General features: G+C 42.2%; 15 protein-coding genes and 1 long non-coding RNA gene across 29 annotated transcripts; 12 read left to right on the top strand and 4 right to left on the bottom strand.

The window, feature by feature from the left end:
• The first annotated feature begins 7,077 nt into the window (after positions 1–7,077).
• On the top strand, positions 7,078–10,893 carry LOC4337444 (pre-mRNA cleavage factor Im 25 kDa subunit 2). The gene is made up of 7 exons (XM_015778035.3): positions 7,078–7,456; positions 8,164–8,209; positions 8,363–8,456; positions 8,553–8,626; positions 9,319–9,405; positions 9,688–9,798; positions 10,396–10,893. The coding sequence occupies exons 1-7, from the start codon at positions 7,332–7,334 to the stop codon at positions 10,465–10,467; spliced, it is 609 nt and encodes a 202-aa protein (XP_015633521.1). The 5' UTR covers positions 7,078–7,331; the 3' UTR covers positions 10,468–10,893.
• A 739-nt stretch (positions 10,894–11,632) lies between these two features.
• On the top strand, positions 11,633–18,683 carry LOC4337442 (DNA mismatch repair protein MSH3). Of its 3 annotated transcripts, none has more exons than XM_015777981.3 (14): positions 11,633–12,586; positions 13,004–13,198; positions 13,304–13,468; positions 13,765–13,863; positions 14,000–14,251; positions 14,857–15,108; positions 15,295–15,426; positions 15,587–15,847; positions 15,942–16,013; positions 16,708–16,857; positions 17,034–17,294; positions 17,437–17,531; positions 17,913–18,255; positions 18,344–18,683. In XM_015777981.3, the coding sequence occupies exons 1-13, from the start codon at positions 11,684–11,686 to the stop codon at positions 17,971–17,973; spliced, it is 2,898 nt and encodes a 965-aa protein (XP_015633467.2). In that variant the 5' UTR covers positions 11,633–11,683; the 3' UTR covers positions 17,974–18,255; positions 18,344–18,683. The 3 variants fall into 3 exon arrangements, with proteins under 3 accessions (XP_015633467.2, XP_066165601.1, XP_015633466.2); XM_066309504.1 differs by having other exon boundaries at positions 17,383–17,531; XM_015777980.3 differs by having other exon boundaries at positions 17,034–17,531.
• Positions 18,684–19,222: 539 nt separating this feature from the next.
• On the top strand, positions 19,223–28,229 carry LOC4337441 (K(+) efflux antiporter 2, chloroplastic). The gene is made up of 21 exons (XM_015780727.3): positions 19,223–19,457; positions 19,681–21,153; positions 21,390–21,555; positions 21,693–21,783; positions 22,036–22,172; positions 22,250–22,309; positions 22,386–22,505; positions 22,738–22,806; positions 23,158–23,223; positions 23,829–23,918; positions 24,133–24,237; positions 24,326–24,454; positions 24,935–25,144; positions 25,249–25,398; positions 25,612–25,665; positions 25,752–25,810; positions 26,361–26,427; positions 26,501–26,677; positions 27,297–27,353; positions 27,450–27,524; positions 27,710–28,229. Exons 2-21 carry the CDS (start codon positions 19,694–19,696, stop codon positions 27,830–27,832), a joined length of 3,465 nt encoding a protein of 1,154 aa, XP_015636213.1. The 5' UTR covers positions 19,223–19,457; positions 19,681–19,693; the 3' UTR covers positions 27,833–28,229.
• A 1,559-nt stretch (positions 28,230–29,788) lies between these two features.
• On the top strand, positions 29,789–35,765 carry LOC136356383 (uncharacterized). 2 transcript variants are annotated; one of them, XM_066310164.1, is made up of 3 exons: positions 29,789–29,911; positions 30,046–35,116; positions 35,251–35,765. In XM_066310164.1, the coding sequence occupies exon 2, from the start codon at positions 30,126–30,128 to the stop codon at positions 34,041–34,043; it is 3,918 nt and encodes a 1,305-aa protein (XP_066166261.1). In that variant the 5' UTR covers positions 29,789–29,911; positions 30,046–30,125; the 3' UTR covers positions 34,044–35,116; positions 35,251–35,765. The 2 variants fall into 2 exon arrangements, with proteins under 2 accessions (XP_066166261.1, XP_066166262.1); XM_066310165.1 differs by having other exon boundaries at positions 29,909–35,116.
• A 9,770-nt stretch (positions 35,766–45,535) lies between these two features.
• Positions 45,536–49,328, bottom strand: LOC4337439 (putative threonine aspartase). The gene is made up of 11 exons (XM_015778630.3): positions 49,047–49,328; positions 48,730–48,780; positions 48,310–48,430; positions 48,139–48,223; positions 47,659–47,740; positions 47,440–47,569; positions 46,794–46,957; positions 46,500–46,663; positions 46,036–46,156; positions 45,861–45,962; positions 45,536–45,756 (listed from the first exon to the last, which is right to left on the bottom strand). Exons 1-11 carry the CDS (start codon positions 49,272–49,274, stop codon positions 45,667–45,669), a joined length of 1,338 nt encoding a protein of 445 aa, XP_015634116.1. The 5' UTR covers positions 49,275–49,328; the 3' UTR covers positions 45,536–45,666.
• A 2,100-nt stretch (positions 49,329–51,428) lies between these two features.
• Positions 51,429–56,790, top strand: LOC4337438 (uncharacterized). 2 transcript variants are annotated; one of them, XM_026024550.2, is made up of 3 exons: positions 51,429–51,757; positions 53,592–53,803; positions 53,876–56,790. In XM_026024550.2, exons 1-3 carry the CDS (start codon positions 51,482–51,484, stop codon positions 56,403–56,405), a joined length of 3,018 nt encoding a protein of 1,005 aa, XP_025880335.1. In that variant the 5' UTR covers positions 51,429–51,481; the 3' UTR covers positions 56,406–56,790. The 2 variants fall into 2 exon arrangements, with proteins under 2 accessions (XP_025880335.1, XP_015635038.2); XM_015779552.3 differs by having other exon boundaries at positions 53,571–53,803.
• Positions 56,791–57,542: 752 nt separating this feature from the next.
• On the bottom strand, positions 57,543–60,572 carry LOC4337437 (phosphomannomutase-like). The gene is made up of 11 exons (NM_001402459.1): positions 60,197–60,572; positions 60,020–60,064; positions 59,846–59,912; positions 59,649–59,725; positions 59,357–59,392; positions 59,220–59,275; positions 59,047–59,146; positions 58,872–58,967; positions 58,706–58,795; positions 58,445–58,496; positions 57,543–57,861 (listed from the first exon to the last, which is right to left on the bottom strand). The coding sequence occupies exons 1-11, from the start codon at positions 60,266–60,268 to the stop codon at positions 57,806–57,808; spliced, it is 747 nt and encodes a 248-aa protein (NP_001389388.1). The 5' UTR covers positions 60,269–60,572; the 3' UTR covers positions 57,543–57,805.
• A 1,958-nt stretch (positions 60,573–62,530) lies between these two features.
• LOC4337436 (elicitor-responsive protein 3-like) lies at positions 62,531–64,396 on the bottom strand. The gene is made up of 5 exons (XM_015778750.3): positions 64,225–64,396; positions 63,554–63,619; positions 63,265–63,391; positions 62,909–63,026; positions 62,531–62,796 (listed from the first exon to the last, which is right to left on the bottom strand). The coding sequence occupies exons 1-5, from the start codon at positions 64,289–64,291 to the stop codon at positions 62,737–62,739; spliced, it is 438 nt and encodes a 145-aa protein (XP_015634236.1). The 5' UTR covers positions 64,292–64,396; the 3' UTR covers positions 62,531–62,736.
• Positions 64,397–65,616: 1,220 nt separating this feature from the next.
• Positions 65,617–68,276, top strand: LOC9266719 (anamorsin homolog 2-like). Of its 2 annotated transcripts, XM_015778013.3 has the most exons (8): positions 65,634–65,808; positions 65,903–66,058; positions 66,711–66,865; positions 66,946–67,041; positions 67,120–67,279; positions 67,365–67,501; positions 67,643–67,717; positions 67,818–68,153. In XM_015778013.3, exons 2-8 carry the CDS (start codon positions 65,926–65,928, stop codon positions 67,854–67,856), a joined length of 795 nt encoding a protein of 264 aa, XP_015633499.2. In that variant the 5' UTR covers positions 65,634–65,808; positions 65,903–65,925; the 3' UTR covers positions 67,857–68,153.
• Positions 68,277–68,722: 446 nt separating this feature from the next.
• Positions 68,723–72,165, top strand: LOC4337435 (cysteine protease ATG4B-like). Of its 8 annotated transcripts, XM_066309208.1 has the most exons (11): positions 68,723–69,001; positions 69,235–69,404; positions 69,491–69,846; positions 69,937–70,022; positions 70,107–70,157; positions 70,263–70,648; positions 70,773–70,911; positions 71,340–71,395; positions 71,502–71,572; positions 71,664–71,898; positions 71,986–72,165. In XM_066309208.1, the coding sequence occupies exons 2-10, from the start codon at positions 69,385–69,387 to the stop codon at positions 71,870–71,872; spliced, it is 1,374 nt and encodes a 457-aa protein (XP_066165305.1). In that variant the 5' UTR covers positions 68,723–69,001; positions 69,235–69,384; the 3' UTR covers positions 71,873–71,898; positions 71,986–72,165. The 8 variants fall into 8 exon arrangements, 5 of the variants coding, with proteins under 5 accessions (XP_066165305.1, XP_066165304.1, NP_001406920.1 ...); XR_010740500.1 differs by having other exon boundaries at positions 71,312–71,395; positions 71,664–72,165; XM_066309207.1 differs by having other exon boundaries at positions 69,250–69,404; positions 71,664–72,165.
• A 495-nt stretch (positions 72,166–72,660) lies between these two features.
• On the top strand, positions 72,661–74,846 carry LOC9267851 (glucan endo-1,3-beta-glucosidase-like). Its single transcript, XM_066309307.1, has 3 exons — positions 72,661–72,811; positions 72,906–74,216; positions 74,554–74,846. Exons 1-3 carry the CDS (start codon positions 72,760–72,762, stop codon positions 74,577–74,579), a joined length of 1,389 nt encoding a protein of 462 aa, XP_066165404.1. The 5' UTR covers positions 72,661–72,759; the 3' UTR covers positions 74,580–74,846.
• Positions 74,847–75,299: 453 nt separating this feature from the next.
• Positions 75,300–78,246, top strand: LOC4337434 (acyl-CoA-binding domain-containing protein 4-like). The gene is made up of 6 exons (NM_001419989.1): positions 75,300–75,856; positions 76,474–76,579; positions 76,762–76,868; positions 77,135–77,226; positions 77,320–77,417; positions 77,741–78,246. Exons 1-6 carry the CDS (start codon positions 75,417–75,419, stop codon positions 77,906–77,908), a joined length of 1,011 nt encoding a protein of 336 aa, NP_001406918.1. The 5' UTR covers positions 75,300–75,416; the 3' UTR covers positions 77,909–78,246.
• A 9,793-nt stretch (positions 78,247–88,039) lies between these two features.
• On the top strand, positions 88,040–96,974 carry LOC4337433 (choline transporter protein 1). 2 transcript variants are annotated; one of them, XM_015778297.3, is made up of 11 exons: positions 88,252–88,389; positions 91,986–92,058; positions 93,649–94,007; positions 94,128–94,273; positions 94,599–94,782; positions 94,895–94,968; positions 95,042–95,155; positions 95,344–95,700; positions 95,794–96,054; positions 96,224–96,451; positions 96,559–96,974. In XM_015778297.3, exons 3-11 carry the CDS (start codon positions 93,737–93,739, stop codon positions 96,748–96,750), a joined length of 1,827 nt encoding a protein of 608 aa, XP_015633783.1. In that variant the 5' UTR covers positions 88,252–88,389; positions 91,986–92,058; positions 93,649–93,736; the 3' UTR covers positions 96,751–96,974. The 2 variants fall into 2 exon arrangements, with proteins under 2 accessions (XP_015633782.1, XP_015633783.1); XM_015778296.3 differs by lacking the exon at positions 91,986–92,058 and having other exon boundaries at positions 88,040–88,389.
• Positions 96,975–97,372: 398 nt separating this feature from the next.
• On the top strand, positions 97,373–98,493 carry LOC136355985 (uncharacterized). Its single transcript, XR_010740599.1, has 3 exons — positions 97,373–97,506; positions 97,758–97,849; positions 98,144–98,493. It is a non-coding gene; the product is annotated as an uncharacterized lncRNA (long non-coding RNA).
• A 58-nt stretch (positions 98,494–98,551) lies between these two features.
• Positions 98,552–101,469, bottom strand: LOC4337432 (uncharacterized). The gene is made up of 7 exons (XM_015778298.3): positions 101,043–101,469; positions 100,709–100,950; positions 99,615–99,717; positions 99,441–99,506; positions 99,162–99,323; positions 98,978–99,071; positions 98,552–98,872 (listed from the first exon to the last, which is right to left on the bottom strand). Exons 1-7 carry the CDS (start codon positions 101,330–101,332, stop codon positions 98,735–98,737), a joined length of 1,095 nt encoding a protein of 364 aa, XP_015633784.1. The 5' UTR covers positions 101,333–101,469; the 3' UTR covers positions 98,552–98,734.
• A 2,228-nt stretch (positions 101,470–103,697) lies between these two features.
• Positions 103,698–108,314, top strand: LOC4337431 (choline transporter protein 1). The gene is made up of 10 exons (XM_026025070.2): positions 103,698–104,046; positions 104,972–105,330; positions 105,464–105,609; positions 105,936–106,119; positions 106,232–106,305; positions 106,379–106,492; positions 106,659–107,015; positions 107,107–107,367; positions 107,546–107,773; positions 107,878–108,314. The coding sequence occupies exons 1-10, from the start codon at positions 103,826–103,828 to the stop codon at positions 108,067–108,069; spliced, it is 2,136 nt and encodes a 711-aa protein (XP_025880855.1). The 5' UTR covers positions 103,698–103,825; the 3' UTR covers positions 108,070–108,314.
• Positions 108,315–113,973: the final 5,659 nt, after the last annotated feature.

Raw genomic sequence — 113,973 nt, 5'->3', positions numbered from 1 at the left:
ACCCACACCCACGATGTCAAAATATTCCCACTTAAATACCCACACCCGTCGCGGGTACAAAATCGTCCCCATACCCACATCCATACAGGTAACGGGTACCCATACCCATATAATTGATTTGTAGCATTTATAGTTTTGTATTCTAATTAGCCATATTAGAGTTGTAAACCATTAATATTTTCCCTAGCAACAATGCTATTAATATTAGTGTTCAAAGGCGAGTAAAAAAAATTATACAACCACATTACATAATCAAGAAATCAAATAATAATTTCATATAACTAGTCTATAACAATACTTAAGATGTGAAAGGAGTTTTATGCTATGATTTAGTAGTCGTTGAGACTTATATTGCTAATAGTTTTAGGCTTAATCAACGAATTTTTTTACCCATGGGTTGGTGGGTACGGGTGGGTAAAGAACATACCCATACCCACGTACTCAATAGGTAAGAGTTTTCGCCCGTTAGTAGACCCATGGGTATAAGAGTTAAAATACGATTAGCTTCTAGTAGAATAAAAACCTGTCGGGTCTTGGGTTATGGGTCCCCATTGCCATCTCTACCCTCAAGTCTGCCCGCTTCTCTCCATGTCACGGCGCCACCATGTGGACCGACCAGCCGAGGCTGTTGGGGAGGTCGCCTGCACGCTGCCCAACCTTACCTACCGAATTGCACCCACCTCTTACTAGGACACTCCTCTCATTTCATCTAGCTCTCTACCGTTGCAATGTACGAATATTTTTTCTAGTTTATACTAAGTTATAAAAATGAGGGATAGATTGTTACCGAGGGACGCAATCTAAAACTCGAGCCTTATAGAAGGGACCAAAAGTAAACCTTTTTCGTGTTCAAAAGTCCAGGCGCCCAAGCGGCCTGCCTCGTAGAGGGTTTTGGGCCGAGAAGCTAATGTTCGGGCTGAGCAGAATATTTGATAAGGAGCCGGGGATTTGTCCCCTCGGGGAGGGGTATGCGGGTCTAGCCTAATCCACGCTCTCCATCCTCCTAACCGACGGCCACGATGGCCTCCGCCACTGGAACATTCCGGACTCCGGAGTAGATTTCATAAGCCTCAAGAAGCTCACGTACAGTGTAATGTAGCATACTGTACTTCGTATACAGGGCAGCGTATACGTACGTACGTGCCTTTATAAGGGGGCTCTTCCCCAAGGTAGATCTCTCGTCTCTCCTCTTGCATCTTCTTCCACACCGTCTCTGTCTCCTGCGCCGCGCCGCTCACCACCGCTCCACCGCCATGGCCTCCCATAGCAAGCGTGACAGGAACTGAGAATGCAGAGTTTTGAAAAGAAATTGTTCAGTTGAAGTTAAGTTCTGAGAAGAAGAGGAGATAAGGAGATGGACGGCCCATATTACACGATACCGGTTCACAGGAGAAGTTAATGAAGATCCAAGGGATCACACTGATCGAAGTAGTAGCTGTAGCTGTCCGTTGCCGTACTGTGCTACGTCATTTTTTGTGTGTGCTTGTAATGGCGTAAGAATATAAGCCGCTTCTGAATCTGAAGGATGTATCGAACAATTCAAACCCTAATTTTATCTACTCATTCTTGCGGCGCACAGTTCTTTCCTTTCCCTTTTATCTTTTCCAGATATGATCCCAATAGGTAGCTACATGGCTAAATTTCTCTGAATTTCTGTTGAATCAGGGCTCAAATCGGCCGGGTCTTGACAATCTGGTATCAGAGCAAGGCGATTCTTGGCCAGCTTCTGGATCTGGGTGGTGCTAAGCCGGTGAGGGTTGGAGGGACAAGTACCCTCTGTAAAATTCCGCAGCCAGGCTAAGGAGCTCAATCCAGAAGCAGAGTTGTGAGAAGAGCAATGAAGGTTGGGGAGGGCTTCGGTTTCTCTCTGTAAAATCCCCCACTTGTTGCTGCTCAAAGATGGCGAGGGGAAGAAATTTGGAACCTGTGTTGGAGGAGGCGGATCCGGCATGGGCTGGAGATGTAGGGGAGTTGAGGCAAGCTGTGGCAGAACTCCAGGAGAAGTTTGAGGAGGAGAACAAGGCGATCCATGAGCAGATTCAAAATCAAGCTATGCAGGCTCAAGTTCATCGAGATGAGATAATGCAATCCATGAAGATGATTCAGGAGATGTTGAGTTCTACGGCCAGTTGCTCTCGGAAGGAAGCTAAGGTGAAGCAGAGGTGGTAAAGATGCCGGGGGCTACTCAGTCCTCAACACAAAATCCTCAAAGAAGTGAAGGTATGATGATGTTTCCATCCACTCCAGGGAGGGTGGACTTAAGGGGAGTCACTTGTCCCATGACTCAACCCGATCTATTTACTACTGCTCACACTACTAGTATTGGTAGCCACATACCCCAAGTTCCCACTTTTACTGCCCCTGAGATCAATACATCAGTGTTCTTCCCAACTCATACCACTCCACCTCATACTAGTTTTGGAACTCAGTACTACCATCCAAATGCTCACATGATGAATTATCACAATTCCCCATACTTTTTCCCACAGTATGCTCCTTTCCAACCACCTTGGGTCTACACACAACCAGGGCCTTACACTTAGGTAGATAATCCACCACATGGGCAACATGATAATGTGACACATGAGCAACAAAGGCACAGAGGTAGGAATCAATATGCAGAGGAGGTGAAGAAAGGACCCAAGAAGTTTAATTTTCCTGAGTTCAATGGGGAACATCCTGAAGCTTGGATTAGAAAGGCAAACAAATATTTTGCACTTACTAAGACCCCTGAAGAAGAGAAGGTGCTAGTAGCTGAGGTATACATCACTAGTAAGGCTGATCAGTGGAGTGATAGCTATGACATTCCTACTGAAACCCTATCTTGGCCAGAATTCTGCACTATAGTTTGTAAGAGGTTTGCTGCTAAGTCTAAGGTGGAGATAATTGACATCTTCAGAAACCTAAAGCAATATGGATCTGTGGAGTCCTATATTGACAAGTTTGAAGAGATTGTGCCATTGGTCAAGAGAAATAATTCCAGCTTGAATGAGGAGTATTTCCTGGATTATTTCATCTCTGGGTTAAAAGATCATATTAAGAGGCCACTCAAATCCATGGGAATTCATTTGTTAGTGCAAGCTTATGAGCATGCTAGGAATTATGACAGTGGACCTTAGTTCAGTAAAGGCAGCAGTGGACTGCAAAAACCTGAGAAGAAGGGTGAATGGGTTGGAAATAAAAAGGGAAAGGATGATAAAAATGAGACTGGTGGAAAAATTAAGTGGAATGGCAAATGCTTTAGATGCCAAGAACCTTGGGTTCCTGGGCATGGGAAAGTGTGTAAGGCCAACAAGCAGGTGTATCTGGTGACTATGGAGGAGGAAGAAACTGAAAATGAAGGAGGATATGGTGAAATTGTTGACACTGAAGCTAAATTCGATACACCACCTGACAGCCCAAGAAACAAAATCAAAAAAGGAGAAGAAAAGGAGTAAGCTATGCATCCTATCGGTGAAGGAGATATGGGAGCCACAACCTTGACCTTAAAGGTCAGAATTGGCAAGGTGACAGCCACAGCCTTGGTGGATAGTGGCAACACTACTACATTCATTACACCATCCTTGGTGAGAAGGGCTAATCTGGAGATAGAAAACTATGAACCAATTCCAGTGAAGGTAGCTAATGGGGAAATTTTGTATACAAGGGCACATTGTCCTCAACATGCATACCATATCCAAGAGGAAGAATTTGCATCTACATTCAGGGTGTTGGAAATCAGAGGATATGACATCATCTTTGGATGTGATTGGATTCACCAGTTCAGCCCTGTATCTCTTAATCTTAAAACTAAAGAGTTGACTATGAGTAAGGATGGACACACCTTGGTGCTCTCAGATGTGTCAGTTCCTGTAAGGAATTTCTTGATTAGCATGCACAAGCTGGAGAAATGGGTAGATCAAGGAATGGCTGGAACAGTATTGCACTTAAAACCAGTTCAGGAGGATGAAGGGAGAAAAGGGGAAACTCCTGAAGAGGTTAATGAGGTGCTTAAGGAGTATGGTGATGTATTTAAGGAGCCAAAACAATTACCTCCTGCTAGGGACTGTGATCACACAATACCATTGATCCCTGGAGCTAAACCAGTGAATGTGAGACCTTACCGTCTACCTCATCATCAGAAAAATGCAATGGAGGAATTCATGAAGCAGTTGATTACTTCCAATACTATCCAACCCAGTATGAGTCCTTACTCCTCACCAGCCATTTTAGTGAAGAAGAACGATGGGTCTTGGAGGATGTGCATTGATTACAGACAATTGAACTCTAACACTATAAAAAATAAGTACCCAATTCCAGTAATTGAGGACTTACTTGATGAGCTCCAGGGGGCCAAGTATTTCTCTAAGATTGATTTGAGGTCGGGGTATCACCAAATCAGGATGAAGGTAAATGACATACCCAAAACTGCATTCAGGGCCTGTTCACTTTGATGACATTTTCAACCTTACCAAGTTTTGGTAAAGTTGCTAAAAAAATGGCTACATTAGTTTGCTGCCAAATTTTGGTAACTATATAAGAAATCCTGCCAAAATTTTGGCAAGTTACCAAGCATTGCTAAAATTTGGTAAGTTTTTTTTTGCATCAAAGTGAACAGGCCCTCAGTACACATGTGGGGCACTTTGAATTTGTGGTCATGCCATTCAGGCTTACTAATGCACCAGCTATATTCCAGGCCCTAATGAACAAAATAATGTGAAGTACCAGGTAAAAAAAATAATGTTAAGTAGCTCAAAAGAATAGGAGGCTAACCCTATGATGTAGTATTATATATTCCCATGGAAGTGAAGTTAAAACACGCCTAACAAAGATGTGTGTTGATTACTTGATTGCTTCCATGAAACACGACCTAGCATAATAAATTTCTAATTGAGGCTGGTAATTCAACTTAAACAAAGTTGCCCTTGACATAGAAAGATATAAATAAACATGCAGTATTCCATACCAAGAAAAAAAATTACAGGACCATTATCATATAAGCTAAAATCATTGAAAACATGATAGACAGTAGCAACTTGATCATAGGGGAAGCAAAAGAAACAATGGTGCGTGCTGAGTTTGACGTCCCAGAGCTGTTATATTTAACTAGAATTTCTTCTCTCTTTTTTAACTCTTCTCGTGTTTTTGCTAAAGCTTCTTGGAGTGGCATGTTGTACATATGGCTGTGGACTGTAATGTCACAAGTTTTCTTATTCGGCACCAGGTAGAAGAATCCACCCTTTAAACGACGATCCTTGTAACGGCTGAGCTTCTCGTTAATGATATCTATCAAGTGATTCATACTGCGTCTATGTTTCTTATAGACCGTCCATGTAAGCATGGCTAATCCCTTAAGCATATTATGGTAAACCACCGCTATTCTTTTTTGCACTAACAAGGATACTTCACGGTCTAATGACGTCGTTTTAGCCATAGTATAACCTTCACTGCAAATCCAGGTACCACGCTCATCTCGGAGACATAACCGAAAATTCTTTTTCCCAACCTTGAAACCAGTCTTCCTTCGTCCTTTCCTAAAAGATTAAAAAAAATCTCTAAGAAAAGGAAAGAGACTCTAGTTGCATCCATCACTCCATTTAAAAAGACATTTGCATCTTCATATACAAGAAAATGACAACCACTCCAGATTTAATTTTTCAAAACTTTAACCACCAAATAGCTCTCAAAAGATTATGTTTATAAAAGTAAAAATTACATGGGTATAATTTTCGTTACAAGTACTTTTACAATACAACAATGTGCTGTAAGTTATCGATATATTCTAATAAAAAATAGTAATCCAAGGTACATGTAACTATTTTGTACATATTATGCAATCTCAATTATTTTGTACATATTATGCAACTTAATTTTCCGCAGCAACGTAGCGGGGTATTCATTTTGTTTGCTTTCAAGTACATCAAAATTTGTTTTGTGGAGTGACAATTGCAATCATATTCTGCATATATAGTAATCTATCCGTTTTATATTATAAGGCGGTTGACTTTTTTTTCCCTAATCAAACTTTGTTAAGTTTGACCAAGTTTATAAAAAAACAGTAACATCTAAAATATCAAATTAGTTCCATTTAATCTAACATTGAATATATTTTAACAATATGTTTGTTTTGGGTTGAAAATACTATAATATTTTTTCTATAATCTTGATCAAACTTAGAGATATTTGACTGGTTAAAAAAAATCAAATGGCTTATGATATAAAACAGAAGGAATATTTTTCAAGTCCAAAAGAAAAATTCTACTATACTATTGTTATTTATTATTAGTATCTTTCAAACCTAAAAAAAGTGTGCAACACGAGGAACTGGCCATTACGTACCTTGAACATATATATGCCTTGAATTAATACACGTTATATGATTTGTGCCGGCCCCCATCGGTGCACTTATTCAACGAACAAGAGAAACGACATATTTGTAAAAAAAAATTGTGAACAAAATTTTTATATACATGTTCTTAGCGATCTAAAATTATTAAAGGATAAAAAATAAACTTCGATAAAAAAACCTCTAAATTTAACTTCAAATTTAAAGTTGTTAATTCAATTTTTGACTGATAAGTATAAGCGAAAAGATGATACCATACATGTTTTTTTGAAAAAAAAGATGAGATGAGCATATAATTATAGTACATACATACCTGAAGCTGCGGCAGGTACAATCATTGTCCATTGGCTAGCAGAGTCGCGGGTGCTGCAAAATTGTCGTCTCTGTTAATCGCGCGGATGCCAATGATTTTCATGGATCAACCGAGCACATAAGCCACATATGTTATATATACACGTAGTATTATACCTTGATAACGTCGAAGTGGGTATGGTTGGAGTAGGCAGTGTTGTATTTGGATACAGTATAGGTGTATCCGTGTATGTGTGGAAAAAAAACGAAAAAAAAAACGAAGTACTTGAGAGCGTGCCGGTGAGGCAATGGACTTTGTATTTATACCTCAGCGACACCTTTACCTTCGAGATGGACCCGATCGGACGGCTACGATCAGCCGCACCCCGCGTCTCACCACCCAAATACCCAACACACAGGCTACGCTATAAACGCAGGCAAAAGCGACCGAACCAAAACCCAAACGCGAGCCGAGCCTGGTCGAGACGCTTCTCAACGCCACGCCCCCTCACCTAACCGGGCCGACGACCCAAGGGCCCAAGCACCAGCCACCCTCTCTCTCTCTCTCTCTCTCTCTCTCTCTCTCTCCTCTCCGCCGCCGCCACCCCGCCGCCTCCCTCCTCCGGCGACCGCCGCGGGCAGAGCGCGACAAGAGGGAGGGAGGAGAGCTCGCCCGAGGTGGGGGCAGGGAGCGCGAGGAGAGGGTGAGGGGAAGATGGTGAGCTCTTCGTCGCCGGTGGTGAACGTGTACCCGCTCGCCAACTACACGTTCGGCACCAAGGAGCCCAAGATGGAGAAGGACACCTCCGTCGCCGACCGCCTCGCCCGCATGAAGGTCAAGTAAGTGTCCCCGCCCCCAAACCCCTCCCTGATCTGACGCTAGGTTTCTTCTTCTCCCCGGAACCCTAAACCCTAGAGCTCAGATCATGCCCGCTTTTTTCCCCCCTTCGGTTTGAACAGGTCCAAGGTCTGCTTAAATTAGATAGTACTGAAACAGGAGTGTATTAGGCATTTTTTTTGTGAACTATGCTTGCTTAAGCCGTTACATTTTAACTGGGATTTAAGACTAAACACTTGTGTTCTGACTGTTTATGCCACCCTAGTGTTCAGATGGTCATCGTGGGCACTTATTTTGATCCGTATGTTGATATGGGAAATTGTTTTAGTTACATGGCTTATAATGGTGGGTGATTCGTTGGGTGTTGACTTGAATTATAGCTAAAATGCCACGACCATCTATTTATTTGCTCATGTATTTTTCCTCTCACGCTGTTGATCTAGCTGCCAAGCACTATGTCATGAATAGTTTTACAAGATAATTTACGTTTGTCAGAAGAATACCCGGAATGTCAAGCCAAAATAGTATGACACTGGAATTTTTTTTCTGTTTCTTCAGTTGATTGCGATGCATTGTTGTGTTAATTACATATATCTACTTTGTTTCCGATGTAACTTATGAACAGCTAGGCTCCTTCCTCAGTATATTCCTTTCTAAGATTATCTGTCCAATAATGCAAGTTAATTACAAGTTGCTTCTGTAATGACAGCTACATGAAAGAAGGAATGCGGACCAGTGTTGAAGCAATCCTATTGGTGTGTTTATACTTTCTTCACATTATTTATGTACACAATTTTGTGTTTGAAATATCCAACAGTTGTCAAATTTTGTGTAGTTATTACTACTAGTCCATATAAACTGCAGTGTGTCAAACAAACTGAAATCTTTGCTTGCATTGTCCTAAATAGGTGCAAGAACACAACCATCCCCACATACTGCTGTTGCAAATTGGTAATACATTTTGCAAGCTTCCTGGTGGACGTTTGAAGCCTGGAGAAAATGGTGTGTTATGTATAGCTCTTTTTTAAACCCTGTCAGTTTCTTCATAAATTGTAATATAATGTATTTAGCTGTTGGTTCTGCTACTGGAATTTGCAGAAATTGAGGGTCTGAAAAGAAAGTTATGCAGTAAGCTTGCAGTGAACTCGCCTTCCTTTCCACCTAACTGGCAGGTAATGAGCTCAAGAGAAATTTAGATGCAACTCCTTTGAATTTAAGTTATATCTGGTGACATTTTGCATGTGATTCATAGTTAATCCGGTATTAATGAAGGTTATCCACATGGCGTCCTAAATTTCATAGCTATTTCTGATTTGTATCGGTTGCCTTAATATTGATCTAGAAGAAAGAGAAAACTCAACTGTTGTTTCGGCAATCCTTTACCTATTGATTTGCAATATCTGTATTATTTGTTACTCATTTCTTATTTCAGGCACACATATTAGAATGTTACTGAGTTTATGTGTGTCATATTGTGGCATAGGTGATTATGTGCACAAAGTTGTAATCTGAAGCTTCAATGGTCAGCTCATTGTCTTGTATACCTCTTAGTCACAGGGCTAGTTTTCTTTATGTATGCCCTTTGTTTTTATGTGCCATTCAAGTACATGTGTAGGTTATGGTATGGTTTGCTGGACCTGGAATTTTTTGGAGAATTGTTGCTGATGATTTTTCACTAGATATAAAACGTGCAGATTCAGAATGAACTTTTAACTTATTCATGCTTGCCACTCTTTATAGTTATTTCCTTATCGTGTTTTGTATTCAATCATGTTGATAATGGTTTTATTGAATGCCTTTAAAGATGGATCTTGTGTAGTTTAAATTATATCCAATCTGATAAAGGTGTAAACATTGTTTCCAGGTTGGAGAGTGTGTTGCTGTATGGTGGAGGCCAAACTTTGAGACTGTGATGTATCCTTACTGCCCTCCACATATAACCAAGCCCAAGGTACATTCTTGCTTCAAAAGGCTTTTTTTCTTAGGGCCTGTTTGGCAGGGCTCCAACTCCTAAAATAACTCCAGGAGTGGAGCTGTGGAGTGGCCCGAACCTAGCTCCACCCATCTAGTATATTTTTTCAGATTACTCCAGCCCGCTCCACTCCCTTTTTAGGTGGAGCTGAAACCGTTTGGTTGGGCCCCAGCTCCATGAGAGGTGGAGCTGGAGCGCTGCCAATCAGGCCCTTATAACTTAGTGAAATCAGAAAATCTAAATGTGCATTGTGGTGAACAGGAGTGCAAGAAGCTTTTCATTGTTCACCTATCTGAAAGAGAGTATTTTGCTGTTCCGAGGAACCTGAAGCTGCTTGCTGTTCCACTGTTTGAACTCTATGACAACGTTCAGGTAATCTAACTCATCCTATAGTACAATTAGAATTCTTGAAGTTTGAGAATATTTTTCCCATCTGTGAGGCGTTATGAACTATGTACCAGTGGTTATAGTTTCTTTCTGTTTCATTAGGAAGCATTTCCATATTATCAATTTGATTTTGCTTCATTCTTTCTTTTTTCTATTTCCACTTAAAATCATACTTACACAGAAGGGAAGGATCCCTATATTAAGTTGGTTTCTAAAAGAAAGGATCCATCTCTTGTATTTAGATTACTTCCCTGATCTTCGTCTTGTTTGGTGTCATTGACAGGGCCTTAGTTGTCACATAATCACTTATCTTTAACGAGGCAACATGATTAGGACATCTTACAAACAGAATTTCCAAGTTTGATAAAAATAGATTGGTGTTACACAAAATCTAGGTTCAATCATAATGTGCCACATTAGCTTTTGTAAGAACAATTTTGTATGTATAGCCTTTCCTTTGTAGGCCATCACTTCTGCACAGAGTTTGCTTATTCTTCTGATGCAGTTTTTTTTGTGTCTTATGTTGTGCTTATTCTTCAATTACTTTGCTACTGTTGCTGAAATTTCTTTGTGTGGATGCAGCGATATGGGCCAGTCATTTCCACCATTCCGCAGCAGCTGTCTAGGTTCCAGTTCAACATGGTTAGCTCGTGAAGGTGATGAGAGATGGAGATTAGTGTGCACTAGGCTCTATTTGATGGGATCTTCAACGGGCTGAACTACCTAATCGACTTGGCATGACTAATTTGTTCTATCACAGAGAATTTCCATGAATTAGCTTGGGAAAAATATTCTGGATCCATCGTTGGACTGTTAGCTGGACATGCATTTCGACTGTATTTTGTTGGATTGTTTTGTATCACATCGCAAAGCTGGTGCCTGGTGTATTTTTAGATGATCTTTTGTTGGCTCTGCACGCTAATTGTTGGTGTACATGGCTCTGTATGCTTACTGCCTTGATGTTGTATGCTGTAGCTGTAACTCTTCAGGCTGCCTAGCTTTTTTTTCTAGCCAGGAACTCCCCCTCTTAACTGTAAAAATGCTTTGGATTTAAGACAACATAGAGAGGATTAAGCTTTTTACAGTGTTCCATCACATGCAAATTATCGTGCGTCTGTATGTGGCATGCTTGTCAGTTGTCACTAAAAACTTTGCGGCTGAATGCAAATGCTTCACCTAGCAGCATCACTAAACGCGGACTAATAGCGCTACTATTGTGTAGTTCATCTTGCGGAAACAACACAGTACGTGGTGCTCATAATAGGCGGCAATTCAGGGGTTTCCAATCTTGGGGTAACAACAACACATTGCGTAGTGCTAATAATAAGCGGCAATTTTGGGTTGAAAGATCGACTCGGTATTCTTAAAAAAAAAGAGAGGAAGCAGAACTAAGTCAAGATGATATGGGTCGCCCCTTCTTTTTGCGCCAAAGAGTCTCAGTGAGATGGAGCATTGTGTAGTGCTCATAAAAAGCGGCAATTTTGGGTTGAAAGATAAGAGTCTCAGCAAGATGGTGGATTTCGTGAAATTCGATCACTCTTTGAACAAAATCCGATACAAGCCAAGTGGTTCGGACTTAGCTTCGGTACAATTCCGAAATTTGGATGACGAAATTCGAACAAATTTTGTTGCGATCAAAGCCAAGTGGTTTGGTAGAGCTCCGAAATTTGGATGACGAAATTTGAATAAACTTCCTTTTTGAATCGGAAAACTCGAACAATCTTGTGAACAGTGGGCCAGTGGCTCACCGCCCACTTCACCGGTTTCCGGCGTCCGGCGCGGCGCCTGCAGAAGAGCCCCTCGAAAACCCCTACCCCCCATAGCTGCCCACGTCCCCCCGTTTCCCGCGCCCACCTCCACCGCCATCGCCATGGGCAAGCCGAAGCAGCAAGTGCTCTCCCGCTTCTTCTCCCCCAAGCCGCGGCCCTCCGCCCCCGCCACCGCCGACGATCCGCCGCCTCCGCCTAGACCTCCCGCCGAGCCGCCCGTCGCCGCCGTCGTCTCCTTCTCGCCCGCCAAGCGCGCGCGCGCCCTCTCCGTCTCCCCCAAAACCACCGCCAAAAGGGCCAAGCCCTCCCCTCCCCCTTCCGACTACGTTCGCCGCAGGCTGCTCGAACCGCCCCGGCCGCCCCCGCCCGCCGCTTTGAACCCTAGCGGCAAAGGCTACACCCCGCTGGAGCAGCAGGTGGTCGACCTCAAGGCGCGCCACCCCGACGTCCTCCTCATGGTCGAGGTCGGTTACCGCTTCCGCTTCTTCGGCGAGGACGCCGCCGTCGCCGCCTCCGTGCTCGGCATCATCGCCCACCCCGACCACAGCTTCCTCACCGCCAGCATCCCTACCTTCCGCTTGGGCTTCCACGTCCGCCGCCTCGTCGCCGCGGGGCACAAGGTTGGCGTCGTCCGCCAGACCGAGACGGCGGCGATCAAGGCGGCGCACGGCGGGGGCGCGGCCGGCACGCCCTTCGCGCGCGGGCTCTCGGCGGTGTACACGCGCGCCACTATCGAGGCCGCGGCCGGGGAGCTGGAGGGCGGCGGCGCGCCCGACGAGGGGAGCAGGTACCTCGTGTGCGTGGTGGACAAGGAGGTGGACGCCATGGGGACGGAGGGGTTCGAGGTGAAGATCGGGGTGGTGGCCATCGAGGTTTCGACCGGTGAGGTTGTGCACGGCGAGTTCATGGACGGAGTCTCGAGGAATGGCCTTGAGGCCGTGCTGCTTGGCTTGGCGCCCGTTGAGGTCATCCTCGGGACTCCAATATCCTCTGCCACGGAAAAGGTATACCTGTGCGGTTTGTGATGTGCGAATTGTAGGCTACCTGATTTGTTATAATCTGCAAGTAATTCCAGGTTGTAACTTACCTGGTCTGTTTTCTCAGCTATTGTAGTTGTTCTAAATGGAAACTTATTTAGGATTGTTGGTGGAAAGACTCACAGTCATCTGGGTAGTTTGGCAGCAATAGTTCGGCATTTTAAAATTTCTCAGCAAAAAAAGAATGATTGCTTGTTGACTCTGCCAAATTAAGTTCTAGCAAATTATTCCTATAGTGAACTTTGGAAGGGTTATTTGCCTTACAGTTTAATGAGTTCCCCCCAGAATTGTTTAAAGTTCTTACAATCTGTGTGAAAGTTCCTTCCTGTTTTGATGTGCTTGAGACCCCTCTGTTTGATTTGTTCTGTTCTACATGTTGTCCAGCTGATGGTGGCATATGCCGGGCCTACCTCTAATGTCCGGGTTGAGCGCACCTCGCGTCTTTGTTTTAGTGAGGGTGGTGCTTTAGCTGAACTGCTCTCTTTGTTTGAGAAGTCTGGGGTTGATGCTCCAACTGTTGAGAATGGCAGACATTTGATGGAGATGAACGAGGAGAACAATAATCCTCGTGGGATTGAGGTACCGTTAAGTTCTTCTGAACTCACTGTCATCGCACCTTATGATTGGGTCTCCATATGTAGTTTAGTAAGTTCCAATTTCTTTTTTTCTTTTTGGTTCAAGCAGGGTATCATGGCTATGCCAGAACTAGTTATCCATGCACTGGCCTTGAGTGTTCGCTATCTCAAGGGTTTTGGTATGGACAGGATAATCTGCTTTGGTTCTTCATTTCAGCCATTTACAGCTAACACTGAAATGTCTCTGTCAGCAAATACTCTTCAACAACTTGAGGTAGACTTTTATACAACACCGCCAAAGTAAATTTTTTGTTTGCATATATATGACCTTCTGTTTATTTACTCTGCACTGTCTGTAAGTCTCATCTTGAATCCTAACTATATGGAAGAAAGTGCATCCTATCATTAAATAATATATATATATATATATTATTTAATATGAGACTTACAGTTGGCTTTTCTTAGAAACACATGGATCACGTCAACTTTTTGTTTTTATGACCTATGTTCTTAATACACTTTTCCACTCCATTCTTCCATATATGAAAGTAACACCTGGAGTGCTTTCAGGTATTGAAGAACCACTCAGATGGTTCATTGGATGGATCATTGTTCCAAACTATGAACAACACATGTACAGCTTTTGGATCCAGATTGTTTAGACACTGGGTAAGACTCTGTAACCTGGTCATGGAATGAATATTAATCCATGATGCATCATATCACTATGAAAAGTGATAACTAGACAGCTATTGTTTATCTTGACTATTGTCTTAAAGGTCTTTGGTTGTGACATTTCTTGCAGCTGACTCACCCTTTATGTGATAGAAATCAAATATGTACTCGTCATGACGCGGTCTCTGAGATCTCTGAATCAATTGGATCACAACAATATTCAACTAACAATCTCCAGGATGAAGTGGACATGTCTTGCTCATCTTCTGTGAGAAGTGATCTGAGCACCATTCTTTCATCCGTTTTGAGAATGCTGGCAGGAACTCTTGATATACAAAGAGGAATAACAAGGATTTTCCACTGCAAAGCCACAGCGAAAGAGGTCAAATATTTATTATTCCTTTTCGGTTCTAGACTTCTAGTTAATTTGATAATGACACCTAATTATGCTAGTTTATTTCATTAAACTGACATTATACAGCATGAATATCCTGCTTAGACTAATCCCTTTTTTTTATTATACTCTCTGTTCAGACTGTACATTTTTATTATTTACTGTCCAAATATTCCCATGATTTCAATTCAATATTCATGTAATCAGGGTACTTCAAATGATACTCCCTTCGGGCTGATAATACTTGTCGTTTTAGACAAGGATGAGGTCAAATTTTAGAATCTTTGATTATGAATCATTTTTAAAATATTTGTCTTTCAAATATGGTGACTACATGTATAGATTAGTCTTAAAAAGTACTTTAATAAAATCATATATTTGTTAACATTTTTATACATATTATAATGGAAAATAATGGTCAAAGTTGTTTTTTGGAGACCGTGCCCTTGTCCAAAAGACCAAAACAACAAGTATTATCAACCCGGAGGGAGTAAATGTTATGCTGCTGAAAAATTATGGCTTGGTTCTTATGCCAATAGTTGACTGGTGCATTCTGTTCTTGACGCCTGATTGCCTATAGTTTTGTATTGTAGTTTGTTGGGGTCGTCCAAGCTATCCTGACGGCTGGAAAGCAACTGCAGAAGCTTGTTCTTGAGGATACAGACACCATGTCTTCTCAGCATAGAACTGTGCACTCTCCTTTGTTGAGAAGGCTAATAAATACGGCTTCATCATGTACTGTCCTGGCTAATGCTGCGACACTTGTGTCTTGTCTTAACAAAGATGCTGCTGATCAAGGAGATATGCTAAACTTATTCATTGCATCTGTTGATCAGTTCCCAGAGGTATAACCTTCTCTTTTAGGGCTTGTTTGGTTAATCCCCATGAGGGAGGGAATTGGAGGGGATTAATTCCACACCCCTTCAATTCCCTTGTGGGAGGGATTAACTGAACAAAGCCTTAATGGAATGATCTTGTTATTCCCTAGTTTTTATGATGCATCGTCTTCATATTTGAAAAAAAAATTATAGGTTGCAGAGGGTCATGCAACTGTTGAAATGGCCAAGCAGAAATTGGAGCTGTTAATTACTGAGTATCGAAAGCAGCTTGGTGTGCGCAACTTGGAGTTTAAAACAGTAGCTGGGACAACTCATTTGATTGAAGTTAAGTCGCTTAATTGAATTCAGTTAACTTCTAACTATTGTTAATTGCAGTTCCAAGTAGCAAATGATGTCCATGAGAAAAGTAGCACAGAGCAAAATATTTTACAGTTTTGTTATACGATTAATATTACCATCATCATGTCATATCTTGTGCCTGCAGCTACCGGTGGATAGAAAGGTACCTTCAAGTTGGATGAAAGTAAACAGCACCAAGAAAACAATTAGATACCACACTCCGGAAGTCTCGAAAAACTTGGAGAATTTATTGCTGGCTAAGGAAAAGCTAGCAGTTATCTGCAGGACAACATGGAATAACTTCCTCATGGATTTCGGCAGATACTATGCGCAGTTTCAAGCAACTGTTAAATCTCTTGCCACTCTGGACTGCTTATACTCGCTTGCCACTCTCGCAAAACAAAATGTAATAGACTGTTCTTAACCCTTTTGTGCTCATCTTTTTACATTCACTTTGTTCCAACAGTACATTGCTAAACAACCAATATTCCATCTGCCAGAAATATGTACGACCAAATTTTGTTCGTGAGAATGAAGCAAGTCAGATTCACATAAAAGATGGCCGCCATCCGGTTAGTTTTGGATCACTTCCCACTCCATTCCTAATATGAATGCAACTTCAGTTTTTAACAGGCAAATCACAAACAGTATCATTGCATTCCTTTTATTAGTTGTAATACAGTACTGCCTCACAAGTTTTGCATCCCTAAGAAAACAAATAGAAGAACCTGAAAATTTGAGATACTCATACTGCAGTTGAGGGGATTAGTTCTATTGGTCAATTTTAATTACTCCTTCCTTTTGGCTGTACATCTACCGTGCTTTGGGCATTTTGGTCTTTTCAAATATTTAGGTACCTAGGTTTTGTAAGGGAAGTCGTGTGTACAGATTTGTCACGAAAAGTACTTTCGTAATATTTCAATTTGATCGGGTTTTTGGCCACTGGTGGTCAAAGTTGTTTTTCCAAGGCCATACCATTGTTCAACACGTTATTATATCTGGCCTGAGTAGAGTAGTTGCATGAAATTGCATGCATGTTTCAACTTTAAGAGCTATAAAGAATAGTGTCATGATAACTGCATGCTTTCTTGAAAGCTTAGATTTTACCTACAATTATTTCAGGTGGTCAATATGAAAATAATATTCTACTGTGCCACGGACACTATTTCCAATACTACTGGCAGATCACACACGGTCATGCATACTTCATGTGAAGCATTTAGTTTATGTTGACAATGTTTGTATTTCTATGCTGTTGGTTTTTAGGTTCTGGAGTCCCTACTTGGAGTCAATTTTGTTCCAAATGATACCGAGCTTCATGCAAATAGTGAGTACTGCCAGATTGTTACAGGACCAAACATGGGAGGAAAGAGTTGCTATATTCGTCAAGTTGCTCTAATTACATTGATGGCCCAGGTATAAATATTGTCTCACACTTGTAGTTCACTCATGTTAACATGTTCTGGATGTATAACATAGTTACTGCAAACTTAGTTGTTGGGCTTAGGACCTGAGGAAGTAAGGGTTTACTTTGTTGTTATCTTACCCTGACTCTGAGATTATCCTAACACTTGGTACACTGATTTCCTTAGGTTGGTTCCTTCGTACCAGCTTCATCAGCAACATTGCATGCTGTTGATGGAATTTATACTCGAATGGGCGCGTCCGATAGTATTCAGCATGGAACAAGTACCTTTTATGAGGAGTTGAGTGAAGCTTCCAACATATTGCATAACTGCTCATCTCGGTCACTAGTTATCATCGATGAGCTTGGTCGTGGTACAAGCACACATGATGGTGTTGCTATAGCTTATGCTACATTACACTATCTTCTGAAAGAGAAGAAATGCATGGTAATTTTTGTCACTCATTATCCAAAGATTCTTAATATTCTGAGAGAATTTGAAGGTTCTGTCGGTGCATACCATGTCTCATATCTAGCAACACGGAAACTGTTGGAAGTAGCTGATAGACAGATGGTGATTAACAACACAGAGACAAAGGATCTTGGTGAAATCACTTTCTTATATAAACTTGTTGCTGGAGCTTCAGACAGAAGCTTCGGTCTTAATGTTGCGCTGCTTGCACAGGTTAGTTTTAAGTTGTCATGTCTTTTTGTTTCTATATTTCTAGTTTGGTCCAAATTTGATTAGTTATTAAGACATGTGCTTAATACCATGACTTGCAAGTGACCACCTTTCTTCCCTTGTACTCTAGACTGATTGTAGAATAACGACATACATTCTTCAGTTTGCTTGTTGCTGTCTATATAGGGAATAGGTTCTAGTTTTGGGTTCATTGTTTTAGTACAGGAAATAAGTCCTCTGTTTTCTTCAATGACGATGCATGTTGTGGTTAATTTTTGAAGTACCCTTCCTCCTTTGCAAGCTGAGTTACAGTTTGAAGTGAAACAGTGCTTATGATCTCCTTGTTTTTGTTACTTGTTTGCTGATATGTGTTCCTATTTGCAGCTTCCATCTAGCTGTATTGAGCGCGCTTCAGTCATGGCAGCCAAACTTCAACAGGAGTTAAGTGAGCGTGAGAAAAATAAGTTTTGTAGGCTAATGGACGTTCCACGGGAAAGCTCTCCGAAAGAGCTTTGTGCACAGCCTTATCAAGGGCTGGCTGAAGCATGCCACAGGATACTATTTAACGTTACATCTGCTCAAAGTAATGACGAGTTAACGGATACACTATCTTCTTTAAGGGAAGCCAGGGAAATTGCCTTGAAGGCAATAAAAGGCTGGTGATCATGTTCTTCGAAGCAGTGGATACTTCACCACTGGTTTCCTTTTGTTTTTTTGAAGGGATCAGGTATTGATGCTGTTCCATTCTGTTCAGGTATTGCTTCGTTCTAGCTACTAGTTTCTAATGTAGTGCCTTGACTGATCTTTGCATGAAGGTGGCATCTTCTGATAATCTACTAAAAATTTATCGAAGATGATTTTGGGACTAATGTTATTTATCGAAGACGATTTTGGGACTAATGTTAGCCATTGTGCTAATGGCAGCAGTGTAGACTGTAAAATATAGTGGATCTGGAAGGTGGAGGACCTTGAAGTTAAAGCCAACTCTATGGAAGAGCAAGTAACTTATTGTAAATCTGTAGTTACAGCATCAGTTGATGTATCCAGACTTGTCCAAACCATATTAAAGCTTTGCCTCCATTTTGAAGTGTAGATGCAGAAATGAGATGCATCTCTTATATCCTATTCCTCAGTGAAATATCCCTGTGTTTCTAATTTGTGTCTATTTGTGATAATCCTGGAACTTCAAAATGCTGTCCTCCGTCTTGATATTTTCGATTTGAATTTGGACTGATCTATCTTTTTTTTAAAAAAAAGTTACACTAATCTATCTACTGGAGTACTTCAGCAACATTTTCTAAAAGGAAAGAAAGGAGGATGCTGAACGCAGCACAGCAACATTTTCTAAAAGGAAAGAAAGGAGGATGCTGAACGCAGCACATCCTGAAGGCGTACTTAAGAAAGGCCAGCCCAGCCCAGCAGGGGCGCCGGCCCATTCATCCACTTGGGGGCGTACCATCGGTCCATCGCACGTGAGAGGAGAGGAATATCCCGTAAAATCCGAAGAGAAGGAATCCTCCTACTACACAAATTTCATATTTTTTTAGATTTTCTTTGTTTGAGAAAGTTTCAGGTGGCAGAGTCACGAATGCATCATCGCTCTCCTGCCCTGCCTCGTCTCCTCCGCTCAGCTCAGCTCCGGTCCAAACCAAAACACACACACAACATAAGAGGCGGCGGCCCTAACAAATCCCAAGAGACTTCCACTGCACAACCAACCTAGAGCAGCTTTGAGACTTGAGAGTGAGAGCTCGCGAGTCGCGCACAGACTCAAACAGAGGCAGAGAGAGATGGGAAGGGAATGAGGCGGCGGCTCCTCTCCCCTTCTCCGGTGACGTGACGACGCCCCTCTCCTCCTCCTCCGCTGCCGCATCCGAGTTCATAAACCTTCGTCCCTTCCGCCCCGCCATCCGTCTTCCCGGAATCCCGGTATGTAAGCCCCGCCCCCGCTTCATCAGTTCGGTCGGATTGGATGAACGCCCATTTTTTGTGGGGACGTTCAGCGTGATGTATCAACGATTCAATCGAACAGCCATTGGTTTTTTTTCTCCCGTGTTTCTAATCTAATGCCGCTTACTTTTTTTAGCCAAACATTTTGTTGGATTCCTCCGGGGTTCTGATTTGGGTTTCTGTTGATATTGTGTTCGTACAGGGGGCGCGTGGGGATGGATTTGTCTAGGTTTACTGCCCCGCGGCCGGGCTTGCAGATCGGCGCCGCCGGGAATGGCTTCCGGGCATGCTCCCTGCGGCGTCTCAGGTATCGTGTCTGCGGCGGGAACCCCATGGGCGCCTCCGCCCTCGGAGGCTGCGGTTCCCGTAGCCTCTTCTACTTGGCTCCAAACCATGGGAGCCCTCTTGCCCTCCGGACCAGAGGGAGGGCGCTGAGGTGCCAGGGAAATGACTCACTGGCCTATGTTGATGGCCCTTTGGAAGGTACCAATGGCTCAGTAGTCGATAATACCGAGGACGAAGCAAACAGCTCTGGGTTGGATGAGGAGAAGGGTGATGATGATGCAGAAAATCTCAGGGACTTGCTTCAGAAGGCGAGGAAAGAGCTGGAGGTGGCCAGGTTGAACAGCACCATGTTCGAGGAGAAGGCGCAGCGGATATCCGAGTCGGCCATCGCACTGAAGGATAGGGCAGATAAAGCTCAGAGCGACGTCTCTTCTGCCGTGACGACCATACAGGAGATCATCAGCAAGGAGGCTGATGCCAAGGAGGCTGTCCGGACAGCTACAATGGCGCTCTCCATGGCTGAGGCCCGCTTGCAGTTGGCGTCAGAAGCTCTGGATGCCAAAAGGGGATCAGTCGGGCCGATGGAAGTTAGCATTGATGATGTGGAGGAGGAGGCCCTTGCGTCCGCGCAAGAGGAGATTAAGGAGTGCCAAGAAAGTCTGTCAAAATGTGAGGAGGAGCTGAGACGTATCCAAGAGAAGAAAATGGAGTTGCAGAAGGAGGTTGATAGATTGACGGAGCTTGCTGAGAGGGCTCTTTTGGATGCTTCAAAAGCTGAGGAGGATGTTGCAAATATAATGGTTTTGGCTGAACAGGCAGTAGCTCTTGAGATGGAAGCTGCACAGCGAGCAAATGATGCGGAACTAGCATTGCAGAAAGCGGAGAAGGCCATCTCCTCGGTTGATGCCGTCGTAGAGTTACCAGCACCTGCTGAGGAGCAAGTAAGTGATGAAGAAGACAATGTTTCTGAAGTGTATGATTACAGCAGTGATGCTATAGATGATATTCCTGAAAGAGACGAGGTGTCAAATGTTGAGCGCCTAACTGTTGGGGACTTAGCTGTAGAAGGCATTGAGCAACTTGAATCATCCCGTGAAATGTCTGATGACGAAAGCACTGACAAGTTGCTTGTTGAGCCTCAGAAAGAAGCCGAACCTGATATAGATAAGTCAAAGCAAGGGAAAAAACAGGAAATAGAACGAAAGGAGTCTCAGCCATCGAATGCTCCTAAAGCATCACTGAAGAGATCATCTCGGTTCTTCCCCGCATCTTTCTTCTCCTCCAAAGCGGATGGAGAATTTACACCTACATCTGTTTTCAAGGGGTTGATGAAATCGACTAGAAAGCATGCGCCAAAGCTTGTTGTTGGGATAGTGCTTCTTGGAGCAGGGTGAGTTGCATAGTGAATAATATCTTTTCTCTTTGGTTTCTGTTTGCTAGAAAGTAAGAAAATTCTGATTTCCCATATGTTTGTATATTTATGCTGGATACTGTTATAGTTTGTCATATTTTCTATCTGTATAATCAAATAACTGAAAGTACTTGTTCTTACAACAGTTGAAGTGATTTCATTAATGTTGATAAGCCAATTCTTTATGAAACGGTGTTTCTATTCTCTGTCTACAGAGCATTCTTCTTAAATCGGGCTGAGAAGAGTAGTCAATTATTTCAGCAGCAAGAAATAACCACAAGTATTGAGGAAGTTACCTCCACTGCAAAGCCCATAGTTCGTGAGATGCGAAAGATCCCACAACGAGTAAAAAAGCTTATTGAGCTCTTACCTCATCAAGAGGTATGTTCCCTTTCAACTGAACCTGTACATTGGCGAATTTATTTCCCTTTTTTGTGAGTACATTCTCTTGCTGCTCACACAAGTTAGACAAGAAATTTGGCTTGTGTCTAACTCCCTTCTGCTCTTTGTTACCCTAGGTAAATGAGGAAGAAGCTTCACTCTTCGACATATTATATTTGCTTCTGGCTAGTGTTGTGTTTGTACCATTATTTCAGAAAATACCTGGAGGTGATACATTTATTTCTGACATCTATATGTGCATAGCATGGTATCATGGCAATCAAACTTTCCTTATCCATCTGCCTTTTTTTTACAAATCATATCAAACAAATTCGTCTCTGTTCTACTCTAGTTTTAGTTTCAAGTTTCAACCGAACACTACAAAGTACAAACATTCACTTTGATTTTCTAATTTGAAATATCTGAACGTTTGTTCACTGTCCGATATTTCTTTTTCTAATATGCACCTTGATATCATAGGTAGTCCTGTTCTTGGATATCTGGCTGCTGGTGTCCTAATCGGTCCCTATGGGCTTTCCATCATCCGTCATGTCCATGGAACAAAAGCAATTGCTGAATTTGGAGTTGTTTTCTTGTTGTTCAACATTGGCCTTGAGGTAGAAACTGAGTTTCTTTTAGATTCTTTCCTTAATCCTCATGCAGGATATATCAGCTTACCATTTTTTACCTGCAGCTTTCTGTGGAAAGGCTAAGCTCAATGAAGAAGTATGTCTTTGGGTTAGGCTCTGCTCAGGTTATACTCATGCTATGCAACCAGTAAAGCAATAGTTCCATGTGGATACTCCCTAACAAATTGGAGCAATTGACAGGTGCTGGCTACTACAGCAGCTGTTGGTATGATAGCTCACCGTTTTGCAGTGCTACCGGGACCAGCAGCAATTGTTATTGGGAGTGGGTTGGCTCTGTCCTCAACAGCTGTTGTTTTGCAGGTACTTATAACTGGCATTTATCTTGTGTCATAGATTCTGACATTTTGATATTTCTCATAGTCACCGTGATCATATCACAATTGGAATAAATTGATCACCTGGAAACCTTTTTTTTCTCTGCTTCAAACTTTGATACCAGAGTATTGTGGAAACTTCCTTTCTACATATATATTTGTGGTCTTCATTTTTTTAGTTACACTGGGTGTTGAGCACTTATGGTTTGCTTCTCTAGGTACTACAAGAACGTGGGGAGAGCACATCACGACATGGACGTGCTACATTTTCTGTGTTATTATTCCAGGTATGACCACCATGATCATGAATATTGGTGATTATGTTCCAAGTTTCTCTTCCTCCCTTTTTTTTTCTTCTGATGCACTTCCTTATGTTTTATCTTGAGTTCTTGATGACACCCCACCCTGTGGTTGCATTTATTTGAATGTCCTTTACTGTTCCTTGCCATGCATGTATGCAAGCATGGACTTAGACATACACTCATCTGCAAGCACATGCTTATGCTTAGGGTTTATTGTTTCCTCTTCCCATATCTATTGCCATTTACAGGAAAAAAAATGCATTGACCTGACTAGTGTTAATGTAATCTAAGTCTTTCTTCTGATAGATATTTGTTGTGACATACTGTTGTATGCAGGATTTGGCTGTGGTGGTCCTGTTGATATTAATACCTCTTATATCACCTAATTCTTCAAAAGGAGGGGTAACCTTTTTTGATGCCATGTTCTTTTTCCCTGTCTGAGTTAGGACATTTTTGCTTGTTGGTGCAAAATGATCAACGTGTTTACTACAAATGATTCTTCGTGCATGAACAATCAAGTACTCTACATCACTCTTGTAACAGTCAGTATAATCATGACATGAACTGATGAGATAATCTAGATGTTTTATCCTATAGCATGATCAATTGACCAATTAAAATTGTTAAATTTCTTGATTGGTGATAAATTTTATGAATCACTTTAAAAGCCATGTTCCATTGCATTGCCCTTTGTAGGCTATTTAAGCCAGATGATCTATTTATTGTTCTAAGTGCTCATTCTATATTTCTGATGACATAGGTTAAATTGACAGAAATATAACATAAGTAACTGTTGTGTAAGATCAGCTAGTGTTATATATGTTTATTGAAATGTATGCTTGACACTTGGACACAGCCAAAGACATTAATTTAGCAAGAGTTTTAATTGCAATATGACCATGGTTGCTTCTCGCAGAGTCTTTCCATAACCATGTGGTGTCGCAATGTTCTCTTTTTATCTTTTTCTTTCTGTTTAAACTTTCTTACACAATTTCTGCTTCTTATAGGTTGGTTTCCAAGCAATAGCAGAAGCTATGGGAATGGCTGCTGTAAAAGCAATAGCTGCTATAACAGCCATAATCGCTGGAGGTCGTCTGGTGAGTCGGCTGTTGTTTCATTTAGTTGGCATTCTTATCCGTTGATGATTTTTGCATTGACTCTAAGTTTGACTGCCAGCTAAACACGCACACCTACATGCATGCATGTGTGCCACTGCACATTTATAGCCCTTGTTGCCTGTGTGCTCATTCTGCTCTCTAGAATTTGATTATAACTGTTCGATTTGTAAGTTATCCTTTTTATGTTGAACAGTTGCTTCGTCCAATTTACAAGCAAATTGCTGAAAATAGGAACGCTGAGATATTTTCAGCAAATACTCTCCTTGTTATTTTTGGAACAAGTCTTCTCACAGCTCGGGTATGTATATTTTTCTTATTATATCCCAGCCTTGCATAGTTGCATTCCTTGAATCTACTTTGCATGTTGTTTTACTCTCTCATTTCAGGCTGGATTGTCGATGGCACTGGGAGCATTTTTGGCTGGTCTATTGCTAGCAGAAACAGAATTCTCCTTACAGGTTGAGTCGGATATTGCTCCTTACCGTGGTCTTCTGTTAGGTCTTTTCTTTATGACGGTAAGGACTCTGAATATAATCATCATTTTTTTTGTCTATGTCAATGAGCTGATAGGAGTTTGCTTCAATGTTTATATGGATAATATAACAATGTACATATCGAATGCAACATTACAGACATCGAATTATGTTGATATTATCTTGCTAGTTCATTAGTTATGATGCCACCGACATATGCAATGAATAACTTTACACGCTTGTTCACTATCCAACTGTTTGACTTCACATATTTGTCAAGTTGTTATGTTTTATTTATTTAAATTTTTAATGGTCATGTATTGTGTAGAACAGTATTAATGGTTCCAGTGTCATATCACTTATGTTTCTGTCTTTGATTCTTATTTTAGATTTTTTTTTAGGTCCAACATCGTGGTTTCTATTATTTACTCTGGAATGACGATAAATCGCTAATTCTTCCTGTAAGCTACTATCTTATTTGAAGCCCTTGCTTAATGCTTGCACTGCATTTGCCCTTTCCAGGTTGGAATGTCTATTGACCCCAAGTTGCTTCTGTCAAACTTCCCAGCAATCTCTGTGATATTAGGTCTTTTGATTATTGGAAAGACAATGTTGGTTACATTTATTGGTAGAGTATTTGGAATTTCCACCATAGCTGCTGTTCGGGTTGGTCTGTTGCTTGCACCTGGTGGGGAGTTTGCTTTTGTTGCCTTCGGAGAAGCTGTCAATCAGGTTTGGCCCTGGTTCTTTCTGTTTTTTTGTATTGTTTTAGGTGATAAGATGTATATGTCACACACATCTGAGTTAAGACAAACTCATGGACAATATTTTTGCAGGGTCTTCTATCTCCTCAATTATCGTCATTATTATTTCTAGTGGTTGGCATTTCAATGGCTCTTACACCATGGTTAGCTGCTGGTGGCCAGTTTTTGGCATCAAAATTTGAGCAGCATGATGTGAGAAGTTTATTACCTGTGGAAAGTGAGGTATCTTCTTTTCACTCTCATAGACCAACCCATGTTTTACCTTCTGTTTCGATGACCTTTTTTTTTTTGCTGCAATAGAGGACATTTGCAAAAACTTAGTATTTTTCCCAGTTTAGTTTGTAATGAACTGTCAAGTTCACAGATTTTAACAAGAATGCATAATTCCATGCTATGTTCAATTCAGCTAGTATAATACAAATTTTGTCCATGTAGACGGATGACTTGCAAGACCATATTATAATATTGGGATTTGGGCGTGTTGGGCAGGTTTGTAATCCTCATAAGATTTTATCTATCTATCTATCTACTTTGCTCGATAAATTTCTACTAATACGCCTTTCATATATTTTTAGATAATCGCACAACTCCTGTCAGAAAGATTAATTCCATTTGTTGCACTTGATGTTCGAAGGTATGGTACTGCATCTTGCAATAACCTTGTTAAAGGCAGCTACAAGATAATATTGAAGCATATCTCAGCATTACTATTGGCTATTTATATGTATAATAATCCTCGTTCTCAAGCATGCATATAAGCTGCTATGTGTTCAAACACTTTGTTATGATTTATGTCTGGCTGGTGATGCCTACTTGTGGTTAGTGGCATGCTTGTTAGACAGTGAACATGTAGCTGGAGATAAATTCTAGTAGATCCACAAAATATTAGAAAATTCAGTTAAGTGCATGGAAACTAAGGAAGTGGTGGCAAAACCTGCAGGAAACAGATGTTACACTTTCCATTTATCGTTGGTTAGTTACATTTTGGTAGATTGATAAGGCTGGTAGCTTCCCTCTGAAACAAAAGTGATGTCGTGTGTGATGCTATTGCCGTAACATTTGGTTGTCATCTCCATCTGTCTTGGGCTGCCAAGCCTGCCACATGTACTTGTTCAATTAGTCAATACCTCTGGTTAAACCTATTATCTTCAACTATTTAATTCTTGGGCACCTTTTTCACTCAGTGATCGGGTGGCAGTTGGACGCGCGCTTGACCTACCAGTATATTTCGGGGATGCAGGAAGTAGAGAGGTAGAACAAGTTCAACTAAAAATTCTACCATACAACTTGTCAAAAGGTGCTGATCTCAATCGATTTTTGCCAGGTACTGCACAAAGTTGGGGCTGAGAGGGCCTGCGCAGCTGCTATTACTTTAGATACCCCTGGTGCAAATTATAGAGCTGTCTGGGCTTTGAGCAAATATTTTCCAAATGTGAAGACATTCGTCCGAGCGCATGATGTGGATCATGGTGTTAACTTGGAGAAAGCTGGTGCAACAGCGGTAAGTATGTGTAACAAAGTTGTGTGCAATGATTTCAGCAGTGTCTAGGAGTCTAGGTGATGACATACTCCTGGTGCAACTTGAATGGACATTACTCCATGTGGTTCAGTGCAAGTTTTTTTTTACACATTTTATTTTATTGGAAGGAACTTTTAAAATCCAGTAACCTGCCTATTAACATTTGCGGCAAGTAGTTTTTCACAAATATATGAATTGAAATGTTTATTAAAACCTTAAACCTTGTGGCAGTTAGTTTTGGAACCTGGTAGTACACACCCTTAGTTGTACAGTCATTTGCATAGACCATTAGAAAAAAAATCTTTTGGTCACTAATGAATTAAATGTTGAACATGGAAGGGTTTTAGGTGCTCATTTGCCACTCATGGGATTACCCAAGTATCTGGTCGGTGCAATTGTAATATTTGGTGTCATCATTTGGTACCGATGGTTCTTCTATACTTGTGGGCTAGCCATTTCGATATGATATATAACCTGCCATTGTGCTGCACTGCTGCATAAGGGCCCATTCTTTGTCTTATGCATATCCTTTTGTTATATACTGTATTCTATCACCGATTTAATAATACTATCTCCTAATGGAACTACATCTACTTTTAAGGTTGTCCCTGAGACCTTGGAACCAAGTCTCCAGTTGGCTGCTGCTGTTCTTGCACAGGTAAGCAATGCTGTTACAGTATTATACTGTTATGCTCTTTCATCAAGTGTGGAATTTAATGCACAAACATCAATTTTTCCTATTACTGTATTTCAGGCAAAACTCCCAATGTCAGAGATTGCAGCAACTGTCAATGAGTTCAGGAACCGTCATCTGTCAGAGCTCACAGAGGTTTGTGACTGCATTGCAACTTAGTGATCTTAGTCATAAACTCATAATGATTTCAATAAAATCCATAGAGCTGTAAAATTTTCCTATGTTTATTGAAGACCTTAATGAAGTCCTACGTTGGTCTATTGGTGGATGATTTTTTATTCAGGTTCAAATGCTAACTGCTAAGTTCTTTTTTCTGACAGTTATGTGCTACAAGTGGAAGTTCTCTGGGCTACGGATACTCGAGAGTCATGTCCATTTCCAAATCAAAGACCGTCACCTCTGATGATGAGAGTGAAACTGTTGATGGAGCATTGGCGATTTGAGCTGATGCGTTAGTCACCTCCCTTAGACTGTACAGTAGATAATCTGTCATCAAAGATAATTTGCGTATAGAAAAGTAGTAGCAAAATAATTCACGCAATGACGATTCCCATTTTTGAAAACTTAGCATTACCCCTTTTTTTAATGTATGGTAGGACATAGGATATTACTTATCTTCTACCATCAGTTCATTTATTTGTAGCCCTTTTACTCCGTTAGCAAGTAATTTCTTGATGGAGAACTAGGACGATGCTTGCACCTTACATGGAGAACACTGAGAATTTCACAAGTGGCCTCCAAATGGCGCATGATGGATAAGTCGTAGTCGTCTCTTATGAGGAATCCATACAACCAAGATTTTGGGTTCAGAACTAAATATTATGATTTTGTTAGTACTCAGAGCTGATGTTGGAAACAAGTGGTGTCGGGTTTCTTTTGATATTGCATTATATTTTTAACAGAGCTTGTTTATTATTGTTCTTGTATAGTATCTTTTGTTAGAGCTGCAAATAACAAATTAAATATCAAACTAGTAAACATTTGCTTAATTAAAAACGAGTAATGCTATACGTACTTAAAAATATTTACGAAACTCTTATTAACAAAGATCTTAACCGTCGGATTTAAGTGGGTATTTGTGAAAAAGCAAAATTCGATAACAATGTTTGTCACGTCAGTTTTTGTACGTGTACCCTTCTCCATTAAAAAATGCAGCAGTAATGCGAACTGCACATCTATAAAGCGTCTTCCATCTCTGATGGGCCCAGTTTTGGAAGTACTCCTGCAGTCAAAAAAAAAAAAATCCATTTCTACCATCCCGTAGAATTAGTGGAGAGTGAGAATGACTAAAGTAACTTTAATTATTAAAAAAATAATAAGAGTATTGAATGGATAAAATTTTTCGTTTCACGTGTTAATGGTAGGTAAAATGATAGAAGTTAATTTTTCGTGTGATAAAATTCAAACTTTGAGTATTTTTTGGACCGAGGGAATCTTACGTGGCCGCAGCGTATACTCTCAAAAAAGAATTAAAAAAAAGTGGCCGCAAAGTACGCTCTCATACGACGGCGCGTCCGGTCAGGTGCCGCTCCATGCGGCCTCCGTCTCCTACGTGGCGTGTGCCAAGCGGTTCTCTCTGGCAGTCTGGCACGCGGTCCCCCCCTGCCCCACCTTGTTGCGTCCGCCCTCTCACGCAAACACACACACCAACGCAGAACACACAGAAGAACTCCAAAAAAAAAACAGTCAGAGAGAGAGAGAGGGAGAGAGAGGCAGAAACCATATCGTTTCTCTGAACAAATCACTACTACTACCTCAAATAGAAAAAAGACGAAGTGAAAAAAAAAGAAAAAAAACACGCATGAAACGTAGAACAATCAGCACGAGCACGCCGAGGAAGTAGTAGACATGCAAACTTTGCAACTCCTCGATCGGAAAAGTACTTCAGTTTCTAGTACCATTCGCAGGTCTCATCACACAAAACACCATCACTAGCTACTTAACAGATAACTGAATCCATCTAGGACTATAGTACCTATCAAACGACGACGAATCTGTCATGAGACGATACCAAAAAAAAAGATAGGATATCATCTCGGTAAACACACATACGGAGTATGCCCTTCACGATATGATCTGCCGCGACCGCGAGCACGAACATCCTGCTGCTACTCCTACGGCGCCGCGCCCGCGTCGTCCGCGGCCGCCCCCGCCGCCGGCGCCGCGCCCTCGTCGTCCGCGGCCGCCCCCGCGTCGTCCGCTGGTGCCGCCGCCACCACCTCGTCCGCTGCAGCCACCTCATCTTCAGCGAACTCCTCAAGGTCGTCGTACTTGTTGAGGCGGACTAGTTGGTCCTTGCGCAGCGGCTTCTTCACCGGGACGGCCACCTTGCTACCGTCCGGCTGCACCTCCAGACGAAGCTGTTACGGCATCAATACAGAGCACTACCCATAACTCTAGTATCATTGGGCCTAGAAGATCCAAACGAGAAGTCCACACCAACCCAAAGTATATGAGCTGTGATTGGTCTAATAGTTGAGGAAGTCTATAAATACTAGAAGAATCTTCTAGAGGCGGGTGTGGTAATTGAATCTAACTTCTATCTGAAGAAACCATTCCTCCTCCTAACTCTGTTTCCTTCTTCCTCTGCTCTGAAATGCTATGTTCTGTTCTGTTCTTCCTCCTCATCCCCAATTTCATCTGTGATTCGATCTAGGGTTCGTAACATCTTGGTATCAGAGCCCGATCCTGGAGCGGCCAACATTCAAGACGCGTTTGCAAGGTCAAGTGGACGCCATGGAGAAGCAGCACGAAGGCTTCGGGAAGATGCTGTCCAGTATTCAAGAGGCGATCGGCGCCTTGTCGGTGAAGCAAGGCGAGGTGCAGGAGACGATGAACAAAATGGAGAAATCCATTTCAAGTTGGCGACCTCAAGTTGATGCTGCGGTGCAGAGCTTGCAGCGTGACATGGAGTTGCTGAGAAATCAAGTCGGTGCGGTGGAGCGACATCAAGCGGAAGCTGACAAATCGTCGAACACCTCGCAGGCGTTGGAGGAGCGGGAGGAAATTGCTCGTCGCACATCTCTGCTGCCGACGCCGCCAACCACGTCTCTGCCAGTATCGCAGGCGTTGGAGGAGCGGGAGGAAATTGCTCGTCACGCACCTCTGTTGCCGACGCCGCCAACCGCGTCTATGCCAGCCTCGACTGGCGAAATTGGTCTGGATGGCCACCGCATTTCAACTCAGTTCCGGGGGAGGGCACCGGGGGTAGTCACTACTCTCGTCCCACCTCCGGGCAAGGGTACGCACTCTCTACCGTTTCCTCCTCGTGTTCATTCAAATTTTTCGGAGTTTGTTGGTCGCGAGGAGAGTGGGGGATCAGAGGGGCGTGGGTACAATCACAGATTGCCGAAATTGGATTTTCCCCAATTTGATGACAGTGATCCTCAGAATTGGCGTTTAAGATGTGAACATTATTTTGGGGTTTATGGCACTCATCCAGATTTGTGGGTTAGAGTAGCTACCATTTATTTCATTGGTCGAGCTGCATCTTGGTTACGTTCTTCGCGAGCTCATTTGCTTTGTGGGAGTTGGGGAGTTTTTTGTGATACGGTGGATAGGAAGTTTGATAGGAATAGACACCTTCAGCTTGTTCGTCAGATTGATCAGCTCAAGCAGTCAGGGTCGGTGAATGAGTACTATGAGCGTTTTGATGATTTGTGGAGTCAGTTGTTGGTTTATGATCCAACCTTGAGCACTGTGAGTTGTGTCCATAGATTCACGGAGGGATTACGCAGTGATATTAAAAATGCAGTGTTAATGCATTTTCCCCAAGATTTGGAGACTGCTTTGGCTCTTGCTATCTTACAGGAGGAATTGGGAGAGGCTGGTGGATCTTTGGTGTCCAAGGATGGGAAGAAATTGGGTGATCACGCTGCTCGAATTAAAGGCGCTTACCCTTTACCTTTACCACCACCCAAATTTGTGCATGCTGGCAAGGGAGATGATAAAAGAGCAGCTGAAGTTCCTAAAGTGGCCAGTTCTTCTGACAAATTGGTTGCTCTCAAGGCCTATCGACGAGCTCAAGGTCTTTGTTATGTTTGTGCTGAAAAGTGGTCTCCTACTCACAAGTGTTCAGGACCAGTACAGTTACATGCTGTTCAAGAACTTTTCAGTGTTTTGGCAGCTGATGTTTCTGATGGTGAACAGGATGCTGATTCTACCTCTAGTCTGATGGCTATTTCTTTACAGGCCATTCAAGGCACGGTTTCTGCACATACTTTGCGATTACAAGGGTCCATTCAAGGCTTTGATGTGTTAATTTTGGTGGATTCAGGCAGCTCTTGCAGTTTTCTTAGTTCAGTGGTTTTACCTCATCTCACTGGTGTGAAATCTTTACTTACTCCAATTCAAGTAAAGGTAGCCAATGGTACTGTTCTTTATTGTACCTCTGAGTTGCCGGCTGCAAAATGGGAGGTTCAAGGGCATCAGTTCTCTACTAATTTCAAACTGCTTCCTTTGGACAATTATGATATGATCTTGGGTATGGACTGGCTAGAGAAATATAGTCCAATGGATATCAATTGGCAGGCCAAAACAATTCAGTTTTGTCTTCATGATAAGTCAGTGGAACTTAAAGGAGTGGTACCTGAATTGGATAAATGTGATCTGGTCTCTATTCACCAGTTACAGTTGTTGCACAATCAAGGAGCTGTGGAGTCATTGGTTCAGCTCACTGCCAGTGACGGCTCTAGTTCTTCTCAAAATGTTCCAAGTTCAATTCAGTCCATTTTGGATGAATTTGCTGACATTTTTACTGAACCAGAAGGGTTGCCACCTTCTCGATCTTATGATCACACTATCCCTTTGATTGCTGGAGCACAACTAGTCAACATTCGCCCATATCGTTATACACCTGATCAGAAGAATGAAATTGAAAAACAAGTTCAGGAAATGTTGAAAAAAGGTATCATTCGTCCTAGTTCCAGTCCTTTTTCTTCTCCTGTGTTGTTGGTCAAGAAAAAAGATGGCACATGGCGTTTTTGTGTGGATTACCGACATCTCAATGCCATAACCATCAAGAATAAATACCCTTTACCTGTTATTGATGAATTATTGGACGAATTGGCGGGTGCTTGTTGGTTTTCTAAGTTAGATTTGCGCTCGGGATATCATCAAATCCGCATGGCTCCTCAGGATGAACATAAGACTGCATTTAAGACCCACAATGGCCATTTCGAGTTCAGAGTTCTTCCTTTTGGTCTTACCAGTGCTCCAGCCACTTTTCAGGGTGTTATGAATTCTGTTTTGGCAGCTCAATTGCGTCAGTCTGTCTTGGTCTTTGTTGATGATATCTTAGTTTACAGTCGTTCTTTGGAAGAGCATAAGAATCATCTGAGACAAGTATTAAGCACTTTGACACATCACCAATTGAAGGTTAAACTCTCAAAATGTTCTTTTGCTCAACAAAGCTTGGCTTATTTGGGTCACATCATTAGTGCTCAGGGGGTAGCTACTGATGAGGAGAAAATTATTGCTGTCAAGGATTGGCCCACTCCTCTTTCTGTCAAAGACTTGCGTAGTTTTTTGGGATTAACTGGTTACTATCGCAAGTTTGTCAGAAATTATGGTGTTATTTGTAAACCATTAACCAATTTGCTACGAAAAGGGGTACTGTTTCAATGGACTTCTGTCACTCAGGAGGCTTTTGTAGCTCTCAAGACTGCTTTGATTGAAGCTCCAGTATTGGCTTTACCTAATTTTCAGCAACCCTTTGTTGTTGAAACGGATGCATCGGACAAAGGGATTGGAGCTGTTCTTATGCAAAATAGTCATCCCATTGCCTTTCTCAGTAAAGCACTTGGACCTCGCACTCAAGGTTTGTCTACCTATGAAAAGGAGAGTCTTGCAATCATGTTAGCAATTGACCATTGGCGTTCTTATTTGCAACATGACGAGTTTGTGATTAGAACGGATCATCGCAGTCTGTCTTTTCTAATAAATCAGAGATTGTCGACCCCTTGGCAACAAAAAGCTTTGACTAAACTTTTAGGTCTGAGGTATAAAATCTGTTATAAGAAGGGATTGGAGAATGGGGCTGCTGATGCATTATCTCGCCGACAATCTGATGGTTTGGAGGAATTGTCTGCCATTTCTATATGTTTGCCGGACTGGCTACAGGAGCTAATTGCTGGTTATCAGTCTGACTCGGAGGCTCAGAAATTACTTCAAGCTTTATCTGTGTCAGGTGCAGGTCCATCTAACTTTGAAGTGCTGAATGGCATTTTGTATTTTAAACATAGAATCTGGATTGGTCATAACAAACTTTTGCAACAAAAGATTTTGGCCAATTTACATACTGCAGCAGTGGGGGGTCATTCAGGAATTTTGGTTACTTATCAAAGAGTTAAGCAGTTGTTCTCTTGGCCAGGCCTGCGCAAAGATGTTCAGGAGTTTGTCCAACATTGTGATATTTTTCAAAGAGCTAAATCTGGACATGTTAAATACCCAGGGTTATTGCAGCCATTGGAGGTACCTTCTCAATCATGGCAAGTAATTACTATGGATTTTATCGAAGGTTTACCCAGATCGGCTTCATTTGACTGTATACTGGTTATTGTGGATAAATTCTCTAAGTTTGCTCATTTTTTTACCCCTGAAACACCCCTTTACTGCCTTTGGAGTGGCTCAGCTTTTCATGGAACATATTCATAGTATACATGGTTTACCTCAAGCTATTGTATCTGACCGTGATCGAGTGTTCACTAGTTCTCTTTGGAAGGAATTGTTTCGCCGAGCTGGTACTCAACTCCGAATGAGTTCTTCGTATCACCCACAATCGGATGGACAAACAGAGCGTGTGAATCAATGTGTGGAAATGTTTTTGCGCTGCTTTGTTCATTCTTGTCCTTCTCGGTGGAAGCATTGGCTGGCATTGGCTCAATATTGGTACAATACGTCATTTCATTCAGCCTTGGGTATGACTCCTTTTGAAGTATTATTTGGGCACAAACCTCGTTACTTTGGATTATCCACTTCATCTGTTGATGCTCCTGGAGATCTTGCAAGTTGGTTAAGTGAGCGAAATGACATGAATACTTTGATTCATCATCATTTGTTGCGAGCTCAGCAACGGATGAAGAGCCAAGCTGATTCGAAGCGATCTGAGCGTTGTTTTGCGGTTGGTGATTGGGTGTTCATGAAATTACAACCATATATTCAACAATCAGTTATGACTCGATCTAACAGGAAGTTATCCTTCAAATATTATGGTCCATTTCAAGTCTTACAACGAATTGGATTGGTGGCTTACAGATTACAGTTGCCTGCTCACAGCTTAATACACCCTGTCGTCCATGTGTCTCAGCTCAAGAAGGCTCTCGCACCATCTGAAGCAGTTCAGCCTTCTTTGCCTGTGTTGAATCCTGATGCTGGTCATTTAGCGATTCCAATCAAAATTCTGGATCATCGTTCGATTCGTCGAGGTTCCAAGATGATCAAGCAAGTTCTAATTCGTTGGTCCGGTGTGTCTTCTTCTGCTGACACCTGGGAGAGTTTAGATGAAATGCAAGCTAAGTTTCCAGCTGCACCAGCCTGGGGACAGGCTGAAACTCAAGGAGGGAGGAATGTTACGGCATCAATACAGAGCACTACCCATAACTCTAGTATCATTGGGCCTAGAAGATCCAAACGAGAAGTCCACACCAACCCAAAGTATATGGGCTGTGATTGGTCTAATAGTTGAGGAAGTCTATAAATACTAGAAGGATCTTCTAGAGGCGGGTGTGGTAATTGAATCTAACTTCTATCTGAAGAAATCATTCCTCCTCCTAACTTTGTTTCCTTCTTCCTCTGCTCTGAAATGCTCTGTTCTGTTCTGTTCTTCCTCCTCATCCCCAATTTCATCTGTGATTCGATCTAGGGTTCGTAACAGAAGCTTGCGGGGAGTCGGGACAGCGTTGAAGGTAGAGCGGAGGAGAGCGGCCTGCGGCCCGCGTGGGAAGCGGCACGGCGGACGGTGATCAGCCTTGGCGAGAGGAGGAGGGGGACGTGGGCTTCGATTGGAGGAGCAGGTGGTGGTATCTCGCTAGCATTGGCCGAATGGAATGGACATGGACACGCCTGCTCTCTTTTTAAAGGCTGCCATCCTATACTTTTATACGTACATATACGCCGCAATCTTCTTGAATGGCAAGAAACCTCTCTCAACCGACAGATCATGAATCAACGGTGGAGATCCCTTCAGTTGATCAGTAATATACCTGTGCTTCTATCTGCTATGTTTTTGGAAAACTAGGAAGGTGGCCCGCGCGCATGCGTGGGCACTTATATTATTGAAAGATAAGATTATTGTTGTTCAAAAATTTTGTCTCATAGATTAAGGGCAAACTAAAGCTCGGATAATGTCATTTTATGATTATTTAAGGGTTCTATTTTTCTTAATGTATCTTAAAAAACCATTCACAAACTTTGAGTAGGAGATGAATTAAGTACTTACGACTTTTGAATCATTTTTTTCTCGAGTAAATAATAAACTATTGCTAGTTAAATATCATACAGGCCATTCATATACATATCGTGTTGTATGGCCACAAATGAAAAATACGAGAGCAAGATACTCAAAATTCTTGTGATAAATTGTCTCATGAAGGCGCATGATATAGTAGGAAAGGGGGGAGGGGAGTGTATGCATAGAAAGAAAAAGAAAGGGAAAAATGAAAAAAGGGATGGAAAGCGTACGTACCCATGTACGTAGGTGCGTACCTATGCCAGGGGATGAGAGGTGGGACCTTGCAGTATTTAGTTTGCTCTAAGATCAATTTAATATAACGGTTTATAATATTGGGCGTACCGATTTAACCGAAAATCAAGTAATGGATACTTTGCTTTTCTTTCCATAGAATTTCTAATATTTCCTCTAATTTATTAGAGCACCACGTGACAGCTTGAGAGCACTTTAAGAAATTTTAAAGGACTTAACACATGTAATTAGAATATTAACCGCTTAATATATATGTATGGGGCATATGGTAATATTTGTTCTAGCTTCGTGCATGTTTATATACATGTCGAGAGAAATTAATTATGTGGCTAGCAAGCCATTAGATGTCTAATTAGTAGCAATTAATTTTGACACCAATTTACAGATGTTGATAGTAGTTTGTACATATTCATCTTACGACTTTGATTATCCGTTGATCCCTAATTTAATGATCACCATGACTCGCATGAAAAAAATATATACTACTTAGGGTTTAGGACAGCTGAAATTGATGAATTATCTTATTTATGTGATAGCTATTTGAGGGTATACATGAATGAATTGACTTCTAAAAAGTTAAAATGTTGTTTAAAAATGACACCGTTTAGAAACTTGGAAAGCGTGCAAACGAAAATCCAACTATAGAATCAAGGAAAAAAAGAGGGTCTTAAACTTCCTTATAGCACTCTTGTCTTTGTAAGAGTTCTATTGATATTCGTTAATATTGTGCTCATATTATAACATAATGATTTCTTTTACGTATACCAACAAATAGTACAAAATCCAAATATGACATAACACAATACATTATAATTATTATGTAATTAACTTTCGATTCCAACTTAAATAGAGCTACAAATAGTACAAAATCCAAACACGACATAACACAATACATTATAATTATTCTGTAATTAACTCTCGATTTCAACTTAAATAGAGCTAAGTGTTAGAAAAAACGCAACCCATATTGCTTAATTCTGCTCTTGCTGCATCACACCTCTAATTTTCTTTTCATGTTATTAATAAATTAATCTTCTCCATGTATGAATTTATATGTGGCAAAACGTTAGTGCTGCGGCAGTCATAATCACCTTAGATGCCTCAGACACGATGCTTTGTCACGCGTGCAAAAGGTAAAGGTACAGACGTGCATTGTGTAGCGGGCCAAAAAGAGAACTTCGGACGCTTTATTTATTAGCAAATAATATATCAGATGATTTAAATGATGAGTCCACCGGTTCTTTATAAGTGTACATTAGTTATTATAGATTTTAAATTTTTAATTTAATGGGTACACAATATAATGATGTAGACTTTAGTGCATTATTTGAGAATAATAGTCCAATGTAATAAAAAATAGTTCCGATGATTTAAATAATGGGTCCATCGGTTTAAGTGCACATATAAATCAGTTAATATAGATTAAAATTGTTTATTTGATAGGTACACAATATAATTGTGTAAACTTTATTTTAAAATAGTGTATTATGTGAAAATAATAGTACAAAATAATGAGTACACATGTTTATGTAGAAAATATATAACATTATTAATTTAATGGTAACATATAATGGTGTAAATTTTATTTTCAAAAATTGTAGAGCTAATTTAGTTACCTGTGAGCATTCTTTGTTGGTGAAATTATGATTATTTAAATATATATATATATATATATATATATATATATATATATATATATATATATATATATATATATATATATATATATATATTATATAAATGGGGAAAATAAGAAAAAAGGAAAAAAAGGAAGGGAAGGAAGCATACATACCATGGTACATACGTATACCCACACATGTGCGGGAGAAGGAGGAGAGGTGGGACCCTATAGTACTTGGTTTGTTTTAAGATCAATTTCATCTAACGGTGTGTAATATAGGACCCACCAATTTAAGTGTAAAATCAAGGGGTAGATGTTTTTATTTTTTCTTAGAATTTTTATGATTTTCTCTAATATATCAGAGCGCCACGTGATGGTTTGAGAGTGTTTATAGAAAGTTTAATGGACTTTTAGTATATAATAGATAGATAGATTATATAATGTATATTATTCATTTATTTAGATATTTTATGAATATTTCGATGACGTGCGTATAGTACAATACGAACTCAAAATAACTTATATTTGTACAACTATGGGTTGAAATTATTAACGTGGTTTTTATCTCATGTGAGTGAAAAAAAGGAAAAAGACAAGAAAAGTGGGGACGTGAGGCCCTACATGCAAGTACATACTCCGAACCATATGGGCTGGAATATGAATTTTGTTTTTTCTCATGTGTTAGTGAAAAAGAAAAAAGAAAAGGGGGAGTGGGGCCCACGTACAAAATATGTAACGTACATGCACGTACACGTACAGGGCATGTGTGGATTTTTAAAGATAATAATAAATCTAATTGATATTTTTTTATGCTATATCTAACGTTTAAAAATAGTGGGTCCACCAGATTAAATGAAAACCAACGGCTAGATGCTTTGCTTAATTCTTCTAATTTATTAGAGTGCCACGTGGCGGCGTAGGAGCGTTTGTAGGGGGGCACGTGGCGGTTTAGGAGCGTTTGTAGGAAGTTTAATGGACTTTTAGTATATAATAGAAGATTTGGAATTACATAAGTGAAATCGTCTTCTCAAATAAACCACCCTCTTGCTCAAGACTACTCAAGAGCTGCTAACGACGATGCAATACTATGGGGATATCGACTGAAAGAACTCGATAGAAGTAGAACAGCCTCTGAACATTGGAAATGTATCTTTCTAAATGCTGTAAACTCCCTCAGCTCCCTGTAATTAATATGTTGTATTCCCTCTGCCCACTCTACTTCTAAACTTGTACTCCCCCGCGGGTGATCTTTAAAAAAATATGTCCGTGCTAAATATTACGGAGCAATTTTATTTGTCAAACAAATATATATTTCAAACCAGAGATGATGTGGTATGAATGATATATAAAAGAAAGGCTATAAGCAAAGCTCAAATAGATTTTTTATGTGCAGAATTCTGAATTATAATTCATGTCACGCATGGATATTGGATTTGCCTACAAATCGGCGCTATTTCACCAAGTAGATCGAAAATGTTTCATCTTTTAAAAAGCTGAAACACAACCAAATCACTTCATAAAACATTTTGCTACAACGTATGAAACAACTGTTTCAAAAAATCAGACGTTGTTTCACCCTATATAAAAACAATATTTCAGCAAATAGCGAAAGAATGTTTCAACTCTTAAAAAAAGTGAAACACTGTCAGATCGCTGGATGAAACAATTTGGTTCAACGTATGCAACAAACGATTTAAAACCATTGCAACACTTAAACCCCATGTACATCAACAAACCATGTGTACATCAAAAATGAAATTATTAAACAGTATCAAAAATGCACTGCAACATTTGATCCATACATGGTAAAACATAACGAGTACAAACATGGTATGCTGCAGTATTGTGTATGGTTGCCAAATTCACTCCCTCCCAACACTCAGTCGCTTCCGCTTCTTCAGCTGAGCTACAATGGCTGATAACTCTCCCGAACTTTGTACGAAAGACCCATCCACGTACATTAGCTTTTGCCCAGCCCATTGGTGATGGAGTCCATCTTGCATTAGTCACATGAGCTTCTCTGTGATCCACCTTCAGAGCGCTATGTGACAGCATCAAGAGACAGGGATTCCCAATAACTCTACTGGATATATAATCGAGCTTCCCGAGACGGAAGCCTTGCCCGTGCCATGCATGCACACAAACATTCCGAAGATACCAGGATCTCCATAAGAGTATGTTAGCAACACAGTTGGGCTGCATATGGGCTAGGTTAGCCATGTTTCAGTCCAAGCCCAGGCAAGCACAACTAGCAACATATATAAGCAGCAACAGCAAGCACTTGGGTGATTTGGGAACAGAAGAAAGGCAACGGCGACGGCTGGCCTCGGTGGCTAGGCGAGCGGCGGCGGCGGCGACCTGGAGGCCGGTTGGCTCCTTGTCAATTTCCTTCCCTACCTCTACCCCTTCCTCCAGTCCCCCACCTTAGCTTCTAGAACCTTCTAAAGCCTGTATCTCCTTCCTCTTCTTCTTGAGTTTCAGCTCAAGCAACTAGTTGTGTATTTGTGAGTTGTACTAGAGATTGTTGTTGCTTTGTTAAGAGAAGAGGTCTCTAACAGAGTAGGAGGAATTTTGCCCTGTACCTCTGGTTTGATTGACTCCAGGATGATGCATGAGGAGCCAATCCGGCCCAGACCTAACCAATTGTCTATCATCTGGTAGCTCCCAAACATCACGTACGCAATGGTATGACGTTTGGGAGCTACCAGATCGTAGTGCAGCAGCTCGGGTACAGGAGACGACAGCATGAAACATGTCTTCGTAACCTAGCTAGCTTGTCAACAAATACGGCAATAAGTTGCATCTGCTTCCAATCTGCGCATCTTCCAATATAATTACCCATCGTGGCAAGACCTTCTCTAGCTAATTAACTGCCAAGCAAAGATTTTAATGTTTTGTGACACTCGGGTTGCCCATAAACTCGCCCATATATTATATATATTACGTTCTTCATTTGTCGATGAACTAGCTTAGATGATCGATCCCAGTTCGGTTGCATTCATGCATATGATTGATCGATTGATTGGTCAGGGCCAGACAATAAGCGTTGCGGACGCCTATCTTTTAAAAATGCCAAGCTAGGAAATCTTCTCTTCTGCCATGTGGCAATTTAATCTTCAGAATTTCATTAGCATCTCATATGGAGAAAAAACATGATTGACTAGATTCACATCCCAAGGATTGGTCTCTTGATTGATCAGTTGTTAAACCCACCACCTAATGGCTCTCTTGATTGATCAGTTGTTAAACCCACCACCTAAGGGCCGGTTTAGTTCGCAAAAATGAAAATTTTAGAGTGTCACATCGGATGTTTGATTGGATGTCAGAAGGAGTTTTCGGACACGAATAAAAAAACTAATTTCATAACTCGCTTGGCAACCGCGAGACGAATCTTTTGAGCCTAATTAATCCGTCATTGCCACATGTGGGTTACTGTAGCACTTATGGCTAATAATGGACTAATTAGACTCAAAAGATTCGTCTCGCAATTTCCATCATAACTGTGCAATTAGTTTTTTTTTCATCTATATTTAATTCTCCATGCATGTGTCTAAAGATTCGATGTGATATTTTTGAAAAAAAATAGTAACTAAACAAGACCTAAGTCACGCGCAACTCCCACTTTGTCGTGACAACCTACGTACGATCGGTGTGGATTGTCGGGGGTATCCACTGATCCTTCCATATTTGGACCTCTCTACCATCTCCAATTCTCAAATTAAACCTTTCTTTAGTAACTCAAGCCCATATCATACTTGGTCCCACATATCATACATACATTATCTCTTGTAGTTTATGTTGTAGCTGGTTACAAATCTGTAGGCCGCTTCTCTTATCTCTCTTCATTTATCTTTGATATGTGTTTTATAGCTGGCTTATAATCTGTTATTGTATCTGCTCTTAACCATTTGTATTTTATGGTGCCATCATTTCTAAAGATTTCGAAGCTTATCGTGTACATGAAGCAGGGAACAATGATCGATGTAGATCAAGAATTAGATGACTCTGAGTCTGAGTGTATAATTAATGAGTGAAAAATTAAGTGAAACCAGTGCATGTAGGGGTGCGGCTAATGGGCGGCTAGGCTGGGCGCGCGGCGGCTAATACTACTAGGACTACTGCGTACTATTTTTACTATACTACCACTATAAAAATATATACGAAGTTTTATACGTATATATTTTTTTATGTATAAAAAAATATACACATATACAAACTTTATATATGATGTATACAAATTTTTTATACGTGTATATAAACTTTATATATATATATATATATATATATATATATATATATATATATATATATATATATATATATATATATATATATATATGTATGTATACAAAGTTTGTATATATATATATATATATATATTAAAAAACCCAAAAAAACAGAAGAACCAGAGAAAAACCGAAAGAAAAAACCTAAAAACCAGACACGTGTAATCGAAAAAACAAAAAAAAACATGTATACAAAGTTTGTATACGTACGAATATAAAGTTGGTATACGTACGTATATAAAGTTATATATATTTATAAAGTTATTTGAATCTCTTTATAACGCATTGAACCCGTTAATTTTCACTGATACCCGGTTTTGCCTAGCACAAATTGTAAAGCAGATGAACGGTGGATGATTTTGGAGCCTGGGCACCATGGTGTCCCAATTATTATTATTGTTGTTAATATATATATATATATATATATATATATTAAAAACCAGAAAGAAAAAAAAAGACACGTGAGCTCTCAGCGCTGCCCCCCCCCCCTCCCCCCTCCCCCTCTCCCCCTCCTCTCCTCTCGTCCCGCGCGCTCGCTTTTTAGAGTTTCCGGTGCATGTAGTGTATTACTGGCCTGTGTTCTTTGACTTCTTTCCAGATTTGAAATTTCTACTATAGGTAACAATAATTTTGGTATTTTGAAGTGAAACCGGCTCACTCTCGGGGCGCTGTAGATCGTAGCCGTCCGTCCGATCGGATCCATCTCGATCGAAGCCTTTGCCAATTGCCACAACACTTGCTCCAGCGTTGTACAAGTCACAATGTTACGAATACGAAGTGGGTTTGCCAACCGTACGTGGTATGCAGCAGGCCAGGTAGCCGCGCGCTGCACGCCAGTTAATACTAGGAAATTAATTAGGGAACTGCTGCCATTGAGGTATCCGGATACAAGACTAATAATTAAAACCAGGATCTTACATATATATATACACACACATCAGGTGTGGCTCGTGTGCCACCAGATTCAATTTGATTGAGAACTTGAGATCCGCGCGGTTAACAAAGACAACAACTAGCTTACACACTTGTGAGCGATGGACAAGAATCTCACCTGCCGCGGGCGCTTCAGGTATGTAAACTCATCCGATATTTCATGCAAAGAACATAGGTCATGTAAATAATATTTTCTCCATCTCAAAATATAAAGGATTTTAGGTAGAATACATGAATCTGGACATAGGATATGTCACATCCATCCAAAATCTCTTATATTTTAGGACAGAGAGAATACTATGTATTAAAGATAATTTTAGTGATCCTTTTGCTATAATAATGCCATCTAATTAGTAGGTTATGTGAATAATACTCTCTGTGCTGAAATTTAACAATTTTTAGCTCTCTATTTGAACAAAACTAAAATATATTATAATTTGAAACGGATGTGGTACTACTGTGTATAAAAAGATACTGTACTATGATAAGTTGCATGAAAATCTAACACTAGTATGAGGCTTCGTAGTTTGCGCATGCAAGTCGCGGAGGGAAGTCACGCGCAGGTTAATTGACACGAGTCAGACTCCCTGTTGTGGTGCAGCATAACGGTGTTTCTTTTCCAGAAGTCAAACCAGCTAGTTTTTCGATTTAATTTCCATTAGCACTGCTTTCTGAACTGCAAAATAATTCCAATATATTTTTTTAGAAAATCATATAATTTACTTTTGAAAATTATAATAGCTAATATTCCCTTCGTCCTAAAGTATAGCAAGTTTTGCCCAAATTTATAGCTAAAACTTGCTAAACCTTAGGACGGAGGTTGTAATTAATTATCACTAATAGGTTTTTTTTCGTTTCGTGTACGGCTGAAAATTAAATCTCATCCTAGCTGCCCATACGAATGCATGCATCGGCCCTATGCATACCCACGTTGACGAAAGCTTTTAAAAACTTCATTTGAAAGTTTGAAATTTTTAGTTAAAAGTTCAAATTTTTGGTAAAGTTTTCAAAAAAAAATCATTTTTTTCCAAATTTGAGTTGGATGTTTCGAAAATTGAATTGCAAGTTCTAAAACTTAAGTTGAAAGGATCAATTTTGTTGGTAGAAAGTTTACTTTGAATTTTTCTAATTCGAAATAAAAACTTTTAGTTGAAAAGTCTTTATTGAAAGTTTTATTCAAATTTTGAGAGAGCTTAGAAATAACTACAAAACTATATAGAATTCAAAAGCTATTCAAACTTTCAAAATAGAAATTTTAAATAATTTCCCATCTATTCTAGCCACTTAATATTCGTCCCATAAGGCCCAAAACGCGGCAGTAGCCATGTCTCGCGTGCAAAAAACACGTTGAGAGAATCCTGTTCGACATTTTTGTTGCGAGTCGCGACGCGCGCGCGCAAATTAGTTCTTCTGAACAAAATGCATGTTGAAAAGCATATCCAACATTTTTTTGTCTCAAAAAACACGGTATGATTAGATTTGTCTTTTTTGATATTCCCTCCTTCTCTAAATGTTTGACGCCATTGACTTTTTTAAACATGTTTGACCGTTCATCTTATTTAAAAACTTTTATGAAATATGTAAAATTATATGTATATATAAAAGTATATTTAACAATGAATCAAATGATAGGAAAATAATCAATAATTACTTAAATTTTTTGAATAAGACGAACGGTCAAATATATTTAAAAAAGTCAACTGCGTCAAACATTTAGGGATTGAGGGAGTATATGATATGCTTTAAGTTTATAATAAATGAAACCACATCCTCTCTATTTTCTTATTTCCTCTCTCAATTTTCTTGTTTTTTTTTTCAGACAAGGGAAGACTGGTTTTAAGATTAAGAAAAAGAAGTTTAGGCTATGTGTTCGCGATGAGCATGGCACCTGGGTCTGCAGTGAACATGACACCATGGCTAAAACAACGTCACTGGGGCGCGAAGTATCGCTGCAACTGGAAAAAATGATACTGGGGGATTACTCCTCAAAACTTAAGATGTTAGGTATGCTTAAGTGGACAACTTTTAAAGACCAGCGATGCGGTATAAATCACTTGATAAAAAATATTAAAAATAAACTCAAACGGTACAAGTATCGTCGATTGGAACGAGGAATCTTCTACTTGACACCATCTGCTACAGTGAACAGCCATTTATACCACATGCCACTCAAAGAAGCATTGGTGAGAACAAAACTAGATTTACGAAGGCGAAAGGAAGTATTAGATAGATACAATAGCTCGGAGGGATCAAAATTCCGTAGTGGTGCAATGGTTTCACCTATGACCAAGTTGTCGATATGCATCCTGTCTTCGGTGATTTTAGCTTATATGATAGTATTCTTTTAAAGTTAATTGATGTACTGTAGAGTGTTTGTAACTTGTTTATATCATTGTGAAGGCAAGTTCTTTCTTCTATTTAAGTTGAATTGCAGCCTATAAATCGAACACCTAATCTCCCCTATTTATGGATTTGTCACGTTGGGCATGTTTTTATCTCACACTTAGCATAGAATGTGTGCCTGGGGTGTTTCAGACGAAACATCAGTAGCCCCCATCCTGGCAAATCACACTAAAATAGCATTTCATCGGTAAAAAAAAAAGTATTAGGAACGACAGAAATTTTGGGTTAGGCCAAAAACAATATCTTCGGTACAAGACCAGACTACATGCACCACCAACATGCTCTTTTCACAAGAGGTACTGCAGTGGCACACGCCATTAAAACAACAGCACATCATTGGTCAGATTGTGCGTCAAAGTTGACACGAGTAGCAAAATGGTTTATCGTATTGGGTGCAGCTTTTGAAGATCTAAGCATTGCAACCTGCAAAATAGATCAAAATATGCTATATCAAATGATTGGCCCAAAACTCCAGACAGTTTAGTAAACTCAACTTTTCACATAGAATGGGAAGCCCCTAATACTACCTTAGGACTGTTCATATTGCTTCCGAGATAACCAACACCAAATGAAGGGGAGGAATAGGCAGCAACAAGTTCAGCGGCTCCCAATGCAGATACCTCCCCTCTCTGCAGAATGTTATATTGTTAAATCAAAGATTATCCATGCAAAACCCAAGGAGACGTATCAGCAAAGTACCACCTTTAGAACATCAGCCTGAATTAGCAACAACCCAGCGCCTGTATCATGAGACATCTCGCTGCTGCTTTGAACCGCTTGGCGCAGAACTTTGGTACAAGCAGAAGCAGGGCCAGATTGTATCCTGAGAAAATACAAATTGAGTTCCAACCAAAAGAGAATATGATGTTGAATGTAACGAAATTATGGTAATAGATTATGTAGAAAGGTTAGGAGTCCATAAGCATGGACTGCCCTAGATCATGTTATGGCCAACAGGAATGACAGAACTGGCTAGATCAAGACATCAAGTGACGGCAAACAACAGTGCTCAAACTGTAGATTAAGATAGCAAAGCTGAAGCCAGTGTAAATATGATGCAAGCAGTCCTACATGTTTGCAAATTCATTGAGGCTGAATGACATGGTGAGAATTGTATAGTGCAGAACTGTATATCAATAAGAGCAAATTTGTAGAGATGAGCATACAATGATGATGAGATACAACATTCACGTGCAGCAAATCCTCTAATCAAGTGTTCACCGGCTCCAGTTGCACAACACCCAACTATAAACGGTGTGCCAAAGGGCCCTTTGGATGAGGCCCAGCACCCAGACCCATACATAGCAGCCAAACCAACCCGTCCATCTACCTGCAAGAAACCAATGCTTATTGAAGGCCTGGGGAATCTCTATGCAAAGGCATCATACAAGAAATATAAATAAAAGAGTCCTCCTCAAACAAATTTAAGTATCATACAATGAAAAAAATGACCACTGGACCTTTAGTGCAATGCCACCACTGGATGCTCCTGATGCTATATTTCCATAAGCATCAACACAAACAGCACCAACAGTATCCATCACGCAGTCTTGATCATCCTCCATGATTGATCGTGTGATCATCTTCATCTTCTTTACACCAGTAATATCCTCAGCTTCAGCTCCTAAAATGAAATGGCAACATGTGATGTGGACTGGCCAAGTACGTTATTACATATACTGATGCACACAGAAAGCACAAGCAAATAATGAGCAGTACCACAAGCCTGGGACCTAGTGCTGCATATTTGAGTGTTGAATTATATATATTTGAAAGGAATCTCGTACAGACATTAGCATCTAGATGACCGTTTATGGAGGCCAAAAATCATGCAGATGAACACAAGAGAATGCCGGCATACAGAAGAACACGCAATAGCATATGTAGCATAGACAACTATTGGAAGACCTTGTGAAAAGGAGTGGTGTGCATTTGCATGAATTTAACACATATACGAGAATAAATTAAACTGCAATTAAGTTTTAGAAGATACTTCAACCAAAGAAGCGTTGTGGATATGATAAATAACCACTTAATCAATATAGAAGTGATTAGAGATACTAACACACAGATGAAATAAGAGCAACAGTAAGGGAGAAAAAAGACCTGGTGCTTCCAACTGTACTGAACTAGATTCTGAACCAGAACCAGTGCTATGATTAACTGATTCCTTGGCACTTGCAAGCAATGATCTGTATTTTCCCCACTGTGCTTTTGCACTCTCAGTCACCAACCACTATTTGAGAATATACCAAGAACGGATTTCAAAACAAGTACAAATGCAGACTTGGATGGCACAATTCACATAAAGAAGAGGGGACCCACACTATTTCCCTCTGATGTGGCTTCAGGTAGGTTCAACCCCTTCGATTTTGCCCACTGGCATGCTCCTTCACCAACCAAAAACCTAAAGCCAAAGAATAATTCAGCTATAAAGAGCTTTAGCTAAGACATATGAAAGGTTTAGACATAGTGGATGACTGCATGATATATTATCTATCATACATGGATTATGAAAAGATAGCCATTATGCCTTGTTCCATTCATAATTTTGCAGTATAACATGAAACGAAGTGACAAAGGGGGCTTTCTATCTGATAGTTCAGTTGTAAGAGCCATTGTTTTCATTACATGATTAAAGATGAGATAAAAGTTTTTTTGGAAAAGAAAACATGAAATAGCCCAAACTCCCCAAATACTTGCACAAAACTGGTGAAAAATTGTACGTACAAGGACAATAAATTACTGGAAAAGAAAAAGGTCATGATGAAACAAAAGGTGAAGAGCCTTGAGTTCTGTGATTACATAGGGGGTATCCGACCAAGCAGTGAAGGTCCTACCATCTGTTCCCTTGCCAAGTGCAAAGCAATTTGGATGGGATTCTTTACACCTGATCTACAAGAAATAAGACGTGTGGTAACACAAATAGTAACTTTTACACAGGAGGATTGATTTATCGCAAATTACTACAAGTACCTTGCACAGCTCCAACAGCTCCAAAGGTAGTAGTAGAACCATCCATGATACTTGCATCGCATTCCACATGACCACTCTCAGTCAAATTTGAACCGCGTCCAGCATTTGTGATGGGATCATCCTAATCAGCCATAGATGAGAATGGATAAACTAAGACAACTTTTGCTTGGAACAAACACCATTAGCCCTTTATCTACATACAAGTACACTGTATCACCCTCGATTCGCTTATATCTAGGAGGTCTGCAAACCCTGCTTATATGATCTATAGAACCACTCTTCCTTTTTCCCCCCTTTTGACATATCAAAATGTGGCCATATATCATACACCATCCTATTTGTCACCCATTGTAAAATTTGAACTAAACTGCATAGTACGTGTAGACATTGTAACAATACGTAGAAAGAGATGATCCAAACCTCCAATACTTGAATGGCAGCTGCAACCGCATCAAGGCTTGTGCCATTTCCCTGCAAAAGTATTAAGAGATTTAGGAATTCACCACTGCAAAGCTACATGGACGCCGCTCGAGCATTACATTTTCACACTACTTCAATCAATACCCCATCTAGAACATAAATCCGCTCGCCAGTCAAAATCCATTGCTCAGATGGAACACTTGGTGGGGATCGCGCGTCAATCCGAGCTCCATGCCATACAAAACCAACCAAGCACGAGAGCAGGAGGAGAAGGAGGCGAGTGGGGGGTAAGTAGGGGATAGGGTAAAGTACAAAACCTCGCGGAGCACTGCGGCGGCGGCGAGGCAAGCGCGCTTCATGGCTCGGCGGTACGCCTTCTCGTTCGCCGGCGCGTGGAAGCCGGCGCCGACGTGCACGGCCACGAAGAACCTACGGTTGGGGGGGCTCTGGTTCCCTTCTCCTTCTCCTCCTCCTCCTCCGCCGCCGCCTACCCCCACAAACTCGCTCTCGTCTCCCCCGCCGCCGCCGCCATCGCCGCCGGCCATGTTCGTTTCGAGCTCGTCGCGATTAGGACGAGAAAGTTTTGGAATTATGCGTTTGAGCCCCTGAAGAGTTGGGGTTTTTCCCAAAAAGGCCCAAAATGGGAGGTATTTTTGCAGTTGGACCCTTGTAGAAAGATATATTAGTAAATAGGTTGCGAATCCTTTTCACTAGCGTGGATCTTCGTGTATCCCGTTTGTGCAGACAAGATGCTTTCCTTTTTGGTGTATTTGGACCCCTTTTTTTCTTCACGGATGATTTTAATTTTATCTGCACACTCCAGTGAACAGCACAGTAAGGCTGCTACTCTATACTGCAAATGTGACGTGTGACTGATTTGATATGGATTGGATATTTGGGTTGTGTTAATAATCATATAGGAGTAGCAATTTCTATCTAAAATTTTCATACATGAATTGTCTAGTAAGTATATTTGAAACACAGGATTAAAAAAACATGGATTTTTATAGAAATGCAAGTGTAAAACTAAATATTATAAAATACAGAATATCCATTTGAATATATCAAAAGAAAAACACATGAATAAGATGAGATCGATGGACTCAAAACGAAAATTTCTACTCTCCCAATACCTAGTATGAGATAACGGTTATCTATGAGATATGGAAAGTTGCATTAAGACCAGCTAATAGGGCTAAATCATTGAAATAAGGAAGTGTAAATCGTTTCATACTTTCTCGCTAAGGCGTGCCGCCCGAAATTTCAGCCCCCATCTCCACACGCGTTTACCTATCGATGATAGAAAGGCAAAGTTTGCAGCCGGCACGCTAAACAATTTTAGCATGAACACGGCAACACGTACGACCTGTTTATATATGACTAAAACTTTTTAAAATTTTTTAGTCCCTATCATATCAGATGTTTGATACCAATTATAAATATTAAACGTAGACTATTAATAAGACCCATTATATAACCCTGAACTAATTCGCAAGACGAATCTATTGAGCCTAATTAATCCATGATTAGCCTATATGATACTAAAGTAAACATGCGCTAGTTATGGATTAATTAGGCTTAAAAAATTTGTCACGTGAATTAGCTCTCATTTATATGTAATTAGTTTTATAAGTAGTCTATGTTTAATACTTTAAATTCATCCGATATGACAGGTACTGAATCCAAACATCATCTAAATAGTACCAGTGGAGTACGTAGTAGTAGCTTTACTAGAGGGTATAGCTTTACTATAGGGTAAAAATGAAAGAAAAAAAGTTTTTCTTTTGACATGAAAAAAGAAAAGTTTTCATGAGAACCCAATGAGAGAAATGAATACAGTCTATACGTGTACTCCCTCCGTTCCATAATATAGCAACCGGTATCCTATAATATAGCAATTTAAAACCAGATAAAATATTTTATAGTACAACGAATCTGAATAAAAGAATATTCAAATTCGTTGTACTATAAAATGTTGGGTGCAGATCCCCTGGAGTTGGCTTCCAACTTCAACCGGTGAATTTGGACCAATCTGACCCCTTACTTTGTTTATATGGGTTAGATGTAGCCATGTCACCTCTTTCTAATTACACATTTACAACAGAAATAATCCTATCTAAATTTATTTTTTTGTGTTGTCCGTCCATTCAGATCAATAGTCTCGGAAGAGCATTATACATCATGGAGTAAAAAATAATTATCTTTAAACTTTTTTAACTGAGTTGTTAAGAAATTAACGGTATTGAGACCTGTATCGAACTCATTCATTCTAATAATCGACAGAACAAGAAGCTTCTATCGGTGCAATGTTTTTGTTTTGTTTGTTCTTATCTAATTGTTGTCAGAAAGTTTAAAGGTAACATGTTCTCTACTGTACTAGATAATATTTTTTTATAGACTCTACATTGTAGTATTTCTTTTGAAAGAAAATGGGCTAGTAGTAACCAGGGAAAAAGGGATTGGATTTAATCTAATCCATCAAATTAAAGGGATGGCTTAGATTAAGTAAATCCACTGTGTGGATTTGGAGGCAACTCCAGGGGATCCACACCCTAAAATGTTCTATCTAATTTTAGATTGCTATTATATTATTTTAGACATGTAGATTGTAGGAGTAGACTATATACAGGGCCTTCACTTCAGCCTTTCACGTCCCTGTGTAACGACAAATCTTCTTTTTTTTTTCTCTTCCCTGCTCGCAGACTGCACAGGGCCTGCACGCAATTACTGTTCCTTTTTCCCTTCTTTTTCCATGCGAAAGAAAATGAATCCATTTCCTCATGCTGCTGCTGCTCTCGATCCATCCTCAGTTCTCAACGCACAATACAAACACACACACACAGAGGGAGAGGGAGACGCAGGGTCACCACCTAATCACCACCACCACCTCCACCACCTCCTCTCTTCTCGGGATTGTTACTGCTCCACTCACTGCTTGGCCCTTCTCTCACCTTCTTCCAACTTCCCCCTCTCCTTCTACTCCCCTCCAGGATCGAACCCCGCGCGCTGCAACAAGCCTGGCATTTTGGTATGTATTTCTTTTTTCTTTTAATTTTTGTGTACTAGTTCATCCGCTTGGAACATGGTACATGGTTCTTGGCCTTCTGGGTTCATCTTCTTGCTGGGAAGCAATCGGTTTGATTGTTAACCCCCCGCGATCTTCAGCCAGCGTGCGTGCTTCTTTTGTTTGTGCTGTGCGATTGTGCCGTGGGGTTTGGTTATAGTTTGATTCTTTGCTCTTTTTTTTCTTTTTCTTTTTTTAGGGTTTTGTGTTTGATGCAAGGATTCAGTTAGCGCACACCTGTTCTCTTCGAAAGCTTTATTTAGTGATGTTTGCGTTGGTGTAAAGCATGGAGAGTTCTTGCGAATTAATGGGTTGTGATGGAAATGCTAAAAAAATGTAAAGATCATTAATTATTGGCGTTACAGAAACCACAAATTTGTTGCAGGGGGCTAACTAGAGATGTGGAGTGTTAAAAATGTCATGGTATCACCGTGCTGCGGGTTTTGTGAAATTGTTTCCTTGTTTTTTTCCTTTTGGTAATATTTTGGAGGAAGATCGTGTGAAATCACTAGTATTAATTGTTTTGTGAGGAAGGTTATGTAAAATTGTGGTGCCTCTTGAATCTTGATGCCATAACCAGCGTATGACTTATAAGTTAAATAAAGCTTCCATTATCTAAAAAAAGATGACTTATAAGTTATAACATGTCGGGATTTTTGACTATTTCATCTTAAGAACAAATTAAAAGCAAGACAAGTACTAACAAGTTTACATGGGTGCAAAGATTAATAGGCAAGGGCGCCAAGCTGTGAGGAACTAGATAGATTTCACAGCTCCCCGTTGGGAGGCACACTGCTTGCTTATTATAGCTGCTGCATGTGTACTGTTTGTGTTACTGCGCACATATTTCCTTGAGAAGCTTTCTTTACTACTGTTTGTGTTGGTATAAAGCATGGTGAGTTCTTGAGAATAGAAGGTCTGTGATGGAATGATAATATGCAGAGATCATGGATTATTGACGGCAAAGAAACCACAAATTTGCTACAATGGGGCAGCTAGAGATGTGTAACGCGATGTTTGATTATTTGCACTTTGTCATCTCACCGGGGTGTCACTGTGCTGCAGATCGTATGAAATTATTATATTTTTAGGAAGGTGTGTGTATGTTTGCTTGTTTTGCACGGATAAATGTGTGAAATATGGTGTCATGATGGCATCACCAATGTGTGCCCTATAACATGTTGGCATTGATGTTAAAAGCAACATAGAACTACAAGAGAAGTAACAAGTTGTGCAGTGCAAATTTACATGAGTTTGAACTATATATAAACAGATTTCACAGCTCTCTGTTGGGAGGCACATTGCTTACTTCTTATAAGAGCAGGATCAATAATACCGCCCGTTGCTGGCTATAAAATTCGCCATGTCATTTAGTAGGCTATATAGTATATAGATGTAGCTTGCGTTTTCTTCCTTGGGCAGGCCAAAAGCTGCATGCACAAACTGATTGCTGTCCAATCACCATTTATCCTGAACAGCTAGTACCCAATCACTATGCGTAAGCAAGGGTATGGCCAATTGCAGTAAATTCACCTAGTCTTGGAGGCTGCGTGCAGCCGGCGCTAATATAGTCGCCCGCTTAAGTTCTCTGTCCTTGATTCCCTCCGCCAACTCAGCTTTTTTGCCATGATGGATATATTATAGCCTGCTTAATTCTCCTATTGTACTTGCTCTAAGCTTCTGCATGTGTACTGTTACTCAAACACTTGTTAATCCTCCTTTTTTTTTGCATGTGTACTGTTACTCAAACACTTGTTAATCCTCTTTTTTTTTTCAGAACCTCTTCTTTGTGAACCAGTTGCAGGCACAATTACGAGGTGGAAAAGTGACTTTGGCTGCTCAGCAGGAGGGTTTCAGTGACAAGATGAATTCTGGTGCTGAATATGAAGATGGCAGTGAGGAAGAAGAACCATATGAACGTGTGTTTTATGATGATGAAGACGATGGCAATGATGATTCAATATGTGGGGATCCCTGTGATGATTCAGTACCAAAAGAGGAGGTGCACAGGTAAAGTGGCAAAGACACATTTCATGTGGAGCATTTCATCAATCTGGTGCTTAATTCTCGCAGTACTTGCAGGAAGCTTATGCATGAAGCAGAGCCATATGATGATTTGGTGGCTGGTGAGGAGGAATCTGTTGAGAACTCTGCTCTGCAAGCTTTCAAGAAGGAACGAAATGAGCAAGAGCTCAAGCAGGCCCAGAAAATGGGTTACAGCATTAAGCAAAAGGAGATACCAGTGGACATGGAAATGGGAATGAAACCGTTCAAAAAACGGCTTGTCAAGTTTGCTGATGATGTATCATGTTACACATACAGTACCGAGAGTTTTGCTGCTGCAAAGTTGGAGAAAAGGAAAGCTCAGTTTGATGACCAGGACAAGCACCTCCATAAGAAACAGGAACACACTCCACCTTCGTTTCCTCAGGATGGTGGCAAGCTGAAAGAAGTGGACAACACTAATCTGTATGTGGGCAACCTACCTGCTTCTGTAGGTTCTCACAAGCTCATCGAGCTATTTCTACCTTTCGGTCAAATTGTCAGATCAAGAGTTGTGGATGATTGTTTCACTGGTTTGAGCCAGGGATATGGCTTTGTGAAGTATTCTGATCCTCGCTGTGCTTCTGAAGCTATTAAGCGCATGAATGGGCGCTTGGTTGAAGGAAGAGCTCTAGAGGTCAGAGTAGCTGGTTTTCCATCATCAGAGGATAATAGCCAGCAGCCTTCAAAGGAAACTGACATGGCTAAATTGTATGTGTGCAACCTTTCCTTGTCCATGAACACAGACAGGCTGATTCATCTTTTTCTGCCTTTTGGGGAAGTAACTAATGCAAAGGTGGCCAAAGATCACACAACAGGCTTAAGTAAAGGATATGGCTTTGTGCAGTACTCTAGTCCTCACCATGCAGCTGAGGCTGTCATCCATTTGAATGGACGTCTTGTCGATGGAAGAAAGATAGAGGTTCGAGTATCTGGCATACCTTCAACACTGCCAAATTCAGCTGTTGAATCACCCAGCACCACCAGAAATTCAGCTGTTGAATCACCCAGCACCACCAGAACCGTCAAGGAAATTGACATGTCTAATCTGTATGTCTGTAACATGCCATCGTCAATTGACACCAAGAAGTTGGTTGAGCTTTTCCTTCCATTTGGTAAGATCACCCATGCAAGAGTGGTGGCAGATCCTGACACCTTTTCAGCCAAAGGATATGGTTTCATCAAGTTTACTGATTCTGAATCTGCTACCAAAGCTATTGCAGCAATGAATGGAGCATTGGTTGGAGGAGAAATGATAATTGTCAGAGTTGCAGGCCTTTCCCCATCAGCATCCATCTCAGCTGTACAGACCACTCAAGACATCAACAAGTCTAGACTATACATCACTAATCTTCCACGGTCGATGACTGCCGATAAGATGGTTAATCTTTTCGCGCCCTTTGGTCAGATCACTAAAGTCCTGATGAATCTGGAGTATAGTCTAGTGTGGTATGCAGATGCACCCTCAGCTACCAAAGCTGTCCAACACATGGATGGATACATGGTTGAAGGAAAGAGGTTAGTGGTCAAGAGATCAGAGTTATGTACAACCAACGCTTCACAAGCAGGTGGCAAGCCAATCAAGGAAATCGACATGGCCAATCTCTATGTTGGCAGGGTTCCATCAAGTTTAACTGAAGATCAATTCATCGATCTCTTCCGCCCATTTGGACGAGTTGTTCAAGCTAGAATGTTTCGATTTCAGAGGTATGGCATGGTTAGGTTTGATAATCCTTCATGTGCTGCTGCAGCAATTGATCATTTGGATGGCTACCAGATTGGTGGAAGCATACTGGCTGTGAGAGTCGCGGGGCTTCCAGCAGAATCCAATGCAGCCAAGGGTGCTCTGACATCACAGATGTCTTCTAATGAGCAGGGACAAATCGACATGACTAACCTTTATGTGAGCCATCTCCCGAGCTATGTTAACAACGAAAGACTTATCGACCTCTTCCTACCATGTGGCCAAATCACTCAAGCAAAAGTAGTTGTTGAGAGATACACTGGTGTGAGCAAAGGATTTGGATTTGTCAAGTTTGCTGATGCTTACTCTGCTGCTGTGGCTCTCACTCACATGAATGGTTACCCTCTGGATGGGCATGTGTTGGAGGTTAGGATAGCTGGTGTTCATCCAGATGCTATGAGCAGTTACATGGCGCATTTCTACTCCCACTTCACAATGCATGATCCCGCAAAGGCGGCTGTCGGAATACCTACGTCCTATTGGCCGCACTATTACGATGAATCCGCATACAATACAACAGCTGAGAACCTGGGCCAAGTCACCACTACATCTGCAACCGATGCTTCTGCTGCTCAAACATCTCAGAAGGAAAGGTTGCCTGGATCTAAATCAGTCGATTTGGTTGCTGAGAAAGATTGCTCTTCTGCGTCGAACAAAGTTGCCAATTGTTCTGAGTCACAGCCAACAGCTTGGGCTGGTCCACCTGGCTTTGAGCCTCATGCCATCTCCAAGAAATGTACTGCTGGGTCCAATGCTTCTCAAGCTTGTTCAAAGGATCATTTTGCACAGTCAGGAGGTGGCCACAAAAGGCGTTCAATCGTCTAGCACCATTCACTTCAGGCCACTTGTGGCTTGATCTAACTTGATGGAAGAATCTACCTAAGTTTCCCATCACTTAAGAATTATTAGTCGTCAACGTTTTCTTTTGTAGGGAGATTTCTCTTTAATTGACTGGTTTTCCCATTTGGAGAAAAGACCATGTCCTAACTTTATTGGGTCAGTACAGTACTTCTTAGAGGTCAGGTTATCTGAGCTAGATGGTAGATGAAAACAATGTCAGTGCAATGTAATGGTAAAAACCTCTATGTGGAACCATTGCATGTTTGTTTATGAATCATGATGCCAACTGATGACCACTCTGATGAGTGAGAGATGCTTGGTTGGAGCTTCATGCTATCTGAACTTGTTAAGGTAAGTTGCTGTCCCCTTCCATGTTTGTCTGGTTGACGGTGTAGTACTTCTGGAATGTTAACTGCTTTATTCAGTTCAGTATTTGGTTCAGTTTGATCATGAGGTGAATATGCGCGTGTCGACGTCCCAGGATTCGACTTACCGCCGGTTATCGCGGTTAATGGGCTTACCGCGGGGTACGGTAATATAAATACCGCGATAACCTTCTTAAATTCAAATAAATTTAAAAAATAATTTAAATTTTTGATAAATTTTGCACGGTTTCGTACGGTTTATCACGGTTACCGCGCGGTAACCGTGCTTACCGCCGGGGCGCGGTAACCCAGCCCCGGCGGTTTGGGAAACCCAGGTCGACGATCGTTGAGTTTTTCTGTCTTGCTTGCTTCTTGTGTATACAGCTTTATACTACTGTATAACTACGTCTTCAGTTCAGTTTCACTTACTGGTTCTACTGGTTCTGTTTCACTTTCTTGTCCCACAACGTTGTTGTTCCAGCTGTACGCAAAGTACAGCTAAATTGCAATAATAAGTAGACGTTGTGTGTGGAAAGTAAAACTTTTATAGAGGTTCAATGGCGTTCACTGTGCTGCATGAAGATTTGGTGAAAAAAAAAAAACTGGAAATCACTGGCAGTTCAACCAGCTAACTCACAGTTACACTTCATGTGGAATCACAAATTAACAGGTCCAAGCCAAGCCGAAAATCGTTTATACTACAGTTGATTCACAAAGGCCACACATTCACGCCTTGCTCGCAGATATGAATAATGGATTTAGCAGAAAATAACTAACAGTGACAACCAAACGTCCGCGTATATTTATCCTTTTACACCTCTGAATTTTAAAACCAGCCAGACGGGGTAAACAATGCCAGCTCTCATTTATTTGAACCAAAGTGTACACATATAATCTGAAACTTGTGAATACGGAGAAGTACATTCTGTAAGAAGCAGCACTTGTATGGTATAAAAAAAAGGGAAATACAGGAAATGTGAGGAATGCTATGTAAAATAAATAAAATGCACGGTAATCAGGTCACTTCGACATGAAGAGAGATCTGCACTGCTCTGCTGTATCATCAGGACTGGTAACTGCAAATATAAATGATGAAATCAGCTTGGTGATGGCATCAATCATGTATTAGCTCAGAAAAGATTTAAAGCAAGTTTAACCTCGGCAAACAAGACTCAGCCACATATGAGAAGCTTGCAAGAGTATTCCTATTTAGTAAGAGGATACAGCTCAACCATAATGGAACTTGTGAAGTATTTCCAGAAGAAAATGTTATTGCTTTGTTTATTCAAGACTTGACCCAAGTGTTTGTGGTTGTTTCAAACTGAATTTTATTCATGAACATTAACCTGAATTGGTCAATTCTAATGATGGAAACTGCCAGCAAGTATACTGCTACTGAACATTCATTTGCATGATCTGTGCAGTATTGCTTGATTGGAATAGCCTGTCTGGTTGGGTCAATACCCAAGTTTCACAGTCTGATCTACGACTGTGTGCTGATGGTTATAGAATGTCTCACAGTAACATTATAAAATTTTTGTGTCCAATAAACCTAATCCTATCTTATACACAAGTTTTAAGTTATAACAAGAAGTTCAAGTCCAACGCATATACAGTAATGTCATGAGAATAATAGCTTTTATGAAACAAACAGCACACCTGTATGTCCAATTGTCCGGTCAGACTCAAATATCTCATAATCATTGCCTCCCTATTGAATGAAAAAAAAGTCAGGCGAAGAACTAAATAGTGGAAATGTTATATAGTTGAATATGATAGACAGATAACAACAAGAATATACTGTAGTGAACATAAAAGGGGCAAAGCATATATAAGGTGTTATTCTAGCATTGTATGGATAAAATACTTAACCACACATAAAGTAGGAAGCACTTTTTTGCTAAAAAGAGTACATATCACCTTGTAGGTTTTGTCCCCAAAGAAATGGATTTCTTGAAATTCCTCAAGATATCTCAAGCAGTAAGTTTTGTCCCAGCCTTGTGGGAACACCTGTTAAAGTGATACAGCAGTAAATATCATGAAACCAATAATTTCTGGCACATTTGTATGAGGATAGAAGGCTTACATCAAAACTAATCTGCCCTCCAATAGAAAATGTCAAGTTCAAGTGGGCGAACTTTTCACGAAGCACTGAGACCATTTTAGGCCGAATGTTATGTACCTATAGTAAATAAGTCAGTTAAGTTTCATGGTGCCTGAATGATAACAAATTATTGCTCTTTGTAAAGAATTGTTTGTACCTTATCATACTTTTCAAACTCATCACGTTCTTCTTGACTACAATTTCTCCCTATGGGCGACACATTCAGCATTCCACTTCGGAACTCTATGAATGTACCCCTGATGAAACAGTTATTTGGTCCATAAGGAGCTGTTGCCCAATGGGAATTAGTAGATAGGTTTGTTCACTGACCTTTTGATTGGGATGTCCAAGTCAGCAATGTAATGAAGCGTGAAGTTAATAAATTCCTGCAAAGAACATGTATCATCGATTGCATGGCCTTAAAATTTATGTGTGAACAAGCAACACTATAACTAAAAAAGGCTCACCTTTAGCTGATCATCTCCAAGAAACGATTTCAAACTCTGCAGAGCACAAAACATTATGTTCCATAATGTTCCATAATATAGAAAGGCGTCGTTCTAAGACCAGTAGCAGCCAATGACTTTTTTTTTTTGGGGGGGGGGGGGGGGGCGGGTATGGCAACACTATGTCATTTAGAAATTGGCCAAATGAAAAGAAGAACCTCTACCATTATTCCCAGGCCCCAGCCAGGAATTTGATGATCTCCAAGTGAAATTTCAGACACTATATAATGCATATATTTGCCTAAGGACTTACTTGAGTTCCAATGAGTTCGCCGTTCTTGTGCGCGACCAGGCCATTTTCAGAGAAGCAGTAATCGTAATCAGTAGTAACTGCGGTGCAAGGATGAATGCAGCTACTCAGAGAGGTTTCATAGAGCATAAGCAATGTGTTCTTGGATTAGAGAACACACATCAACTAAATCCGCAAGCTAGAGAGTACAGGTTCAAAACCTGATTTGCCGAGTTGTTCGGAAATCTTCACCAGATCAGATCCCCCAACCACGCCCACAGTGACATGCTGCTCCCAATACATACATAACCAAAACATGACATGAATCCCATATGGTCCATGGAAACCAGGAGGAAGAGAAGTGAAGAGGAGAAGCGCAGAGACGCCATTCTCACCTCGCGCAGCTGCTTCATGAACTGGAGCATCTCCGGCGTCACCACCTATACCCCCAAAAAAAAAAGAAGAGAAGAACAAGATTCATTCAACAACGACGATGCAGCTGCAGCGAGGAAACTATCGCTCGGGAAGAGATGAGATGAGATGACGGAAGCGGATCCGGAGAATGGGGAAACCTTGCGGGGCGCGGTGAGGGTGCCGTCGACGTCGAAGAGCGCGAGGACACCGGCATTCTTCCTCGCCGCCATCGCCACCACTCCGCTCCTCCTCCTCCTCCTCCTGCTGCTACAGCGAACGGGCGCGGTATAGCAGCAGCAACAGAGCCCGGATGATGCGTGCGGCGACGGGAAAGGCAGCTTGGGTCGTTTCGCCGGTGCGGATCTAGACGCGCTCCCTCGCTTCGCCTCGCTTCCCGCGGCGGCGGCAACGGCGAGGCGGGGGAATTTATAGGCGGCGCGGGCGCGAGGTGTGCGTCGGGATCTGCGCGAGGAGGCGAAGCGGAGGAGGAGGAGAAGACGAAGAAAGTCAAGCCGTCTCGTGGAGTGGGAGAGTGAGGAGGACGAGGTGGGGGTGAGCGCCACGTCACGTGACCAATCGCGCCTATGGATTGGGGTGAGGTGAGGCCATTCACATTGCAAGCACCGACGGTAGTGTCTTACCCCAGACATTTAGCTCAAAGACACCCTTTCCCACGGTACAAGGATCTTATTTTGCGTGACTAGTTGGATTTGGGCACTGTACAAGGAAACCGGCCCACAACGCTCGTGACTTGGTGGATGGCAGCGAAGGGGACCGAAGGAAATCAATTTCCCCACCTACCCTCGGACAACGACCCGTCTTCTCTTCTCGCTTTCACCTCCTCCATCGTCTTCTCCGCTCTACTTCCTCCCACGCCACCGCTCCTCCTCCTCCTCGTCTCGTCCCGCCCCGCCCCTACTCCTCCGCTCCTGCATGGCCGCTGCCCCTCCTTCCGCCCTCCCCACCGCCACCGCGGCCCCTCCTTCCGCACCCCCTCTTCACTGGCCCCGCACGGGAGCGTGGTGGACGGGCTCGGTGCGGCAGTGTTGGCTGCGGAGCTCGGCGACGACCTGGCCAAGGCGGCGGATCTGGCGGACGCGGCGTTCTTCGGCGCAAGGCCCTGTAGCGACGAGGAGGAGGTGGTGGGGGCGTAGATCCGGCGGTGAGACGCCGCCGCCATGGTGGATGTCGCCGCGCACCTCGACTCCTCCGCCTCCTCTAGCGCTGCCATGGGGACGCTGCCGCTCCAGGCCTCCCTCCTTCTCCCCGAGCTCCCCCTGGCGGCGAGATGACTCCGATGCGGCGGTCGGCGTCGGATTTGGCGGACACGGCGGATTTGTTTTTTCATCATGTGGTGTACATACGTCTCGATTTGTTTTGTTGAATCCGTCTTATTTGAGTTATTCTCTTCCAATCCCGAAAATTTTCGTGCCTAACTTGGTGTCTGGAGGAAGAGTGGCTGTGGCGGGAGCGCTAGTGTTGTGGCGGGAGGAGGAACTTCGCTGCGGCGGGAGTGGATTTTGGGAGGACGATTCTGGGATTTCACGGTGCTAGGGCACGCGTGTGCGAGGCGATGCTGCCCACAGTGCGCATGCCCGGGGATTTCGGCGTCGCGCGCTCCCTCGCTTGGACCAGGTTCCGCGCGGCTCTGCTTGGGGGCGAGGAGCTCAGCTAGGGCGCGCATCCATCTGCCACGCACACGAAAAGCCTAGCTGGCATGGTGTAGCACTGATCCAGCTAGGAGCACTGTGAGAGGCCTGAGTACGTTTTTTATTGTGGGCCGTGGCCTGCTCGGCCCATCTCGCTACGGTGGGCCGTTTTGTTTGTCTGGGTTGCCTTTGTTAACACTTGGGATGGGATAGTCAATTTGATGTCATTTTCGTTTTCTACCGTACCAAGTTTTGGAGAATGTCTTCTGCATAACTGTATGTGTTGCGCTGCTCACTGACATGTGGGTCTCACGTGCTAGAGGATCTCTATTGCATTTTTTAATATTGTCAAATTTTGATAAGGTAGTAATCTAAAGTTCTAAACACATCCCAAATACTCCACAATGGGCCTGTTCACTTTGATGCAAAAAAAAAACCTTACCAAATTTTGGCAACTTACTAAATTTTTTGCAGGATTTCTTATATAGTTACCAAAATTTAGCAGCAAACTAAATGTAGCCACTTTTTTTTGCAACCTTACCAAATTTTGGTAAGGTTGAAAATGGCATCAAAGTGAACAGGCCCCGTATGTCCATGTCTTGCCATGCCAAAATTCGGTGATTTTTTACAAACTTCTCCACATAACACTACACAAGAATATTTGGCATGGTAGCAAAGCAAACAACACCCACACTTCTACCCTACCAAATTTTGGTATTATCAAACTTTGCTAAATTTTGGTGTTCCCAAAATTTGGTAAGGTTAATTTTATATCAGCGAAAATATGCGTCGGTGTCGCGTTCGCAAAGTAGATTTGCCCTCGTCATGAAAGAAAGTGCATGATTCGATAAAAATATTCTGGATTTCACACCATCACATCTTTGTAGTAAAAAATATACAAAATTTAGGCAGAGCAAGTCAATGGTCTGGGATATACATATAAATGGATGTTTCAGTTCTTAGGACATCATAGCACGGAGTATTGTTGACAAGCACATTAATTCTTGAGACAAGATCTCCTCTCGTTGATGCTCATTAGTAGCAGGCAATCAGTTCCAGCTGCTGTAACCCTCCCCCTCGTTCTCGTGGTTGTGATGATGGCGAGTTTCCTGAAGAAATTCGAGTGTCCAGCACATTAGCATCACACACTCCAACCAGATGTTCAGACACAATGGCAACAACACCATCGATGTTGCAAGAGACAGAGGTAAGTGTTTTTACCGCTGCTGGAGTGAAGGTGAGAGCAACCTTGATCTCTCCACAGTACTTCTCCTCCTTGACGACACGGTGGACGGCTGGAGGAAGGCTGCCTTCCAGGAACACAGGCTCCAGAGGAATGCTGAAATTTTGCACAGGTGAGCAAGAACCATACATGCATAGACTGACAAATATCACTCTGAAGAGATGTTCAGAGAAAGGTGTTCTTCTGAACTTTCTTCAGAAGCTCATGTTGTCTCATGGAAGAAGGGATTCTACTCTCAAGATGGATAAACATGTTTGAGTTCAGAAGCTGCATTTCAGCTGTGCACTGCTAAAATGGAAGAATGCAGAGTGTCACCCATAATTTAGATGCTTACTTTGCTTCACCGACGAAATCGTCAGCTGAGAAGGCATCACTGTCCATGATCTTGACATTGAGCTGTGGAACATCGTCGGAGACGGTGAAGACGAAGGTCTCGTTCCATTCAGGCTCGCTTCCTGCTCCTGAATCGTTTGAAAGCAAAGATTGAGGTTCATCAGATTAGGATCGTATTCCCGCCCATTTAGGTATAGGTACAGTACAAATCAGTTGATGCTCCATAGCAACAGCACTGAACCTTGTTCCTAATGCAATGGAATTAGTATGTGCTAACAGTTAACGAATACCTTTTGCAACGCTGCTTTTCTGCTCCTGAGTGCGGCAGGTGAGGATCACGTAGGGGTCCATGTCGTCTGATTTGGCAAAAATACACACAAATTGGCATCAAATGAAGAGCGTAAAAAACAGTGATTCTCAGATAAAGTTTGAGAAGATTGTGATTGAGTATGTCTAGCCCCTACGTACACATGCTTTCTCACTCTAACGCTATGATGTTTTTAACTTTTTACTCGAGTAGGAGTGTAGGACAGGACAGCACAAGCAAAACTCCACGATATACTGGCGTGCTTTTATCCATCCTTCGTCGTTTTCGCATGCAGATACATATTTTTTTTTAGGTTTGCTTTAGAGTAATGAAGTGAAATAAAACAATTGTTAGGCATTAACAACAGGACATCAAGCACTATAAGTCACCGTTGACCCATGATCTAGCTAGAACAACATGCTGATAATTGCTTAACCAACCGCGAAATGCCCCTCCTCGATCACTCTGTCTAGTATCCTCACTGGTAATGAATCATGATATCTATTGATGCCTTGTTCATGCATCTAATCTGTCAGGTTCACAATCCTAAAGAAACGATTAAGCAGTCAACCAGCAAAGAAGAGAAGAAATGGCGTAATCAAAAACAAAAGCTTTGCAAACACAGCAAGAAGAGGTAGAAGGATGTGTGTTTACTCAAGAAGTCAGTGTCCTCGAGGCCCTTGGCGCAGACGAGGAGGACCTCCAGCTTCCCGTGCACCATCTCTCCTCTTCTCTTCGATCGATCTCTCGCTAGTCGCTAGTCTTCTTGCCGTTGATCTCTTCTTCTTCTTGATGATGATGTTGCACAGGCACTTTCCCCTTTGCTAGTATGGCCAGTAATCTTCACCAACTCATATAGCAAGTCGTTGAAGGTGCCAGCCAAGGTGGCCAAGTAGCCAGCATGGCCCACTCTGACAGTCTGTGTCTTACTAATAACCATTAATTATTGAGGAGAATTAAAAAAAAAGAAGAATTAAGTACGGGTCAATGACCTCCTCCTAGCATTTATCTTGCAGAAAGAGACGAGCCGAGCAGCCTCCTCTGGCCTAGGTTGAGCTGGAACCGGCACATGAACTCATGAGACGAGAACATGCCGGGGAGACTGGCTTGATGCAATGCATATTTTCACCTAATTGTATAAAAAAAAAGGGATAGACGTGGGTGATTTACATCATCTCACGTCTCTACTGCTGTGGGAGGGACAGGGAACGGATCCGGTAATCCGTTAATAGGCGCGTTGGTTTACAACATAAGATTTGATTAGTGGTGACTTGAAAAAGGAAAAAAAAATGTTTGTGGGAGTATTTGGCTGAGGGATTCACGCGTGCTTGCATTTGAAGTTTTGAACGATGCAGCATGTAGATCAATACGGTTCAGCCATCCCAGCCCAAACAAGATTAGGCCTCACTCTTGGGCCACAATCATGCTTCCAATGGCCAGCTTACTGGCAAATGTAAGGAGGAGGCCAAAACTTGGGTCTGGCGTGAGAAGTCTCCATGATTGGTTAATTTTTAGTTAGCCCGGGATACATGTACATCTTTTTTTTTCTTTTGTTTACTTCTTTTATGTTCAATGAAATTGACGGCTCGCCGATTCATTAAAAAAATCATGATGCATATGAATATTAAAAGGACTCCTTTTCATCTTATTATTAGTCCTAATCAAAAGAGTAGAATGCACGTTGATAAAATGTAATCTCCCTTTACACCAGGTTTATACTACATCTAGGCTCCCATCTGATGGCCTAAACAGCCAAAGAAAAAGCTAAAATTTGAATTTTTAAATTTAAATTTGAGATTGATTTTGAGATATTTTCAACGTAGTTTCTTTTACAGCATTGGCTTTAAGTCACCAAGAACACATATATAAAACGTTTACCTATAAATTTATTTTTATTCCCTAATAAACCGTTTTGGTTTATAAGAAAAAAGCCAAACGATGGGGGAGTAACTTTTTGAAAAAGCACCAAAATGGGAATACCAGCGTATCTTCTACTACTACTACGTATCTGCTGCATTCCACGGCACCACAAAAACCAACGGATGCACCAACCCGACGCCCCCGCGGTCACTGACTGGTGGGGCCAGACCACCAACTAAACTCTCTCTCCCTTTCCTCTCGAGCCCCCGATTCGCCCGCAAGGTCGCCGTCTCCATCTCGTCTCCCTCGCCGCCGCCTCGCCGTGGCTGCCCCTCCATCCGTACGCCGGTTGAATCGTCGGCTGGCTGCTTCGATCTGGTTCCGGTTCCTGATTGCTTGCTCCACCGATTGACCGATCGCGTTTTGAGGGTTGGGGGTTTGCTTTTTTTGGATTCCGCTTGCGCGGTTGCAGGTGGTGCGTCGATCTGCGTCCATATGGCGGCGACAGCTGCGGCGCTCGCGGTGACGGACGAGCTGGCGTTGCCGCTCCGCGCGGTGGGGGATCTGGCGGCCGCCGCGGGGGTCTCGCGGGAGGAGGTGGTGGTCATCACGCAGTGCGCCTCGCTTGGTGAGCTTCTCCTCGTCTCGTTTGGGTTGTTTGAATACTTTTCGCCTGAAATTTGTTTGAATACTGAATCCATCTACTCGGATTAGGACTTTGCGTGCTTAGAATCAATCTGGAATTGTGCCTAGGCTGTGTTACCAGCGTTTGTCCTTTTGCTGATTTTGGTTTTGATTTGTTCCAACCCTACAAATCACACTAGTTCAATCGATTCATGGTAGCTCCTTGAAAGACCTGTTTGGGATTGGAGCTCATTTCTGACGACGCCCCCTTATTATACTTCATATGCTAATTCTATGTAGATTCATTTCACCACATGTAGGACCAAATAGGGAACACCTGTGAGACAGCGCTATTGGTTGACGAAGGAAAAATTTTTTTCCATATGCTCGCATTAATCACGAGGGGAAAATATTGGAGAACATCTCCCTATATGTCTGCATTGATTATCTAAATTCATCTAGTGGTAATATGCAATATGCAATTCTCACCAATGACTACTAAATTCCAAAATTTGGACCCTACAACCGACACACTGTTTTGCTCTGCTATATGTTCAGTTTCGATTTCTGTTATGCTTTAGTATACCTTATCCTTGTAGTATACATTTTGGTTTGTCATAAGCTCGTTTTGAACATTCCATGTTGGCATGGTTCAGGTGGGAAGTTACCTTTTGATGATGCATCAGTTGGTTCTGTTCTTGCTGTCATTAAGAAAGTGGAAAACTTGGGCGATCTGTTCATAACTGAAATAAGCAGGGTTCTTAAAGCTGGAGGCATGGTGCTTATACAGAGTTCCCCCTCTGATCAGGATGTATGTACTGTTTTGCCAATATACTTTATTTTGTAATGCTTAATTTGCACTCCCTGATCTTCTGATCTTCTCTTCATCAGCCCAATAACTCTATTCAGCGCAAGCTACTGTTAGGAGGATTTGTTGACGTGCAAGCTTCTGCTGCAAGTTCCCAGGATAGCGAGCATTCTGTTACTGTGAGTGATCTAGTGCCACAATATGTGTTAATGCTTCTGTGCCGTCATACTTTCTAGTGCTAACTGAATCACATGCAGATTAAGGCAAAGAAGGTCTCTTGGAGCATGGGCTCTTCCTTCCCCCTCAAGAAAGCCACAAAGGGTCTTCCAAAGATTCAGATTGATGATGATTCTGAACTGATTGATGAAGACAGCCTCTTGACTGAAGACGACTTGAAGAAACCAGAACTTCCAGTTGGTACTGTTTTATAGAACCCTTCAGCTTTGTTCAACGTCTATAAATTTAATATGTAGATCCTGAAGGTTTGCTTATGTTTTACCAGTTGGGGATTGTGAGGTGGGAGCCACAAGGAAGGCATGCAAGAACTGTACTTGTGGCCGGGCTGAGGCTGAGGAGAAGGTGGAGAAGCTAAATCTCACATCAGAACAGATCAATAACCCTCAGTCAGCTTGTGGCAATGTGAGCATGACTGCTTTTTAAGTGTTATTTATTTTATTTTTTTTTGCCTTTGGTCCTCTCCCTCTGAAAATCCATAGTTTCATCCTGTTACCCAGATTTGTTGCCTTCCTGTTATGCTTATGTGTGAAATGATAATTGCAGTGTGGGTTGGGCGATGCATTTCGATGTGGTACTTGCCCATACAGAGGTCTACCAGCATTCAAGCCGGGCGAGAAGGTAATTATCTCTCCTGACCCTAAATTCTTGATTCATGAGAACACCAAGATGCCAGTTGAACTTGTTTTTAAGAAACAACTCACTGTTCTCTGATTGGCAGATTGCCCTGCCTGGCAACTTCCTTGCGGCTGACTTGTGATGATAGAAAGGAACATCGGCGACAGCAGCAGATAGGAATTGGCTTCTTTAATTCGTTCGTTTGTTAGGATGTTAAGTTGCTGGTCAAGTATGGGTGTGAGTATGGATAGAAGAGGACCATTTGCTGTAGTCCCTGCTAGTTATTACCACTTTCTGGTTCCCAGGTTTCATGTGTGAGTGTGACTCGCCTATATGCGTCCTGTTTGAGGATATCTGTACTAATAACTGAGAAAGTACCGCACTGTTGTTTCATTGTGGAACTGTCAAATCTCAAATCGCACGTCGCTGCTCGCTGCTCTCTGTTGATCTTGCGAAGTGATTTTTATTTTATATACTCTGATGTAAAGTGAAACAAGATACATTCTACCCCCGTGTAAAATGCAATTTATTCTAATCAGAATTTAAATTTTAAGTTGATTTTAACTTTTCATTGTGATTTATATATTCAGCATTGACTCTTAAATCGCTAAAAACAAACGTAAAAACATCTTCGTACATTATTTTGTTATAGCATGCGAAACGATGCGACTAAATTCTCTTGGTACGCAAATCCAAACGGATAGATACCCTGATGACACGATTAGTTTTCTGCACGTTTGGAACAAACACAAATGGATGGTCTTTGACGTGCCCGTGCAAATTCCGCTACCACTAGCATCTATGCTTAAAGAAAAACACCAAAATAATTAGGGAATACCAGCGTATTAATAAGCATCTTCTTCTACTTCTACTCCGTGGTATCTGTTGCACGCCACGGCACCACAAAACCAACAGACACACCAACCCGTCGCCCACCGCGGTCACTGACTGGTGGGGCCAGGGTAACCATCCCACCAACTAAACTCCCTCTTCCTTTCCTCGCGAGCCAGCCGATTCGGCCGCGATTCGCCGTCTCCATCTCGTCTCCCGCTTCCTCCCCGCGTCCGCCACGCCACCCCCCACCTCGCCGCCTCGCCGTGGCTGCTCCTCCCCTCCCCTCCCCTCCCCGCCGCCGGTGCTCCGGCCTTCGCTGCCGCCGTGCTTTCTCTATCTATCCTCTTCCCCCACGCGGACGGGGGTGCGGCGATTCGGGCTCTCCGCCGGACACGCGTCGCTTCGGCCTCAACTGAAGAGCCACGCTTCGGTCTCGACTCTCGAACCCCCAAGGTATTCCTCTCCCCCAAGCCTTCCTTCGCCGCACCGCCTGCGTGGAGTAAAACTGCAGAGATCCATCTGGAATTGGGCTGTGTTCTTTTGTTGGTGATGGACTCTCTTAGCTTGCTTGATTGGGTTGTGTTCGGAGTTTTGTTCTAGTCTGTTTCACTTTTGCTGTGGCTAATCTAATCCGCATATTTCTTTCTCTGCAATGAATGAATAAATGTAATAATTGGCCCATCCAGTTTGTTGCGTTGCAGAAGATTCGTTTGATGCGTGCTGAAGTACAATCGTGAAAGGAAGGAACTGTGCCAACACCACCTGATTGGTACTCCTGTCGTTCTTGGACAGGAGATTGATTTTGCTTCGGTAGGAGACCCAATTGCGGATGGAATATGCACACGTGCGTTGTTAGGTAATGACGAGCTTGCCTGATAGGGGTGTATCATCGTCTTCATCTGATCCGTTGTGCGAGGGTAACATTGCACCTTGTTCTTCTAGCTCGGAACAGAAGGAGGATTGTAGCCTGAAACAATCGAAAACCTCGATCCTGTCCTGCGTTTTCAATTCACCTTTCAATATCTTTGAGGCGCACCAGGATTCGTCCGCAAACAAGTCGCCGAAATCGTCCTCTGGATCCTATGATTGGTCGAGGGTATTGAGGAGGATCGTGTGCTCTGGCTCAATGTGGCGTTTTCTGGGCACCTCCAAGGTTCTCACTTCAAGTGATGTGTGGTTCCTTGGTAAATGTTACAAGCTTTCGTCGGAGGAGTCGTCTAGTGACTCAGATTCCGAAAGTGGGCATGCCACATTTCTTGAGGACTTCTCGTCAAGGATATGGATCACTTATCGCAGAGGTAGGTTTGTTTACACGACCATATGCCTGGTACAGCATGTTAATGTGTGGAAATCAGTTGTGAGTTGTTTGCACTGTCTTTTTGTTGCAGGCTTTGATGCCATCTCTGATTCCAAGTATACTAGTGATGTGAACTGGGGCTGCATGGTCAGAAGCAGCCAGATGCTGGTTGCTCAGGTGCTTGTCGACTTTATTTGATTGAAATAACAGCATTTTTTTTACCACTGCATTTGTAAAATGTACTTGGATGGATTTTTGCAGGCATTGATTTTCCACCATCTTGGCAGATCTTGGAGAAGGCCCTTGGAGAAGGTGAGATACATGACTACCTGCTGATCTTAAGACAATGAAAATTTTCTTTTTTCAGTTGTAGTAGGTGATGGGCCTCTTTTACAATGATCAAATGTTCATATGCAGCCATATAACCCAGAATATATAGGGATCTTACACATGTTTGGTGATTCTGAAGCTTGTGCTTTCTCAATTCACAATTTACTTCAAGCTGGAAATAGTTATGGTCTGGCTGCTGGATCATGGGTGGGTCCATACGCCATGTGTCGGGCATGGCAAACCCTTGTCCGCACCAATAGGGAGCAACATGAAGTTGTTGATGGGAATGAAAGTTTCCCTATGGCTCTTTATGTGGTATCCGGTGATGAAGATGGTGAAAGAGGTGGAGCTCCAGTTGTTTGTATTGATGTTGCTGCTCAGCTTTGCTGTGATTTCAACAAAGGTCAATCAACTTGGTCACCGATTCTTTTGCTGGTCCCTCTGGTTCTTGGTCTTGACAAAATTAATCCAAGGTAAGCAGCAAGCTATTAAATCTCATTCTTTGTAGGCTTCATATGGTCACCCTTGAACGGTTGATGTTTCTACTGATGGTTGTTTCTAGTATTAATCACTTCCTGCCATTGCCCTTACTATCAGGTACATTCCTTTACTAAAGGAGACGTTCACATTTCCTCAGAGCTTGGGGATTTTGGGTGGAAAGCCTGGAACATCAACCTACATTGCTGGGGTACAGGATGACAGGGCGCTCTACCTAGATCCCCATGAAGTTCAGATGGTAAAACTGCATTATTTACTTAGCATATATGAGCGCCAATTTTATAGATGTGTTTTTCTATCTGCAATCTGGTCAATAAGTAAAACTTTCATATGTAGTAGGTTGTAATTTAGAATCTTGATTTCATCAATGTGATAAGTAATTCATGCCTTTTTAATGGTGCCCTGTCCTCCCATTCACAACAATGGCAACACAAAAAAACAGCAAAGCGGTATATTAGTGTTCGCCTTTGTCTATTATGCATGCAGTCAGCGACCGTTATTATCTGGCTATTTTTGCAGTATCCCTTTTTGCTTGGAATCCATTTTGGTTAGTAACCTTGTAGAAGTAGATGGATTTTGTATTTATCAATGTAATGACTAGGGAGCTATTTTTGTTTTTCATTTTTGAGCTATGGTAGTTACAGTGGGGTGTTCTCTACATCTCAGGCAGTTGATATTGCAGCTGATAACATAGAGGCAGACACTTCTTCATACCACTGCAGGTATGTTCGCAATTGCAGTTATGATTTGGTAAATGGTACCTAATATTCGTTATCCTTTTAATTTTTCAATAATGAAAAAACTTATTATCTAGCTGCACTTTGACAGCACTGTACGAGATTTGGCCCTAGACCTGATAGATCCGTCATTGGCTATTGGTTTTTACTGCCGTGATAAAGGTGAACTGTGATTGTCGAACAAATGTCGCGTCATCATTTTAAGTTCACTCTAATCTTGGTTTTCTTATTTACTGTCTGCCTGCTTATGTAGATGACTTCGATGATTTCTGTTCTCGCGCCACTGAGCTAGTAGATAAAGCCAATGGAGCACCACTCTTCACTGTTGTGCAGTCGGTTCAACCGTCAAAACAAATGTACAATCAGGACGATGTGTTGGGCATCTCAGGGGATGGCAACATCAATGTCGAGGACCTCGATGCCTCAGGTGAAACAGGAGAGGAGGAATGGCAGATTCTTTAGTGAAGGAACAAAACTGACCTCATGAGGTACAGAAAACGTTGCGTCCAACACGTCGGTCGAATGCCCTTGTTTATGTGTGGGTGAATAGAAATGACTCGTTGTGTTGTCTACAGAACAAGCTGGCACTGTCTCGATACCCCAGGGGGTTGGGTCTTGGGAGAATCAGCTTTAGGTGCTACCGATGTAAAAATGTGATCAGTTCATCGCTCATTCGTTGGAAATCTCCTTGTATCATACATGCTCTTGTGGTTGGCTATAACTCAAAATTTATTATACGTTCTGTTACCATGTTACAGCGTCGTGATTTGGCTTTACCTGACGAATGCGTGTGGTGTAGGGCTGCTAAATATGCTATGTTTGCAGTGGCAACAGTTCATTGTTCTCACTTCTCTCTCTCCCTCTCTCTTTTGTGCTCTGTTTCTTTTGTTCAACAGAGTTCGTGTGGTGTAGGGCTGAAATAAGCATCGTTCAGCACATTTAGACCACTTAATTTGAAGCTTCACCGATCTCCAATTTGTCTCAAAAGTGTTTGTGAGGAAAGGGACAAAAGCTAACGAGCAAGAACAAAAAGCGCAGACAAATCGACCAAAGACACCTACAACTCAAAGCCAAAGAAAAGAATCCCTTTCATCTACAACACAAAGGAACCCTACGAACTGTCCAGAAAACATAAGCGATACTGAAGTCATATGATCCTAGGCTTTAACATCTCCTCTCCCCAGAAAGAATCACGATACAGATTACTCTGTCATCACGCAACAACCTAAGCTCCCATCCTTTAAGAATTGCGTGCTGCATTGCATTGCCACTATCTCACAAATCAAGACTCACTCTTGTCAGTGACAGTAATTAACAAGCTAGAGCAAAGCACACACAAGCTTCCAAACATGCTTGGTGTCCTCCTCTCAGTTGCTCTACTCTCGATTTCCATTGTCAAAGGTAAGGTCACTAATCACTATGCAAATTTGAGCCAGTGTGTGAATCAGTGTGACGTGACACATGACGTAAGCACTGGTTCGTCTTCTTGGAATAGGCACGGATGCCGGCGGCGTCGGCGTCACCTACGGCATGCGGGGGACGACCATGCCGCCGCCGGCCGACGTCGCGCGGTTCCTCTCCCGCGACACCATCTTCGACCGCGTCCGGCTGCTGGACGCCGACCCGCGCGCGCTGCGGGCCTTCGCCGGCACCGGCCTCGCCGTGGACGTCACCGTCCCCAACGCCGACGTTCCGCGCCTCGCCGCCAGCCGCGCGTCCGCGCGGCGGTGGGTGCGCGCCAGCGTCGCGCCGTACGCGGAGGCCACCAACGTCTCGCGGGTCCTCGTCGGCGACGAGGTGATCTCGCAGGCCAACCGGACGCTGCTGCTCAGCCTCGTGCCGGCCATGCGGAACCTGCACGCGGCGCTGGCCGCCGTGCTGCCGCCGTCGCCGCGCCGCCGCGAGATCATCAAGGTGTCGACGCCGCATTCCCTCGGCATCCTGGCCGCGTCCACGCCGCCGTCGGCCGGGCGGTTCCACGACGGCTACGACACCGCCGTCGTGAAGCCGCTGCTCGGCTTCCTGCGCGCGACGGGCGCGCCGTTCATGGTGAACGCGTACCCGTTCTACGGCGGGCTCACCAACGACACCCTCGACTACGTGCTGTTCCGGGTGAACGACGGCGTCACGGACAACGCCACCGGCCTGCTCTACGCCAACATGCTCGACGCGCAGCTCGACGCCGTCCACTCCGCGATGCGGCGGCTCGGGTTCGGCGACGTCGACGTCGTGGTGTCCGGGACCGGGTGGCCGTCCGCCGGCGAGTACTGGGAGGTCGGCGCCGGCGCCGACCTCGCCAGGGACTACAACAAGAACGCCATCCGCCACCTCGGCTCCGGCGTGGGCACGCCGCTCATGCCGAACCGCACCTTCGAGCTCTCCATCTTCTCCCTGTTTGACGAGAACCTCAAGCCCGGCCCGGTGTCCGAGCGCAACTTTGGCCTCTACCACGCCGACATGACGCCGGTCTACGACGCCGGCATCCTCACCGCCCCGCAGGAGATCGTCGGGACGAAGGTCACGCCGGCGCCGGCGCCGGCGCTGGCGCCGGCGGAGGATGGGCGGCGGCGGTGGTGCGTGCCGAAGCCGGCGGCGGACGAGGTGGCGCTCCAGGTGAACATCGACTTCGTGTGCGGACAAGGTGGCATCGACTGTGGCGCGATCCGGGCGGGGGGTTCGTGCTACGATCCCAACAACGTGCAGGCGCACGCAGCATTCGCGATGAATCTTTACTTTCAATCCAACGGCCAGCATGAGTTTGACTGTGACTTCGGCCAGACCGGCGTTATCACAACCGTCGATCCTAGTAAGTACTATCCCAAGACGTTTTGACCTTTTTCCTAAAATTTATAAAAAAATCTAGCAATATCTACGACATCAAATTAGTTTTATTAAGTCTAACATTGAATATATCTCGATAATATGTTTATTTTTATTGAAAAACTATTTTTTTTATAAACATGATCAAACTTAAAAATGTTTGACTAGAAGAAATGTCAAAGTGACTTATAATATAAAATGGATGGAGTATATTAATTTATCTTCTACTTAATAACAATAATAGTGTAGTTTCATTAATTAAGTTTAAATGTCCTTTTTTTTATTTATTACTAGTGGTACATGATTTTTTTTTCTCTTGACAGGTTATAAGAGCTGCAAATTTACATGAAGCAAGAGGTGGCTATTTGGATAATACTTGGCTAAAAATGGACTTATGATGAAATTATTATAGGCTATGGTTAACTTGCGTTGAATTTTGTGGAGTGAGGTCGTCTGTTCGTGCTGCCGATCCAAACATACAAAAAAGCTATGGATCCATAAATGCTAATAGGATTTTGCAAAGATATTTGTTCATGTTGAACCAAACAAAAGTTAAAAATAAACAGGTTATATATCTGTATCAATAAATATATGGAAGCTCAAGATGTTTCATCTACCAGCTGAATGACTGTGCACTGCAACGGAAAATTGAATAAGAGAACCACGCCATACACTCTAAAGTTTCAAAAATTAAAATAAAACTACCGTCGTTATAATTTCTTAGGGTCACATTATATTTGCCATCATTTCCACCTCACTTCAAAAGACTTTTTTTCTATTTGATGTAAGGTTGGGAAAGTAACAAAAATCCATCTACCTCAATGTTTTAGGATTCACCACTCATCACCATCTTTAAGGTTTACGTTGAAAATTAAAAAAAACACCAAAATATATTCACTCGTGTGTGATCTCAAGTGGAAGTGATTAGTGATCCAGTTCTTTTGGCAGATATTTGTTGGATCTTTCTAATTTCAACCATGACGAGAGCCCATGATTAGGCGTCCAATTACCAAATTCTAAGCCCACAATTGGGAATATTTTTACCAAAATTTCTATAAACGAAAAGCGCAAGGGGCCCTCGACAAAATATCACCCAAGTCCTCTTCTCTCTTCTCTTCTCCGCCGCCGCCTCCATCCGCGGCGCATCCCATCTCGCCCCGGCGACTCGTCGGCGTCGGCGTCGGCCATGGGCGGCGACTGGCAGGAGCTTGCCCAGGCGGCGGTAATCGGCCTCCTCTTCGCCTTCCTCGTCGCCAAGCTCATCTCCACGGTCATCGCCTTCAAGGAGGACAACCTCCGAATCACCCGCTCCACGCCGACCTCCCCCTCCGCCGCGGACACCCCCGCCGCCCCGGCCCCACCTCCGGCCTCCCTCGACGGCGGCCATGGGGACACCAGCGACGGCAGCGGCAGCGACAGCGACAGCGACTGGGAGGGCGTGGAGAGCACGGAGCTCGACGAGGAGTTCAGCGCCGCCTCCGCGTTCGTCGCCGCCTCCGCTGCGTCTGGCACGAGCGTCCCCGAGCAAGCCCAGCTTCAGCTCTATGGGCTCTACAAGATCGCCACCGAGGGGCCCTGCACCGCGCCGCAGCCGTCCGCCCTCAAGCTCAAGGCCCGCGCCAAGTGGTAGATTCGATCCCCCTGCCTCCCTGATCTTTTTTCTCTTCTGGATTTAGTTCAAGCATCTGTTAGAGTCGGGCTCCGCTTAACCCCCACTGTTTCAGTTCGAGGGTTTAGGGAAATGGATCGAAATTTATCGTTATCTAAGTTTAGGTTCAGTTACTGCTAGAATTGCTGATCACGAAATCTGGTGGTAGGTTTTTTGTGCTTTGCACTGACCAGAGGAGACTCATAAATTCCTGTGTGTTAATCTTGTAGCTATGATTCTTGTTAGAAACTTAACTCATTGTTATTGCCTCTAGGTTTACAGGTTTGGTTCATTGGAAGTGAAATCTCCTGGTAGCTCGATGATCTCACAAATAGTAGCATTCCTCAGTCAGATGCTGCAATTCAACTTACTTTTGCATTATGTTGTTTGATTTATTGTTTCCTGACTTCCTTTGGTGGTTTTGAATTTACCCTTTTGAATTTGGCACTGGAGTCTGAATTAAGATATCTACTGTTTGCAGCTAACTTTTATTAACATCATACTGTTTGTCTTTTGCGCTGTCTATCTCTGTCAATTTTAAAGACTTAATCTAGTTTACAAGTATCCTAATTTTCATATGGTGTCAATATCCAAGGAATGCTTGGCATAAATTGGGTGCTATGCCGACAGAAGAAGCTATGCAGAAGTACATCACAGTTGTGGATGAGCTATTCCCTAACTGGAGCATGGGTTCGAGCACGGTAATTCTCTTATGTCCTCTTGTACTGTTCGTATTTTGCTACTTGGGATCCCATCACTGTATTGGCTTATTTTATAGTCTGCTTTACATGATTCCTGAAAAAAAAAACACCGCTCAATTTGTGCTAGTTGGGATCCCATCACTATATTGGCTTATTTGATAATCTGATTTACATGATTTCAGAAAAGGAAAGATGAAGATACCACAGTATCTGCTTCAAGTTCGAAGGGACCAATGGGACCTGTATTTAGCAGTTTAATGTATGAGGAGGAAGATCAGGGAAATGACTCGTAAGTTTTCGACACGAAGTATATCCTGTACCTTTGGTCTTATTATTATGTGTTAAAACGGCCTTGATTCAAGTTCAGTTAGGTTTGTATTTGGGCATCGTCTCTTATGGCTGATAAATCATAGCAAATAACAATGACATGATTAATTATTTCATGAAGTATGCAACTAATTATCTCCATGTTGGTGCTATTAAGCATTATTTATTCAGTCATCTAGTTACATGACAGTGTTTCCATGATTGCAACAAACTTATCTGTAACTGCAGTGAACTTGGCGATATCCATGTTTCAGCAAGGGAAGGAGCAATTGATGACATAGCGAAGCATCTGGCTGCTGGTGTAGAAGTCAACATGAGAGGTTTGTGTTCTGAACTGTTCACCATTATGTTCTCTTTGTAGCTTAGGCTTAGCATAGCTCATCTAAGCATAGTTTCATTTATGATGGTTTCAGATAGTGAAGGCAGAACTCCACTGCATTGGGCTGTCGACCGTGGCCATCTAAATTCTGTTGAGATTCTTGTCAATGCAAATGCTGACGTGAATGCTCAGGTACTTGACTCTACCTTTAATGCTTCACTCAGTGCATTCTAGTAGAATTCACGCGCTGATAAAGTTGGTGAGTATGTAATTGGAGCAAGAAGCTGGTAATATATCTTGGCGTGGCATTTTCATTGGGATTACATTATGTACTACATTGAATAAAAAGTTGCTATTCATTGTGGCCATATAATAGTGTCAATAAATATGAGATTGCCACGGCTAGGTACTACTAGTGGATATATATTGGTTTGATAGGCACTGCTTCCCTGAAAAAGTCTAAACATTATAATGAGATCAATGAGCAACACTGTCCATGTCCCTTTTATATTCAGGACAATGAAGGACAAACAGCGCTTCACTATGCTGTCCTCTGTGAGCGAGAAGATATTGCTGAGTTGCTTGTCAAGCATCATGCTGATGTTCAAATCAAGGATGAGGATGGGAACACGGTGCGGGAGTTATGCCCTTCAAGCTGGTCTTTTATGAACCTGGCAAACTGACGACACGATGCCCTCTGCACTCTTTTGGTTGCCTACCAGCAAGAAACCGCACTGTCTATGTTAGCCAAACTAGATGAGTTGTTTTACGAACCTCATCGAATAGGTCACTGTCAAAAGGATATTTCTGTATTAGTGAAAGGAGATTATCTTGTACTGCCTATACAGTTTACACTGCTAGTTTGTTTGTGCTGAACATCAATGTTGGCCAGGTCTGTAAATCATGGGCACCTAATTTCTGAATGAGCATGATCGGACTTCTCTTCTTTTGACCCTGTTCCTCACTATTTCTTAATGAGCCTCGTCAGGCATTTGCACCCCCACTGTTCCTACTATGTAAATATTGAATATATCAAATGTACCTTGTAAACTCTTTGTAGCAAACTGATCCATCTTACCGGAATCCCTTTGTGAAAACAAAATATAATAAAGTATGCTTAATGAAGAGGTATATCTAGAATGAAGATTGCAAGTAGTCCGCTGATTCTCATCGCCTAGTGATGCGGTAGCTAGTAGTTATCAATTACATTCGTGGGAACGAGTCTTCGTTACTGTCTAGCTCGCCGAAGAGAAGAGCGAAGCTTGAGGTTGCTACAGATAAGATTTACCAGGCAGCTTGCTCCAGAGGGCGATTGTCCACTGTTTTGCCAATCCACTGTTGATCATTTCCTTCAACAATTCTAGGATGGGAGTAGTTAATTCCCTTCCATAGAATGTAAAAATGCATTTCATTGACAGAAAATATAATACCTGGACATGACGGCAGGCTTTGCAGGGCAAACTACATAAGGATGACCGCAATCTACATATACAAGTTGGACACTTGGACTCTGGAATATTCTGGTTTTGGTACCAATGCACACAGAGATGTACCATGTGTGCATTGGTGAAGGAACAATGCAATGCTTTATGTCATTTGACGAGGAAGACTCTGGACAGTTTTGGATTGCTACCAAAATTTGCTCTACCAATATTTTCGTAGTCTAAATAGTACCCACCGTTTGTTTGTTTGGATTGATGCCAACTTTTTGGTAATGCCTATACCAAATTTGGTGGCAATCTAGAACTTTCTTCACTATAGTATCACAACTTGGCTATATTTTGATAGCAAACTAAATAAGATGAATACCAAATTTATTCTACCAAATAATTGGTAGTGCCAAAACTTGCCTATGTTTTGGCACTACAAAAAATTGGTAAGGCATTGATCCAAACAAGCCCTCTGATATCATGTAACAACGGCTTAAGGACGGTAAAGCCAAATTGATCCAAGAAATGAGAACCGGTGGATTCCAAAACAACTGAAGAAATAGAACATACATATGATTACAAAACAAGGTTACGGCAGAAGTAGTGAAACATCGAGATTGGGGATATCAATCAACTACTAGTAAGAATACTACTCCCTCCATCTATTTTTGATCATCATATTTTAGCTTGACACACAGACTAAGAAAGATAAGCCCAGGCTCTTATCAGCTATCCAAGGCCTGCATGGCTCGGCCCACAATTAAAGCTGGGTGCATGCGAGCGTGACGCTTCGGCTCCGCAAAATCCTTCGCCTAACCGTTCGGATTAGCAGCGCTCGCGATCGCGCGAAATAATTTTTTGCCACGCCAATTTTTCGCTCGCCTACTCGCGATCGCTCGCTGAAAACGGATGGGGTTATGCCCGGGCAAAATTCAAAAATTGAACTTCACAGGTTCAATGGCCCTATATAAGCAGCGATTTGACGACGGCATGCACCAACGAGTTCAGTTTTCAAATCTTCTCCTCCTTGCCTCTACCACACACAAAGCTGTAGATGATCAATGGCGGCGGCACAATTGTTAGACCTCAATCTTGAGCCTCCCATAGATTGGGATGCCATTGGCGATTGGATTGGGCCGGCTCATGACCTTGATTATGACATGGTGTGGGCTGATGCAGATGAAGGTACTTATCTATGTGCCATTGTTTTTGGTTTAGGAACCTAATAACCTATAGTTTGATTTTGAATCAGTTTGCTATCGTAGATGCTGATGCTGCCGGAGGCGAAGGAGATGCTGCCGCCGGAGACGGAGGTGCTGCCGCCGGAGACGGAGGTACTGCCGCCCAAGATGGAGGCGAAGGAGATGCCGCTGCCGGAGATGGAGGTACTGCCACCAGATAGCTTTTGTTTTTAGTTTCTGTTTTTGCCTAGCTCTCTGCCTACATGATCTGTTCAGCGCTTATAGTTCAATGAGTATAGTTTTATCATTGCAAAACATCTGTTCGCCGACTCCTGTAGGTTAGAAAACATCTTGTCTGCAAAAATCTGAAAACAGTATGTATTTAGCTTACCACGGTCATATATACCCTTCAATCATGAATTTAGCTTCAATCATGAAATTAAACAACCCTATCCTTCAATCATGAATTTAGCTTCCACCTACCACAGACATATATATCATGTCAAGTCTTTATGAATTACTTCTAGTACCAACCTGAAAATATTAGCAACAGAGTTACAGACTCAATATTTGTATGGATTGCATATGTTTTCAGAATTAAACTGTTTTTTTTCAGTATTTGTATGGATTGCTACACTACCGTATTCCCAATTTCACTATTGATTTTTCTTTGTCATTTGCAGGTGGGACTGTGAAAAAGAGAAGGTTCTATCCGGATGACTTGAAGATCGCCATATATCTGAAATTGCTAGCATGCACACATCCTCCTGTGATGCACCATGGAGTCTCCAAGGCAGTTGCACTGCAGTTTGATGTGCCAGTTAGAGTTGTGCAGAGGGTGTGGCGGGAAGGACAGAATGGTGGGATAGAAGGTGTGAAAAATAAGCTTAACTTTAATTGTGGTCGCAAAAGAATAGAGATAGACCCTGAAGCTATCAAAGCCGTTCCTTTGGCACAACGCACAACCTTCCAGGATCTTGCAAATGCACTAGGACTAATCAGCAGCAAATTAAATATTGTGAACCAGTGATTTTAATACAGGCATAAAACACATGTATCGATTCATCGATTGCAAAAGTAGCAATTAATACCAGTAGCAAGGTACATATACAGGAATAATCACCGGTTGCAAATAACATAGGAGATGATATTGATGATGATTACACCATATATAGTCATTGATGAGCAGATCAGCACACATTTGACCTAGGTTAGGGTAGCTGGATCTTCGTCGTCATCGTCATCGGTGACCTCCTCCTCGTCCTCTGCGTAGCCCTGTGTGGCGTACTGGTCGATGAGGGTCTGCTCGTAGTTCATCTTCTTTTCATCGATGAACTTCCTGAGGATGTAGATTTGGCGATGTGGCACAGCAAGTTCGGCCAGCTCCTCCTGAGAGCGATTGTGATCAACGCACTTGTAGGGCTGCGTGATCATCACTTCGACGAGGCTATTCGGCACCCTGCACTTGAACACCTTCCTCTTCTTCTTCGCAGCCGCGGCCTCCGCCTTCGCCTTTTGCCTCTCCAGCCACAGCTCCAGCATCTCCGCCGGGACCTCGATCGAATCCCAGACATCGCTCGCCCCCGGGACATCCGGCGTGCGCCACAGCATGCTGGCCGCCACCGCCTCCTTCTTCCTCCTCAGGACCTCGCCCCCCTCGCACGGGATCGCATTGGCCCTCCACTTCGGGAGGATCTTCTTCTTCGCCTTCTTCCCGGCCGGCTCCGAGTCCGACGAAGCGCTCGCCTCCTTCCTCTTCACCCCGGCCGCCCCGACCTCCGCACGCTCACCGTCCCTCATCGCCGCCCGCGATCGACACGGTCTCTGTGGATTCCCAAGATTTTCGGCGGCTGAAACCCTACACACGGAAGGAACAGAAGGAGAAAATTAAGAGGAACATATAAAAGAAGGGGTTGTCTATATATCTTGTGACAGAAAATCCCACCTCCTATCATTTAAATTTTGGACCATTAGATATGTTTTAAGATTCGTGCAAACCCCCTAACCCTAACTCCTCTCCTTCCCCGTTCAGATCGCTGCCACCACTCCTCCCGTCCTCACGCCATCGTGCGATTCCCAACCACCACCGCCCCACCGTGCCGCCGCCTGCCTTGCCGGCTGGAAAGAATCAACTGCGTCGGCGAGCCCCCTCCCCCCTCTCTTTCTCCTCATGGCGGCGATGGCGAGGTGCCCCCGCCCCCTCCATCTTCCCCGTCTCTGGCGGCCCCTCGCCGCCGGATCTGCAACCACCGCCCGCCGCCTCCTAACCGCACTCTTGCTTTGCCCCCGCCGCCTCGCCGCCCACCGCCGGTCCTCCGCCACCCACGGCCATCCCTCTAAGCCCCCCTCTTCCCCCTCCCCCAACCCCTCCTCCTACCCTCACCCCAACCCTAAACCCTAACCCGGGTGTCGCCAGCGCCGGAGTTGGAGGGGAGAAGGTGGAGCACAAATCTTGGCATGGATCCAATGGTCCAAAATCTGTAAGATTTCATCCCCATATTTCAGTCGAATGACATATAGCAATCCCAATAAAAGATAGCGAGGATGAAGGAACCAAATATGGCCAGGCCTAACCATAAGCACAACCCGTTTATCCGATCCGGCCCCTTTTTTTGTTTTACATAAAACAAGTCAATTTTTTACTCCCTCGACTATTGGCCGAGTCTAACCCATATATCTCAACCGTAAAACCGGGTTATATCTCGCGTCTCCTAAGTATTAAAACCGTGCAAAACAATTCACTCGACTGTTTCAACTAATGTAGCGTATTGACCCTGATCAAACCGGCTAATCTAGGGCACCTAGAACTAGAGAAAAAAAATTGGAACTTCCACACCTAAGAGGCGGTTGCATCTTGCATGTATATCTCATGAAGGTTCCTTTTTCCTTTTTTTATGGTGTAAGATAAGTCCATTGTTCATGTGGATGGACCAATGTATGTGAAATTCATATAGTTAAGAGCTAGGGAGATTAAATGTATGGGATTATATAAAAAATAGTTTAATTTTTAATGATTAATTCTAAAATATGTATGAAATGGAATATTTGCGATATTCCTATTTGAAAAGAATAATATGAAAAATATATAATTCTCAACTATATACTCCCTCCATTCCAAAATATAAGACACAACCACCCTTAACCCAAATACTAAAAAATAATTATTATCATCTTGTAGTTTGAATCATCCTAATAAATATAACCCATGCATCCAATAGGATTAGATAACATGAGAGTAGAGGATTTAAAAATAATAATAATTTAATGGAGAAGATGTCATAGTTAATTGCATGCTTGCATGCATGCGTTATATTGTAGAACATCTAAGAAAAGTGGTTGTGCCTTATATTATGGAATGGAAGGAGTATGTTATAATTATAAATTGAGCGATTTGTACCGTGGGATCACTCTCCCAAAATAAAAAAAAACTTAGGGTCATTAAGGCTGTGTTCTTAGGTGGTGTTTGGATCCAGAGACTTAACTTTCTCTGTATTTAGACACTAATTTAGAGTATTAAATATAGACTACTTACAAAACTAATTACATAAATAAAAACTAATTCACGAGATAATTTTTTTAAGCTTAATTAATCTATAATTAGAGAATGTGTACTGTAGCATCACATAGGCTAATCATGGATTAATTAGGCTCAATAGATTCGTCTCGCGAATTAGTCCAAGATTATGGATGGGTTTTATTAATAGTCTACGTTTAATATTTATAATTAGTGTCCAAACATCCGATGTGATAGGGACTTAAAAGTTTTAGTCCCATCTAAACAGGGTCTTATCTCCCCTTTCCCAACTCACCTCCCTCGTTTTATGTGCGCACGCTTTTCAAACTAACAGTGCGTTTTTTTGCAAAAAAAATCTATATAAAAGTTACTTTAAAAAATCATATTAATCTATTTTTTAAATTTATTTTAGCTAATATTTAATTAATCATGCGCTAGGTTCCCCATCAGAGCCTAAGTAAATACATCTGTATGCAAGTTTTAAGTGGAGCACCATATAAGATAGGAGATGATACTGATGATGATTACACCATAGCCATTGATGAGCAGATCAGCAGACATTTGACCTAGGTTAGGGTAGCTGGATCTTCGTCGTCAATCGTCATCGTCATCGGTGACCTCCTCCTCGTCCTCCGCATAGCCCTGCTTGACGTACCGGTCGATGAGGGTCTGCTCGTACTTCATCTTCTTTTCATCGATGAACTTCCTGAGGATGTAGCCCTGGCGATGTGACACAGTAAGTTCGGCCAGCTCCTCCTGAGAGCGATCGTGATCAACGCACTTGTAGGGCCGCGCGATCATCACTTCGACGAGGCTATTCGGCACCCTGCACTTGAACACCTTCCTCTTCTTCTTCTTCGCAGCCGCGGCCTCCGCATTCGCCTTTTGCCTCTCCAGCCACAGCTCCAGCATCTCTGCCGGGACTTCGATCGGATCCCAGAGATGGCTCCCCATCGCCCCCGGGATATCCGGCGTGCTCCACAGCTTGCCGGCCGCCACCGCCTCCTTCTTCCTCCTCAGGACCTCGCCCCCCTCGCATGGGATCGCATTGGCCCTCCACGCCGGGAGGATCTTCTCCTTCTTCGTCTTCTTCCCGGACGCAGCGGCCGGCTCCGAGTCCGACGACGCGCTCACCTCCTTCCTCTTCTTCCCGGCCGCCCCGACCTCCGCACGCTCGCCGTCCCTCATCGCCGCCCGCGATCGACACCTCTCGAACACTCTCCAAACCCTACGTCTCTGGATTATCGGCGGCTGAAACCCTACACATGGAAAAGGAAGGAGAAAAGCCGTAACCAAATACGGCCAGGCCTAAGTACCATAAGTCCAACTCGTTTACCCGATCCGGCCTTTTTTTATTTTACATGAACAGAAAGTCCTTTTTGACTCCCTCAACTATCAGCTGAATCTAACCCGTATATCTCAACCGCAAAACCGGTTATATCTCGCGTCCCCTAAGTATTAAAACCAGTACAAAACAACTTACTCAGTGCTTCGATTGACGTGATGCATTGACGCTGACCAAACCGGCTAGTCTAGGGCACATAGAACTAGAGAAAACAAAAGTAAATGTTCCACGCCTAAAAGGCGATTGCATGTATACCTCCTCATGAAGGTTACCATGAAGGAGAGGCATTCTTTGGTAACCATCTACGTGATAGTCCAAGGTCGAGAAGATGCCATAATGATTGAAGTACACACTATAGTCATATTAGCAACATGAGCAAAATGTCTTATTAGTATGATCCACGAAATACACCCACAGGATTGGTTGATTCATTTGACCAGAATGGACAACCCATCGGCTTTGAGCAGGTAACCAAATCCAGCCATATTGTTAACTAGAAAATAGGTTCGTCGGTCAGCGCTCCAATTAATATAGCATGCGGTGGTATTGTTGGTTTTGTTCGATATATATAAATTGACCATTTTTATTCCTTCTTTTTCTTGAGAGATTGAATACCTTACTCTATACAAGCAGAAGCAAATAGGCTGATAAAAAAAGAAATGAAATTATTGGAATGAAATTTATTTCTGGAACACATGGCAATTGTATCAACTGGAAATCATTTAGTTAGACATATTCCACAAAATCAAGTTAAAGTAAGTGGTGTAAGATAAGTCAATTTGTTCACATGGATGGACCAATGTACGTGAAATTCAAATACTAAAAGCTAGGGAGGTTAAATGTATGGGGTTATATACAAAATTAGTTTAATTTTTAATGATTAATTCTAAAAGATGTGTGGAATGGAATATTTGCGATATTCCTATTTGAAAAAATAACATGGAAATGTATAATTCTCAACAATATATGTTGTAAATTGGCAATAAATCCTAAGCGATTTCTACAACTGGATCACTCTCCCAAATAAAAAAATTAGGGTCTTTAAGTAAATGTCTCTATATGTAAGTTTTAAGTGGACCAGCATATATGGGCTACATCCTCCTTTTGATCCCACCTGATCGGAATGTTCTAATGTTATACATGTTGTGATGTTAAGTTACTATTTTTTTTAAGAACTAGATTAAGGTACTGCTTGCTTTTAGAATTGTCATAGAAAACTTATGCCATTTTCTATCTTTTGATTTTTTTTTTCTTTGATGAAATCTAGGATTAATTTGATAACTTATGGGTGCCACGTGGCCCAATCAAAAGCTAGTTTAACCGTCAGCTTTAGATTAGTAGATCTCGCTCTTAGTTTACTCTATTGACCATGGTTAATGAATCGAGTCTCACTCCGGTGCCTTCTACCTAGAGTAGAAAAAAATCTGAACCGTTGATCTTATTTGATCCAATGGTTCAGATCTATTTCTACTACCACCACACTTAGTGGTAGTAGAATCGTGGAGGGGTACTTTTATCCAGGAAAAATTATCTGCGGAGGGATATTTTCGTCCTTCCGGAATCGCGCATCTGGAGCCGATGCGGAGAGAACCCCGCGGCTCCCATCACCACCTTGACGACCTCGCCTGCTCCACCGCCCTCGACGCCTCCTACTCCCTCGCCTCCGTCGCACTGGCTGCCTCAGCCGCCCTCGACGAGCTCGCATCTCCGTCTGGGATCGCCAGAGCTGCGCCCTCTCTGCCGCTCCCCCGCGTCGGCCCACCTTCCGACGAGTTCGCCTCCCGGATCTCCGCCTCCGACCCAGCACCGTGCCACTGGCCGCCGCCGAGACCTCGTCCACCTCGCTATCCCCTTCCTCGTCGTCGGCCTCCTCCCCCACGCTCGGCTCCAGCCCTGTCCATCTCCACCCGCCGTTGATCCCACAGCCGCGAGGGCGAGCCCCCAATCCATCGCCTCCCAAGCGGAACCCGCAACCTCCGGAGCCAATGACCACCAATCTCTCGACCTCCGAATCATCATCCAAGACTCCTCTCGCTGGCTATAGCGCTGCTCTCCAACGGATTAGCTGACATGAGAAGACTCTTTTTCTGCTTTGCAGGTCAGATTTGATTTGTTTTTCTTGCTGCTTGTAGGTTTGCAGCTCGAACATCTGCACTGAATCTTCTTTTTCGTTGGCCTCTAGTTCTCGAATAGTTTTTCTGCTTGTCTACTCAAGTTCTGTAGTTCTTGGTCATAATTTTTCCTCCTAGAAGAAGGGATTCAAGTTGAATGCCAGTAAACTGAATCCGGAGCAAGTGAGCTTGTTCAGAATGGCTGAGCATGACAAGGTGGACAAGCTAATGATCACTACGTCAATGAACGCTTGAGAGATTCCTGGTGTGCTATGTCCTGTAATTCCTATGAATTCATTATCTCAAGATGGCTTTGGGTGGCTTTGGCTTGTTACTGATGGCCATGTTTTTTTTTTCAAAACTATAGCTTATTAACAGCTTGTGGTTTTGAAAGTGCCTATCTGTGTATATCATCGTTTTTGTACGTGGTTCAATGTATATTACTTGTTGTAATTGCAATTGTAAAGTCTACGTAAAAAAACATACCGGATTATTCTTCCGTTGCCTTGTATCTGTCATTGCTGGATTGGAGTGTTTCGATTTGTCCATCGTGTGTAATATTCAGATATATAACTAATATATTTAAATTTTACATGAAACAATCAAGCTGAATGGAAACCAAATACCTACAGCAAGAAACATCTATGGAACGCGATGCACAAGCGCCGGCGGTGGCCGGACCTCGCGATCTGCTTTTCTTTTTCTTTCCCTGCGCTCTCCTTTTTGATGGAGAGCGACTCTGCTGTTCGATGGAGAGGGATCGAGCGACGCTTGACCATAGGACGCACAAATGAGAAAAAAATTAAGTGCCAGATTTACCCCTATTCGGTTTTAGCACTTTACTAATTTACCCTTTAAAATAAACGGTCGAGATTAATTCTACTTGGAGTAGAATACTGCAAGTAGAGGGCACCGGAGCGTCTCTCTAATGAATCAGTTTTCACCAAATCGTTTCATCCATCATCTTTTTAGCATATGTGGGTTACTATAGCACTTATGGCTAATTATAGACTAATTAGGTTCAAAAGATTCGTCTTGTTATTTCTCTTCTAACTGTACAATTAGTTTTTCTTTTTATTTATATTTAATACTTCATGTATGTGTCAAAAGATTCAACGTGATGCCTTTATAGAAATTTTGGAAAAGGTAAACTTGGAAAAGGTTCCTGATCTCCTTTTCACGCAGCCGCATCAGCAAAAAGCCAAAAAAAACAAAAAGCTAGCTGCTCACCCTGACAAGCCCATCACTCGACCAGCCCCGCCAGCTTGAGCTCGCTCACTTCTGCTCCCAAGCTACAGATCGCTCGCTGTCTCGCTCAAGCGCGACCTACCACAGCATCGGATCGAAGCGAGCGGCGGCGGAATGGGAGGGCCGCTCGGCGCCATCATAGGCAGGCACCCGGCGGCGGCGGGCGGCGGCGGGGAGGATGAGCTGGGAGGTGGCGGCGGCGGCGGAGATGGAGGCGGCATCATTCGGCACAACCGGCGGTGCCGGGATTTGGCCTTCCTGGTGCTCTTCGCGGCCTTCTGGGTCGCCATGATCGTCAACTCTAGCTTCGGATTCAACCAGGGCAATCCACTCAGGTGAGGTGACCCGCCTTTACCCCTCCTCTCCTCAAGATTCGCCGATCTGTGCTGTCGGTGCTGCTTGATTTCGGTTTCCTGTAGCTAGATGCTAAGAGCGTTCATCCGGGGAGCTTTTCCTTTGCTGGGTGGTGATTAGTGCCGCTGTACATTTTGAGCTGTTCTTTAGACAGCAATAATTACCAAGAACGGAGCTATTTCAGGTGTTTAGTGCATACCTTCACATTCTTGTTGGCTCATTCTTCTTCACCTTGACGTGTTACTTTCAGACTTTCAGTCTAATTGAACTGACATAGAGAGAGAAAATGAGGGTGCCAGTTGCTAGTATGGAACATTCTTGAGGTCATTAAAGACTTTAGTAACAGATCTTGCTTATTTCGGAATGAAACTTCTAGCTCCCGGCTTTGTTATGTGTACTGTGAATCGAATAATCTTTTCTTGCTTTGTGTCAACCTCCCAACAGGATAGGTAAAGAAGCCCACTTTTGCTTTGCAGGGAGAAAATGTGCCTTTAGTGGTTACTCCTATGGGCGACGCTCCGGTGCTTTCTACTTGTAGTATATACTACAACTAGAAATAATCCAAACCGTTGATTTCCAAGGGCATATTAGTACTTTGTTAGTACTACGATTAGGGGTAAACTTGGTATTAGGAAAATATTCGTGATTTTTATTACGTTTCAATCTTGTATCGCATCGATCCTTCGCTGACTTTAGCACTATTGCCGTTGTTGCCCTATTCCGGTAGATCTCAGCCAGCGTTCATCACTGTCGCAACGCTCTGCTTCGCTAATGTCTGCAGGCAATTTGTTTGGTAAATTTCTCACATGGTAAATCCTTCTGGTATTTTGGTGTGACTCCTTGATGGTATTTTCGTGAACGAAAATCTTCTAGACTTTTTTCTAAAAACCATCTGGCGTTAGCAACACTCAAAACATTACCATTATCCTGTTCAAAATTGGACCGTGTGTAGTACACTACCGATAGGTGATTGGGGTGACATCGTCCAATCTCAGAAAGAGCTGCTTTTTTACTGATCAACTGTTTTGTGGAACCATTGACATTTACACATGCACACAGAGCAACAGTATAGATAGCACTTGCACTCATTCACCGAACATGACGTCACAAGGGCACCAGAACATGTAAGCATAGTTGAGATCAGATAAAAACTTGATTTCTAAAACTATACAATTCAAGGTCCTAGGTTTTCCTATGTGCAAAATTACAACCTTATCCCAGTTTCGAGCCAACATCAAAGAAGTCAGAGAGGCATTGGACCAATAAACATGTAAGCACAGTTGAGGTCACATAAAAACATGACTTTTAAAATACTCCTTGAGCCTCGCATTGGCATCTGGTTATTCTCCTTTCTTCTCTAGTCTCTGATAAGATCAGAAACAGCTTCGAGCCTCCCTCAAGAAACTAAACAAATAGGAGTGCTTCACAGCACTAATTGTAAGATAAGATAGAAAATATTATGAGCAACTAATGTTAGTCAGGCCACAGATAAATTAGTAGCTGTTTACCCGAAAGTTGATCCGGAGATGTGTTGCAGAGGCATCGGAGTTATAGGATATCATCCTGTATCCAATCTATTATATTATTAAAACAGCCTTGAAAGGAGGCACCACGTTCGTTGTGGGGGCTAGAAATTCTCACATTAATCAAAGAAAAAGAAAAGAAAAGTCCAAGTAGAAATACAATTTAAAAATAGCTGAAATTCGGAATTAAAAATAAGCAATATTAAAAGAATAGTCCATATAAGAACCCAATACGAGATTAATCAAAATTCAGAATAAAAATAAAATAAAATCCAAAATTAGAAAAGAAAAGGAGAGTCCAAGTAGGAATACAATTTAAAAATAACTGAAATTCGGAATTGAAAATAAGAAATATTGAGAGAATAGTCCATATAAGAACCAAACACGAGATTAATTAATATTCGTAATAAAAATAAAAATAAAATCTGAAATTAGCAAAAAGAAAAGAAGAGTAGAAATACAATTTAAAATTAACCGAAATTCAGAATTAAAAATAAGCAATATTGGAAGAAAAATCCATATAAAAACCCAATACGAGATTAATTAAAATTCAGAATAAAAATAAAATAATATCAAAAATTATAAAAACTAAAAGAGAGTTCAAATAGGAATATAATTTTGAAACAACTTAAATTCAAAAAAAAAATATTAAAATTACACTATATGATATTAATTAAAATTTGAAAAAAAATAAATTCTGAAATTAGAAAAATAAAAAAGATTTCAATTAGGAATAAAATTTGTAAATAACTAAAATTGGTGATAAAAAGAAAGACTATTGAAAGAAAAGACCGTCTAAAACACATGACGAGATAAATTAAATAAAAATTTGAAAAAAAATATAAATTCTGAAATTATAAAAAGAAAAAAAGATTTCAATTAGGAATACAATTTGTAAATAACTAAAAATGATGATATAAAATAAAAACTATTGAAAGAAAAGACCGTCTAAAACACCTGAAGAGATAAATTAAGTAACATGCCTATAAAGGAGTACATTGGTGGACGGTTAATACGACATATAAAAACTGTTAATAAAACACCAAATAGAATCCTAATGACGATTAAAAGGAGGGACGACAGGCAAGCCGTGAAGCAAACAGGCAAGGCGGTTGCCGGGACAAAAAAAATAAACCCCATTGATAATCATATTCGATTTTTAAAATCTCAATGTCAATAAAAAGGAGAAGCAGCGGGCGGGGTGCATAGGAGTAGAGTTGCAGAGCCGCCGACGGTTGGCGGGACTTCTAGAAAATAAAAAATGAATTCCAACGATAGTTATGCTCGATTTTTAGAATCCCAATGACAATAAAGAGTAGGCGACAGATGGGTCGTAGAGGAGTATAGTGGCATCGTTTGACTGGACTTCTAAAAATTATAAAAAATAAAACCTAACAAGACAATAAACTCTAAAATCTACAAGGTTCAATTTTTAAAGGTTCGGAACTTCTAAAAAGTAAAAAAAAAACCCAATGACAATAAAGAAGGGAGGCAACGGGTGAGCCATTAAGGAGTACAGTGGCAAAGCCGCTAATGGTTTGGTGGGACTTCTAGAAAGTAAAAAATTGAACCCGAACGATAGCTATGTTCGATTTTGAAAATCCCAATGATAATAAAGAGAAAAGACAGTGCACGGGCTGTAGAGAAGTATAATGGCAGTGTTTGACGGAACTTCTAGAAATTATAAAAACGAAACCCAACGAGACAATAAACTCTAAAAACTATAAGATCTAATTTTTAAAGGTTTCAAGGAGAATGAATAGAAATAGCGGTAGATCGAGCAAGCAAATAAAAAAGGATATGACAGAAGTAAGGAGTAGCAGCTGGTGTGACTTTTAAAAACTATATAATTAGAAATACGGGGATGATAGCTATTTAGTTTAGTCTTTCAAAGTCTTAAGACAACGAGATAGCTATTTAATAAATTTTAAGTAAAATTATACTAAAAAATATACGATTTTGTTTGGGTGCTAGCCGCGCAATTGCGCGGGCCACCCAGCTAGTTTCAATAATAACATGAGTAAACTCAACTCCAAACAACATGCACGGTGCAGGAAATGGATGCCAAATAAGAGGCAACAATGCTGTGAGGCTTGCCAGCAACACGAGGGAGTGGACTTCATCAGGGTACTCAACAGAACACATTTGTTAGCTGTAATGGAATTACTATAAATTTTTCAATATACTAGTTCACAATTCAGTTGTGAGTTGTAGGATACTAGTATTTTCTGGTAGCATACAAACATGCACAGTTGTTGCCTCCTCCTTTATGCATTGTACTATTGTAGTTCTTTTAAAGCCTCAAGATTTCTGTCATGCATTATCCAAATATATGTACTGAACCTACTACTAACAGCCTGAACGAATTATTTTCGTTTTTCAAGGTCTTTTTCCCGAAGAGAAAACAGCTGATCAGTACATTACTAACCAATGCTAAATTGATAGTTCCGTAAAAGAACAAGCATTCATCTAATCAGTCATACAAAACCCGACTACAGAATTCAGTTTTTACATTCAACTACACCATTCGAATAGAGCAATCAAAGATCAGTAACTGATCTGCATGGGAGTAAATGGAAGGACAGGACGTTACCTCTTATGTGATGGATGAGCACTGCATTTGTGATCGATGATCACAGTTTCATACATAAGAGACTGGATTTTTAATGAACAGTAGGTACAGAAGGTAGCATCACTGTTATGTTCTGGTAGAAGAACACACCTCATAACAGATGGAACAGTTGTTCTTCATGGAGTTCTCGATGCTGCAGTGCTTGTCGTTGCGCAGGCTGACCGAGTAGCATGATACAGTGTGTCAACAGATAAAAGTGGAATCGAGAGATTCATATCAAACCTTCTCACTAGCAAATAGTAATAGCTTGGGATTTCAGTACCGACTACCGAGAGATGTAGGGGTATACTCACCACGTCGCCAAGCCCGCGCTATCGGTAGGCTGAGGCGTCGGAGGAGGTGAGGGCGGCAGAAGAGGCGAGGGAGGCGGAGGCCGTAAGCCGGTGAGGGCGGAGGAATCGTCGAGGGCGGTTGAGGCGGCAGACGCGGCGAAAGAGGTGAGGGCGGCGGACGAGGCGAGGACGTTGGAGCAGGCAAGGTCGGCTGAGGCGGTGATGGCGGGGGAAGGGAGGAGCCACGAGGCGGGGTCGCTCGGCGTCGGCGCCGGATGCGATTTGGGACTTCTCTTCGTGCGGCGGCGTGAGGAACGAACGACGGAGGAGAGAGCCCTACTAGGGTTAGTGAATGTAAAAGACGATTGTACCCCTCCGCAAATATTTTTTCATAGACAATAATACCCTCCACGATTCTACTACCGTTAAGTGAGGTGGTAGTAAAAATAAATCTGAAACCTTGGATTAAATGAGATCAACGATCCAGATTACTTTCTACTCCAAGTAGAAAGCACCGGAGTGAGACTGTGTGCTCCTTGGAATTGTATTCCCTCTCTCTCTCTCAAAAAAAAAAAAACTTTCAGTGCAGCTATGCAAGATTTGTGCTCCCTAAAAGAAATTCACATTACGGTTATATATTATAGAAACCAAAACTCACTACTGAGTGCTGACCAAAGGAAATTTGTTTAGGGATAAAACTCAGTGCTGTGCGACTTTTACATGGCTATCATTTTACTATTATTCAGACGCTATGATGAGTAACCAAACTACTATTTAGTAATACTGATGTCTTATCTTGTTTTGATGACGCAGGCTTACCTATGAACTAGACTACAAAGGGAACATTTGTGGCAGTAGGCATGGTGACCCGGATTTGCATGAGCTTGATGTTAGATATTGGATGAACCCAAACCAGGTGTACCAAAGTGGGGTCAAGGACAACAAGATTAACCTTGCTGATGCCAAAGCCATCTGCCTGATGGAGTGCCCCATTCCAGCAGCAGACGGATTAAACTTTGTTTGTGATTATCCAGAAGGGGACATTCGCCTCTCTATCGATGATTGGATCAACAGGGACTATGATTATTTTGAGTTTCTCGCACCAGATATGAGAAATAGTTCTCTTCAGCTGCAGGGTCCATGCTACCCTGTCATATTTCCAAGTGTGAATGGTAATCTTTGCTCAGTCTGTACTACTTCCATGTGAGCATGGATTAAATTAAGGGCTTTACTTCTTCATGCAATAAGTTAAAACGATGAGATAGCTGATCCAAAATCTTTGTTCCCTTCAGTCTACTGGAGCTGCCAATTTATTGCGCGAGCATCCAATGTCTCTTTGAAGCATTGGCAGCAGATGGGTGGTATCAACATCGACGAAAATATTCTCATAGATAAAACAATACACAAGGCCATCAATTCTAAATCTTCAGTCTTGAAGGTTTGTAAACTTCCTGGCACTGTTTTATTACCTGCACATTCCTTTTTGCTGTCGCAAACATTTCTGATTTACGTTGGAAGTGAAAAGTGGCCCAGCTATTCCTATAGCTAACACTGACCGTACATTACACCACAGCAATACTTTTTATCCTTACAAAAGAATTTTGTTGCACCGTTGCTCTGAAAGAAGCATATTACTTTCTTGCAACTAAAATGGATATGCATTTTGAATTATTCTGAGAAATTCCTGATGCAATATCATTCATATAGCACTGGAGTCCCATTTTGTCTTTGAAGATATTAATTACCATTTCCTTTGTCTGCAGAGATACGTTGCTGACATTGGGAAGTCATGGCCTGTGTTAATTGTTTGCGGTGGACTGCTCCCTCTTTTCTTGTCAGTTATCTGGTTGCTTCTGATTCGTTATTTTGTTGCTGCCATGCCATGGATAACTGTAGTGCTCTTCAATGCTCTAGTAATCTCCGTTACTATGTTTTTTTATATTAAAGGTATGGTTCAATTTTTCAAATCATAATTCCAAAATATGGCAAGGGAAATTCCATTGTATGCCATTTCACATGTTGCACACATACGATTCTAATTGGCTACATTTTAATTCAGCTGGCTGGTTAGGCAATGATCCCTTGACAGTTGTAATTGGTGAAAGTGATCCATATGTGCATATAACTGGACGGGTAAGTATATCAACTTTTGTCAACTTTTTTACAATATCCAGCCCTGTTGTCTGATTATTCATTCTTTTACTAGGAAATAAGCCACCTTCATGCTGCTACGGTGGTGATGACAGTTGTAATGATCATTGCATTTCTGTCCTCCATAGCTATTATCCGGCGTATACTGATAGCAACACCTGTCCTGAAGGTACGCGAATCATTGGATACAAGCTTGATTAGCTACACTATATAAGCACCTCGCAAAAAAAAAACACTATATAAGCAGAAGCTTGGTTTTGAAGACATGCAGCATCAATGCCATTCCTCCTCTTTGATGGCAAGAGTATAGTTAATATATAGTTCCTAAGCACTAACCATGATAATTGTTATCTTCAGGTTGCTGCGAAGGTCATTGGTGAAGTTCAGGCACTAATTATTTTCCCAGTTGTGCCATACTTTATCTTCGCTATCTTTTATATGTTCTGGTTTTCTGCCACACTCCATCTCTTCAGCTCTGGTCAAGTTCTCCGAAATGACTGCAATACAGATTGTTGCTCATATGATCTGAAGTTGGGCAAAGTAAACTGTGACAACTGCTGTGGGTACAGCATCCATTACACCCCTCATATTGGTATTGCCATTCTTTTCCACTTATTTGGCTGTTACTGGGCAACCCAATTCTTTATTGCGTGCTCTTCAACCGTGATTGCTGGATCAGTTGCTTCATACTATTGGGCACGTGGTGAAATATCCGTAAGTGAATTGAGGCACTTAAAAAATTTACTCTATATTTAGCAGTTAGTTTACTTCTCCTTTCCACTGACTATTTGAGCTATTCCTATGCAGCATGACATACCATTTGTTACAGTTGTTTCTTCATTGAAGCGGTTGTTGCGTTACAGCCTTGGTTCAGTTGCTATAGGTTCACTTGTTGTATCTGCTGTTGAGTGGGTGCGGTTTATACTAGAATGCCTCAGACGCAAGTTGAAGCTATTTGATTCCGCTCGTGAAAGCTGCTTTGGTAAAATGACATCATCCTCTTCTCAATGCTGCCTGGGCTGCATAGACTGGACCCTCAAGTCTGTGAATCGAAATGCCTATATAATGGTAAGCATACAAAAATTCTTGTTCATGGAGCAATTGCTCCATGCCTGAAACCAATTGTCTCCCCTGCTTTGTTTTGGTGTGGATGCAAAATCATCTGGAAAACATACACTATCCAAGTTGATGCTTGTATTGAATTCATTAGGCTTATACCCTTCTTTTGGTGTTGCAGATAGCCATTACTGGGAAAGGGTTCTTCAAAGCTTCTGTTCTCGCAACTGGTTTGATCATGAATAACATACTGCGCATTGGAAAAGTTAACGTCATTGGAGACGTCATCCTCTTTCTGGGGAAGCTCTGTGTGAGCTTGTTCTGTGCGCTCTTTGCCTTCCTTATGTTAGACACTCACAAGTACAAGTCTGCACATAACAAGATATCATCTCCTCTTGTTCCTGTAGTGGTAAGCATTTCATCGTTCTGTCATTGCGGCTCGCAAACTGACAAATGCCATTTCCATTGCTAAGACCTAAAGGTGTCTGTATATATTCTGATGCTGCTACACTGCAGGTATCATGGGCACTTGGTTTTATAGTCGCCAAGCTTTTCTTCCAAGTCGTCGAGATGTCGATCGACACCATAATCCTCTCCTTCTGTCAAGATTCAGAAGAGCACCAAGGGAACGCGCAGTACGCTCCCCCTCTCCTAGTGGAGACACTGGATGAACAGAGTGAACTCCATAGACTAACTCAAGGGCCTTGACTTTTCTTCTTCTTGCAAGTAGAATTAAGTCAGAATGGAGAAATTAAGTAGAAGCCTTGTCATTATGTTCTTTGTTGCTGGCTAGTGGGTAATTTCACCATTTTGGTAGTGCACTCTGATGCTGAAAGTCTGGTCTATAGCGTGACTAGTACCCCTGGCCTGATCTAACGTATGTACTCCTACTATACTTTGCTAATACAATGATAGTGAAGAAGGTTATATCTTGTCTGAATGTCTGAATATTGTTCGCTTCAAATTTGCTTACATAATTGGGGCTGGAACTTGAAATTTGCTTATGGCCGTGCGATCAGACCAGTACGCTGGCAGGATGAGCCTTCTGTTGCAAACTGAAAAATGCAATCTCAGTTGTTAAGACGTATAATGTGACTGTATCCTGGATTTCTCAGTTGATACCCAGCTGCAGCTCTACGGACTCTACAAGATCGCCACCGAGGGACCCTGCACTGCGCCACAGCCGTCCGCCCTCAAGCTCAAGGCCCGCGCCAAGTGGTAGATTCGATCTCCCTGGCTCCCTGATTTTTTTTTCTGGATTTAGTTCAAGCATCTATCAGCGTCAGGCTTTGCCCCCCTGATATTGACTTGTTTGATAATCTGGTTTACATGATTTCGGAAAAAGAAAGATGAAGATAGCACAATATCTGCTTCAAGTTCGAAGGGACCGATGGGGCCTGTATTTAGCAGTTTAATGTATGAGGAGGAAGATCAGGGAAATGACTCGTAAGTTTTTGAATTGAGGTATACCCTGTACCTTTGGTCTTATGTATTAAAACTGCCTTGATTCAAGTGCAGGTAGTATTGTATTTGGACATTATCTCTTATGGCTGATAAATCGTAGTAGTACTAGCAAATAACAATGACATGATTAATTATTTCATGGAGTATGCTACTAGTTATCTCCAAATTGATGCTAATAAGAATTATTTATTCAGTCATCTAGTCACATCACAGTGTTTCCATAATTGCAACAAACTTATCTGTAACTGCAGAGAACTTGGTGATATCCATGTTTCTGCAAGGGAAGGAGTAATTGATGACATAGCGAAGCATCTGGCTGCTGGTGTAGATGTCAACATGAGAGGTTTGTGTTCTGAACTGTTCACGATTATGTTCTCTTTGTAGCATAGACAACGTCGCAAATGTCAATGTTAGCTGAACTAGATGTTTTATGAACCTCATCGAATCGAATAGGTCGTTGTCAAAAAGATGTTGGTGTATTAGTGAAAGGAGATATATCTTGTACTGCCTATACGGTTTACACTGTTTAGTTTGTTTGTGTTGAACATCAATGTAGGCTAAAAAAATGATTACCAGTTCTGTAATCCATGGGCATCCTATTTCTGAATGCACCTATCGGACTTCCTTATTTTTGCAGATGATTGTTTCTCTGTAGATATTGAAACCCTTAATAGCAAACTGATCCACCTTAGTACAAGAAGTCGACAATCCCTTGTAATCTTCTATAGAAGCATGATGACACAGCTGAAAGCTCCTCCAATTGTACTGTTCAACTTCATCTTCGTAGTTTGTGTTAGGGTGTTAGGATTTATTTTTTTACATTGAATTTAGCAGCAGCGGAAAATTTGGGTGAACGAAATGATTTTTCTAATTAATCAATGTGAACTAGAATTTATAAGTTAAATCAATGTAATAGATTTAACTCGAACTATATTCATATTGTACTTTTGATAATATGTATTTCTGTTTATTAAGACTTTAAGGTCAGTATTTGCAACTCTGATGTGGGCACACATTGGAATTTTCTTGGGTCCACCACCTGTTGTTGCCCTATCAAAAACATGTTATATATTCCATTGGAAAGTATAAACGCACAAATGTCAGATTACTTACGCGTGTAGTTACCCATATGTACACGTTCATATTGTTTGTCATAATTTACAGCTTTTATCATGATAATTTGTTTGTCATAGGGAACAGTTTATATATACCGTCTTGGCTAAATTTGTCACCTAAGCTCATCGTGGATATTGTTGCCAATGTCATCGTAGTCATAGTGATCATCCATGTAAACAATATTGTAGAAAGATAGGTAGTGGTTCAGCATCTCTTCTAGTGACAACTTGTTGTCCTTGTTATCATCAGCCTATGTCATTATCATATTTGCCAAAAAAAAAGGTAGTTTATAGTGGTTATCAATTAAATAGTGAAAATTGCTTACTAGTTATATTTGGTATGGTTAGTTAGTCACCTTCATCAAAAGCTTTGCATGTGATTTAGCATATGAAAACTCTCCCGAGATGAGGCTCTGGATTACTGGACGTGCTTCTTCCACTGTCAAATAGCTGAAAAGGGGAAAGGTGGAGTAAAAAAGGGTTATCTTGCAAATATTCACTACACAAAGTGGTGCTATTTTCTTCTGTTTCAAGTATTACCCGTCATTGTTAGAATCGAGCTCTCGAAACTTCTTCTCAGCTTCAGCACAACTAGTATCATCATCAGCACTATGCTCTACAATGGAGTTGTGGTCGATCATGTGAAACTGACTGATAAACTCATCCAAACTTAATTTCCCGTCTCTATCGTGATCCATTCCACTGTATTCCATGCATCCATGCAGATGAAAAAGATAAATCAAATACATCAATTTATCATATTAGTGGACCGTAATTAGCAACATTATAAGTATATGCAAGTGTTTGGACACTGCTTGCCTTAATTTATCCTTCAACAGCCATAATTTCACTTTCTCCTGGCTGCTATCTTCTGGATGCAAGAAGCTATAGTATATATGCAACACACATAGACCAAGGGTTAGGAGAGTTTAATCTATTGAATTTCCGATGTACTCAACAATCTAAAAAAAGGTTCAGAAATGAGTGTGGTACTCGTTGAGCTCTATGAAGTCCATGGCGCCGCTATGATCTCTATCCGCGCTTATGAACTTATGCAGCCACCATCCTGGTTCGCCGTGCTCCGTGTCGGTCCAATCTATGCAGTTAATAACTCATAACCCAATGAAATTGTTAACGCTTAAATTTGGCACTAGTTTAGATTTATAGCAAGTTCAAACCAAATATGAAAAATACCAAAGCTTTCCCGTGAAGACTGGTCTGACCGCCAATGTATAGCCGGTTAGACCAAACAATAAACTACGGTCAGACCACGTATGTCTGGGCGGTCAGACCTTCAGCACATAGTTCGAATCGAATTGAGTTTTTTCATTTTTCTTTCCTTAATCTTAGGGTTTTCTTGATTGTAAAGCTTTCCAAACGTGAAAAAGAGTCATGTAAACGTAAGATCACCCCTCCTATAACTATAGAGGCTAAGGCAGATTGAAAAAACAACCAATCAATCATCAAAATCAATCTATTGCCCATAAGGGCATCAGCAGTGTGTATGTACTAGGGTGGTATTAAGGTGGGACCAACCTTAAGATGGGACCCACACTTTTTAAAAAAAATCGTTGTTTCTCTCTCCATCCATCTCTTCTTTTCTCTTTGTCATTGAGAGAGTGAAGTTATTTTTTATTCTTTTAATGCCATAAGAGCAGGCTATAAGCATATGGACAACTTTAGCTAGAGACCACCCTAAAAATCCCCTCACAATGTATGAGGTCTACTTTGGTGTCGTAATACCCACCCATATTCCCACATTGTGAATGCCCTAACCTCTACATTCTACATCTCCCTTCCTCTTGCTACTTGTACCCAAGTCTATTCACCTCTCAACCCCCAATTGCTTATCGTCTCTCGTCTCTATGATGTTAGAGAATGTTCTAGCTGGCCTGCCGAGACTAGGATAAACTGACGCGCGTTCACTCTGACGGGGTCCCTCCTGGGTGTTCATTCGGTACATCTACCTCCCTTGCGACGACGTGTTGTCGGGTGCCGCTGCGGACTGCATATAACGTGCTTAAAGCGTGGCGACGCGTCAACAAAAACCGTGCAGACACTGACACTAAAATTACAGTTGTCCGTACCAATGTGTTGATCGTGGTCGACGGCGAGGTATTCGCGCAGCGTGACGACGCCGTCTCCGTCCTTGTCGTGCCTCTTGAGCTCCCTCCGCGCGACGGCGTCGAGACGGTCCGCCGCCTGCCGGCGCAGCCAGGCCTCCAGCTCGCCGCAGCTGACGCCGCCGTCCTTGGGCGCCCGGTCCAGCATCGGGAACAGGTACAGCAGCCGCTCCTTCACGTTCAGCTCCCCGTCCGACCCGAAGTACCTGCATCCATCCATGCGCGCAAAACATCAAGCACTCCGCGTGCGCGCGTGGAAGACCACCGAGTTCTGCAGCGCGGCGAGCGGCGCACGCACCGTTCCAGGGGGCCGAGCTCGGCGTCGAAGTGGGACCAGTCGGGGAGGCGGTCGAGCGTGTCGCGGCACGTCCTGATGTCCGGGACGGCGCCGCCGCCGTGGAGCAGCAGCTCGACCTCGGTGGCGAACGGGCCGAACGCGGCGTGACGGCCGAACGGCACGTCGTGGCGCCCCGATCGGCGGTGCGGGATGGCGGCGACCGGCGGGGCAGCCGGGTCGACGGGGAGAAGGCACAGGACGAGCAGCACGCTGGTCGAGAGCAACAGGGCCATCGCCGCCGCGCCCGCCATATATGGTTCCCTCGATCGTCATGCCGGCCGGAGGGAGGGGAGGGGAGGTGACGCCGTGACGGTGCTCACCCACCCCCGGTGGCACTGGCAACGGCACGGTGGAAGATCGATCCCGCCTCGGCTGGGGCGAGCAGGCGGTGCAGGTGAGGTTGCATTTGTAGCAGCGAGCTCCGAGGATGACGCATTGCCTCCGAAACCGATGGAAAACCACACCGTGCCAACCTCCACGCCATGGTCGCCATGTGCTCCGCGTGTTTTGATTTTGCGTGTTTCTTGTGCCGGAAATGCGCGCCGCCGCCGGCGACGAGCTCGTGTTTTTTTTCCCCGTTGGGCCTGGCCCATTTCGAGCCCTCCTCTAGGCTCGGTGGGCTAGATAGAGCGTAGAGCCCATGCAAAATTCATCTGTACATGTACGATGGGTACGCGTATGCCTGTAGAGTGTAGAGTAGGGAGAAAAACAGAGCGGATACGGACGGATAATGCTCATACCATGTTCGTTTTTATATTTTTTGCCATATATAGAAACAAATACGGATAATTTTGAATATGAATAAGAATTGAATATGATCGGACACGAATACGGAAATAATTTTTTTCTCGGAACACGAAAACCAACTCAACTTCTTATAGAAACAAATATCAACATATATAATTAGCTCATTTTATATAAAATGTAATATAATTTATAAATATATTATAAAAAGGTAAATAATATTAATAGTGTGAACTAGTGTTAAGATATGAACTACTGTTAAAATCTAAAAAAGCTATATTAAAGGTCATAGATTTATAAAAAAATAAGGTATGTCTCATGGCTTCTGTAGATATCCGAATAACACTGTTCACTGGATATCCGAATTATTATCCGTATCCGATAGAAACCCCGATACCATATTCGTATCCGTATCCATGAGAAAATATTCGTATTCGTATCCGAACTATCTGGGAATTATCCGATCTGAAAGGTATCCATATTCGTTCTTATTCAGAGCATACAGAAACTATCCGCTCCGTTTTTATCCCACTGTAAAGTATGGGGTCGCGTCAACGAGATACTACTTGGCTCTAAAGAAGCAATAGAGTTACAGTCATTTGAAAGAGCTACCGAGGGACAGGCGAATAATTTGAAAGAGAATATACATATTTCAACTTTGAATACCAACGATACAACATGTAGTATATGTAAGAAATACCATGGCCTGCTCACAAGACCTAGTCTAAGTCAACACTATACTATGCATAGAGGTCACCCCATCATTATCTATCAGTATGTGATGTAAAGTACTAATCAGATATACTCCCATTGTTTCATGTTGTAAGATGTTTTTTTTATCAAATATAGTAATATTTATATTACCAAATTAGTTTTATTTAATTAATAGTTAAATATATTTTTATAATAAACTTACCATGATTCGAAAATATTACTATTTTTCCTATAAACTTGAAACAGTTTGTCTTTAACTAAAGTCAAAACATCTTATAACCTGAAACGGAGGGAGTATATTACTATCTCCATATCATTTTAAGTGTAGTTGTAGGTTTTGGTGTCCAACGTTTAACCGTCCATCTTATTTCAAAAATTTATGAAAAAATAAAAAAAATAGTCATGTACTATTCATGTTTTATCATATAGTAATAACAATAAAAATACTAATCATAAATTTCTCAAATAAACCTGTAGTTTTCAAATAAAACGGATGATGAAACGTTAGATATAAACCTGTAAAACTATAGTCTTTTTGAAAGAGGGGTAGTACTAATAGTATGTTTATGCAACATTTGTAGTTTTGTACTACCAACTTGCCTCCTGCACTAGCCTAGCTCACCCATCCCATCCTCGAGCCAACGCAACAATCTCTGTTAGTGAAGGCCGAAAGACAGGGACACCTTTCTTGTATTCCTCCGAAACCTTTACTTGCTCTTGCAAAAGAAAAAGAAAAAGACATTTTATTTTCCATGTACCTTCACCGTAATTAACGTGTACCACTACATGCATGCAGTGACGACAGTCAGTAGCGTGCTCCACGAACTGCACCCACACGATTGGTCGATTCATTTGACCAGAACGGGCAACCCATCGGCCGCGAACAGGTAACCAAATCCAGCCATATTAATTAAATCTCGCTCTTAATTGCGAAGCTTACTCCATTGACCGTGGTTAATGATCCAGTCTTCACCAAACCGTTTCATCCATTCTCTTTTCTGGATTTAAATCTAAGCGAAATCTTTTGAAACACCATCAAATCTTGGACAAAAATTTGTGCGAAATCTGTGAAGTTGGTAAAGTTTCCAGGTCTCCTGCTCCCACTCTCCTTTTCACGCAGCCGCAGCAGCAAAAAGCCAAAAAAAAAAAAGAAAAGCTAGCTGCACACACTGACAAGCTCATCACTCCACCAGCCAGCTTGAGCTCGCCCACTTCCGCTCACAAGAAGCACAACCGCGAGCTACCACAGCATCGGATCGAGGGCGAGCGGCGGCGGAGGCGGCGGAATGGGAGGGCCACTCGGCGCCATCATAGGCAGGCACCCGGCGGCGGCGGGCGGCGGCGGGGGGGATGAGCTGGGAGGTGTCGGCGGCGGCGGCGGCGGGGATGGCATCATTCGGCACAACCGGAGGTGCCGGGATTTGGCCTTCCTCGTGCTCTTCGCGGCCTTCTGGGTCGCCATGATCGTCAACTCCAGCTTCGGATTCAACCAGGGCAACCCACTCAGGTGAGGTGACCCGTGACCCACCCACTCGCCTTCACCTCTCCTCTCCTCAAGATTCGCCGATCTGTGCTGTCGGTGCTGTTTAATTTCGGTTCCCTGTAGCTAGATGCTAAGAGCGTTCATCCGGGGAACTTTTCCTTTGCTGGGTGGTGATTAATGCCGCGGTACATTTTGAGCTGTTCTTCAGACAGCAACAATTTACCAAGAACGGAGCATTTTCAGGTGTTACGGGCTATGTTCCTTGTTGGATGTGTTTGGGTGTTTAGTGCATACCTTCGCATTCTTGTTGGCTCATTTTTTTCGCGCGGATCCTGGTCAATTCTTCAACTTGATGTGTTATTTTCAGGCTTTCAGTCTAATTGAACTGACATAGAGTGAGAAAATGAGGGTGCCACTTGCTACTATGGAACATTCAGATGACTTTTTTTTAGGCTATTAAATACTTTAATAGCAGATCTTGCTTATTTCGGAATGAAACTTCTAGCTCCCGACTTTGTTATTTGTACTCTGAATCGAATAATCTTTGCTTGCTTTGTTTCAACCTCCCAACCGGATAGGTAAAGAATCCCACTTTTGCTTTGCAGGGAGAAAATGTGCCTTTAGTGGTTACTCTTATATATTAGAGTTGTGTGGTCCTTGGAATTGTATTCCCTCCGAAAAAAAACTTACAGCCCAGCTATACAGGATTTGTGCTCCCTAAAAGCAATTCACACTACGGTTATATATTAATAGAAACCAAAACCCACTACTGAGTGCTGACCAAAAGAAAATTTGTTTAGGGATAAAACTCAGTGCTGTGCAACTTTTGCATGGCTATCATTTTACTATTATTCAGACACTATGATGAGTAACCATACTACTCCTATTTAGTACATGCTGCATGTGTATCTAAGTAATACAGATGTCTTATATTGTTTTGATGACACAGGCTTACTTATGAACTAGACTACAAAGGGAACATTTGTGGCAGTAGGCATGGTGACCCGGATTTGCATGAGCTTGATGTTAGATATTGGATGAACCCAAACCAGGTGTACCAAAGTGGGGTCAAGGACAACAAGATTAACCTTGCTGATGCCAAAGCCATCTGCCTGATGGAGTGCCCCATGCCAGCAGCAGACGGATTAAACTTTGTTTGTGATTATCCAGAAGGGGACATTCGCCTGTCTGTCGATGATTGGATCGACAGGGACTATGACTATTTTGAGTTTCTCACACCAGATATGAGAAATAGTTCTCTTCAACTGCAGGGTCCATGCTACCCTGTTATATTTCCAAGTGTGAATGGTAATCTTTGCTCTGTTTGTAGCACTTCCGTGCGACCATTTTTTGTGAGCATGGATTAAATTGAGGGCTTTATTCCTTCATGTAATAAGTTTAAATAATGAGATAGCTGATCCAAAATCTTTGTTGCCTTCAGTCTACTGGAGCTGCCAATTTATTGCGCGAGCATCAAATGTCTCTTTGAAGCATTGGCAACAGATGGGTGGTATCAACATCGACGAAAATATTCTCATAGATAAAACAATCCACAAGGCCATCAATTCTAAATCTTCAGTCCTGAAGGTTTGTAAACTTCCTGGCACTGTTTTATTATCTGCACATTCCTTTTTTTTTGTCATAAACATTTCTGATTTACGTTGGAAGTGACAAATTATCCAGCTATTCCTATAGCTAACGCTGACCGTACATTACACTGCAGTAATTCTTTTTATCCTTACAAAAGAACTTTGTTGCACTGTTGCTCTGAAAGAAGCATATTACTTTCTAGCAACTGAAATGGATATTCCTTTTGAAGTATTTTGAGAAATTCCTGATGCAACATGATCTATATAGCACTGGAGTCCCATTTTGTCTTTGAAGATATTAATTACCATTTCCTTCGTCTGCAGAGATACGTTGCTGACATTGGGAAGTCATGGCCTGTGTTAATTGTTTGCGGTGGACTGCTCCCTCTTTTCTTGTCAGTTATCTGGTTGCTTCTGATTCGTTATTTTGTTGTTGCCACGCCATGGATAACTGTAGTGGTTTTCAATGCTCTAGTAATCTCTGTTACCATGTTTTTTTATATTAAAGGTATGGTTCACTTTTGCATGTCATAATTCCAAAATATAGCAAGGGAAATTCCATTGTATGCCATTTAACATGTTACACACATACGATCCTAATTGGCTACATTTTAATTCAGCTGGCTGGTTAGGCAATGATCCCTTAACAGTTGTAATTGGCGAAAGTGATCCATATGTCCACATAACTGGGCGGGTGAGTATATCCAATTTTTTGACTTTTTACAATATCCAGCTTCATGTTGCCTGATTGTTCATTCTTTTACTAGGAAATAAGCCACCTTCATGCTGCTACAGTGGTGATGACAGTAGTAATGATTATTGCATTTCTGACCTCCATAGCTATTATCCGTCGTATACTGATAGCAACACCTGTCCTGAAGGTACGTGAATCATTGGATGTACAAGCTTGATTAGCTAACTATTATACACTGTATAAGCAGAAGCTTGGTTTTGAAGACACTCAGCATCAATGCCATTCCTCCTCTTTGAAGGCAAGAATATAGTTAATAGTTCCTAAGCACTAACCTGATAAATTATTATCTTCAGGTTGCTGCGAAGGTCATTGGTGAAGTTCAGGCACTAATTATTTTCCCAGTTGTGCCATACTTTATCCTCGCTATCTTTTATATGTTCTGGTTTTCTGCCACACTCCATCTCTTCAGCTCTGGTCAAGTTCTCCGAAATGACTGCAATACAGATTGTTGCTCATATGATCTGAAGTTGGGCAAAGTAAACTGTGACAACTGCTGTGGGTACAGCATCCATTACACCCCTCATATTGGTATTGCCATTCTTTTCCACTTATTTGGCTGTTACTGGGCAACCCAATTCTTTATTGCTTGCTCTTCAACCGTGATTGCTGGATCAGTTGCTTCATACTATTGGGCACGTGGTGAAATATCTGTAAGTGAATTGAGGCACTTAAAATTTACCCTATATTTAGCAGTTAGTTTACTTCTCCTTTCCACTGACTATTTGAGCTATTCCTATGCAGCATGACATACCATTTGTTACAGTTGTTTCTTCAATGAAGCGGTTGTTGCGTTACAGCCTTGGTTCAGTTGCTATAGGTTCACTTGTTGTATCTGCTGTTGAGTGGGTGCGGTTTATACTAGAATGCCTCAGACGCAAGTTGAAGCTAGTTGATTCCGCTCGCGAAAGCTGCTTTGGGAAAATGACATCATCCTCTTCTCAATGCTGCCTGGGCTGCATAGACTGGACCCTCAAGTCTGTGAATCGAAATGCCTATATAATGGTAAGCATACAAAAATTCTTGTTCATGGAGCAATTGCTCCATGACTGAAATCAATCGTCTCCCCTGCTTTGTGTTGGTGACTTGGTGTGGATGCAAAATCATCTGGAAAAACATATGCTATTCACGTTGATGCTTCTATTGAATTCATTAGGCTTATGCCCTTCTTTCGGTGTTGCAGATCGCCATTACCGGGAAAGGGTTCTTCAAAGCTTCTGTTCTTGCAACTGGTTTGATCATGAATAACATACTGCGCATTGGAAAAGTTAACGTCATTGGAGATGTCATCCTCTTTCTGGGGAAGCTCTGTGTGAGCTTGTTCTGTGCGCTCTTTGCGTTCCTTATGTTAGACACACACAAATACAAGTCCGCACATAACAAGATATCATCTCCTCTTGTTCCTGTAGTGGTAAGCATTTTGTCGCTCTGTCATTGCGGTTTGCAAACTGACAAACGCCATTTCCATTGGTAAGACCTAAAGGTGTCTGTATTCTGCTGCTGCTGCAATTGCAGGTATCATGGGCCCTTGGTTTCATAGTTGCCAAGCTTTTCTTCCAGGTCGTCGAGATGTCGATTGACACCATAATCCTCTCATTCTGCCAAGATGCAGAAGAGCACCAAGGGAACGCGCAGTACGCTCCCCCTCTCCTCATGGAGACACTGGATGAACAGAGTGAACTCCAAAGACTAACTCAAGGACCTTGATCTTTTCTTTATTTTTTTTTCTTCTTGCAAGTAGAATTAAGTCGAAATGAAGAAATCAAGTAGAAGCCTGGTTATTATGTAATCATGTTCCATGTTGCTGGGTAGTGGGTAATTTCACCATTTTAGTAGTGCACTCTGATGCTGAATGTCTGGTCTCTAGCGTGACCAATACCCTTGGCTTGGTCTAACGTATGTACTACTTTTACTTAGTTAAGTACAATGTTAGTGAAGAAGGTTATATCTCACCTGAATGTCTGAATTTTTTTTCGCGACAGATTTGCATACATACGAAAGGGCATGTAGCCTAGTGATTACAGTGACCTGAGTAGTACCTCAAGGTCCTGAGTTCAAATCTCCTATGGAGCGAATTTTAGATTGGGTTGTTTGCGGGGCTAAGTTTCCTATTTCAATGGCCGTATAAGTTTTCTATCTCAATGACTGTATATATCCGGTTGGATATAGAGGCCGAGTAGAAAATACCCTTCTCTAAAAAAAAAAAATTGGGGTCAGAACTTAGAACTCCGACCCCCACTGGGATCTTATAGCCATGCAATCAGACCTGTACGCCGGTAGGATCAGCCTACAGTTGCAAACTGAAGCATGCAATCTCAGTTATTAAGGCGTAATGTGACTGCATCCTGAATTTTCTGACGACAATTCAGTCTCAGTTCCGGGGGTTCGGAACTTTAAACGTCGACCCCTCTTGCCGTTCTAATTACATCGTTTTACAGTAGATCAGTACTGGATGCGTATGTACACTTTCAATAAGACTGATCCTAGTGTGGTTTGGTCTAATTTAGAGATATATATATGGAGTTACTCGAATCATCAATTCACAAGTCCCAACATGCGCCGGAACCTTTACTGGTTGAAAGAATTTCATTTACAGTGAGGTTTCATCATGCATGCGTGATGCATCGACTAAAGAGTCTGGCATTTCTGCTACCATTCCGTTTGGTAATTCAGGATGCTTTGTTTCCAGAACACCCACAACTAAACTAGATTTTCCTTTCCCAACCTGAACAACGACAGCATGATGTGAGCTACCGAGCTTCACAGCTACAAGGTAGAGAGAGAGTGGGGTAGAGGAGGAAGGAGTATGACAGGTGGGTCCCACTTTATTTTTTATTTTTCTTTGATGACTAGGATGCCATGTGGACGCCATGTCAGCAAATACCACTATCAATACTGCTCTGGGAGTCAAGTTGCACCGGTTTTAACAGTTAAGGGGTTAACATATCCGGTATTACGATCGAGGGTCATGAATTAGATTCGATCCATTTTTGAGGGGGTCAGAGTGAACTTATTCCTTCCCTTAGCTACCAGATTGACTTCATGTATGCAAGCACAGCTCGTTTTATCACGAGTGGGCCTAATTAAGACCCAAAAGGCCGGCTACGAGATTGACTTCATGTACGCAAGCACAGCTCGGTTCCTGCAGGCGTCCCCCTCTGGTGAATTTTTTGTATTTATACTTTTTTTATTAAAATATTTACAAAAATAATTTTTTGTTTCAAAAATTTACAAATCTAATCGCCTGCCGCCCTTTGGGAGGGCGATTTTTTACCCAAAGGGCGTCAAGGGACCTAAATCCAAAATTTCCAGCACAACTTGTTAGCTGTATGATTTTACAATTTAAAATTATATTATATAAAGTCAGATGAAATAAAACTTTATATAAAAATTGTAGAGCTCAAGGAGATCTACAACTTTGTAGTTAACAACTTTTTCATTCAAGATGTTTTAGATATCTAAATATTCGTTACAAAATATAAAACACATTTAAAAAAATCTCAAATCTACATTTCAAACGACATTGAATGGAGATAAACTTTATATAAAAGTTGTAGATCTTGATGAGATCTATAACTTTGTAGTTTATCACTTTTCCATTTAAAATTATTTGGAGTATCGAATAAGCATTATTAGTTTTTAAGCAATTAAAATCGCTGGAAAGGGTTTGAACACAAATAAAAATTTTACATTTAGGTCCCTTGCCGCCCTCTGGAAAATCACCCTCCCAAAGGGCGGCAGGCGATTAGATTTGTAAATTTTCAAAAAAAAATTATTTTTGTAAATATTTTAATAAAAAAATGTATAAATAAAAAAATTTCCCCCTGTGGTAGGCCTTTCTGACGTCACCGTCTTGATCCGCTGCTACTCGATCATTGGACCGGTAATAGTTTAATTTTATGCTAAACTAATACTTCTCCATTTCTGTCAAAAATTGTTAAACCATCGTCACCATGCACTGTTGCCTGTGAGGCTCCTGCTCCACGGCAACGACGACCATATGCCCAATCGCTTGTGACGCAGCCGTATGTGCCCAGCAAAATGTGGCACTAGTGTCTCGTTTATTTCACCGGAGGAAAAGGATTCGTCCTATGAAGCCCCATTGTGTTTTGGACTGGGAAAAACTTATTTTACATATTCACTCATATCCCTTAATCCTAAAATTAGATGTAGAGCATCCTACACCTACAAAAACCCGTTCAAACCATGTCCCCGGTGGTTGAAATCATATCCCTCTATGGTTTGAACGGTGGTTACCTATGTAACATGTTCACTTAGTACTCGTCTCATAAGACGTATACGTGGCACTACAAGAATAAATAAAAAAAATGTTATATTACTTTTTTAGAAAAGAAAAAAAGCTTTGCTGTATAGTATGTATTACTCCCTCTGTTTTATATTGTAAGTCGTTTTGACTTTTATCTTAATCAAAATTCTTTAAGTTTTATTTAGTTTATAAAAAAATCTAACAGCATCTACAACACCAAATAAGTTTTACTAAATCTAATATTAAATATGTTTTGATAATATATTTGTTATGGGTTAAAATTTTACTATATTTTTCTATAAATAACTTAAAGACAATTTGATTAAGAAAATAGTTGAACGACTTATAATATGAAACTGGGAGCAATAGAGAAGGGAAGGACCATATATTAATCGAAAAAATAATAATAAAGAAACAGTGGAATTGCAGTGAGGATATCAGAGCAGAATTGCAGTCTGCAGATGGTCGGAGATGGCCAGAGCTAGCTACTTCGTCCATCGTCCCCGGCGGAGGTTCTGCCTGATTATAACTACCTGACGCTTATCACCGTGATAATCTAAACTAAATCCCAGTTCTCAAGGCGAAGTGGTATAATTAATCATATAGTATTATGCAGTTTATGTCCAGTCGTTGCTTCCCATGGTGGGATTCGGGCTCCGGGCCCATGTCTGCTACCAAGACGACGATTCCTTGCAAATTTCCCTTTCGTTGACAAATGATAATGCTTTCTTCTCTTGATCTCACGACCAGCTTTTCGTACTAGTTAACGCGGGCTCGGGCTCGGGCTCGGGGGTTAGCAACTCGGCATCTCTGCGTCGTCTTTCTTGTTAGTTATTTTATATTGGAGTCATCTTTGTCTGAGACTCTGACGAGTGAATCGTCCAGTTTCCAGCACATGCATCAGTCGTCGGCTCGTCGCGGGCTCTCGGGCTCAACCGGGCTCGGGCTGTTGATGTCCGAACGCCACTGCCACCGCCACGCGGCTCGCTTGTATAAATACTTGCGATCTCTTCTTCGTCCTCGTCGCATCGCATCCACTTCATCTCCAAGCTCATCACCTTCTTCTTTGTCACTTTGTCAGTCACCACACGCACCATCGAGTCGATCGATCGAGCAATGGCCGATTTCGTCACCGTCGCGATGCCCACCGCATTGGCCACCGAGCAGATCATCGACGCCGATAAGAAGCTGCGGCGCGCGCTGGTGGGCGGCGGCGCTGGCAAGGTCGCCGCGGCGCTCGTCCTCGCCCTTTTCAGGTCGCCGGGCGGCGTGTTCGTTCGCAGCAAGGCGCTCTTCGACGCCTATTACGTGATGCTGCTCGCCGTTGCCGTGTTCGGCGCGGCGGAGGTGGGCGTCGGCTGCTGGGTCTCTGCTTCCCCGAGCGACCGGCGGCGAGGCGTTGGGAAGCTTGTCGTCTGGGCCTCCGTCGTGCCAATCGTTGTCGTCGCCGGACTTGGAGGTTTCGCCGTACTCAAGTAATCAATGGTGCAGATGAGTTACGTTGGGTGCCTGCTTGTTCTTGCCAGTTTAATCTGCAGTCGTTTGCTTAGTGCCAGTAATGAGTGTGTTTTTGTAGCGGTTTGATATCAAATTACTGTTTTATTTCTGCACTGTATATGCTGTTTCTGAATTAATTTACCTATCAATTTGTGATTCGAGTGTACATTGATCAAAACAGAGCTACTGATTTTTGTCCTTGACGGGCGACAAGCTCGCCGGAAAACGCGGTTGCTGCGAAGTCGCTGAACCCGGTGTCTCTCACCACCTCGTGTTCTCGTCGTCGTTTGCGCGCGGCGGAGCTCCGGCGAGCTCCGGAAGCGGGGGAGATGACATCTTTGTTTTTTATGTGAACCGTTGGATGTGATTTCATCGGCCCAGATGGAGACGGATAAGCTGTACAAATGGCAGGGCACGTTACCACTGGCCCAGAAAAATACGGCCGGTCTGGTTTAGTAGGCCGAGGAAAAGATTGGCCCATTATGATTGGCAGCGATCCATATCACCAATTCATTCTTGTCATTCTGGCCCAACTTGCTCTTTGGCGCATGTAATTATCAGACTATTCAAATTTGTTGTTTTTTTTATATTATTAATACATTTAAAAAAGACTATTCAAATATATAGTATTAGGTTATGTCCCATTGAATATTTGGTTGCTATATTTTTGAACGGAGAGATTAGCCTTTACGCTATTGCCAAAATTTGAATTTTTAAAAAAATAAGTTTGATGTTTTTCTCATCGTAATTTATTTTACAATTTAGGTTTTAAAACACTAAAAACATATTGTCAGGGTTACGGGTTAGGTATACCCTTTGCCCTTCGATATACGTTACATATTGATATGGCATACCCACGCGCATACGGATATTTCCTGTATATTCTAAGGAAACCTTTCACGGAATCTATAGATGGGAAGAATCCTACTCGGGCAGAACTGGGTCGTTGGCGTATCGTATAGGGTCTGATACCTCCGAGTTCTATGAGGAGACCTCCACATCTGCGATATAAAAGGGGCCCCCCGAGAGGGGGTTTAGACATCGAATCTCAAAGCCAACACAACCTCCACAGCCTACGAAGCCGGAGCTTACGAGGAGCCAACTCATCGAGAGCTAGTCGAATCAACTCGACTACAATCTCGCCGGATCCGACAAGTTCCCTTGTTCTCTTTGTAACCTGTGTTTTCTACCATATAATCCCACATCAACTGGATTAGGGCTATTACCTATCAAGGGGCCTGAACTAGTATAATTCTTATCTTTTGTTTGCTTGATGTCGTACTACGTAGATCCTTGTACCAACGTACCCTAATACCTTCTATATCCGGTCTACGGGTATCACCCGTCGACAGTGGCGCGCCAGGTAGGGGGCCTTGGTACTCAAGGTTCTACTACTATGTCATCCAGCTTCGTTGACAACAACGTCAGCACCAGCCTCAGCCAAGTACTCCCTGCTTCAACAATGCTGGTATGGACTCAAGTCGGCGAAATCATCTTCCCGATTTACACCACGACGCCGATCTCAACCGGTCCTCCAATGACCGGAGACGAGAACGCAGTGGCTACGAACCAAGGCGATTCCATGTCGAAAAATCCTCCCGTCGAGACGGAGAACGGAATATTGACGACATCCAAGCTCAAGAAGGATTCTGATACGGCCAAACCTTGTCCTTCCGATATGAACCACGAGCCGACAAAGATGACTTCCGAAGCCACAAGGTCTTGGTGTCCTATCCACAAAACTAAGAAACACACCCTGCAAGATTGCTGGGTTTTCCTCAACGTCCGTGCTGAAATTCGTGCCTGCAAAGAACGTGGAATTCAGCGTACTTCTCTAACTCGGGATG

The sequence above is a fragment of the Oryza sativa genome, chromosome 4 (genome assembly GCF_034140825.1).
Source record: "Oryza sativa Japonica Group chromosome 4, ASM3414082v1".
Taxonomy (NCBI): Eukaryota; Viridiplantae; Streptophyta; class Magnoliopsida; order Poales; family Poaceae; genus Oryza; species Oryza sativa.
The sequence above is the reverse complement of the archived record's forward strand: the minus strand, read 5'-3'. Positions and strand labels throughout refer to the sequence as shown.

Coding starts and splice junctions, on each gene's coding strand:
- LOC4337438 (XM_015779552.3), top strand. CDS start 51,482: ATGCGAAAGAAAATGAATCCATTTCCTCATGCTGCTGCTGCTCTCGAT. Junction 51,758..53,570: donor GCAACAAGCCTGGCATTTTG/GTATGTATTTCT, acceptor TTTTTTTTTCAG/AACCTCTTCTTTGTGAACCA. Junction 53,804..53,875: donor CCAAAAGAGGAGGTGCACAG/GTAAAGTGGCAA, acceptor CAGTACTTGCAG/GAAGCTTATGCATGAAGCAG.
- LOC4337442 (XM_015777980.3), top strand. CDS start 11,684: ATGGGCAAGCCGAAGCAGCAAGTGCTCTCCCGCTTCTTCTCCCCCAAG. Junction 13,469..13,764: donor ATACTCTTCAACAACTTGAG/GTAGACTTTTAT, acceptor GAGTGCTTTCAG/GTATTGAAGAACCACTCAGA. Junction 15,427..15,586: donor GGACAACTCATTTGATTGAA/GTTAAGTCGCTT, acceptor TTGTGCCTGCAG/CTACCGGTGGATAGAAAGGT.
- LOC4337432 (XM_015778298.3), bottom strand. CDS start 101,332: ATGGCGGGCGCGGCGGCGATGGCCCTGTTGCTCTCGACCAGCGTGCTG. Junction 99,324..99,440: donor CTGTTGAAGGATAAATTAAG/GCAAGCAGTGTC, acceptor CATGGAATACAG/TGGAATGGATCACGATAGAG. Junction 98,873..98,977: donor ATGCAAAGCTTTTGATGAAG/GTGACTAACTAA, acceptor ATAATGACATAG/GCTGATGATAACAAGGACAA.
- LOC4337444 (XM_015778035.3), top strand. CDS start 7,332: ATGGTGAGCTCTTCGTCGCCGGTGGTGAACGTGTACCCGCTCGCCAAC. Junction 7,457..8,163: donor CTCGCCCGCATGAAGGTCAA/GTAAGTGTCCCC, acceptor CTGTAATGACAG/CTACATGAAAGAAGGAATGC. Junction 8,457..8,552: donor TTTGAAGCCTGGAGAAAATG/GTGTGTTATGTA, acceptor TGGAATTTGCAG/AAATTGAGGGTCTGAAAAGA.
- LOC4337431 (XM_026025070.2), top strand. CDS start 103,826: ATGGGAGGGCCACTCGGCGCCATCATAGGCAGGCACCCGGCGGCGGCG. Junction 104,047..104,971: donor AACCAGGGCAACCCACTCAG/GTGAGGTGACCC, acceptor TTGATGACACAG/GCTTACTTATGAACTAGACT. Junction 106,306..106,378: donor ATGTCCACATAACTGGGCGG/GTGAGTATATCC, acceptor TTCTTTTACTAG/GAAATAAGCCACCTTCATGC.
- LOC4337434 (NM_001419989.1), top strand. CDS start 75,417: ATGGGCGGCGACTGGCAGGAGCTTGCCCAGGCGGCGGTAATCGGCCTC. Junction 76,580..76,761: donor GGAGCATGGGTTCGAGCACG/GTAATTCTCTTA, acceptor ACATGATTTCAG/AAAAGGAAAGATGAAGATAC. Junction 77,227..77,319: donor TGTAGAAGTCAACATGAGAG/GTTTGTGTTCTG, acceptor TGATGGTTTCAG/ATAGTGAAGGCAGAACTCCA.
- LOC4337436 (XM_015778750.3), bottom strand. CDS start 64,291: ATGGTGCACGGGAAGCTGGAGGTCCTCCTCGTCTGCGCCAAGGGCCTC. Junction 63,620..64,224: donor CGAGGACACTGACTTCTTGA/GTAAACACACAT, acceptor TTGCCAAATCAG/ACGACATGGACCCCTACGTG. Junction 62,797..62,908: donor TCACCTTCACTCCAGCAGCG/GTAAAAACACTT, acceptor GAATTTCTTCAG/GAAACTCGCCATCATCACAA.
- LOC4337441 (XM_015780727.3), top strand. CDS start 19,694: ATGGATTTGTCTAGGTTTACTGCCCCGCGGCCGGGCTTGCAGATCGGC. Junction 22,506..22,737: donor CAACAGCTGTTGTTTTGCAG/GTACTTATAACT, acceptor TTGCTTCTCTAG/GTACTACAAGAACGTGGGGA. Junction 23,224..23,828: donor CTAATTCTTCAAAAGGAGGG/GTAACCTTTTTT, acceptor TGCTTCTTATAG/GTTGGTTTCCAAGCAATAGC.
- LOC9267851 (XM_066309307.1), top strand. CDS start 72,760: ATGCTTGGTGTCCTCCTCTCAGTTGCTCTACTCTCGATTTCCATTGTC. Junction 72,812..72,905: donor CTCGATTTCCATTGTCAAAG/GTAAGGTCACTA, acceptor TTCTTGGAATAG/GCACGGATGCCGGCGGCGTC. Junction 74,217..74,553: donor TATCACAACCGTCGATCCTA/GTAAGTACTATC, acceptor TTCTCTTGACAG/GTTATAAGAGCTGCAAATTT.
- LOC4337439 (XM_015778630.3), bottom strand. CDS start 49,274: ATGGCCGGCGGCGATGGCGGCGGCGGCGGGGGAGACGAGAGCGAGTTT. Junction 48,431..48,729: donor CTGCCATTCAAGTATTGGAG/GTTTGGATCATC, acceptor ATGGCTGATTAG/GATGATCCCATCACAAATGC. Junction 45,963..46,035: donor TTCAGGCTGATGTTCTAAAG/GTGGTACTTTGC, acceptor AACATTCTGCAG/AGAGGGGAGGTATCTGCATT.
- LOC4337435 (XM_066309206.1), top strand. CDS start 69,408: ATGACGAGCTTGCCTGATAGGGGTGTATCATCGTCTTCATCTGATCCG. Junction 69,847..69,936: donor ATGGATCACTTATCGCAGAG/GTAGGTTTGTTT, acceptor TTTTTGTTGCAG/GCTTTGATGCCATCTCTGAT. Junction 71,396..71,501: donor ACTTCTTCATACCACTGCAG/GTATGTTCGCAA, acceptor GCACTTTGACAG/CACTGTACGAGATTTGGCCC.
- LOC4337433 (XM_015778296.3), top strand. CDS start 88,169: ATGGGAGGGCCGCTCGGCGCCATCATAGGCAGGCACCCGGCGGCGGCG. Junction 88,390..93,648: donor AACCAGGGCAATCCACTCAG/GTGAGGTGACCC, acceptor TTGATGACGCAG/GCTTACCTATGAACTAGACT. Junction 96,452..96,558: donor CTCCTCTTGTTCCTGTAGTG/GTAAGCATTTCA, acceptor GCTACACTGCAG/GTATCATGGGCACTTGGTTT.
- LOC4337437 (NM_001402459.1), bottom strand. CDS start 60,268: ATGGCGGCGAGGAAGAATGCCGGTGTCCTCGCGCTCTTCGACGTCGAC. Junction 59,147..59,219: donor TTGGACATCCCAATCAAAAG/GTCAGTGAACAA, acceptor CTGTTTCATCAG/GGGTACATTCATAGAGTTCC. Junction 58,796..58,871: donor GAGGGCAGATTAGTTTTGAT/GTAAGCCTTCTA, acceptor TCACTTTAACAG/GTGTTCCCACAAGGCTGGGA.
- LOC9266719 (XM_015778013.3), top strand. CDS start 65,926: ATGGCGGCGACAGCTGCGGCGCTCGCGGTGACGGACGAGCTGGCGTTG. Junction 66,866..66,945: donor GTTCCCCCTCTGATCAGGAT/GTATGTACTGTT, acceptor TCTCTTCATCAG/CCCAATAACTCTATTCAGCG. Junction 67,280..67,364: donor GAAACCAGAACTTCCAGTTG/GTACTGTTTTAT, acceptor ATGTTTTACCAG/TTGGGGATTGTGAGGTGGGA.
- LOC136356383 (XM_066310164.1), top strand. CDS start 30,126: ATGGAGAAGCAGCACGAAGGCTTCGGGAAGATGCTGTCCAGTATTCAA.